At 37.5% G+C, this 121,315-nt stretch overlaps 2 protein-coding genes across 9 annotated transcripts; one reads left to right on the top strand and one right to left on the bottom strand.

The window, feature by feature from the left end:
- Positions 1 to 8,313: 8,313 nt before the first annotated feature.
- trappc3 (trafficking protein particle complex subunit 3) lies at positions 8,314 to 15,424 on the bottom strand. Its single transcript, XM_079590322.1, has 5 exons — positions 15,216 to 15,424; positions 14,109 to 14,206; positions 12,903 to 13,002; positions 8,974 to 9,156; positions 8,314 to 8,885 (listed from the first exon to the last, which is right to left on the bottom strand). The coding sequence occupies exons 1-5, from the start codon at positions 15,255 to 15,257 to the stop codon at positions 8,766 to 8,768; spliced, it is 543 nt and encodes a 180-aa protein (XP_079446448.1). The 5' UTR covers positions 15,258 to 15,424; the 3' UTR covers positions 8,314 to 8,765.
- Positions 15,425 to 18,220: 2,796 nt separating this feature from the next.
- Positions 18,221 to 65,642, top strand: angpt2b (angiopoietin 2b). 8 transcript variants are annotated; one of them, XM_079590317.1, is made up of 11 exons: positions 18,319 to 18,458; positions 19,021 to 19,093; positions 43,039 to 43,079; positions 44,652 to 44,798; positions 46,580 to 46,701; positions 50,739 to 50,971; positions 51,190 to 51,314; positions 54,886 to 54,987; positions 56,622 to 56,788; positions 63,145 to 63,275; positions 64,665 to 65,328. In XM_079590317.1, exons 2-11 carry the CDS (start codon positions 19,057 to 19,059, stop codon positions 64,823 to 64,825), a joined length of 1,266 nt encoding a protein of 421 aa, XP_079446443.1. In that variant the 5' UTR covers positions 18,319 to 18,458; positions 19,021 to 19,056; the 3' UTR covers positions 64,826 to 65,328. The 8 variants fall into 8 exon arrangements, with proteins under 8 accessions (XP_079446442.1, XP_079446443.1, XP_079446441.1 ...); XM_079590315.1 differs by having other exon boundaries at positions 50,724 to 50,971; XM_079590316.1 differs by lacking the exon at positions 43,039 to 43,079 and having other exon boundaries at positions 18,221 to 18,458; positions 64,665 to 65,642.
- Positions 65,643 to 121,315: the final 55,673 nt, after the last annotated feature.

The raw sequence follows: 121,315 nt of genomic DNA, 5'->3' as shown, positions 1-121,315 counted from the left end.
TTGTAAGCTATACCCTTTCAAAAAATTAGTATACTTCAAGTATACACAAGTAAAGTTTATTTGTATGTATACTTTATCTAGTAAGTATACTAGGTATACTGATAGTTTACTAGTTAAATACTTGTAGCAAATTTTTTTTGTGAAATAACATTTTGAAGTATACTCTCAGTAAACTACTAGTTTTATACTGCAAGTATACTTGTAAGTTTTCCTCAAGTTAACTAGCATCATACTTTACCATATATTCTTTTTGAACTTTAAGTATAGCTACTACTTTGTTCCTATTTAGGTAATCATTTTTATACTTGAAATAAACCTTTAACTGTTCCTTATAAGAGTCTGTAAAGCTATGTGAATAACGTATATTTAATAAGATACTTAATAAAAAGAGTAAACACAACTACAAGCCAAGTATACATAGAATACTTAGCCTAATTATAGCCTACTTTTAAGTATATCTCAATCACAATATTTAGCACAAGTGTAGGCCAAATATACTTTGACTTTTCTATCAGTGTAAGTCAAGTAGCCTATACTTGTGTAATTTTAAGTATATTTCTGAGAAGTATATAAAAAGTAGACTGAAAGTAATGTTTTTATTTTAATTTTAAAATAAGTATGCTAATAGCACACTTGAATAAACTTCTGTTTTGTAAGGTTAATGAGGATGACCATTAAACAAAAACATTATTGGTATACTGATAAAGAGAAGATCACAAATATGCGGTAGCTATATATCGAATCGGACACACTCTTGCAGCCTTCATGGGTATGTTTAGGGGTGGACCTTGTGCTTTCTTTCTAATAACCGTACGAATTCATACAAAATCACCACCTTGTAACAGTTATGTCATCAGTAACTTGTTAATTGACGTTGAGAACTTCACATTTCTAGTAATGATTCTTATTCTTTGCGTGTACCATTTTGTTCTACTCGCAGCCCACAGCTTGACATCCGCTGCTTTACATCACTTAATGAACATTAATTAGTCGATGTGACAAGGTGTATATTATAAGGTTACTTAAGGGTTGGGGTTGTGAGTTGCGGTCTCCATATTTTGGTTTCTGCTCACAATGAACAGTGTAGTTGGTACGAATGTAATGGCTTGGTTCTAGAGACATTCAGAAAGCACCATTTCTTAGCCATTCATGTGGTTGTATTGATGTCTGCGCGAGTATATGTGTGCATGAGCGAGTGTTACATCTCAGTGAGGTGGTGAAAGGAACCCTGTGGTACTTTATAGCACAGGTACCTTTTTTCAATTAGAAATAAGATTGGCCCAGGAGTCATGAGATTAAAATCTGACCCAGACATAACACCCGGCTTTCAGATTTACATCAGAGATTCTGCAGAATATGTGCCTATTGTCGTAATCTTGGAGCATCGCCGGCACTCCGTACCAAAGGTCAGAGCGTCTGTTCTTTGAGCTGTCATCGCCCACACAAATACGTCTCCTTGCAATTATGCACCAACAGCACACTCATATGGTTCTATTAAACAACAGTAATACTTGATGGATCTGAACTCTTGAGAACTCTTCTTGCTTTTAAGCACAGCTGAGGAATCGCTTTGTTCATGGCTGGTTTATATAATCAGACGCTAATCAATGCTTCTTGGTGGCCCAAGCATTCGCTCCTGGAGGGCTTTCCGTATGGCCCCCAAAAAAAGATCTTTCAGACGATGCAGCGCTCCTCTACATCCTTATGAGAGGGGAAGTTTATCGCGTACATGCCAAAAGAATTAGCGACGCTTACACAAACGGTTCATCCGCTCGTGTTACGAACCACTAAACTTAATGGGGCAAAAAATGCATTTCAATAAACACATATATAGGCTGTGTTTTTTTAGCACAAAAAGAAAGAAACAAAGATCAAACCACCATGAATCCAAAAATCTCATTCTATGGCAAAATTTCTATACACGCATCAGAACTTTCCCCTTCCAAGGAAAATATTCAAAGGGTGCCTATATTTGTGTAAAGAGCATTGCCCATGTAAAACACAGCTTCTCGTAAGAATTGTACTTCTCTTCTCAGTTCGCTGGGCACACATGGCGCAATGTGTACACAAGTTACTCTGGAACTTTTCGACTTGTTTCCATAGTGACTCATTCATGTGGGTCTGCTCGAGCATTCCATCTCCTCATGACAGAAACCACTCCGGTCTCCACAGCCCATCCTCTGTTCCAGAACATTCTCTCTTTCAGATCGACTCGGGACACACAAAATCACAAGCAAATTAGAGTCGAACGAGAGAGGGAAAACAGGCAGCTAAATGGAACTTCCTGCAATTTCGAGATTTGGGCAATTTGACTCTGTCGGGTGGTTTGTAATTGTTTTTTACGTGTATAAAAATGTGTAAAATGCACAAATGGCTCCGTCTGTTTGGAAAAGAAATAAATACACGAAAAAGCTTTTATTGTGATTCTTCAAGTGAGCATACCGAAATATGACTAGGCCTCCACCCAGACTTCCACTGCTGAGAGTATGTGCATTTATTGGAGTGAAAGACTGGGCTGTTAAGAGGCATATAACCTCATTGGCTTTCAAAACGGGTCGAAAGGGTGGGTCTGGTCCTGGACCTGGTTTATTACACAATAAAGAACTCAAAACATACTTGACTGCTCGATTGGAACAACTAGCTTTGACGTGTGTGTGTGTGTGTGTGTGTGGGGGGGGGGGGGTATTCATGTCGAGCAGACTAGTTATGACATCACCAGTGGGCCACGTTCAGGTGATGGAGTGCTGTGTCATGCTTTGTTTGGTTTTCCAACAGAAGCCATATTAATTAAAACAGAGACTTTGAGAAAAACATGTCAGGAGGACAATTATGTATTCACGAAATGTCATTGGTTGGAAAACTCAGTAAGTAGTAATTAGTTTGGAACATGCTCGGTTTGATTTTATAGAACTGTCCAGTCCGCAATGTCAACATTCAAATGAACAGCATGCATTTTCATTCATTAATGCAGCTTTGTGAGGATCTGGGTGAAGTAAGTGCGTCCTGTCACTGTAACGGCAAAAATAAGTAGAACTACACTGAGCACACACATTGTATCTTGGTTACCAAATGTACTTTTGTTTATCTCAAGACATTTTTCAGGTTTTTATTATTATTTATCATCTAGAAACAGTTCAAATCGAACATGACGCTGTGATATGCAACTTCAAACGTTTTTGGACACTCTGGTGCTCTTCAGTATTTTTTTACCGAAAAATTATATATAAGTTTTTCAGATTTTTTTTGTGGAGATGTTTCGAAAAGGTTAAATGGTCCTGAAAAATAATCACACTTGTGCTCCGCATTGGAAATTAACGGGAGACGAATTTCATCTAGTGAAAACTTTTGGTACTGCGGCCAAACAAAATCTTACTGAAAGCTATATTTTTTAGATATCAAGCTCAAATTTGGAACACATATTGTTCAGATTTGATTTTCTTGCAGTTTTAGAAAATATATATTTAATTTAGAAATTGAAAATAGTATGTTTGAGCATGGTTTATAATAAATGTACAATTCTGTAACTTTTTTTAAGTTCACTTAAAAAAAAAAACTTTTTTCACTTCAGCAATAATTTGCCAAGTGTCGTCTTTGAAAAAAGATTAAACTTAAGTCTGTGCTCTAAAGCATTCAAGATTTACGGTGTATGCTTAAAGTTAATTAATGGATTATAAATACAGCGTAAATATAATATAGTACAATAAAATCCCCTAAAAATTAAAAATATTAAATAAAAAACATTATCAAACTACTATGAAGTATTCATTGAAAAAACAACATTTTGACCGCCATGCACACAAAAAGCACCAGAGGGTTAACTCGCATATATAAAAATAACACAGATGGTCTAGCGGAGTAATCCCAGGTGTAGCACATTAACTACACTTAAAAATACATTACAGTAAAATCTGGCAGCTGTGGTTGCCAGATTAATACTGTAAAATATAGTAAAAGTGTAAACAACTTTACAAAAAACTGTTAATTGTAGTTTCAAGCTTTTAACAACATAAGATCCTAATGTACATAACTGACAACAGGGAATATTGGGAATGTTTAAGATTGGTTCTTTTTTTACTTAAAAAAAGAAGAAGAAACGGTTCAGTAAAAGTTTAAAAATGTCCCGTTAGATCTATTAGTGTTTCCCGTATAGTAAGGGAACTTAATGTTAACAAATTAACAGGTTTTTACTGAAGCATTTTACAGTTAAAATTCCAATATTTATTTATTTTTTTAGTGATTGAACATTGTCCACTAATGTTTGCCAACTAAAAAAGTGTCCAAATATGTCTTCATTTTGAACACTATAATTTTTTTAAAATCATTTTAATCCTTAAAATGTCTTGCAACGTGTATTAAAAGAAATGGTTTGATATTTTGTAATATAATACAATGACATTCATTAATTTTTATGTCTAAATAAATGTTTTGGGCCACTGTAAAAGTAAACAATCTCGCATGACCTGAGGTAAATAATAGCATATTTCTGAAATTAAGCAATTAAATGAATTATTTTAATAATCCCCATCAATCCTCTCCAAAATTAAAAAACAATATGATATAATCTATAAGTCTAGGGATACAATGGAAAAAGAGGACCTTTCAAGTACCATTTAAGGCATTGGCAACAGGTCGAGGTTGCTGAGTGAGACTGAGGAGTTATGCTCTCTATTTGTCCCAGATGTGTTTGATTCAGATCAGCATAGTAGCAGTCATGGGAAAGTGGAAGTAGCACGTTTTACATGTTATAAATATGGTGACCTATTCAAGGTAATCCTCAAAGTGATGTGTAAAAAAAAGAAGCAAAGACAATTTTACAAATTTAATCAGAAACAAACAAAGGTTTGAGAACTAATAGGAAAAGTCGTTGACATGTGGCGTTCCTCAAGGATCTAATTACATCTTTTCTTGACATCTGCATGGGAATTACCTCAGACAAGAGGGTTTGTTGCATTTCCATCTCGGATCCTTTGATTTACTGTCTTGTGACCTTTCCTGGAAACCGTATGCATGCTGTTGTTCCTGCGAGCCAGGGAAGATCATCCATTCGTGTGTCATCTCCTTTGTGCTCCAGAAGAGCTGTGGGAGACTTGGACACCATGCAACGGGCTGTGATGGCTCTCCAACGTCGGGTCGGTTCTCCGTGGCTCCAGGGCATGTTGATATTCCCACAAGGTGTGTTTTTGAAACGCACTCGGTCTTGCCCTGCTCCGTTTCCCTCCTTTGACCTTCATCATCTTGCTGCCAATCCTTTCACCCTGGCAAGGCTTGAAAGTGGGGGATACAGTGGAAGAAAGTGAGAAGAAAAAAGACGGAAGAATGGATGAGGGGGATTCAATAATGGTGAGCCAGCAGCAGGCCATCCGCAGGATTTTATTGTTTCAGCGTGCCATTCAGCATTTGTTTCTGATATAGGGCACATGGTTGCATTTAGAGGGTTTAAATGAGATTGGTGTGTACCGTCTCGTTTCCAGCATACGTAACTTTTGCTACTTGTATGCAAGAACTGTCCTAATAAAATTCTTAAAGGGACAGTTCAACCCAAAATAAAAACGTCTGTCATGATTTACTGCTCGCGCTCATGCTGTTCCAAAATATAAGCAACACAGGCTCATTGGAAAAACGTACCTGTAGTAACATTTCTGCAAAACACGTAGTAGGCTACCACATAAAATGTATGAAATATCCCAAACACATAAGAGTGCACCGTTTATCTGTCGATCAGATGCGTGTGAAAGTTGCGGTCGTTGCAATAGCAACAGTAGACTCCTGCAGTGTGTTTCAGAATCAAACAATCATTGTGAAACCAAGGGCTTTTAGGGCTTCTGTTTCGGACAAAACTGATAGCGCTTTTATACTGGAGATTTCACTCGGTCGCGAAACGTGCACGATGCAATGTAATATAATTTTGCAGAAATGTTAACCCAGGTACATATTTCAAATGAGCCTGGGCTGAATAAAAGTGGATGTAGACCAAGAACTGTCAAGCAAAAGGGGCATAAATGCATCATAAATGTAGTTCATACAGATGCATTATTTAGCCATTATTTAGTAAAAATATTTTCCTTTCCTTTTTTCATTGAATGTAAAACAGCAGCTTGGACATTCTGCTAGATATCTATTTTTTTAATCCTATGGATAAAAGAAAGTCATACAGGTTTTAAAACACATGAAAGTGAGTAAACTATACAAAAAGTGATTTTTTTCAGTGAGCTATTCTAGCTTTAAAGGCATAATGAAATGAAACCCCCCCTGTACTTTCTAAATGTTATAAATCTTATTGTGAACAATCTGTGCATATTAACACAGTTTTGAACTCATGTTTAATCAAAATGTCATAACTGGACCTTCTGGTGAAAATGACAAACTTCTCTCTGGTGTGCAGCACTTCTCCACTCATTTACTCCTGCAAGCTCAAGTTTATCTGCCTCAACTTTAAAGTGCAAAGCCCACATCTCAAAACCCAATCAACAACCGATGCATAGAACCGTGTTTCCACTCTACATTTTATTATTTTTCGATAAAATGTTACCCTTAGATGTACGTCACAATATGGAAGAAAAGATCTGGCACTATTTCCGTTTCGTCTATCGTCTACTTTTTAAAATATAGGCAGCAAGGAATGAATTGGGCTGGAGGCAGACCTTAAACAAATTGCATACGAATGGTTGAAAGAACAGGCTTCCTTTCTTTCATTTGTTGCTGTTGACCTGCCTTTAGACATGGGGGAAGAGAAGAAATAAAAATAGCTTTGAAAAAAATCAATCCCTTATGGTGGAAAAGAGCTTCTTGGATTTCATTTGTGCCTTCCCGTGTCAGGCACGGTGTCCTGGTACGGTGGCCATGCCGACACTAGCGGCTCATACAGATGAGGATGAACACATAGACAAGATGATGATGAGGAGGTCATCTCGTTGTCAGGAGACCATCCTTCTTCTCATGCTGAGATTCATATTGGTTAAAGATGACCGTGATGGTTAATGAATACTGACGCATCACTTTGTTTCGGATGCTTGGCCAAGGATACATCCTGCATTGTTAAGAAGGGAGAAAGAAGGGGCTAGAGAAATTCCTGCGAGCATATGGAAGAGTGATACAAGTTTACATGCAGTACACAATCCTAGCTATATATCCCCATGATACAGAGGTCTAATTCTGCCAAATGATTTAAATCGAACGTCTGAGCGAAACCATTTCCTCTTCCCTCGCTTTCCAATATACACATTATACAAAATACATACATTGTATGCATAATCTAGCGAGAGGGGATGAGGGATTCAGCCTGACAGGGCTCTGCATAGGTTTTCCACCGTTTTTCTTCTAAATGTCCCTGAATCAAGAGCGAGTGGATAAAGAATGTATTCACAAAATAATTTCCCAGCCCCAGAGATTCAAAAACAAGAAGTTGGTGGACCCCGTGAGCAATCAAATACCAAACTGAGGAGAAACACTGAAAAATCCATGAGAATGGAAAGAGAAAAAAGGTCACAGACCACAACGCTCACAGCTACCTCTAGTGGCTTGATGTAATAAAACAATACACTAACACAATGAACGCATTATTCGACACATCAATGTGAATAAAGTCACATTGGAAACTGAAAAGGGCTAACGTTTATAAATCCAAGTCCATATGCTAGCCGATGGGAAGTAGTAGAAGTAGTAAACTTCTTTCCATTTGTGATCGACGAGGTGTGGAATTCTGGAAAAAGAAGCCCGGATCATGACGTAAGGTGATTAACAGGTGTCAGGAATGGACTTTGAGCTGCGCTGGAGAACTGAATGCCTTTCAGCGGACAACCTTTCCCTTCCCACCAGTCCGCATGACCGTGAACCCCTCGGCTACACCATTAAAACGCACTGGCTCCCAAAACAGCCCTGTCCTGCACACGCACCAGTGAACCTCCAGGCCCTGATTGCTTCCACGTTGCTTGAGTAAACATCTGAGACGAATTAGACCCTTGTTATTGTTGTTTAACTCTAACCACATCGTGCTGCTGCGCTGCAGGAATAACAGTCCCACAATGCAAGGGCCAGTGCACGACAAGTCGATGGGGGCCACCGTGACACTTCATTACATACGTGTGGAGGGACCTGCCACAGGCTCAGCGCACACAGGTCCCATTATCTACATACCTAGACCCCTACCAGACTTCCCTTAACACCATTGGACCTTTCTACAAAACGTACGTCTCCCAAGACTACGGCTCTGTTCTGGACGAACATGGGGCTCTTTCTTCAAATGTTGCTTTTAGATTAGCCATCTAAAGTTGTTTTCGACACAAGCGTTAAAGACATGAACACAGCACTGTGATATGGTTTGCACAAATGAGCGCTTTATTACAACTTTGAGTAAATATTAGTTTGTGTCAAAGAGCTATTGAGTAGAAGGTTGTTCATAGTCGATGATTTATTAAATCTGATCACGATACACAGCTAAATAAATTAAACCTTCTGTGCCTTATGTCCGAGTTAAACGCAATAAGAAAAACAAAGAATACACTAGAGACAAATACAAAAAGAGACTCGAGAAAGGATTTTCCTGAAATAGACAACATGGATCAGGTGGAAAGAACATGTCATCCTTGTTGACACACATCGAGAGAATCTTCTCGACGGCGGACTCCCATAGCAATACTTACAATGTTTTATTGTATCATAAGAAGGATTACTTGGTCTTCCCTTGACCAAAATAGAAGTTTTTGGTTCCCAAATCCCAACCCAACACAAAAAAAGTCTCTCGGGTCAAAGGTTAGTGTCTCTCAGCCTCATTCATCCCCAGCTGGCATGTTCTCCTCGATCCTTTTAATGAACTTCATGCGAATCTCTGTCACATTGTCACCTCTTAGTGTGTCTTGAGCAAACCGCACATCCACCGCCATTTGAACCTGCAGGAATCGAAAAACGACCGCAGTGTGAATGGCAATTGAGGGTTATCAGAAGATACATCAATTCAATCGCAAACGTTTTCCTCACCATTTCAAGAGCTCCTCTCAGCACTCCACAGAGCAGGCTGGAGTAGACCAGATTATTGTGGTTGTCAGGAAGCTCTACAAAGTCCACCAGGGGGTTGCTTTCGAGGATAAGAGAGAACTCATCTCCAGCAGGACTCCAGTTGGTCACGCTGGGAGTGATACCCAAGTACATCTTGAAGGCTACCTGTTAATGTGAAGACAAAAAGGCCCTTCAGTCTTCATGTTAACTCGCTTGCCTACATCTATGATGTCAAGGCCACATTTAAGTGATTTTGCAGAGCTGCCACATTCTTTTTAGGTGCTGTATTCACACTCTGAAATGACTTGAGGGGCTTTTGCACGACTGCACAGAATGGGTTTAAGGAGACGTTTTTAACCCTTTGAATGTATATATTTGAATATATATATAAAAACTTACTGTAAAGCTTATTTTAAATAATCAATACTTCAAATGAATGTTACTATTTCAAAATGTTCTCTTTTTACTTGGAACCTGGACAAAGACCAAAAAAGAGTATTATATGGTTAAAAAAGATATACAAGGGATGCATTTTGATTATCGGCCAATACTAGTTTCTTTTTTAATTTATCGGTATCTTTCAATATTGGAGATTTAATAATGCAAGCTCATTTCCCCTATTTCTTTTACATTTACACTTTTGTCTTCAAATCTCAAAATGTACATTTATTTACATACTGTACATTATAATGTTGTTATGCCTAAAATAACTTTGAGCCAGAGCTGTTTTTGTGAACTATTAACTGTATTCTGTAATTGAAATATAGTTGAAGAAAAATTAAATACATAAATAAATAAGGTTAACTTGAAACACTAAAATCACAAAAAATTAAATATAAATTAATTAAAGCTATATTTACTCTAAATATTGATAAAACCCCAAAAGCTAATAAAATGACAAACCCACATAGTACACTTTCTTAAAATTAAACAAAAATTAAAACTGTAAATATAAAATAAAAGCTAATGCCAAATATTAATAAATATAAGTGTACATAAATAATAATAAATGAACACTGCTTTGAGCATTTAAAACAATTCCTTTTCATTTAAATTTTGAATTAATTAATACACACAGTAATATAGATAGAACTTTACAAACAGGCTTATTGTATTGAACAGAATTTTAATATCATTAAATAGCATCTCTTGATTACATCCATCAGTGCAAAAAAGCTTCACATTAAAGGAGAACTCCGGTCAATTTTAACATTGAGCTAATTTTTTTTTGTAAATTTGGAGTGCTGTCAATACAGAGAACAACGACAAAAATCGGTGTTGCCTACACTGTGTTATTCTCTTTTTAAAATTCGCACCCTATTGACTTGGGGCACGTTATAAACCTGCTTTTAGCCTCTTAAAGGATAATTCCGGTATTTAACACTTTGAGTCTATATTGTAGTTTGTTTTGGATGAACAAGAGTGGTGGACAACATTTTTTTGACAATGGTTCCTCTCTCGAGTTTTTGACTATAATAGAATTGGCCATGGACCCATTTAACATTGGAGTCAATGGGCATGTCCGAAAATGTAATTAAAACAGCCAATAATGTTCGTTTACAAAACTGTTAAACTCACCGAGTGGTTAGTGGTGTTCGTTGATGATTATAAACAATATATGATTCCAATCCGTTTATTTTGCTATAGTGGAACTATTTTTTCAGACACTTCACAACTGTGTAACTTCCGCTCAATATTTGAATCTGAAGCGTTAGCACACTCCCGACCACTTGATGGCGATAACCGATGTTTATGTCTCGCGGGACACTCACGGTCACAGTCGAGTTCAACTTCATATTACAAGTAACAATTAATGAAGGTTTTGTTTGTTTATTTCGCTTACTCTCCCGGAGCACAGTTGCTCTGCTCGCTAGCCTTATGAGAAACGGAAGCGAGCAAAAAGACTACATCGACCAAATGTAAACAGCCCCCTTTCCGTTTCCGGTAGCGCATTTATATTAACCTGATATTAACGAGCACTCAGTCCTTCAACAGAATTCAATGGGATTTTACAAAATGACGAATAAAACACGACAGAAACTGTATTTCGCAACACTTTTTGTTTCTGGAACATCAACTAACATCACTAATCACTCGGTGAGTTGCACAGTTTTGAAAACTAATGTTAAAGGTTATTTTAATTACATTTTCGGACATGCCCATTGACTCCAATGTTAAATGGGTCCATGGCCAATTCTTTTATAGTCAAAAACTCGAGAGAGGAACCATTGTCAAAAAAATGTTGTCCACCACTCTTGTTCATCCAAAACAAACTACAATATAGACTCAAGGTGTTAAATACCGGAATTATCCTTTAACATCTTTGATGTGTCATTACAAGTGCCCAGCCATGTTAGATGATTCCTTCAGAGTGAACACGAGTGAATCTGACTGCAGTAGATGTAAAAGATATGAATAAAAAGGATGTTATTTCAGCCAGCGCAAATACCTGTATTTACATCCTGTTTTCGGTCGAAGTCCAAAGTAGTCGATTGTCGAGTTCACGCGTGTGATCATAGGTAACTAAACCCATAGACATGTATAAAGGCTAGATGGCTCAAGGCGGAGTCAGCTGTGTCGTCAACTTGGCGGCCATCTTAGGTCAGGAGACTGCGCTGCTGCTCCCTGCTGCTGTGGACGGAAGGTGAGTGACAAATGCTCGTAACTTGCTGAATTCTTGACGGATTTACAAACGGTTTGGTTTATTACAAACCTTATTAACGTGGCTATGATTTGTGCTGATGCCGATGTTTAAATTGTAGCTTCACGTTTTGAGAAACGCTTAACATTGCAGCGTAGCTGTGTGTTTCATGGCATCCCTGACGTTTATGACACACCAAGCCGTTTGAAAATCGGTTGAAAATTGAGCAAAATATAGTTATTTCAGCACTACATGCACAATAGACTTTAATGTTATAACTGGACGAGCGGTGCTGTCCTAAGATGGCCGCCGTGTGACGTCGTCGGGTCCCATTGGCTCTCAGCGCCGGTAAGCCATCTAGCCTTTATACATGTCTATGACTAAACCTATGAGCGTGAACTCGACAATCGACTACTTTGGACTTCGACCAACATCTAACATGGCTGGGCACTTGTAATGACACATCAAAGATGTTAAGAGGCTAAAAGCAGGTTCTACTTGAACAAATAGCTCTGATTCTAAATTTTGTTTGGATGAGCCCCATTTGAAGCTATAAAATAGCCGAAATACACAAACCTGTGTGTGAGCGCACATCATTTGAATTCTATATTAATGCTCCCAGTCGCAGCGTTGCTTGACAACTGTAAACAATTAGACTAAACGCTTCACATTATCACCCTCATTAAAGTTATATTAAAAAGTGTTTAAAGGGATCAGGGTCCCAGCAAATCGATGGGTTCTGGATTAACATTTGACAACGTGGCACATGCAGAGGAAAGTGAGGAGAGAGACAGAGAAAAAAGAAGAAAGGAGAACAGACAGACAGAGACCAAGCAAGCATGGACAGGTGACGGACAGTGGGAAGAACGCTCTGTCAATCCTGTCAGTGTGAACCCTATACGCTGAGGGTGAGGTGCAGTGTTTCGTAAAAAAAGCACAGTCTGTGGCTCTCGCAGACCAAAGAAAACAAGGCGAGAGGAACATGAGTGTCTCGGTTCACTTTAACACCGCACAAACGGCTCGCCAGTTGGCTTTGCGGTAGCATAGCGCGGATGTTTCTCAAGCTGTGTGACTCTGAAAAATTAAAACCGGTAGAGAGATGTGATGAAAGCTAAGAAAGTATGTGGGCTACTGCAGGTTGAAGTTCAAATTCCAGTCACTTGCTTGCGCATTAACATGCTTGCTTGCTTTTTGATTCTCTCTCTCTCTCTCGCCAGGCCTAAGGGAGGGCTCAGCATGCGTTCTGATTGGTTCAAAGTACTCACGTTACCTTTGCAATGACATCGGCCGTTTCTCGGAAATCGTGACACCTCCCCACGCTGGACCGAGCCAAGAAGTCCTCAATCAGACGCACTCCGATATTGTATCCCCTTGAAAGGATGGAAGAGAAGGGAAGCTGTGAAACTGAGTCATTGTCAGAGTAACTGCTTTCATTCGCCCTCATTTCACCCATCAACGTAATCATAGGAGCTATAGTCTCTTTTTACTTCGAAGGTTTTAGTAAAGCCCTTCAGCTTCAAGGACTCGAAAAGAAAGGTACAAACTTGTTTGGCCAGAGAGGAAGTCAAATTTTGCTCTTGCTTATATCATATTTGATGCTTTAAAGAAGCAAGAGAGAAAAAGGTCGTATTACAGACGTGTTGCCAAACCCAATATCAGTGGGACTACTGGATTAGTTCAAGGCACGGTTTAAATGAAAAGACCACTCACCAAAGAATACACACTGCCCACTGATTCTCTAAATCACAACGGTTGGACTCCACGCATCCTCATGGCTTTTCCCACAATCTTTAAAACAGTGCTTCTCAACTGGTTGATTCAGGGCTCAGATTGTACATTGGACATCAAGAAGCGACTCAACATAGTACAAAAATTGTTCATCAAACAGAAACAAAAATGTACTTAATCAAATATAAAAATGGATTAATACAATTAACTACACAGGCCTAACAATATGAAAAACTGTTAACATATTTTTCACGCACACACGCACGCACACACATCAAGACTCTCATCCAGTCTTTCATCTGCATCCTCTCTAATGGTGGAATAGAATTAGAGGGGACCAGAATCATACATTTGAAAAACCAGGGGTGTAACCTACAGCTGCACAATTCATTTAGCAGGGTGGGGAGAGAGACCGCTCTCGAAAAACCTGGAGTGGCACATTTTAAATTCTCAAAAACCACCCAACCCAACTTCAGCAGACTGGATGGCACGGTAGGACAGGGCAATCACCACACCTAATACACTAACAGCCTACACCCAGCACACACACTGACGAGACAGCATCCACACTAGTCCATCAGAACTCTGCTCCATTCCTACCTGTTGACTAATGGTAAAACTGACTGGACAAATGTAAATGAAATGGTGACTAGATCTGAAAATCTAACCATATTCCTTACACTTTCATTGAATTTTCAATGATTGGATGATTGGATGAATAGGCAGGGAAGGGAAAAGGCAGACTCACATTTTATCCAGTTGCTTGTTGACCTCCTCATCATTTTCATAGTCTTTACACAGCTGAGTGACCAGGGCTCCATACGTGAGAGTGAATAATTCTGAATTCTGTTCAAGAAACAGATCAACACAAAATTAACCACCACCATATTCACTCAGAATTTAGTGTACTACCTGAAAAAAAGGCACTGAATGCTAATACAAAATAATAATAATAAAACTGGATCAAAAAACATAATGCAAAACACAGGTCCAAGCTTTTCATGATATTATAATGGAGCCTTTTTTGCTAACAGCAACATTTCACAGTAATGTTCAATTTATTGTAGGGAAATAAAAACTGGGTCAGGAAATCATTATTTTTCTTATTTTGAACCATGCATTCATTTGTATATAGGCCTATCATGCAAAAAATGTGCATTTCCAACCAGCCTGTGGTCCATTTTTATTTACTTGATATTTGGTGAGTGTTACCATAGATATACATATCTATGAGTGTTACTACTAAGTTAATCATCAGAACTGAATGAATGCGAGCACACAGTGGTCTTGAGCGCCCTCTCACGGCAAAATATGGAGTTGTTAAAAACACATGTAGCCTACATGTCAAAACGTAACCCAAACCTAACAAATCTAAAAACCCAGGCATGACACAGCTGGATAAATATATGTGCGTTTCTCTGCTTTCACTACTGTATTGTTTAGTCCGTATTAAGAGTAGCCTACAGCTAATGCCAATTGCCTTGTGCAATAACATCCGTGCAAAAACCAAATGAATGGCACATAATGCATTATGCAATGAAAGTAAATCATTATAACGAATCTATCATTCAATAATATCCCCAAACGATTATTGGAAAAAATGTCTGCACTTCTTAAGATTTTTAATTCAAATTAAAAGCCAGCCATGACAAATGGAAAGACTAAACTCATCTCTAGAGCAATAAACTAACGCACGTCTAAATAAAAACGTAAAGCACACTACACTATATTTATTTTTATACAAATAAACAAGCACTACTCCAATAAACATGTTATTTATCCGATGATGATAATAGCATGTTAGCTGGCTGCCCTGCGTTTGCCTGAGATCTACGGAAACACAAAACACACTCACCATTTTCTTGCTGTCGGTGGCTCTGTTCGACTGCCTAGACATGATGTCTAATATTACAGGTGTACACAGATCGCTTACAGGTAATATTTTATTAATCTGCTCAGTGCAAAGACAGTCCCGTGATGTTGTTCCTGTCACTGTGATGGATTTACTTCCTGAATCGCCGCTGACAAGCCGGAAATGTTGATTCGCTTTGAATTGTGGGTATTGTAGTCAAACTGTAGTTCTGACCAGGCTTACTTAACCCAAAAATGAAAATTCTGTCATTAATTACTCACCCTCATGTCGTTCCAAACCCGCAAGACTTACGATCATATTCGGAACTGAAATAAATATATTTTGAATGATGTGAAGCTTTCCGTCCCTCCATAGACAGCTACGCAACTGAAACTTTGAGGCTTAAAGGAGAACTCCGGTCAATTTTAACATTGAGCTCAATTTTTAGTAAATTTGGAGTGTTGTCAATACAGAGAACAACGACAAAAATCGGTGTTGCCTACACTGTGTTATCCTATTTTTAAAATTTACACCCTATTGACTTGAATGGGGCAAGTTTTAAACCTGCTTTTATCCTCTTAACATCTTTGATGTGTCATTACAAGTGCCAAGCCATGTTGAGTGATTCCTTCAGAGTGAACACGGTGAATCTGACTGCAGTAGATGTGAAAGATATGAACAAAAATTATGTTATATCAGCCAGCGCACAGACCTGTATTTAGCTCCTGTTTTCGGTCGAAGTCCAAAGTAGTCGATTGTCGAGTTCACAGGCATAGGTTTAGTTACTATGATCACGCGCGTGAACTCGACAATCGACTACTTTGGACTTCCACCGAAAACAGGAACTAAATACAGGTCTGTGCGCTGGCTGAATTAACATCATTTTTATTCATATCTTTCACATCTACTGCAGTCAGATTCACTCGTGTTCACTCTGAAGGAATCACTCACATGGCTGGGCACTTGTAATGACACATCAAAGATGTTAAGAGGATAAAAGCAGGTTTAAAACTTGCCCCATTCAAGTCAATAGGGTGCAAATTTTAAAAATAGGATAACACGGTGTAGGCAACACCGATTTTTGTCGTTGTTCTCTGTATTGACAGCACTCCAAATTTACTAAAAATTGAGCTCAATGTTAAAATTGACCGGAGTTCTCCTTTAAAAACAGTGCAACACTGCAATAGGCTACACGCAGATATTCAATAGCCTACTCATTCTCTGCACCCGCACTACAATATATCTCTTGTATGATAGGCTAATTGTTGATGTTGTACATTTTATTAAAAAGTTTGCTCTGTAGCTCTGAGAGCTCAAGTTTGTTTTGTAATCCTGCCACTTGACTTGACAATGATTTGTTGGACAATCTACACATCACTGAAGATGTCTTCAGTACATCAGTACATCACAAGACTTGTGAAAGACTTCACCCTAAGAACAATATTTAAAATATCCAAATTTAGTTGACTTTACTTACATTATCCAAAATGTTTCCAATTTCAATCCAGAGAAATCAACTATTTTAATCAATGTAACGGCCCGTGTAATTGTGTCGCCTAGCTGTCAATGATGTCATTTCCGCGTTACCCCCTTTTTCCGTAAAACGATAGAAACGCTTTATTTTGTTTATTAAACAGGTTACGGTAAAGTAATAAATTAGAAGTAGACCACACAATCTCCAAACAGTTGTGCATACCCCCAAAACATATTTTATTTAATGTGGTGTTTTTAATCACGGTTTGTAAACTACATTGGCACATAAGAGATGAACCAGTCAAAAGGTCTTTGCGAGCAAAGTTTCTCGGGGTGAATGCTCAACTTTGAAACATATCTGATCAGGGTGATCCAATCCAATTTTGCTTTGACAAACCAACCCAAAAGTAAGATGGATTACCTGATCCTGGATAGCAAAACATGGGATTTACAAATCCAGGTTAAACATTTTGAAATGGCTCCACAAATGGCTCCTGGGGAGTGAGGTTTACACACACATCTCTTATTTGCCTATGTCCGTGTTACAGTAGTTAATTTGAAATGTATTATGACCCATGAACCTGAAATGTTATGTTCTTTACATTATTCTAGAGGATTCTTCATCTGTATGTTTTGATCACAATTTAGAGAGTTACTGCTTTGGTTTGGTGATGAAAATCATCAAACCAAAGAAGAATGCACTTTCTAATTCAGAAATGTGATTAGCTGTTGCCAGCTACTTCTGATAGCCTATTATAAATAAACTAATCTTATTACAAATCAGAATAAAGAGTGTTTTATCTATTTCTACTAAGAAGACTATGCAACATAGTATGCAAAAGTCATAGATGTTTCACAACAAAACAATTTTTTAGATCTGTTTCTTTAGTGTGCCAGTAGGATTCCAAAAATTCCTTTTGCAAATATTGTGATAAATCATTTTCTGCATCTGAAATTGATTTTTTCTGTTCCCCTTATGTTTCTTGCACACCGAGGTTCTAATATTTATCAAATTGATGCTGGTTAAGCTCCATCCACACACAGAATAGAATAAGCATTTTTTAAGCCAATACATCAACATCTCTCATCATCGGAGTGGGGGAACGGATTTCGACAGCTGAACTTTTTGCCGTCGGATTCTGTTCCCCCCTATGTTTCTTACTCAATGAGGTTCTAATATTTGTTCAATTAAGGCTTATTTTTGACCCCATTAGACTAGTGGTCAGTGCACTGACATTTGTTGCTTTTGAGCTTTGGGCCCACAAAGATATTGCTGTAGTGAGGGGCCCGCCCCTTGGCTCAACATTTGGTGCTACGCCCCTTACGCCTGCCGGGTTTTAGATCCACGAAAACGGAGACTGACCCCTTCAGTCAAGGACCGAAGCAAGCAAGACACACGCAAGTGACGCAACCCATAGCAACGTAATGGCGACACCTCCTAAAAAAAAAAAAAAAAAAAAAAAAAAAAGACACCTCCTACAGATAGGCTATAAAAATAAACGTCAATTTAGGCTACTTTTTGTTTTGTACACATTGTCATGTTAATTATATATTTTTGCTGACCACAATGATTATCATTGATATTTGTTTGAGAGGGGCACTTTTGATTAATTTTAAAAAAGGGCCGCAGGACCTCGAGCGCCCAAAGTTCATGAGTTCAGTTCATGACCAAAACCAACAACAATGCAGTGTCTGAGAACAGACGCCTCCTCAAACGTTGGTAAAAGATCAAACGTTGAGAATATTCTGTAGCTCTCTCTACCGTAAGATGAGGTAAGTTAGTCTCATTTTAAGCACTTGCTGGTTCCCAACACACTCTCTTGTAAAAGTGCCTTCTGCACTTTTGCTTTTCTTCTAACTGTTAGTTATTAGCTAAAAGCGGCTAATGAAACGGAAGTCTCGCACATTCACAGAAAATAGCAAAAAAAAGCCTGGAAACGTATTTTTGCCAAGCCGATGTTTATAGGTAGGCTACTTTGCTATTGACTAATTTTTCTTCCCTGAGGCTTTAAGACAATCTATAAGTAAGATAATAAAATATGTTCAACTCCAATCAATTTTTCGTGTATTTATTTTGTAATTAACAGCGTATGGTAGCTGTTAAATAATATACAGAGATCAGGTCATTTAATTATCACAATAGTCCTTACTGTCAATGTTTATTTACTGATAACGACGACCAGTTCACTTATAATCTTTTTTTCTTCAAATGTTGACCATATCTAGACCTTAACACCTTAACAAGAGGTTAACACCTTAACAGTTTCTTAAAAACCAACCAGTAATTCTCAAGCGAACACATGACATATTCTCTTCTTGTATTTTGTACTCACAGATGCGAAACTGCAGCATTTCTTTCTTCTTCCACTAGATGGCTGTGCAACGACATGTACGTTTACAATATGCAGGTGAGGTATAGCCTAAAACTTTCAATTTGCTGAAAGTGGTGTTTTCATCATTTCAGGATACATTTACACATACAAATGCAGCAGACTTTAATATGTACCAGTTTACAATCTGTCACCATAAAGAACATATAGACATATACTAAAAACATTAAATGGTCCTTAAATGACCCACTTTCTCTTTTAAAAGATTTTTAGGATTCAATTTAGTCCACAGAATAGGTTTTAATTCAGTGTAATGTCTATATGTGATTTTGGATTTTTAAGAAAGGCCATGTTGTAACCACTGAAATACTCAGAGGTGCACAGATATTTTGTCTATAAAAAAATTATATTTGTTTGCCCTTTTTGATTTCATAAATACAACAATTGGCAATTAGTATTACAGGCAGCAGCCATTGTACATTTTCACCATTTTAGAATATTATCTTGGAGCGCATTAGAATTTCGCATAGCAGTATTCATATCCTACGGGAAGAGATGTGTGATATTTCCTTAAAACGATTATTTGCAGAGCTCCAAAAACAGAGATTTGGACAACAACACTTAATGTCACGCTGCGCTGAGTCAGTTGATCTCGCTTGAGGAGAAAAATTCTGTTTCTGCCTGTTCAATAGCAGCTGTCTCATTTTCTCTCCCAATGTTTTCTTTCTCACGCTGTTCAGACTGGAAATGATGGATAAGCTCCTCAGAACAGACTCGGAATAACTTAATGTACTCGGAGCAAATACCAGTGAAACCTCAGAGTAAATAGCAACAAACCCAGCAAAATGATAGTAGTGAGTGCACCCACCCGTGTGATCATAAGTTGCAGACGTCACATCACAATATATAAATATTCTGATGTTTAAACTTTTTTTTTTAATCTAAGCTCTTTGGCATGTCAATACCAAGATACTAAGGGAATTCTGTGTGGGATAGGAAAAGGCTGGCTTAAATGTTAAAGTGGTACTACTTTGTTTGGGTTTCTTTTTTGTTTTTCAATTAGTACAGTACACACATTGTTTAAGTTTCTTATATTGGTTTAGGTGACAACATCATGATATACAAAGTCAAGTTAGTCTCTGTGTACTTTTTTTGTGATTCCTTATGCCTTTTAGGAATAATTTCTCAGAGTAGTGATTAGTCATTCTACCATAATGTTGCTTGGTCCACCCATCACAGCTTGCACCTATATGTCAGTGATCTCTGGCTGAACTTTTTGGAATGTTGCTTAGCAAAGAAGAAGCAACACAGAAACAGAACGATCTGGCCCAAAACTCTGCACAAAAGCCGTGGGGAAGGGTATTACCCTTATTTCACAGGATATATTCTCACAACAATCTCTAAAACTGCAGCTTTGAAGGAAAACAGTTGCTACAGGCTAAAGTTTGATCTGGAATAGTTGCGGGGGCAGCCAGTGGCAGTCTGAAAATCAATGAGGTGCCTGTCAGGTTTTGTTTTAAGTTTTATAACACGTGATAATAATTGCAAAATGCAGAAAAGCACCCACAAGCTCCGATGCTATCTTTTAAAATGTATTATTTAATACAGCTTATAGAAGCGAAAAAATTCTGTTGCCATTTTGCATAGAGAGATAATCAAGTTGTAGGCATTGTAAGGAAAGGGTTTGGGATTGTTCATATCACACTTGCCACATACATTTAATCTTGAACATTGTCCTGTGAATGCAAAATATCGTTGAGACATCTGTTTGCATTTTTCACAAAGATTCAAGTATATAAACCCTGCATTGCACATTTTTTCTCCTTCACACTGGGACCAAGGGAAAAACACAAAATCAGCGCCAGAAGGCCTGAACGTACTTTTTTAGCTTATAGGATACTCAATAATGTTAGTTGCTCTGTCCTCACCTATTACATTTGCTACAGTGAGGGTGAGCCAGGATCAAAACTCTCTCTCATGTGTTATCATTTGGCATCTTTCTGGAAGTGTAATAAATCCAGCAACCACGAACCTCAGCAGAAAACCGAACAGGTTCTCACTCTATGCAGGAGGCTTTTGCCTTGTCAGATTGAATCTTTAGTATGCAAAAGTACAAGGTGTAAAATTTAGATTGAATTTATGATTTTTGGCGTGAATGCATCTTGTAATGCTTCCAAAACTTCACTTTTAAAATTCAAAACAATATAAAAGAGCACTTAATTGACTATTTGTTCAAGCTTTTTGTTAAAATGTTGATGTCACTTGCGTCACCTGTCGGCAGGAATTTAAAATGTACTCTTATTTGGTCCGCTCAAACCCCGCCCCTTCCGGACAATCAACATCCAGCTCGCATTCAGATCTGCCTCCATCCAATCAACAACAGATGGATAGAACCAAGTCCCCAGCTTCATTTATTTTATTTTCACTCAGATGTACTCATATTTTCACTTAAATTAGATGAAAATATCTGCCGCTGCTTCCGTTTCATCACAACGTTAAACACTTGTTCCCAAAATGGCTGCCATTGGCCAAACTCATGCCACTGCTTGAGCCAGTGTTCCTGTGTCAAACTAGTTGGGATGCTCAAACAATCTGAACAATGTTGCAGCATTTTCATTTTTAGGGGGAATCAATCTTTGGGTGGATTTTTTTTGTAGTTTCTGCAAATTAAGTTGAGCAGGAGAAAGAATGTTAACATAAAAAATTACAGTTAAGTTGACAAGTAAGCTACTGATAGTCAGTAGAATGTCTGTTGGGGGTGTTGGAGAGTGTTAAAGTATTAGCAGATATTAAGTTAAGTTATAAGTTAAGATGTTAAGATATTAAGACAGTTATTAATACTCTAATGACTGGTAGTTGACATGCAGTTGCAAATTAGTTACTTTGAAGTACTCTTTTAGTTACTTTGTAGTTCATAGAATAATGTCTAAATTCGGCTATCAAAATAAAGTGTTACCAAACTTACACATCACTTTTGAAGGAATAGTTTATTCAAAAATTAAAACATAATTTACTCACCCTCATGTCGTTCCAAACCTGTGTGACCTTTACTTTCTTATTAAACACAAAATAAGGTATTCTGAAGAATGATTCAACTGTTTTTGCCTATACAGTGAAATTCATGGGATTTAAAACAACATTGAACCCCACTGACTTTAATTATATGGACAAAAAACACTAGATGATTTTCAAAACAACTTATTTTTGTGTTCTACAGAAGTTCTACAGATTTGGAATGACAATTTTTGTTTTTCAGTGAACTACCCCTTTAAACTACATATGAAGGCTCTTATGCTAGAGTTTCAAAGGGCTCGCACAGCTCTAATCACAGTGCAGCATCTTTAATCTTTGGTCCAGGAACAGTGCCTTTCCTAAAAATGAGACCATCTGTTTGGAAGAGGACTGTGATGTCTGTATTACGCTGGCTGATTTTAGAGTAACAGAGAGTGCTGAAAAGGGAATATCACACTACAAAATTGCGGCCTCCAGCAGGGGAGGGTGATGCCATGAGGAAATTAGAAAGCAAAGAAGGATAGAGAGAGTAAAAGAAAGCAGAGGATGGGGTAGAAACCACAGCTGAGGTTCCATGGCAACCAGTGTTTTGAGTAGGAGGACTGAACACCATGCAGACCTTAGTCAGACTTGCGAGCTAGGGAAAGCTCTGACGGGCACTGCCTGAACAAGTAAACCTTTCTCACAGCCAGTTTGTAGATATATATTTTTTTGTAGTGTTAAGAGGGCAGAGTTAGTAGAAAGTAAAGACCAACATGAAGTTATATAAGAGACAAGGAAATTATAAAATGATGACAGTTGAGAGTACTATTCTACTTATAATCTACTAAAGTCAATCTTAAAGTAGTCAGCTAATTACATTATAAGCTATTTACAAAATCTATTAAAGGATGTTTTCCCAAAGAAGGTTGCTAAACTATACAGCATACACTACTGTTCATTAGTGTTCAAAACTGTCAAATTAATAGTAATATTGTGAGATGTTATTTTAATACAATTAAAAAATAACTTTATTATTTTAAATGTAATTTATGAATATTTTGAAATGTATTTATGATGGCGAAGCTATATTTTCAGCATCATTGCTCCAGTATTTGGTGTCACATCCTTCAGAAATTGCTCTAATATGCTGATTTGGTGCTCAAGAGACATTTCTTACTAACTAATGTTTTTGTGGAAATCTATATATAATATGACAAGTTACAAAGAACAGCACTGATATGAAAAATAGGCTATAGCCTAACCTTTGTAATAATGTAAATGTCTTTACTGTCACTTTTGAGTGAAGGCATTCTTGCTGAATAAAAGTATTTTATTTATTTATTAAAACTTAAAATAAAATGCTTTTGAAGGGTAATGAATGCAAAAATATATAGGTAGTCATAATGTTCCATGTGATATTTAATTCAGGGATGTGAAAACAGAAATAAAGACAAAAAATCCCAAGGTCACTTATAAACAGTCAAACTCAGTCCAGTCTAGTGCTTGCTGTGATATAAATAATCCCATATATGAAGTGGACACATAAAGTTATACATATTACAAACTTGCACAGAGGTAAATCAAAGTATATATAATATTCAATCAAAACCCATTGCTTCAGGGGTTTGATAACTAATCGTAGGCAAAATGGCAGGGCAGTACGATGCTTTAACTCTCTATCAAAGTTCGTTTCGGACCAGTGCCCAGAGCTGGCCGGCTGAAAATTTAGGGTGAGAAATCACAGAATAAACACAATATATTCCAGCGGGAGGCTTGAAGAGAGGGTTTGGCCTTGTTTGGACAACTGGATAAGCGAAACAGCGCTGTGACCGCAGCCACGTGGTCTCTGAACCGTGGGAGTTCCAGAACCAAATGTCCTTAAAAACGGTTTATTATATACATTTGATAAGCTTTAACTAACTAACTAACTTGGTTTAGATGCCTTCTACAGTTATAAATTATAGTCTCATTCTCTAATAATTGTATAGTGTTTTTACTCATGCACAGATAAGACCTTTCTGCTGGATTCACAACAACATACAGTAAATAAATTAGTTCTGCCCAAACCTCCACATAAGGGCTTTCCGCACAACCACTACATGCGTCATTCTCTGCAAATTTATCCTTTTGGCCACTAAAGATATGCTCTTGCCTTTTATACGCTATTTCCTATTTTTGTGCAGAGGATGAGGCCATTTTAATGCATTTATTTAGATATGCAATCCTTAGTTTATTTGCAAACTTATTGACGAAACTTGATTTCTGCATGAACATTTTCAAACTCAGCTTTACGCACACTTAGAAAATGAGACACAATGAGGGTGGCATAATTTGTTCAAGACGCTGAGATGTTTGCAGATTGTTGAGCACTTTATGATACTGCTCAGTGTGTATCGCTATCTGTGACAGCACCACACCGCTAAATATATTATCAGCCTGCCTCAATTCCTCCCATGTCTCCAAAACATGATTATCCCCTTTGACTTGATAGAGCTATTAGATGCATCACACACCTACAACTTCTCTACAAGTGCTTGTCATGTGTTTGATGAAACCCTTAGGAAATGGATGGATTTAAACAACGTTTGCAAACAGAAATCGATCTTGTAAATACCCTTTTGTTTTTCCAAGAATTTAGAGGAAGCTGAATGTGCACATTAAACTAATCTAAGACTTTGCTTTGCCTTTACAATGTAATGAAAACTGGGCTTCAAAATGAATAGTTCTGGCCGACTGTTTATCATTGTAAAGCACAGAATTTACATTCACTTTTCATGCACTGCGCGGACGTGAATGTGAACGCACTCATGCACACAAATTGACTTTCACATACAGCTTGAATGTAAATGAGGGGCTTTTCACGTGTTTTCACATCTGCTGAGTGGGATGTTTTCTAGGCAAAACACACTCACATTCAAGTGAGCATATATATATATATATATATATATATATATATATATATATATATATATTATAAGTTAATCCCAACATTTTATTGGTTGAATTTGTTGAAAGCGACATATAAATTCAGTTTTACCTTTGTAACCAGTTGATGCAGTGCAAATGCTCCCTGTAATAAGTCCTGTCACGCTCATGAGTGAGTAGCATGTATTGAGAAAAAAAATGTTGAGTGTGTGGTGACCCCTGACCTCTAAATATGTTTATGCAACCGCAAATACCCTAATGAATACCACAAGGACCAGTCTGAAAGATGAAGGTAGAGAAAACTATTGGTTAAGTAACTTCTGAGCTTGGTCATTAGCCTCATCCTGTGAAGTATCACAAGCATCTTTGGAACATACTTTCAAAACCATGCAGGGCAATACAAAATGTATGTATATATATTTGAATGAAACTGCTCCCTTGTCTTTCCTAACCACTGCATTTAACTTTTTTGAAAATGAGTGTGTTATGTTTTATTTAAAAATTTGATAAAAAACCCCACCTGAATTTTTGCATATACATGTACCTTGAAGCTAAGAATTTTAGATCATTATCATGAACTAACCCCCGTTTCATGTAAAGGGGTTCATATTTTTTTTCTGTGTATTTTAATTTCTTACAGTGTTATTCTAAACCAGAAGAGTGTGATATTTATTTTCAAACCATAGTAAATCAATAACATTTTCAATTTTGGAGGCTACATGATTCACTTGACGAAAACCAACAAATAATTTCACAGATATCAACAGCACATTGATTAAAGCAGCTGTTGGAATAAACAGACTCATTTTGTGCACATTCAAATCACGGCTTTGTGTACTTCTGCAACAATCTGCAGGCCAGCCTGATGCCTAACCATAAAACATGCCCTCATATCTGGCAGAAAAACCCAAATGAACTGCCTTTAAGGTGTATGATTTACGGTGTTGCACAAGCTGATGATAATGAACAGCCCTTGAATGAGTTTCTTCTTATTGGCAACCATTGTACGGAAGCCTAACCCAAAGATTTCTTTTGTTTCCTGAACTCTGGTCCAAACCATTTAAACAGCAGGACATGTTTCTTGGGAAGTGATAAACCCACGTATTACAATTAGAGAGATCTGCTCCTCTTTCATCATCATCAATCTGTCTAAATGATTTCTTGCTCATTTTCTCTCCGCCTCTCTCTCTCACTGCCTGATGAAATCATCTTGTGAGGTTCCACAACCTATTTGAGGAATGGGCTGTTTGCTCCGAATGGAACATTAAAACGATAATTCACTGGGAACGTGATGTTCCCCAGAATTCACACCAGTCTTGCAGAAATATTTCTATGTCAGAACTTTGTGATTATTATAGAACTATATACTTTCTTTAATATATCTTAATCCATGAAAGCAACACCTTGGAACATTTTGGTCCCTCAAACTTCCTTGAAATATTTTGTTCATTTTTAAGTCGTTTGCAATTAGTTCACATCACTAATTAATTACAATGACTTGCATTAAAAAGTTTCACCAAAGTGCGAAAAAAAATGTATGGAGGTCTTGAGCACAGATATTCACTTATAACCAAGAGGTCCAGTTCCCTTTCGTTGTCACTTCGAGTTACGTCGAATGACGACGAAATGGGCTTCTAAGCGAACCCCATTTCGTCGTCATTCGACGTAACGTCTTCGTTCCCTTGACCGAGACGTTTTCTTTCCCAACAGGTCTGATCAAACACTGTTTTAGGAGACTGTGGGCCAGATTTACTTAAAGCGTATGTGGTCTTTAAAAAACTAATTTCAGGATTAGCTAAAGATGCGTAGATAAAAACATTTTTGCGGCTGACCTTATTGTGTGAGCATTTGTAGGCGTTTCACTTTCAGACGCAAAATGTATGGGAGGAGAGTATTTAAATGCAACATGATTTATTAAAGGGTTAGTTCACCCAAAAATGAAAATTCAGTCAGTAATTACTCACCCTCATGTTGTTCCAACCATGGAGTCTTTTGTTCATCTTTCGTCACCACGCATCACACACATGACCAGCGTCGGACAATAGTGAGTCTACGTGGTGACGTGCAACACAGACGCGCTGCGCTAAAACACTACTTGAACTAACTAGAGACACAGAGAGAAGGAAATGAATAGTGGAATAAAGTCGTTATTTTTGTTGTTTTTTCCGCACATAAAGTATTGTCGTCGCATGATAAACTTAATGCAGAGCCACTGTAGTCACTTGGACAATTGTAACGATGTTTTAATAACTATTCTGGGCCGACGAGTTTGGGTCCCTCTGAAAGCCTATAGAGGAGTGAGTCTGCCTTCAGATTTCATCAAAAATATCTTAATTTGTGATCCGAAGATGAACGAAAGACTTAAATGGTTGGAACAACATGAGGGTGAGTAATTACTGACAGAATTTTCATTTTTGGGTGAACTAACCCTTTAAGGTTTGCAGTAGTCAATTTACTGGTATTTGCGCCATTATTTAATGCAGAAAAAGCATGTCTTAACCCATTTTCAGCTTAACATGCTGCAATAGTTGCTGCCAGGAGGAGGCGCCACAGAGAACGGAGAGCATGTGATAGAGGGAAGAGAATTTTCTCCTCTTGTGGTCATTTATTTGGAATGCCAGAGGAACACGTTATTGGAACATATTGTTTGCCAGGCCATGTTATTTTTAATTTGCCATGCCTGTGTTGTTAGTAGATTATCTGCCTGATAATCATCGACTCTGCTTGTTCTCGACCCTATGCTAATTTGCTCTGCTTTTGATGAATTGCGCTGGTCATTATGGAAATGAGCTGCGTCTGTAGCTGTGTCTCATTTCCGAAGGGTGCAGCCTCCGGAGGTCACATTTGTCGGCCGCATACGTCATGAAGAATGTCTCATTTCAGAAAAGTAACCATTATCAAATTGACCGTTATTCCTCGTGCTGTGTTAACTATTTTCATTTCTTTCTTACCTTGGAATGTAATGGTTACTTTTCTGAAATGAGTCGGCCTCAATGGCATATGTGACTGACGAATGCAACCTCCGGAGGACGTAGTCTTCAAAATGAGACACAGCTTGTGTTCTTTAATGTGCGCATTGTCAGTAGATCACCCGCAACCCGAAGGGTTGTGAGTTCAAATTGACAGTTTCTATTTTAAACAATTTGTGACTGAACTGTTATGTATGTGAGGATAAGTAATAGTTAAGGAAAATGATACATTTGCTTGCATTTTATTATACGATTTCGCTAAAATGCAATCGAGAATATTTGCATTGAATTAATAAATAAGACTGAAGTGCCTTCAAATAGTGTCTAGAATTGACAATGAATCATTGTAAATGTTCAGGTTGGCAGCCACATTAGCCTACCTTAAAGTACCTTTGAATAATAAATTCAAAATATCTCCTGATGCTGCAGTACAGTAAAGAAAAAAATACTTTTATTCATAAATGGAGCACTATTTTTGATCACAACACGGATACTTTGGGATTTTATGTAAATGAAGTGTTGCATAAACCATAAAACTTTGTTGTTTTCATCACACTCAGTATGCATCTTGCTTTCTGTCAGTTGTGCACAGGAAACAACAAACGGCAGTTATTTTTAGTGACTTGAGATTCTTGTATTCAGTGTCTGCTGCCTATGTGGCATTAAGTCTCTGTTATGGCATATATTGAATGTTGCTTCAGATGCAGCTTCTGTGTCGTTTTTACAGTGTGAAGACAGTTTTGCCGTTGTCTGTAACACATTCCCGGCAGCCTCTACAGGCTGGAAAAGTGAAAACAGCTATGTGGGAACAGAGGCACCATGAAACAAACCCCAGCAGGATGCAAGACTATACTTGCTCAGGAAGATACAGTTGACACCATTAGAGGAAACTAAAACACTTGTTAACATCTGAGTAAAACAGCTGACTGGGTGCTTAGCAGTCTTTTCCCTCTGACCCGAGTTCCTTGGCTGTGAACCCCATGGTGCTTGATGTTGCGTGTTGCATGGTAAAGGAAAATAACGTGTTAATGTTTATTTTTTGAGTTGAATTCACATGTGTATTGCACAAGGGTGTTATGTGTATTTAGTCATTGGAGAACCTTGATATACCGCTAGTTTTGATAGAGTATACTGTGAACATTTGTACTGGACTATTCCTGGAATCTGTGTTTGAAGATGTTTTGTTTAGTTTAATGTAAAAAAGTGGGTTTACTACTTCCATTTAGTCACTTAACACCCCTACAAAAACACTTCAGTACCTAAGAGCCATTCTGCTAATTGAGTGTAGTAAAAGAAGTAAATCTAGGGGATGCAACCGATTACAATTTATAGAGGAGTTACTTGTGCAAGATCTACAGTTATACATAGGACAATTGAAGGTGTTTTTACTTGATGTATTGTTTTTTTCTTCTTACAATCGCTTAGCTAGCCCAACTCATTATATTAAAGTGGGAGGGAAAGGACAAAGTCTGTTACACAAGGTGAAAGATGGGAATGTATTATAATATGAAGCCACAATTCCCCCAGAGTACTTCAGACAATGTTGGCGAGATTATATGGTCATAAGAGGCAAAGAAAATCATCCTTAAAGATTTAACCAATCCATAAGTCTTTTGAGAGTAAAATAAAGAAATTTGGGAGAAAGCTTGCAGAAATGGATATGCAATCATTCACACAATATTAATAATCCTTCGTTCTTATTCATAGTTTACAATGCATGTCTTTAGGCCACTATACATACAGTATTCTCTTGTGATTGATGGGAGCACAGAGGACAAAGACTCACTATCCAAACCAGCTCTTCTTAAAAGACCTGACTGGAGTCTAATAATAAGACCCTTTGCAAATATTTCAGCACCTCTTGATCTGGACATTTTGGGTCTGAAGGAAACCCCCCCCCTGCTGCGTTGGACCCTCTTTGTGCTCCTGTCTATAGGGCAGGTGTTACAAACCACAACCAGACACTTTGCTCTTAGCCGCCAGGATCAAACTGATTGAGGGGTCAAAGTTCAAAAACACAAGGCACAAAATTCTGAAGACATGTTTACAAAGTACATACAATTCTAGAATACACACACACACACACACACACACACACACACACACACACACACACACACACACACACACACACACACACACACACACACACACACACACACACACACACACACACATTATGTATATATAAAATACAATTCACATTCATCTACATCTAGCATTAAACACACACCTGTAAAAAAAAAGTCTGTCAATTAAATGTTTTACCTGTTTTACAACCAGTAAATGTGTGAATGTAGAGATGTAAACCTCTTCAAGCATCAACCCCTGGTTGCACATGTGCTGTCCCCTCCAGGCACACACATCAAAATGAGATCGATCTTTTGAACACACTCCAGGACGTTGTGTAGGGGAGGGTAAAGGCTACAAAGGTAGTGTGGGGGGGGGGGGGGGGGGGGGGGGGGGGGGGGGGGGGGGGGGGGGCTACAAACTTCCTGATTCACACACAGCATAAAGAGAAAGACAGCTGGCTCTAATAAGCTCTCTGTCCATAAAATGCTGCGTATTACCCAACCACCACTGAACCAACCATTCGTACAACATGTGAACCACATTAAAGTTCATTATGCCTTAAACATGACACATATGTTCAGGGCCACTGCAGGTCCTCAGCAGGAGAAATATCCATGCTGGATTAACATGCTACATGGCTTAGCATGACATGAAGTGTGATTATGTTTAACTGCCTACCTCCTCCGGTTACGACAGCATAATCTAATCCAATAACAACTATTTAAAAAGAGATTAGCGACATTAGCATTGACGACTCCTTTTGGCTCCTCTAACCACCTGAATTAAGAATAGCAGATCATTTAGGCTAAATTGTTAGCATAGAGATCATCTATCCCAGACAGATTAACATGTAAACGTTAGAACATTATGACTACATTTCACTTATTGCTTTAATTGCTTGGAAATCATTTTAAAATGGTTTGTGGGGGCAAATGTTTTTTTTACAAGCGGCTTGCTGTGAATAATGAGTACTTTTAGGGGTTTAAAATGGAGCAAAGAGTGATATTTTCTACAACGCAGCAATCAGAGCAGTTGTTGGTCGTAATATAAAAAATGAAAAACAGATACGCTTACAGCATCTTGACAGGAGTATTGAATAAAGAGTGCATGATGTATGTCTAATATCTGGCACTGTCCTCAGTTAAACCCCTCAACAAAAAAACAGAAACATTCAACGGCGAGAGAGGAGATTACTGTAAATGTCTGGAAAATCTGGATCCCCTTTCAGTAATGTCCTGTTTTATTGACACTATTAAACCGTTCTTTTTGCTCTTAGATGATCTAAACTTACAGATAAAGGTGCATTTATCGCTTTTTTAAATGCCGTTCTGGGGGTTCATGCAAGTTCAGGGGGCGTTCATGGTATCTTGCTATAATTTAAGAAAATGCATTTTTTGGAGAATAATCAAAGCTCTTTACAGGACTATGTGTGGCAAGATTTTAAGATCCTGTAATAAAACTGTCATTTTCAAAAATGTTTCCATAGGCAAGACAAAGGATCACAGAGGTTTTTCCCACTAAGACCTGTCAGATTTGAAATTACCCTGGCTCTGGAAATCATAGCCTTCATGTATGTGTTGTCCTGTCTCCATGGAAATAAGGGCCTGTTTGTGTAGTAACATTGGTGGGGTCAGAGGTTAAAGGCGTTGCATGACATCACCATTGCTATAGTTTAGGAATATGCTTTACATGCATTTTCTCCTGTAAGTTTAGAACTGATGCTGAACATGCACTTCTCTCATGACATCATGGGATATTGTGATTTATTTTAAAGGTTGTTTCATCAGGTCAGAACCATTTGCGTTAACTTTCCATAGAGCAGCACTGATAACAGTGCAATAAATTCTTATTCAATTCCATCACATGACTGGCCTTTATAGGAATAGTTCACCCAATAAAAAATATATTCTGTCATCATTTGCAAACCATCATGTTTTTCGAAAACAATATGATTTTACAGAAATGGCGGTTCGGAACGTACCTCAGTTTTGAAGTCCCAGTTCGGTGTGTTTTCTTTTAACTGAACAAACTATATCTGTCTTTAAATAAAAAGAGTCTGTCAATATATCTGCAACACACACTGCCGTTTATGGTGCTGTTGTAATTGGTGAAAGAGATTTGAAGTGCTTACACTTTTTGGATGTAAAATATTCTAGCAATATATTTTTAGAAAAGGTTAGAATTATTGCACTCCCATTATTTGACTTCTGCGTGCTCTTGTTGGCACTCGTTCATTGAAGTGTACTTGTGTGAATTTGTAACATTTACATGCAAGTATACAAATGTAAGATGTATGTTTTACAAGGAAAACATCTCGAATGCATTAAACAACACACGCAACTGACAGCAGGGCAAGCCATAGGTTTATGATTTAGTTTGAAGAGCTTTCTATAAAGCATGTCTCATGTTTAGGACAACTTGAATCATGCACTCGGTGTCCTTTGTTATTTTTTTTAGATGTGTTGGCAACATCAAAGTATGGCCCTGTCCAAAATGGCTTCCTAAACACTCACGGTCTTCCTCCAAATCCACACTTTCGTGACATAATGTCGCTTTGACTGTCGGGTAGATGTCTGCTGCAGAGCTTTCAGACTCAAAAGTGTGCATCAAGGGCACATATCGGCCGCAAATGGGGCCTAAAATGAGACACCCAATTGTCTTGTGGACTTAACAGACACACACGCACGGTGGCCATTGTAAGTCCACAAGACCATAAGTACACATGAAGTGTGCCATTTGGGACAGGGCCTATATCAATATAAACAATATTTTCACAACCTATGGGGGAAAATCTATTACATTCCATACACAGAGAAGTTCCGCTTGTGCAGTGATTAAAACAACACTATTCTTTCAGTACAAATATGTACCAAACCGAAAGACCTGTACCGAAAATGTAAATACAAATAGGTGTACCATTACACCCCTATGTGGTACACAAAAATCAAGTTATTTAAAGCAGAATGTCCAAGCTGCTCTTTTCCATTGAAATATCAACATGCATTTTAGTCTTTAAAGCTATAAAAAGACTTCATAAAAGACTTCATAATGCTTTATGGTGCTGTTTTGTATCTTGACGATCCCAGGTCACCATCCACTTTCATTTTTTGTGCAATCGTCTTTTTTTTCTAAAATCCTTTTGTGTTCCACTGAAGAAAGTACGTCATGCAGGTTTTGGAATGCTGAACAGATTTTATACAACAATAGGGACAGTGGCCAATAATGATTTGTTCTTGTTAAAGGGACTGTTTTCTGTCATCTTTCCATGTTGTGAGAGCTGGTTTGGTTTGCTGTTCGTAGAGTGACAAGTCCACTGAAAGAGACATTATATGGCGATTGATATTGCCCTGAAGGCTTGTTTCTTTTCTCCATGCTGAAATAACAAAGCTGTCCTCACTCACATGCATTTTGACAGGCCTAAGAAAGAAGGCAAGCCCTTTCTGCCCTAATAGAGAGGCCGGCTTGTGTCACGCTGCAAAAGGACTAGTTTGACTGATTTAGAATCGTTGGGGAGGTTATTAAAATATCAGCCCTTTGACGTAGTAGACCAACGCCAATGTTCTAACATGGCTGGTTCTTTAAGTACTTGCAATTTTCTTCTGTCTCTGCTCATCAAGAAATTCTGCCCTTTTACTTATGATGAGCAAAGACCGTTATGGGCCTTTCATACTGGCAAATTAGTTTGAAACAGTGCATGGTTTGTAAGAAAAATTGGTGATGTGAAAGCTGTCATGCGGACCCGGGAGCAAAAACATTTCTACATTTTGTAATCATTATGACCACAACTTGTAATAATTGCTTTAATGATCGCATTGTTTCTGCCTAAATGAATACATGATGTTAGCTAACCACATGAATTGTATTACAGAACTGCTACAGAACTGTACATTTCTGACATATGGACATTACATGGACACAGTCACATCTGATAACAGATTACTCTAAGTTGTAATGGTAAAACATGCATTTGCTGTTAATCTGCTTTGAAACAATATGTATTGTGAAAAATGCTAATCACATAAATGTAAATTGAATTGAGACTACCTGTATGAGGTGGTCTGAGTTCGGTTGCACTGAAACTGTGACGCAATTCACGTAAGTGTAAAAGCAACTCAGACTCGGGTACGCAATTGTTCGGGAAGTAAAATAACATGCATTCTTGCCGATGACAACATCATTATTTCAACAAAACATCTGTAGGTCTAATAATAATAATTATTATTATTATATATTGATTATTATTTTAACAAATGCTTATATATAATTTAGTTATTTTTTCACTTTGAGCACTTTGAGTCTTTATACAGTGGCCATAAAAATCATACATTAGAATCACTAGAATAATTTAATATTAAAGCTGCAGTGTGTAACTTTTTTTGTTCAAAATTGACAAATTATATAATAAGTGAGTACATCTTGAATCCATTTTCCAAACCGTGTTTTTGTCTTATCCTGAATCACGGTACACCTATAATATGTTCATATTCGGACTATTTTAGACTGGTATGGGTCGTACCGCTGCGGAGTAGCCCAGTACCTGCGTGACTCGTCATAGACATAAACAAAGAGAGCGCCAAAAGTTGCGGACTGCAGCTTTAAATAATAATTATTATATTATTTAAATATTACATTGTTATTATTAGACCTTTACATTTAACACATTAATTTAGGGTGATTCATTGTAAAAAATAATAAAAAAATAATATATATATATATATATATATATATATATTTATATATATATATATATATTATTATATATATATTTTTTCAATAATAAAAACAATCACACTCTCTGATCTGTAAGTTCTAAGGAACTAAAGCATTCAAACTTGATATAATGTAATCTTTAGGCTTTATAATGTGAATTCAATGTTGTTGTTTGCCACAATGATGTCTTTGAATCCTAACCTTATTTTTTTTATTATTATTATTATATTAAAAACAATGTTCATGATTACTTTGATTCTTTTTTTTGGAATATCAAGTGAAAATGTAGTCTTTGTTCTTTTATTTTTTAATATCAAGCACTACTGTGTTCATGTTGTGATAATCACTTCATTTTTACTCAAGCAAAACAGCAGCACATGGTTCGCAGTGTGAAAGTGAGTTTGGAAATGATGAAACAAGACTATTTTCACCAGTCGGAGTTGGAAAATGAGTGGTATGTTCTGTTACGGTGAACTATTGAACCTAAACAAACCATATCATATTCTGAAGTTTCTCTGCACACATCTGCACTATTGATCATAGCTTTTAGCTTTTGCTGTGACCTTGCCTACCCCCTCACACCGCTATGCATACTTTGATCACTTTCTATGATGGACACTGCGACAATCAAGGCATTCGGAGAGTTGCAAAACATCGCCCACACACTCTTTAGAACACCCTGATCCATGAGGCATCACATCATTACCAGCAGACTGTTCTTATTTAGCTGCTGCGCGAAAGAATTTAGCAAGACAAATGAACCTGGTTGTGTTGGTACAGACGTAAAAGAAGATAAGGAGAGGGAGGGAGACAAGCTCTTGTCGAAGAAGAGACATGTATAGACAATTAATTTCTGTTTGTGTTGGCAACTTAATCCCATTATATACCCGCAGGATTTTTATAGCTACTAACTTTCCATTTAGTGTAAACCATTTATGAATTATGGCATGGAAAAGTGTAAAAGGAAACAGTTTAAGTGAATGGGATTGACTCTGTTAGATTTTGTCCTGTGTCTGGCAAAAGCAAATGAAAGGAGAGAGGAAGATTTAAGCTCTCAGATGTTTCTGAGAGCTGGTGCTATTCATACCAGTTGATGGTACGCAGTCTAAAACGCCAAGCTGTAGTCAGTGGGAACTAGAAATGGATGTAAAGGATGACTTTAATAGAACACATTGTACATTGTAAATGTACATTGAGAATAATGGGGGTTCAATTGAGTCTGGAGGTATACAGTAATAACTTGCAGATTCTTTGTCAAACAGTTCCTTTTCATATGCAGTGGAGATGTGGTTTTTTTCACGTATATTACGTATATTCACTCTTAAAAATAAAGTTTCAAAAAGGGTTTGGTTGAAGTGATGCCATAGAAGAACAGTTTTTGTTTCTCCAAAAAAAAACTTTCAGTAAACAATTAATAAAAGAAGCATTTTTCTTTTCTTGGTGTGAAGAACATTTTATAATCTAAAGAACCTTTTTCCAGAGTAAAGAACCCTTTGTACATGGAAAAGGTTCCATGCATATTAAAGGTTCTTCATACCATCAATGTCAATAAAGAACATTTATTTTTACGAGTCTTCAAGCTTTACTTCATTACATTAAATTAGAAGCAGACCCAGTTTGAAATCTGAGAAATTTAACTTTTACTGAGAAAAACAACCTAAAAATGAAACGGTTAACAGTAAGTCTTACCATATACAGTATGGTGGAAATGTAATAATTAAATAGTAAAATGCTGACTTGTATGTTTTTTTTATAAGTAAAAACTATGATTTATTTTATAATTGATGGTGAAAAACAGTAAAACCCCTGTGTGACACATCAGATATGATTTATATTTTATATAAATACTTTTGTTTCTTCCCTTTTTTGTATGTTGTCAGTAAAGCAAATTAGGGTGTTTTGTTACATTTCCTCTAAAAATCCGATTTTGGTAGTTCAAGTAGATTAGCATTGTCACGTCTGTTTTGTGGTTTCGTTTCAAGATTGTGTTTTCATGTCTTTTATTTTGTATAATTCTCACAGTCATGGTTCCATTTTGTCATGTGATTCCTTGCCTTCATGTGATCATGTCAAGTACTCACCCTGTTTGTGTGTCATGTTAACGTTAGTATATTAACGTTATATAACTTAATTAAAATGCGGTTATAAAGTGTAATTTATACAGACACCAAAATGCCTATTCGTAATTGCTAAAACATTAACATCCTATTTTTTACAGTGAATTTCTAAGCCACAGCTGCTGTTCTTTTACTATAAATTTAACAGTAGTTTTTTTTTTTTTTTTTTTGCAGCATAACAATATGAATGGAAAGTTGAATTTCAGATTTAGTAAAATAAACTGCAGAATTTTAACTATTTAAATTTTTTAATAAAAATACGTTAAATAACAGTAAAACATTTTTTTAATATCAAGTCATAACGTATTTATATTTATTTTAATTGCTTTTATAAATGCAATTTTTCTAATATATATTTATACTATTTCTATAATAATAGGAAAGCGTATATAAATCATTTATTATATAAAACAAAAAAATATAATAATCCCAGATTTTCTCAGACTTTGATCTCAGACTTTTTGACCTCACTGTATTTTGAAAATCACAGCGGTGCCCCATAAAGCAGCTCCAGAATTATCATTAGATTACATCCTCCAAACCTCCCAAAAATCCCAGTTTAACTCTTGATGATGTCTCACATCACCATGTTCATCCTTTTTCCTTGTGTAGCAGTGCAGGTGTGGATTCATAAACCATGAGGGAGAGATTACAGGGGGTAGAACATGAGAGAAGGAGGGGGTTAATGAAAAGTGAATGTTCTCTGTTTGGGGTTTTCTGTGGTAGTTGCTGTGGGCATTTTTGCAGCTTCCATCTCAAAATGTTGAGACAGAGAAGGGGGGAGTATGCAAGAGACGGCGAGAGAGGGAGAATGAAGGAGGGGGTGAGTGATTATGTGTCAAAAAAAGGGATGTTAGACTCAGTCTTTAAAAAGCTCTGGCACTGAGTTCAGAAGTTCCCAAACTCAAAGCTTCCAACCCCGGACAGTCGCAACGAGATGAGAGAGAGAGAGAGAGAGAGAGAGAGAGAGAGAGAGAGCAGGAAACTGAAAAACAATTCAGAGGATAAATAAACAGAGAGGATGTTTCTAGTTCTGAGCTGTCCTGAGCATAAAGTGAGCGAGGAATAGGAAACGATCTCTCCTCTCCAGGCTTTCATCTGGATAGTGTTGCTTTTAAATTGACTGCATTTCTACAAGTGTGCTGTTGTAGAAGGAGATCTATACATCGACCCATCAAGCAAAGAAAAAGGAAAAAAGAAAAAAGCAGAGAACTCCGAACTTCAGAAAAGTTTGGACAAGTGATAACCCCGGCGAAGCTCTCTCATCCGACCTGCTTCCAGAAGAGTGCCCAAATTTCATCCGTCCTTGGATTATATCTTTCCTACCGTCAGCATTTTCCTGGGATGGGCTGTCTGCCGTGTCTGTGTTACCTGACAGCGGCAGTGGTTGTGGCGATTGGCTCTGAAAGACGGCAGCACCAGGTGCAGGATGGCCCCTGCCACTACACTTTTATCCTTCCAGAGGTGGAGCAGTGCCGGCCTGCGGGGGACTTCCAGGTGACTAACTCCCTCCAGCGGGACTCGGCCCCGGAGTCGCCCCACGCTGAAACCACCTGGCAGGAAAGGAAGCTGGAGACCCTAGAGAGTGCAACAGAGAACAATACACAGTGGCTGCAGAAGGTAGTGAATTAGCTTAATCCACCTAAACCTCATTCTGTCTGTTTGTTGTTCATCTTTTATAGCAACAGTGGTTCTCAAATTGGGTTGTAGGTTCATCCTGATCAGGAGAGGCAGGGAAAATGTGCTAAATGCTAAAACGTTACATAACTAACAAGATAAGTTGGCATGATAAATATATAGCTTAATCATGACTCAGTCAATCGCTGTTCCAAGCAGCTGATTGGTTCTCTTAAAGCCAACTGCTTGACCTATCTATCTGTTTGCTTTATCTATGTAACCTATTTATTTCCGTCTCGAACTGGCTCAACTCAGTGCAGCGCTCCATGGGATTTTTCCATAGCCCCACCTTCTATTCTAATATTTTTATTGTTGATGACAAAGGATGTGCATCCAATCAAACTATATGGTATTGTGCTACAAATTTTTTTACATTCTTCTTTTGCATAGAGATCTAGAAATAAATTAATCTTGGTATATAGCCAAATTTGTCAGATGCTAACAGGTTGTGTGACTTCCTGGAAAACCATGAACAGAGCAGTGAAAGGAAATACAACCCAGACCAACATGGTTTCTGTCGACCACAATGTGTTTGTACGCTGAATTATAGGCGGCCGAGCATCGGAATTTAGACATTTAGAAACCAAATTGTAAATATTTGTCCTGTTACTTAAGACTACGTCATGGATAATTTTGGAGTTCATGGAAATATTAATATATTTCAGTGTTTGATTGTAAGGGGATTTTGTTTACTTTTGTACGATAAATAATTTTGATACTTTGTTGGGTCGTCACTTGATGTTCTCAAGTGGTTTTGCTTCAAGATCCAGAATTTACATTGGACAAGTTTATGCACACACTTTATGTTTGTGCACTATAGATGTGTCCCAATCTGCATTACACATTATCCTCACAAGGTTATTGAATTTGGGAAGGAGACCAAGAGAGAAGTAAATCCTGAACATCCGAAGCAAGATTTCCTGGATGTGTAGATCCTTTAAGGCTGGTGGAGTTTGTCAGTATCTCAAACTATTTTAAAACCAAAAAGACAAGGATTCATCCTCCATTAAGGGTCAGATCCACTTCTCTCTGTCCTATTTTCAAAAGCTCTAACAAAATATCAGCATTGATTCTGCAGTGTATCTGTTTTACCCCTTTAAAAATAACTTTCGTTGATGTAATCGATAGACAGGTTGATACTGTACTACATTTACATTTATCAACTGAGTTGTCCCTTTTATATAAAGCATGGATAGAAAATAATCTTGTCATATTAAGTAATATTCTGACTTTGATAAGGCCATTTAACTTCGATGTCAGGTATGACAAACATTATTACTGTGTGTTTCTGACTAACATAATTCAGGCTTATCTCCAAAACATTCTGTTTAAAATGGATATTGCTCTTTTCACAGATACCAACCGTTAAAAACCTGCAGATTATTGTGTGGATGGTTGAGATAATGTTGTTTTTGCAGTGAAGGTCATTTAAAGTCTGATAACATTATGGCACTGTCATTTCCCACAGTAATTCAAATAAACGGTGTGTTTTGAGACGGTTTATCTCTGTGCCATTTGCACTATGTTTCAATCAGAAGGTCATTACTTGTCACATCACCGCAGATTCTGTTATTTAGGTCCTCTGAACAGCAATATATGCTTTGTCCTTTGCTAAAATAAAATCACATAGCTACATGTCCCAGACAGGCTTTGGCCTGCTCTGTTTGTCACCCAGACTATGGGCCAACTAGAAAGTCTGTCTCCTTATTCAGGCCTCCCATTGAATCGCTCCATAAATATGGACACGGAGGGGGCTTAGTATCGTACGTGCTCCCAAGAAATGCTCCGGCATGCCAAAGGATTACAAAAAGGGTCAAAATCACTCATGAGTCGGCTCACTTTTTTATTTTACAGGCCCTACATCTGGCACAGGATGCTTTTTTCTGACAGTAGGCGGTATAGGAAAAAAAGGTAAAGCGGCTACTATATCTCAGAAATAGCGGTCCAGACAGACCCTCTTGACATGCCTATATGCACGCTTTCACCAGCAGGCCAAATGTTGTATAAATTATTATTTCACTCCCTCTCCGGTCATTGAGTGCAGTGCGCGGTAGAAGCAGCAGCTTCCTGAGCATTGGAGAGGGTTGAACTCTGGCCCGCTGCTGAGTGGATTGTACTGGGTTTTCAACACCACAGACGTTCTGCTTTGCATATGCATTACTAGACTTTCCGGCCAGAGGCCACACATGAGACGGTGTATTTGTATCACACACCACACTCCCACATGACTATCTGACCTCCAGGGTCTTCGAGAACCCCCCTAAAGAAAACATGAGCTAATCCTGTATGTTCTTTAATGATTTTCCAAAGAGGGCACATGCATGCCGAATTACATGTCAGGGACAACTGCTTTTTTTTTTTTTTTTTTGGAAGGTCTTATTTTTGTTCAGCATCATGACTTCTGTTGAATCACATTAATCCTGTGGGTGGTCATTGTTAGTTAGTAGTTTTCTCATATTCCACTTGTTAGCTGCATTAGACTTTATTGTTAAGTGTTACTAAGATTTTTGTTGTTGTTGAAAGAACTCTCTTATGCTCAAGGCTGCCTTTGTTAACAGTAATATTGTGAAATATTATTACAATCAAAATTTTCTTTTTATATACATCTTATTTATTCATGTGAAGCGCAAAATGGAATTTTCAGCATCTTTACTCCAGTCTTCAGTGTCACATGATCCTTCATAAGTCATTCTAATATGCTGATTTGGTGCTCAAGACTATTTTTATGATTAAATATATGAAAAAAATTGTGCTGCTTAATATTGATTATAATTTTTTTTTTAATGGGAACAAAGGGACTAGGAGAAATAAATGGAAGCTTGTTTCACATTTTATTTCACAATTCTGACTTTTTTTCTCGTTCACATCTCACAATTCTTACTACCTTTCTCAGAAGTGCTTGATATAAAGTCATAATTCTGACTTTATAAGATGTCATTACGACTATATCACGCAATTCTGAGAAAAGTCCGAATTGCGAGATATAAACTCGCAATTGTGAGAAATTCAGATGTGCAAGGAAAAAAGTCTGAATTGCAAGATATGAACTCGCAATTGCCAGTTTATATCCCGCAATTCGAACTTTATAACTCGCAATTGTCTAAAAAATGTATTACGTGGCGGAAACAAAATTCAATAGAAATATATAGTGAGTTGGTAGTGTCACTTTTAGTAACTCCACATCACTGATTTTCACTCACAATCAGATCATGGCACATACTTTTCAATGTTCATATTCAGTGATATGAGTATTGAATGTGATTCATACCTGGGTGTAAAACTAAACAAACTTGTTATGAACATAGCAATTAAGTAGGGTAGGCCAAATGCAATGATATAATGTCCTACCTGCCTGTCAACATATGTATTTTCATACCTCCGCACTCCCTATTCCTGCAAACATCACACTTCATCGGTGCGTTCCGTAAGGCTGTTGTGCCGAGTGCTGAAAACAAACAGCTGCAGCCTTTTACAGTTCCTCCTGAACCCAAACAATGAACTTATGCTGCGTTCACGCCATGTCGTAGCTGTAAATATGAGATGGCAACCTGTGACGTTTTACCCTGATCTGTTCACGTCCTCAGACTCAGATTTACTCATTTCTTTGTCAACACTATCAATGGCGAAATTAATCTGCATAGCTCTATAAGTTGTTTACATTCATTGTAATGTTATGTGCTTAGAGACATGAGGTTATTTAGCACAGATTCTCGTCTCGCGACGCTTAGCAGAATCTACAGCGTGTGTTCATGTGTTTTGAAGGAAGCATGACTTTGGAGACGAGGGAGGGTGGGATCTAATGATTTCAAAGCTAGCTTGCTATTGCTAGGCACTCTGAAATTTCTTACTCTACCTTTAACACAAATCCTCTTGCCCTGAAACATTTATACCGGCTCTGTTCACAAAAGGGAGAAAAGCAAACATGAAAAATCACAAGCTTATTGTGTCATAGTACTGACACAACAAACCAAAAAACCTTTGTATGTTTTGTTTTAGAGGTGAAAAATCACCTCTCTTTCAGGCAAGAACACGTTCCTACGTGAAATATACACAGGCAGTTGCTGTAACAGTTTCTTGGCTTCCCAACATCCTTTCTAATCCGAAATAATCTCCCACGACAGATCTTCTGCTTGCGTATGCAGCCTCTGTCTCTCAGTTTAAAGCAGCCAAGATGCACCGACACGTCCTGCTAAAAAAGGATTGGAAAAAGAAAAAGACTGAGAGACAGACAGACAGACAGAGAAGTGGATTAAAGGAATACTTCAACCCAAAATGAAAGATCTGTCATTATTTACTAACCCTCATGTAATTCCAAACCTGAATGGTTATTTTTTTCCCATAAAATGATAAAAAATGTCAAAATAGTAGCATAAAAGTTGTCCATATAACTTAAAGGCTAAATATGGCACCAATAGCGCATGTCTCCTAACCAAACAACATTTTTTTTTTTTTGCTTTTATAGTTCATATAGTTCAACAGCATGTGGTCACTACGAAATGTCATACAGAAAACATGCATGTTGAGTGTTCTCTACAAAACCTTTTTTTGTGTTCCATAGGGATAAAAAATAACATCATACAGGTTTTGAACGTCACGAGGGTGAGTAGATTTATTTTTCTTCAGATGAACTAAAGAAGTAAAGAAATAAAAGATTTCGAACCTCTAAAGAAATGAAAGATTGCTCAATAAAATGATTCTTGCTCAACTGTCCTTGAGTAGGCTGATCTATTGTTTTCAGTAAAGCTTCCCCGCTAGAGTGTTCATATTTGGCCCCTTTTAATAATAAATCTAATTTTCCATGAAATGGGAAAATACAAATGGACTTGGCCGGTTTTTAATTCACTTCCGTTTTTTTATGCCTCATTATTTAACTCAATTAAAACTCTTTGAATGTTCATTACTGAAAGTGGCGGAACAGCAAGATTAAAGGTAGTTTAATCAATGCCACTTTAGTTTTCTGCAAAGCTCACCTATAGGGACTGGCAAAAAATTACATGGTAGAGTGAAGATTTGACAGGATTTCTCTTTCTTTTTTGTCATTTTTTTAAAAAGGCCACATCAATCTGAGAATGGTTTATTTCTCTCAGATGCTTGGTGGCTCGATTTTATAGCTTGCATAAATGGTCATGATCTTTATTTATTTATTTTTACCTCCCATAATATCACAGCCAATGATGAATTAAACTGAGTGAACAAAATCTAGTTTACCCAAGGGTGTTCACACCAGTGTCTCAGCAGGGTGGTAGCCATGCATGGCTGAGAGATGCCTTGCATTGTGCTTATGGTATGAAGTGCACTGTGTCACGGCCTCTGTGTGCAGATGTCATTTGGTTGTAGACAATGGCACTGGAGATGGATGAGGACATATTTGTATTGCCTCATTAGAATTGTACAGTGTGCACTGGAGTCCATTTGTCCAAAGGGAGTCAAGCACTGTCAGTAAGATTGATTGTACAGCACTTATTTTAGCGTTGATTTCAGACCATGCATTTCATATTGATCGTTTCTGTGCTCTTTTGGCCTGTTTCAGGCACTTTTCAATATTATATATCATCTTAAGGCTCATTACACCAGCAGACAGCAACAAACATGTTCTTTTTGTCGGTTTTGCCGAATTTTATTTGGATCCGTGTTGACCCCCTGTTGGCGTCTGTTGCCGTTGATTTTTTATTTTATTTTATACTTAACTTACTATTCATAAAAGAATCATGAAAGAAATGTTTCATGGTTTCCACAAACATATCAACCAACATTGATAATAAGAACCATTATTAATAATTGAGCACTAATAATAACTGATAACAATTTAGCTTTGCCATCACTGCAATACATTTATATTTTTAAATATATTAAAATAGAAAAGAGTCATTTTAAACTGTAATAATATTTTACTATATTGTTGCTTAAATAAATGCAAACTTTGTGAGCATAAGAGACTTCTTTAAAAAAAACATTGAAAAGAAAAACTCCTGATTATTCCAAACTTACGATTACACACACATTACCAGTCAAAAGTTTGGAATCATTTTTTTAAATGTTGTTTTTGTTTAAATGTTTTTGAAAGCCTGTTTTTATGCCTCTCCATGCTGAAAGTTCTTTGGGTTATGTACAAGAATATTAGATGGTGAAGTTGGTGTATGTTTGTTGATGTGTCTTATGTCATGTTTACAGCTGGAGAACTATATTCAGGAGAATGTGAGATCAGAGATGGAACGGAATGTCATTCACACCCAGACAGCCACCATGCTGGAGATCGGAACCAATCTTCTAAGCCAATCAGCAGAGAACACACGCAAACTGACAGATGTGGAGACACAGGTGAGGCTCATCAGATGACACTGACAGCATCCAGAAAAATAAATGGCACTGCATCAAGCTTCTGTCTGTCTTTGCAGTGAAATGCTTTTTCTCTAATGGCTTAAACCACATTTTGAAGACAAGCAGCCACGTGAGCACCTCTCAAGCCATCATTTGTTCAACATTCTCTATTATAGTAAGCAAACTGCTCAATAATTTGCATTGGTGACTCACAATCAAACTACATTCTTCAGTGGCTGATAATATTTACTCTTGTGCCGTTAAGTTGGTTCACAAAATTAGGCCTTAGTGCATCACATTTGACACTTAAAGCACTGCTGGCTATTTTGGATAATGTGTCATTATGGTTTTTTACTCATCTGAATTCATGGCCAACAGAAGCAGGGTTAAGTGGTCATGTAGAGGAGTGTTGGAAAAGAATCAGAGAAACAGCCCAACTAAAACAGCCACAGTGTTTATACTCTCAGAGAGTAATTGTTTCACACTGCTATGTTTTTGCTTTCATTTAGTTGCAGTCAGCAGTTCATTGAACATCATAGTACAGCCTGAAAAAATATTGGGCCGTGCTTGTCAGGGCTTACAGTATGTTTGCTGTGTTAGAGCTGCTTGGAAAAACATTTAGCTGTTTGAGTGAACAGGCATAATGGGATAATCACTCCTGAACTATGTGTGACTTTTTTGGATCACTTGATTGTGGCTTCAAAAACTCAAGGACACATTTTAATCTAACCTCATGTTGTTCCAAATTCATACCTGTCTTTTTTCCATGGAGCACAAAAAGTGATAATGATAGGAAAATAATGCAACACAGTCTGTTTCAGCTGTACAGCACATCTAGAAGAAAATTGCGCCATAGTCCAGCTTAAGTAAGTTCAGTGATGGTTCATTTTTGTTGAAAAAAAAAGTTATTATTAATTTAGTTAATTTATCTATACAGCCACTCTGGAGAAAACAGTGATGTCATCGTCCAGCTCAGTTCAGTTCTCATATAATGGTGTCAATGCAGGCAGATCAATAATATTGTTGAATGTTAAGCAGAGGTGGAAAGTCCAGGGGTCAGAAAGTAAAAGTCCTGCCATATGTTTATTCCACCCATGAACTCAGTCAGCTGATTTCACTAATTAGTTCTATCTCCTGGCTGAAAAACTGTGCTAATTAGCAAATACAGGTGATTGGAACAAAATACTGAGGAGGACTTTTACTTTTTGAACCTGGACTTTCCACCTCTGATGTTAAGTGTCCCCAACTAAGCAAGCCAAAACCAAAAGCGACTGTGACTGAGTTTTTGTGGGGACCAAAACTGAATGAATGAGAACTGTCCGATCTGTGAATCTGTGATCTTTCAAGTTGAATCTTTTAAATGAATCAAATGATTTGATCACAGCAGTTTACAGCTTATTGGAAGGAAGATTATCAGTACATAAACATTTGAACGATTTTGAACGACATAAAGGTAATGACAGAATTTGAATTTTTGGGTAAACTTACTATTCCTTTAACCCTGATTAAAACTGTATTTTTTCCCCAACAATGCTACTTAAAACATTGCTCTTGAATAAAGTTGGCCGCCTTAATGTTGCAGGGAAACATCTGGTACTACCTTTAACGTTCAACTACAGGGTTTTCTTGGGGATTTTTTTATTATTCCTTTACATTTGCATTCAGGCAAAGATGAAAACCATAATACTTGGACAAGAAAAGCGCCGTCACTCTCTCATGTCTTTAAATATTTTAAAGGTAATCTCTCTTTCCGCTTGTCTGTCATGTGGGCCTGTTTGCAGGTGCTGAAACAAACCAGTCGCCTGGAGATCCAGCTGCTGGAGTACTCTCTGAGCACCAACCGGCTGGAGAAGCAGCTCTTAGAGCAGACCCAGGAGGTCTCCCGCCTCAATGACAAAAACAGGTGAGTCGTCTGCAAACGTGCAGCGTCTCAGTCACACCCCTGTGCATGTGAGCTCTGTCTCTAAAGTTATTACAAATGCAAAAGCGCATTCATGCATATTTTTTTAAACAGGATACAAAGGAAAACGGCTTGCAAGATGGTAATGACCTTTGGTAGTATTGCTCATACACACTTATATAATAACATCTCATATCACGTTCCCTGTTGTTTTGCCCATTTGAGCTTTGGACCCCATTTCCACATGTATTAAACACTGATCTACGTACCTACATTGAGCACATAAAAAATGGTAAACTGAAGTTAAAATGTGCATGCTTGATGCGCAAGAACCAATGAGGTTTGTTATCACGAGTCAACCAAGTGCGTTGTGCTTCTGATTACCATATTTTATGTCCTCTATGTATATGCTTTCATCAATATTTATATGTAAATACAATTCTAAATTAAATGTGTTTATCATAAAGAGTGACCGTGTCTATTTGAAAGACTTGGATTAAACTACTTTTATGATAACTTGGTGGAATGGAATGTCATGGAGTGAGAGAAAACTCTCAGGTTTCATTAAACGAATATCTTTTGAAGTTGAATGAGGTTGAGTAAATTATGAAAGAATGAACATTTTGGGGGTGAACTACTCACCCTTATTTTATTCCAAAGCTGTATGCAGAGTAAGAAGCATGTTGGTAACCAAACAGTTTCGGTTCCCATTGACTTATCATATTTTCTTGTCCATATGGAAGTCAATGGAAACTAAAACTGTTTGGTTACCAACATTCTTCAAAATATATGCTTTTATGTTCCAAAGAACAAAGAAAATCATACTGGTTAGGAATGACAAGAGGGTGAGTCAAATTTGAAAAAGTTCATTTTTGGGTGAACTAACGCTTTGATATCAGGTATAAACAGGCCCAAAGACATCTCATCAATGAGAGAGATATTTCTCATGTTCCCTGTTTATTCCAGGTGTTTACCATCTCATATACTGAAAATAAGTTATAAAACGAGGATCACCTGTTTCACAGCTCTTTTATGACTTTATAATTGTGTTCAAATAAACAATGATTCTGCATAGCAGCAAGCACCTTTCACACAAAAAACAGCACTCTGTTATAGTAAATTGTCTGTTGAGCTCCAGGGAAATGCATTTTATCTTTCTTTGTTGGTCTTTAGGGACATTTTGCTCTGTGATTATGCATCTTTCTGCTAACTCATATTAAAATATGCAAGCATTTTGTGGAAACTTAAACTCTACGTTCCAAAATGGGACAGTAAGATACTCTGTTCAGGAAAAAAATATTGGTACTTTACAAGGTACTTTTACAATAAAGCTGCAGCTTAAACAACAACAATGTTTCATCTCCACAAATTAAGATGATTAAAAAACAAATCATCTTAAAAGCAATTTGACAAGGTATACTCAAGTGCAGATCCCCTTGAAAGGATGCATGCTGGAAGAACAGAAACAGCAAGCGAAGAAAGATTTAGGGGATGTTTCTTTCGACTAGCTGAAAGTAGCTTGTTCAATCTGTGTGGGTGGATTGTTTCAATAAAAAACTGCTGCAAAGTCATTAGTCGGACTCATAAAGATCAGGCCTGTGGGATTTATTGTCTTTATTTGGAGCTTGGTACGGTGCCAGCTCACACAGCCTGTCAGAGAGTTGTTGATTTTGATTTTGATAGAGAAGCCCAGGCAACAACACCATCTGTGAATGGCAGCGGTATCCAGGTGTTTACAGGTCTACCAGCCTCTCAGGCTCACATGTGGAATCTGAGAGTCTTGTTCAAGGGTGTCATCTGCGCTGATAATCAAGGAACTGTGCAGCCGTACCAGCAGGCGCAATGATATTACGCTGTGCCTGAAAATAGTCCCCAGCTCGGTAACTTCAAATGTGACCGGCACTAAGTTTGTAATATCATTGCACCTGCTGGTACGGCAGCACAGTTCCTTGATTATTACGCAGGAATGAGAGTATAGTTCCTAGTCATATTGGCCTAGAAAATCACAACTTTTCTTTTTCTGTCGGTCTTAGTACACAATGTAAGAGGAGTCAAGTTTTAAATAGGAAAAATATTGAAACTATTTTTTTTGAGAGAGATGCTAACGGTCTAATCAGATTTAATGATCTATGCTAAGCTATGCTAAAAGTGCTACCGCCAGACCCGGAGATCGGCTGAATGGATTAGAAAATGGTAAAACTCAACTCTTTAACTCTATGGGAAGTTGGAAAATTAGCCTATTTCCAAAAAAAGTGGAGTGTTCCTTTAAGACAAAAATCTGCTCTGAGCATGACAAAATCACACTGCTCCCCATCCAAATGCCATAGTTGGTTGCAGTAACACAAACAGTAAAATGTACTAGTGATCCCAATATGTTCTTCCTTTAGAAATAAAGTGTTGTTACCACAAATGTATTTATATAGTCCAATTTAGACATTATATTAACTATAAGGAACTTTGCAACTACATGTAAACTACTAGTCATTAGAGTATTAGACTGTCTGATTAATATCTGCCAAGACATTATTTTGAAGTTCCCACAACAGACATTCTACTGACTATAAGTAACTTTGCAAGTACGTGTTAGCGTATTCTACTAACCCTTACCGTAACGTAACAGTCTACTAATACTCTAATGAGAGTTAGTTGACCTGTAGTTGCGTGTAGTTATTTATAATTAATAGAATGTCTAAAGTGGACCATCAAAATAGTGTAACCAAATTTGTAATTAAAAAGGTCTTGATCTACAGTAATCGTATTTGAGCTTGTTCAGGGAATTTGCCATTTTAATTTAATTTAACTCTGCTCAAAAGAACGAAATGAACAAAATTACTTGAATAAAAATGTTTAAATTTTTTGCTTGACAAGATTAAGTCGGTAAAATAATCCAATCTTCCCATAATTGTATTGAACCAGAGGGACTTTAATGTAACCTTCATTTACGGTTAGTCTTTAAAGGGTTTATAACGATTTATATTTGTCTAAATTTGAGCATACGGTACAGGATTTACGTTTGATATGCTCTAGATATGTTGATATTGTATGTTTCATTGTTTATAGAAAATTTATTTAACCTGAGGTGCAACTATTTAAGTGTGTTATGCAGTTTAATATTGATTTACACAATAGCTCAACAAACAACATGTTTACTGAGAAACCAACATTTTAGACTAAATATTCTGTTACTTTGTCTATTTTTTTTCTCCGCTAACAAAAATACTTTTATTCCCTCTCCTAGTACAGTACATAATGGTGTTTGCTTCCTGAATGAATCATTGTTGAATGAATCAATTGAGTGAATGACTCAGTGATTCACTTATAAAGACGGTTGGTTTTTAGTGTGTGCTGCTGGTGACTAGCAACGAACCCTTGCTTGTATATTATCGTGTACTGTACGTAAAGTTTTTTATTCTTTCTTCGTAATCTTCTCTTTATTTTGCTTCGCTTCTGCTATGATAACGAGACATCCACTCTTGCATTGCGTGTTTGTCCTTTTTGGGGGCGGAGCAATGAAGAGAGGGATGTGATTGGTTTGGTTGATTTCAAATATCAACAGTGTTCAACAATGATTCACTTACTTCACCTTTAAGACTAAAATTGTATCGCTGAAACCTTCAGACAAAATCCCCACAACTAATGCACAGTCTGACAGTCTCGAACGCACAAAGTGGAGTTATACAAATGGTAAAAAGTCCCAGTGCTGTTGGACTGTTTTATCAGCAACAGTGTAAAAATAGTTTTAAAAAAAATATGCAAACCTGTATATGCAGCCCGATCTCATGAAAGTGCGTATCTATAGCACAAATTAGATTTCTCGTACCATTTATACGCCAAAAATAGTTTTTGCATGCATATGATTCGCACTTTATGCCAAGTAATACGCGCGCACTCCACACCTCTAATCCTACCCAAGGGGTTTACAGTGCACGCCAAAACTATTTTTGGTATATAAATGGCACAAGAAATCAAATTTATGCTATAGATACGCACTTTCATGAGATCGTGTTGGTATATGAACCAGACAGTGTGTTTCTTCTCAGCTACCTGGAAGAGCGCTTTGGTGCTATGGAGGCCAAGCACAGCAGAGAGCTTCAGGTCATCCAGCAGGAAAAGCAGCAGCTGCTGGATCTGCTGGACAGACAGAATCACCTGGTCGGCCTGCTGGAGGGAGAACTGGCCAGCTCGACTCGTAACAGCACACTGCTCCAACGCCAGCAGGCCACACTCACTGACACAGTGCAGCAGCTTCTGGCTATGGTCTCTCACTGTAACGGTTAGTGCCAACTTCACATTATCAGGCTAAGCTGCATATGACCAGCTCAGTGGGAACAAAAAGGGTCTCTCTGAACTGGGCAATCACTTAAATTCCCAATGGTGGTCCATCAAGAATTTCTCCAGGAAGATTGAGATTTAAATCAGTATTGCTCAAACCAATCACCCTATACTTCTATTTCTTTTTCACAAAGGTTAAAATGTCCCATGTCTTTTCAGATATTTCAACTCCAATTGAAAAGGAGATGTTAAAGTTCAGAGACTGTGCTGAGATATTCAAATCGGGAGTTACAGAAAGTGGGATATACAGCATTCATCTTCCCAACTCCACCCAGAAAACTAAGGTTAGTCGATTTAAACAATTTTCACGTGGACAATAACCAGTTTTCGAATCAATATGATTAAATTTAAATACAAAAAAAGAAAAATCATTTTGTAAAGCGTGCATCTTGGCATGTATCTTGATTGCTCAAGAAACTGAGCTCTCCTGACATTTAGTTCTTTGTGTTGTTTTTGAGGACTACATTATAATCTGGAAGGACAACATGTTTTAGTATAATGCAATTTCAGTGCGTCTTTGAAAAAAGGCTAAGATGAAAATGTCATGTTGATCAGAAAATCAAATCAAGAAGTCAGTCAAACATTTCCTTCAGGCCATTTCTCGGTGCATCTGACTGTGAATATGCACCGTATCTATTTCAAAATCTTGCCCTACTGAACCACAAGCAAACCACCCAAGGATTGAGCTTTGCCTTTGAGTCAAATCTAATGTCTGGCAGGCTCTTGGGGTGATGAACATTTAAAAAATGTGGCTAAAATTGTTTTTGTTATTCATTATTTTCCTGTGCGCTCATTCGTCTTCCCCTCCATTTCCTGTGGGCATAGGCGCCAGGTGTTTGGCAAAGATTCGGGAGCTTCCTGCCAACACAGTGTTTAATGCAGTGAGCGAGAGCGAGCTGGTATATGTAGTATCACCACCCTTTCATACTGTGCCACCCCTCAGAGCAGCACGCTGGGTGGCTCCTTTCATTTGGAGAGTTTTAAATTGTTCTTTTTTTCTACTTCTCTTTCTTTCCTTAATGATACAAATTAAGATATTTATACGGGATATTGATCATCAGTACTGATACGTTTATTCATAACAAATGGTTCCTTTGTCACCATGAACGTTTTGAATAGGTTTTTGCTGCCAGAGCCAAGCTTTTATATATATATATCTATATATCTATCTATATATATATATATACACAATATATATATATATATATATATATACACAATATATATATATATATATATATATATATATATATATATATATATATATATATAGTGTATATACAGTATATACACTATATATATATATATATATATACAAAATATATACTTTTTTTCTTACTGTATATATATAAAAGGTATACTGCTTTAAAAAAACAAAACATTTTCTATTTACCAAAAATATATTTTAAGATTTTTAGAAGTGCATTTTCTTTCCCCTTGAAATACATTGTACATATATTTTCAATTTGAAAAATATATTTATTTAAGCTGTGCTATTAACAATATATACCAGACGTTTAAATATATTTTGGCCAGAAAACTTTTTCTCTTCAAGTATGGAAAACAGTGACCGACCAGCCCTGAATGAGTTTTCAATTCTCTCTATAAATTCAGGCATCATGTTCATATGATAAAATTGTGCAAAGTACTTTTGATATAACAATTGTATAAACGTGTCTGTGATTTATAAATACGCAAGAGATAAAATTTCGCTGGAAAATTTGACTGTCATCTTGATGTGGATAGCTCAGAAGCAGAAAACAAAGAACATCTCACATCTGTTATGCAAAATAAACGTTGTGCTGAATAAGAATGAAATCAACCTACTCCCCAAAAGCACCCTCTCTACAGATGTCATTAATGCAAGTGCTTTGTCTGTAAACCTTGATTAGCTGTTTAAAGTTTCATAATGGAAGGTCTTAAGACCAGCATCATGTATTGCTAAATGAGTTGGTCCCGCCAAGGGATGGAAATGTACGTTGTTATCCCACTTTTTGTTTTTGCCAAGAAGAACTTATTGCTTTTCGCCTTCTCCTTAAGCCTATTTCTTCCCAGAAACAGCTGGGAAAATTGGAGAAAAATCATATTGAGGATATTTACTTGGAATGTTTTCTCTTGACACCCACAGGCTAGAAATATTTAATATTTGTGAAGAAAATCCTTTTACGGGATTGGCTTTAATTAGTTTTGATGGATTCGGATGATGGAATTCAACGAGCTGCCCTTTTATTATTTTATTATTGCTGCTCATAGCTCAAACTAAATTGCTATTTTCATCACAAAACAGAAAATTGTTAAGTTGTATTGAGTTCAATACTAAATCAATAGATGGTAAAAGTTTTAGTGGAAGAGCACTAAACAGTTCAGTGTTTAAACTGCACTTTAGACTTAGTTTACTGTATGGCTCAAATTGGGACAATTCATCATTAGTATGGCAAGTTTATTACACAGTGGTTAACCAAATTACCAAAAGATAAAAACAAATTTAGAAGAATACTCATAGCTTGAGGACCCGCCATCTCACTGGACAGGAATAGTCCTGCATCAGAAGTCCAAACTGTAGTGGTTTGTGATATAGTTTCGCTCCCCATGCATATTTAAAAAGGATTGTGGGTCACAGTTTTTTTTTTCTTCAGTGCAGAGAACAGTACAGAGTTAAGAAAGGCCTCATAATTGACTCTGAAACGTCCCTATTCAAAACAGCATGAGTTGATATTATGTGCTTTGTGTTGTATCCTGGGAAATTACAGCAGTTTGACCAGTCAAATCTCTAAACTGCAGCTTGTGTGATTTTGTATTAAGAATTCAGCAAATTCTGACTAAAATATTACTGTAATAATGAAATAATGGAAAAATAGGTGACACTTTATTTCAATAGTCCACTTTAGACATTCTACTAACTATAAGTAACTGTGCAGCTACAGTACATGCCAACTAACTGTCATTAGAGTATTGGTAGACTGTCTGCTTAATATTTGTTAACACTTTATTTTTTTGGTCCCCTAACAGACATTCTACTGACTATACGTAACTTGGCAACTACAAGTCAACTTTTTCTCCTAACCCCAACCCTAACACCTAACCCTAACCTAACAGTCTACTGGCAGTCTACTGCAGTCTACTAATAGTCTCATGAGAGTTAGTTGACATGCAGTTGAAACGTTACTTATAGTTACTAGAATGTCTAAAGTGGACTATCAAAATAAAGTGGAACTGAAAAGTACCATAGCTTTTTTGTTGTTGTTGTTTAATAAAACACAGCACCTGCAAAGGGTCTCTCAGCATTTATTTATTCATTAAATAGCCCATTGAAAACCATAGTTTTGTCACAAGTATTAGCTCAAAAGACAAGGAACTTTGGTTACACTTTATTTCGATGGTCCACTTTAGACATTCTATTAACTATAAGTAACTACATGCAACTACTTGTCAACTAACTCTCATTAATTTGCAACTATACTTGTTAACTAGCTCTCATTAGAGAGTTAGTAGACTGTTAGGTTTAGGGTAAGGGTTAGTAGAATAATTTGACATGATGTACTCGAAAAATGACTTGTAGTCAGTAGAATGTCTGTTGGGGGACCATAAAAATAAAGATATTAATCAGACAGTCTGCTAATATTTTAATGACTGGTAGTTTACATGTAGTTGCAAAGATTCTTATAGTTAGTAGAATGTCTTAAGTGGACTATTGAAATAAAGTGTAACTATGTCTTTTCTTTTAGTTCCTTAAGTAACTAATACAAGTGTAATCTCTCTTTCTCTCTCTTGTTAAAATATACATTTATTTAAAAAAAAAGTGTATTTGGATATTTATGGCATCTATGTGTTTTCTGTATGGTTGTTTCTGACCAGGTATTCTGTGACATGAAAACTAGAGGGGGAGGCTGGACTGTCTTTCAGCACCGTTATGATGGATCAGTCGATTTCAACCGTGGCTGGAATGACTACAAACTGGTAGGATCCAATATCAATTAGAGCCTTTCCACATTTGATTTATTTAATTGTTTACATAGCTTTAGTGTGGTTATCACAGTTTGGCTTCAAATTCACTCTAAAGCACAATTATCTCAGTCTCAGATCATTTATTTTAGCACAGACAATGAATGAAGCATGTCTTCATGCATCTAATATCTAAAAAAAATATTAAAATAATAATAAAAAGAACACTTGTTGTCATGCTTTTATTCATATCTGACAAGGTGAACATTTTATTTTGTGCCGTCATTAAAGATTGCTTAAAACGTTTTTTTTTTCCGTAATTTTGTTTAAGACAATAAAGTATGTTCACTCCTTTAATGAAGACATACAGTATAATTTAAATGTGAGCCTGTTTCTCTTATTGAGATTTCTTGATGAATGCAAGCTTCTTCTACCATTAATCTGAGGCACCTTACATTTAAAACACATATTTAACCTGCACTGAAGGAGATAGTCTAACTCATATGTGGCATCTGATGCTTATAGCCATAGAATACTGATGCATTGGTGACCCTGTTGACCTTTCCTTGAGGAAGAGAATTCTGATTGGCCGTCTCTGCATTCCCATGTCTCCCTCTGTTGTTACACCTGCATTCCCTCCCTATGTGGGAGAATGAGTATATATTAATTCGGTCACAGGGGTCATTTGAAGCCTTGAGAAGAAAAAAAAAAGATAAGAGGAGACATTTTGAATTTAAATAGGGCATCATTATTCACACTTTTCGTCCATCATTTCAAACAAGTTACAGAATTTAAAGTTACTTGCTTTAAAATCAGGGTCTACTTAAAAAACGTAATATCTCCCCGAAGAGCTGAGTTGTTTGGAAACTACTGTTATTGAGTTTTAAATGCGAAAAAAGTGGTAATTCATCTCACCTGGGCTACTTCAACAGATAAATTGCTATGGCTGCTCTGGGAGTGCTTTAGAACTGCGCAAGTTTTGCTTTCTCTTTTCCTTGTTTTCTAAGAAAAATGTTTTTAAAAGTGAATGATAAATATTTGGCCCCAGATGGAGCGTGGGAGTCGGGAGCCCCTGTAGATTGTTGATAACGTGTGCATTGAAGCATTTGAATGCCCAACTGCACTACCACATCTCACAGTGATCAAAAGTGCCGTCTCATTTGCTGGTCCAAGCAAATGGAAATGCAACATTTTCCTATGGTTACAGGAGGTCTTTTGAAATGTTTACTAGTTTGTGATATGGAACTCAAGGATTGTTCTTCTGAAGCAGACTTTCCTCTATCTCTGACATTTGCATACGATTGTCACATTTTACCTCTTAATGGCAGTCGCACTGAACTTTCAAATTGGTCGTGAAGCAGCCGTCATCTTCTGCTTATTCACTATGGTAAAATGTATTAATAATCAATGTTTGAATATATACACACAAATAAAATGATCGTTGATGCCTTTGAAAATCAATGTAAATAATTATATGTAATAATTATAAAATACTTATAAATACTTATTTGAAAATGTAGCATATGTAAATAATTGGGAGTTCTCCACTGTACTTGAGTACTTCCATTCTGTAGTTTGTCAGAGATTGTGAAAAGAAGAGTGTATGTCAAGAAAATAAAGCATCCCCCCCTTTTCTTCTTACGCGACAGGGATTTGGAGATCCGTCAGGAGAACACTGGTTAGGAAATGATGCCATCCACCTACTTACCACATCCAAAGACAACATTCTCCAGGTCCACCTCAAAGACGCAGAGGGACACCAGGCTTATTCTCAATATGACCATTTCTACATTGACGGAGAGGATAAGAAGTACAGGTGCTAAAATGTTTCATGTTCTCTTGACTCTAGATGTTAATGAACTGTTGTGATGCATACAATTGGATGTCACTCTATTTTTTAAAAGTGGTGGTGAAAGTTGGGTGGGCTGAGGTGGGGGCACAGTGCAGGTTTGCAATGGAAAATGCTTGGTCTTGCGTAGCCAGTCCTTCAGACTGATGGCAGAAGGTCTGGACTCCACAGGAGTTTTCATTGGCCAAGGATATCCCAAGAGGACATCTGACGTTAAACAGGACGTTGTTTTGTTCAGCGTCATGTTTAGGGGTGTGAAAATGTAAAGTCATTGTAATCACAATAACAGACCGGCGTGCAAGTTTACTGCAACAATGGCGCAACGATGGTCCTGTGAACTACACATACTTGAAAATACAGCATTTAGTTGATCCTGATAAGCGCTGTTTGTCATAGTTTCAAACATGATGGCTATCTTCTTTCATAAGAGGGTTTGCCATCATGACAGCTTTGTTTCCACGCGTTAAAGAATGCGGCACACACGTCTCCCGGAAATCCTGGAGAATTCAACCGATCAGATGATGACTCGAAACTCCTGAAGTGTTCCCCATTTTGTGTGCAATATGCATCAGACGTTCAGCCAATGTGGGCGTGACATCTGAGGTTGAGACTAGAGAATGCTTAGCTTATGAATATTTAGGTTATGTGCAAATAATAATTAAATGTGTTTTATTTTACTTGTTTGATTTATAGTTTCAGTGATGAATTACTACAGATCTGTAGTAGAGGATTTTCCCATTTCCAAGTAAATACTGCAGCGTCAACAATAACATTACGATAAAAAAAAAAAAAAAAGTAGTTTCAATAACACATTGAGTTGCTGTTTTTGACTTCTCATTGCAAAATGATTTGATGGGCCAATTATTTTTTTTCTGATCATTTCTGTTTAATTCAGATAAACTTGGGGTCAGATGTGGTAAGATAAGTTTGGTCTAGTGGAAACGTTTTTGCTTTAAGCACGAGGGGGTTCCCTAATATAACCTTTTATTTGAATAAACCACAATTGCAGCTGTACATCAGTAGACATTTATCAGCAGCAGGAACACATTTGTTTGCATTTTGTTTTGTGATTTAACTGGAACGGATAACAAGCTGTAGAAATGTGCAGAGCTGTGTGCGGTAAAGAGAAATCCTGCCATCTCCTTCCTCAACAATCACTCAACAAAACATTAAAAATGATGAATTCCAGCACCAGTCTCATTATAATACCCCCTCACACAATGAAAACTCCTGCCTAACATTTGATGATGGTTCCTACGTATTAACATCGTAGACATGAGCAGCGAGAGCCATGGCCAAAACAATTGTCTTAACCGTAAATGATTCCAAATGGATTTGGAAAAACAAAAATAACAGAAGATAAAATCTCCAGTATATTTCCATGTTTTCATCACTAAATTACATTTTATTATCTGTGGAAGCATGCTTTTCCCCCTTGCTCTCTCATCCATAAAAATGCACACACACAGTACACGCACGCACGCACCCCCCCCCCCCCCCCCCTCTCTCTGTTGGTGCAACTACTTTATGAGGATGCTCCATAGGCGTAATGGTTTTTATACTGTACTAACTGTATATTCTATCCCCTTACACTGCCCCTATCCCTAAACCTACCCATCACAGGAAACATTCTGCATTTTTACATTTTTTATGTTTTTTAAGCTATTTGAATTACGAGGACAAATTAAATGTCCTCATAAACCAAGTTTAAGTTGTAATACCAGTGTAATACACATGTCATTATACAAATTTGTGTCCTCATATATTACATAAACAAGCACGCACGCACGCACACACACACACACACACACACACACACACACACACACACACACACACACACACACACACACACACACACACACACACACACACACACACACACACACACACACACACACACACACACACACACACACACACACACACCAACATAAACTTGTTGTCAACGTTTTCTGTGACTTTATAAGTAAAGTAGTTTTGCAACTGAAAAGCTACATGACATTTTTCAGTGTGAGGTAGTAAGGTAGAGGTGATGTTTTTGAAGCAATTAAACTTAAAGCTTCACTATTAGCAGAGAAGCTGCCGCCATTGAGAGACAATTCAATTTCTAATAATTAAATGGCCCATCGTGAATTATTCCTTAGATATTGTGTGTCAATTAATTACAATATGTTCAATATCTAATTGTCCAGAGTTATTTTACACATTGTCATGTTGTGGTGTTTAGAATTAGTTTAAGACTTGGATTTGCATTTAAAATTACAATGTAAGTTACATATTTGTCACTATCAAAACCTTTTTAAACACGTTTAATTTCTTCTTCTTTTTTTGGCTTGTCTTTGTCATTTTCTGATATGAGAAATACTTTTGTGATTTATGTCCTTAAGTCAAAATGATGAGCTACATTAAGGGTTAACTACTATTTCTCACAGCATCCATATTGCTTTAGCCTGGTCTGATCCCAGGCAAACAATTTCAAGCATGAGGCTTTTCCAGAAAACTGCCGAGTTAAACAAATCTCACACCTCTCTTAAAGGATGCAATTAAACATGCAGTATTGCTTGTAGGCATACTTATACAGTGAATGAACCAGAACCAGAAATATTACATTTAACTCAAAATAAATGATTTGGAATGCTACTCTAGAATGGGTGTGTTGCAGCATTGATATCAGATAAAAACTCCAATGTGTGTTTGTGTGCGTGTAAACAGGTAGGGAAAACACTGAACAAACGTTTGCCAAATCCCACCATGTTTGTCTAGTTTACCTCATATGGTAAGTGTGCGTTTTATTAGCATGCTGAGAATGCTGGCATCGTCTCGAGGGTGTTGAGCCCATTTGGGATTTACCAGCCAAGCAACCTATGGTGCAAGGATGTTTTCCTGCCAAAACAATCTCCTGCAGTACCTAGATGTGTGGTCCTCTCTCTGGCACCGCGTGTGCTCGCAATCCTTCCTGGTGAGACAGCATCAACAATGGATTGTGGATAATGGAGGCTGAATATCTTTGGAGTGCACGTTAATGAGTCTTAGAGCCTTCTGAAATGAGAAAGCTAAAAAGATAAATCACTTAGAAATATCTTATACAGGCTCGCAGCTGGTCCAATTACTGGGGTTAACAGCGGATGTAATAGATGTAGACACTTTCATCTGATTATATAAAAAATAAATAAAACAATGTACCTTAAAGTGATACTTTGTTTATAGTATTTAAGTTAATTTATCAAGAACAGGATATGTGTCTGAGTTGATTAAGAAGGCTAATGCTGGAACTCGACATACAAGAAGTGGCAAAAAAAAAGTTGTAGCAACACACTTTGCATGCCTTTAGCTGTAGACCACCATAGACTGTTCTGGTTGATAGAAATGTTTTTATGAACATGCCTTCTGTAAGTATTGATGTTTATATATTATTATTCAGCATTTATACTGCAGGAGGTTTCAAATGTATGGGGCCACGAGGGTGCGCTAGGGGTTCTGTAAAAAAGTTTTGTGAAATAATAAGTGTAAAATATGAATTTGAAACTATTACATTATAACTTGTTGGAAAACATGAGATTAATTGTAGCTGACGGGTACCGGCAGGCCAAGCGAACTGCAGCCCGGGTGGTTGTGGAGGCAAAAACTCGGGCCTGGGAGGAGTTCGGTGAGGCCATGGAAAAGGACTATCGGCTGGCCTCGAAGAGATTCTGGCAAACCGTCCGGCGACTCAGGAGAGGGAAGCAGTGCCCCACCAACGCTGTTTACAGTGGAGGTGGGCAGCTGTTGACCTCAACTGGGGATGTTGTCGGACGGTGGAAGGAATACTTCGAGGATCTCCTCAATCCTGCTGTCACGTCTTCCATGGAGGAAGCAGAGGCTGAGGTCTCAGAGGTGGACTCGCCCATCACCCAAGCTGAAGTCACCGGGGTAGTCAAAAAACTCCTCGGTGGCAAGGCACCGGGGGTGGATGAGATCCGCCCTGAGTACCTCAAGTCTCTGGATGTTGCGGGGCTGTCTTGGCTGACACGCCTCTGCAGCATCGCGTGGCAGTCGGGGACAGTGCCTCTGGGATGGCAGACCGGGGTGGTGGTCCCTCTTTTTAAGAAGGGGGACCGGAGGGTGTGTTCCAACTACAGGGGGATCACACTTCTCAGCCTCCCCGGGAAAGTCTATGCCAGGGTACTGGAGAGGAGAATACGGCCGATAGTAGAACCTCGGATTCAGGAGGAACAGTGCGGTTTTCGTCCGGGCCGTGGAACACTGGACCAGCTCTATACCCTCTACAGGGTGCTGGAGGGTTCATGGGAGTTTGCCCAACCAATCCACATGTGCTTTGTGGATTTGGAGAAGGCATTCGACTGTGTCCCTCGTGGCGGCCTGTGGAGGGTGCTCCGGGAGTATGGGGTCCGGGGTCCTTTGCTAAGGGCTGTCCGGTCCCTGTACGATCGAAGCAGGAGCTTGGTTCGCATTGCCGGCAGTAAGTCAGACTTCTTCCCGGTGCATGTTGGACTCCGGCAGGGCTGCCCTTTGTCGCCGGTTCTGTTCATAATTTTTATGGACAGAATTTCTAGGCGCAGCCAGGGGCCGGAGGGTGTCTGGTTTGGGAACAACACGATTTCGTCTCTGCTCTTTGCGGATGATGTTGTCGTGTTGGCCCCATCAGACCAGGACCTTCAGCATGCACTGGGACGGTTTGCAGCCGAGTGTGAAGCGGCTGGGATGAGAATCAGCACCTCCAAATCCGAGGCCATGGTCCTCAGTCGGAAAAAGGTGGCTTGCCTACTTCAGGTTGGTGGAGAGTTCCTGCCTCAAGTGGAGGAGTTTAAGTATCTTGGGGTCTTGTTCACGAGTGAGGGAAGGATGGAACGGGAGATTGACAGACGGATCGGTGCAGCTTCAGCAGTAATGCGGTCGATGTACCGGTCTGTCGTGGTGAAGAAGGAGCTGAGCCGCAAGGCGAAGCTCTCGATTTACCGGTCAATCTACGTTCCTACTCTCACCTATGGTCATGAGCTTTGGGTCATGACCGAAAGGACAAGATCCCGGATACAGGCGGCCGAAATGAGCTTTCTCCGCAGAGTGGCTGGGCGATCCCTTAGAGATAGGGTGAGGAGCTCGGTCACTCGGGAGGAGCTCAGAGTAGAGCCGCTGCTCCTCCACATCGAGAGGGGTCAGCTGAGGTGGCTCGGGCATCTGTTCCGGATGCCTCCTGGACGCCTTCCCTGGAAGGTGTTCCAGGCACGTCCCACCGGGAGGAGACCCCGGGGAAGACCTAGGACACGCTGGAGAGACTATGTCTCTCGGCTGGCCTGGGAACGCCTCGGTGTCCCCCCGGAAGAGCTAGAGGAAGTGGCTAGGGAAAGGGAAGTCTGGGCATCTCTGCTTAGACTGCTGCCCCCGCGACCCGGCCCCGGATAAGCGGAAGAAGATGGATGGATGGATGGAGATTAATTCCAAATTATTTTATTTGACTGACAAATAAGATATAAAATACACTGTTAACTTTATAATTATTTCTTTCCTAATAATAGTTTACACATTTATATTTTCCATGTAAATAATATATAATATACATGTACACGATAATTAACTACTGTTCCAAAGATTTTTTTTATTGAATTAATTTAGTTTTCTGCTCAACAAGGCTCCTTTTATTTGATCAAAAATGCAGTTAAACAGTAATATTGTGAAAATTTTATTACAATATAAAATAAAAATTTTCTATTTAAATATGTAAAAAAATTGTTTAATGTATTCCTGTGATGGCAAAGCAGCTAGTCAGCGTCACATGATCCTTCATACTGTAAAAAAGGCAACCTATAACACTCAAGTTAACTCAACTAATTCTCTCCAGTAGTCAACTTAACTTTTTTTAAATCTGAGTAACAGGTAGTCTTGTGAACTTAGAAAAATTTAGTTGAGCCAACTTGAAAAAATTCTAACGTGCTGATTTGGTGCTTAAAGAAACATTTCTTATTATTATTATCATCAATATTGAAAACAGTTGTACTGTTTAAGTTTGTGAAAACCATGATACATTTTTTTCCCATAACTCTAAAGAGCAACATTTATTTGAAATAGAAGACTTTTGTATCATTATATTTGTCTTTACTGTCACTTTTTGATCAATTTAATGCATCCTTGTTGAATTAATTTATTAATTTATTTTAAAAAAAAAAGTCTTACCACAAACTTTTGAATGGTAGCTGCATTTATATTGGGGGTCCCTCACAAGAGGATCACTATTTGCGGGTCTGTGGCCTCAAAAAGTTTGAAAAATGCATATTCTGTATCTATCCATATGTTAAAATACTTAGTATTTGTCTGTTTCTCACCAGTCTTCATGCAAGGGGTTTCAGTGGTACAGCTGGACGCACCAGTAGTCTTACCCACTCAGGAACCCAGTTCAGCACTAAGGATCACGACAATGACCAGTGCAGCTGCAAATGCGCTCAGATGGCCACTGGAGGTACCGCAGCTTGTCTGCCATTTATATATTATTTCTAACTTTGTGTAATCTGATGGAAAACATAAGCATATGCATTACATATGCATATAATGGAAAACAATTTTCCAGCAACACCCAAGACAAGAACTACAATAATGTTACTGTATCAAGTATTTTCATGGCAACTGTAGAGGCATTGTAGCCTGTTAAAATAAACAGCAGGTCAAGGTCACTTGGATTAAATAATGGCATTGATCCAAACTAAATATGGCCAAAATCTGTTTTGAAAGGTTTTCTGTCAACATTTCAAAAGAGTCATATCATATATTTTTTTAAACCTTTTTATCCCCCCTCCCCCCTAAAGGTCCACTAGTGTTCGTCTGGAAGGTTTGCTGTCAGGTTCAATACAGTTGGCTATGACTTGTCTTTTGACAGCAAACTTTTTCCAAAGCCTACATTACACTGTGACAGAACCACAAAACAATCTGCACTGAAATGTGCTGTGAAAACTCTGAAGGCTAGGCTGATGTAATCAGGGACCTTGTCAAAAACAAACTTTAGATGCTCTTTACTAAAGTTAAACAGCCACAGATCAGATGTGCTGGAACCAAGATATCTCATTACCTCCAACAGGTAATGGTAACATTCCAAATCATCCCTGAATTCCTTATGTGCTGCTCACAATACATCAAAACTGTAGAAGGTTGCGTACAAATATTTCATCAAACATGAAGCAAATCTGCTATTTCATCTCAATGCCAAGTGTGTGATACTCAAATCCTATATGCAGTGTTGTTATTGTTAACTAAACTAAAACTATTGAAAATCATTTTTGTTAACTGAAAAAAAAAAACTAAAATAAAATAAATATTTTAATAATATGAATATCAGATGAAAAACTTACAGTATATGTTAAAAAATATAAAAAACAACAACTTGGCAGCTAACTGAAATAAATTAGGTTAAAGCTGAAGTACTAAAATTACTGAAACTGAAACAAAAATAAAGCTAATTTAAACTTAAAAATTAATTACCTTTTAATTTTATAGTTTTAGTTTTCAAAATATAATCTAATATAAATAAATGATATAAAATATTATAAATACCATAACAGTACAGAAATAATACTAAAATAACACTGCCTGTTTGGTAAGGTTTTGCTAATGAATACTAATTAGATTATGCAAATAACCATTCCAGGACTACCTAGGATAATGTAAATAATATTAATGAGCTAAGCTGTCATCACGTTGTGATGTCACAACACTTTGACAGCAATCCCCACTTCAAAACATGGCGCTGCTTTTTTTTCTCAAGGAAAATCCGATTGATATGGCCTCTTTAATATTAATGAAGGAAAACTGACCCAATAAAGAAATATCTGAAATCGTTTGCTCTCTGTCACTGCAGGGTGGTGGTTTGAAGCTTGCGGGCCTTCCAATCTCAATGGGATATACTATTCTGGAAACTCCAATGTGATACGCTATAACAGTATAAAGTGGTACTACTGGAAAGGGCCGAGCTGGATGGCGACCATGACCACTATGATGATACGGCCTGTGGACTTCTAAAAAGCAGGAAGGAACTGTCACAAATGGGTCATTTGACTTTACTGACAGACAAATAATCCAAACAAGCTGGTGACATCATTGAAAATTATGGACAACTTGAGACTTGGACAGCTTGTGCCCGTGTCATTGTAGCCATTCAATCTGTCTCCATTTTGTTTGTTTAGTCTGTCGAAACAGACACAAATTGCACCATAAATGTTTTATCTGTATTCCAAAGCTCTTCCAATGTAAAATGCAATGAACTGGAATGGCTGATGATCAGTGTTCACATTTGTTCTTGATATTTGGGCCGATATCTGCGATATAAAACACTAACCTAGCCTCCTCCCTTCAGTGCAACATTGGATCTCCTGAGATTTCTTCTCCCGTTCTAGTGCTTGTAAAGGTTTGAGAGAGAATACGCCTATACAAGTGCTCAAGACACTGAAACAGGTGTATGTTTTATAAGCATAGCTTTCATTATAAAATATATATTTGTAATAAAACAACTGACTTCAAATCCTACAGAATCTTACTTTCCTACAGAATTCTGTTGTATAACTATATACTGTATCACTACAATAGTTGCGGCTTGCGGCGCATTTTTGATTCGTTAAAAGAAACAGCTCAGAAAAGTAATTTTCTCAGGAATCAGACTGCATTGTTTCAATTGTAGGTTTTTGATTCACTAATAGGAGCTGGTTCATAAGTCATTTGTTCGGTATTACAAAGTTTTTGATTCTAAAAGAACCGGGTCGTATGATTTATTACACTAGTCCCGTGTAAATCAGACTGTTCATGCTGTGTGTTTTTGATTCACTAAAAACAACTGGATCATGAGAGCAGATTTTGGAATCTCACTACACTTGTCGCACCATAGATATGTATACGTAGATATACATTCGACCGCTCCAGACACGTCGATGTGCCCGCCATCTTGGAATGGTCAGCGTGTCATATTCGCAGTAAGAATCAATGATGCAACAACAGAAGAATTGGGAGAACCTTTTTTACACGTGAGAATGCGTTGGTTTGTGTTTTTATATGTATTATCTCAATTTTACAGGTTTTATACTATGGTAACTTTTTAATGTCATACACTCTAAAAAATGCTGGGTTGTTTCAACCCAAATTTGGGTAAAATATGGACAAAATCAGCCATTGGGTTAAATTTTTTTATTAAAAATGTTAACCCAACGGTTGGGTTTGTCCATATTTGACACAGATTTTGGGTTAAAACAACCCAGCATTTTTTAGAGTCTATCCGCTGACGCCTCAGTCTTGTTTTATTGTGTTAGTTTAGCAAAATCATCTGCTGGAGACGCACAGTCATCTTGCTCTCGAGTGTTCAAGGGCTGGTGTTTTGACCGTTCCAATATGGCTGATGGCTTGCGTATAGCGGCCAATGGAAACAGCCAATAATGTGAAATCTATGTTTATATATCTATGGGTCGCACTGAATGTTCTCGATCCACTTCACCGGCCTATAGACGATTCATATGTCCGTGAGGATGCGCTCTATGGTTGTTGTCACATGCGGCCTGTGACAACAACTCAATTAATAGAAAGATTTTTCTTGTAAGATTGTTCAGGACTTTTTATTGCATTCGAAACAGACTGCTTGGTAAGTCACATTCACAACTCCGGTAAAATATGGTTTATTTTTGCTATGGCACTGAATATTCAGCAGCTGGGGGAGCGGCTCTGCTGGAAAGCGGTGCAGAAAACACTGCATCGAATCCACTATGAGGTAAATAACGTGTTGTTTATGCTTGCACTCTGCCATTTTCATAATTGCAAAAGCAGCAGGTTTGGTTTAAAGCTGCTGTGGAAGACTGACCATCCATGCAGCGTGTTAAGAGTCTATATTAGCCCTGCTCCTATGCCAATCGCTTGATGAATCATTCAATAAAGGCCTTTCCTGCTGTATAAAAACACTTCTCTCTTGGCCTGCTGACCTGTGTTCACACTCAGCACTTAGCCATGCTACTACTGTCATGATTTAATGCTCTGGTCTACAACCCCATTCATCCGTGGCCAGTGAGCGGGGAGACTTACCTGCCGTACTCTTCCATATGAGATTCCGCATTGATTTGCTCGCCATTTGCCAGAAATATACTGCGAGGCATGTATAGATGAAGACATTCCCCATGCGCCATAACATCTAGCACAACTTTATTATGGGTCCAGCAGAATATGTGATAGATTAATGCTGGTGAGATGAGCGTTAAGCTTGGAGGGGGGTTCCATCATATTTGGGTTTAAGGAGAGATCTAGACAGCTGGCTCCTCCCGTTTTATGAACCTCGACTTGGAGAGTATATTATTTGTTGACGCCATCATAACACCAACTTGGTTCAGGGTGCAAATGAGATTCCCTACACTGACAGGGGGTTCTGCGCCAGTAGAGCCTTTGAGCACCACCAAGAATTTATCATCTCTTTGAGCAGGAGAATGGAGAAGAAAGAAAGCTCAGTAGGGAGGGTGTGCATAGTTTCCGCACATAAATCTTTGTCCGGCCTCAGTTCCACATGGAGGACTGGATGTGAAGACCGGCGAACTCAGGGATGTCCCATAATGAATCCAGGGGACGGTGTGATCCTGATGGCTCAGCAGAGCGGGGACTCCTGACCTCGGATGAGACAATTTTTCGCGTTCTCTCTCTTTTTATTTGTTTACATGTAGCATGTTTGTTGTCACTGTAATCATGTTGCAGACAAAATATTCCTTGTTGCCAGCAGGGGGCACTTGAGACACAGCAACAGCACACCATGTTTCTAGAACCAAACAGAAGCTGTGTATTTGGATTACAGAACTGATTGTGAGTTTGTCTTCACTCAGCTCCCCCTTATCATACTGTGTTTGTTGCAACTTCTCATGTACATTAGTCATAACTATAGCAAGGCGACTCTTTTATGTCGTTGTCTCAAACAGATGGCTGAATGAAGGACTGGGAAAAAAGGGCGATTGATCGGGGGAATCGTGTGATACTTGCTAATAAGGCATCTCAAATCGGTTAATAATACGTGTCGTGCACTAACAAGTAAAAAAGGCTGGAAGACCGTCAGAATGGGCTCGTTAATGTCTCTGAAACACAGAGAACATGTTGTTGCAAATGCATCCGCAAACCCAGTCATCTGTCAGCATCGGCTGGGTAATGATCTAACCTATTAGCACTTCAAAGTCTAGGGTCTTTCCTTCTCTGTGTCGGGGGTCTCTTATGCTGCATATGCAAAAATAAGATTAGATTGTATTTATTTATTTTATAGTTCATCCTGACTGTAAGATTCTAATTTGTTGAGCTATTCAGAACAGCATAATGATGAACTGAATGTTGTATTGTGGTAAATCTTCCACTCCATTTGTTCAACCTTGATTTCATTTTCTTTTACTTGAGCTTATTATTTCTTACAGTATATTTACATATAAAAGAGTATCGACTCAGGCATATGCACGCTGCGGTTGTCATTCCAAGAGGAGGGGTATTTCTCAAGAGGATGCAAGCAGAGCAATAATGCCTTCACCTAGTTTTCGAATTACAAGGAGGGCTAGAGGGAGCCGAGATCAGCTCTATTTGGACTTGTTTGAAGTGTCATTTTGGAAAGGAAACCAACAATTTAATTCAGTGTCCACAATGCATTCTACCATACATGTTCACTGTGGTTCAGGGTCACATATATGACAGAATGCACTGTCACATGGGTCAATTTTTTCGAAATTGAGATTTAAACATAATCGGAAAGCTGAATAAATAAGCTTTTCATTGATTATGGTAGGATATGCCAATATTTGGCCAAGATACAACTATTTGAACATCTGGAATCTAAGAAAAAAAAAAAAAAAAAAAAAAGGAACATTGAGAAAATCGCATTTAAAGTTGTCAATGTTCGCGATTGTGCTGCATTCACTCACAAAAATAAATGTTTTATATATTTACGGTATTGGAAATTTACTAAATATTTTCATGGAACATGATCTTTACTTAATATCCTGATTTTTTGGCATAAAAGAAAAATCAATAATTCTGACCCATACAATGTACTTTTGGCTTTTGGCACAAATGTACCCGTGCTACTTGTGACTGGTTTCGTGATCCAAGGTCACATATACAAAATCATGAATGCAAAATCACAATCTAAACATTTTAGTCATCATTTAATTACAGAATTACAAGTCTGTTCAATAGCTTGGGGTTGATGAGATGTATGATAATAGTCAGAGTAATATGATACTCAAATGATATGATAATAATATGAAGGCTGCATTTATTTGATCAAAAATTCAGTAAAACAGTAATGTTGTGAAATATTGTTAAAATACCTGCTTTCTGACTGAATAAAATATATTGTATTCCTGTGCTGGCACTGTGATCCTCCAGTCTTCAGTGTCACACGATCCTTCAGAAATCATAATATTATAAACATTTCTTATTATTATTAATGTTGAAAAGAGTTTTGCTGCTTATGGAAACCGTGATACATTTGTTCAGGATTCTTTGATGAATAGAAAGTTCAAAAGAGCATAACATTCAATTTAATGTGTCCTTGCTAAATAAAAGAATCAATTTCTTAAAAAAAGAAAAGAAACTTGAATTGAAATTTGAACAGTTGCTCATACAACACTTAAGGACAATACATGACACCTGGCAAACCTTGAAATGTTTGGAATGTCAGGGATGCACAATATTGGTTATTAGCTGAATTTTTTAATTTAAAAGAACCAGTCAGTATTAGCCAAATAACTGTGCATGCTCATTTCTCTTATTTTTACATTTAGATTACCTTTGTCTTCATCGAATGCTCACTTAAAGTTCATCTAAACACTAACCTTACTACAAATCTTTGGCAAAATTCAGAATAAATATCAATTTTTCATTTACATTATTATGTTGTGATGCCTAAATGCACTTTTTTTTTCTTACAAAATAGCATATAATTTTAATATTCGACAATTATCAGTTTATTATCAGTCACATGCAAATAATTATTGGCTTATCATTATGATAATTTTAATATTAGTGCATCCCTTCTGCTGCATTTCAAAAATGATTTTGTGCCATAAACATTATTTTAGCATAAAATCCTACAAAAAAAGTCTGCAAAGAAATACCTGCTTATTATCCTAGCAGTATGCATTGTAACTATGATAAAGTAAATATGATGTCACTGTAAAAACTTTAAAAAAAAAAAAAACTTTTTTATGATCTACTTTCTTTAAGCTTAAGTATAATTAGAACACTGCATCTCCAGCTCAACCCTGACACCCGAGGTGTCTCCTCCTTCAACCTCAAAGAGAACTTAAAGAAAAATACAAAATCATGACAGAATTAAAGCAAGGCACATTCTTGACCAAGGGCACAAAATAAATATTTGATTTAGGTGGAAAATGCAGGCCATGAGTTAATGGCTTTATTTATTAAGTTCCTTTTTAAAACTCCCCTCTTCCAATAGCATGTATTTGGAGCGAACAAGAAGAGCAAATACAATTGTTGGTATGACCCCTGGCTACTTGTTGACATGGCTCCCTTCTGTGTGTGAGGATGAGGCAGAGAGAGAGAGAGAGAGAGAGAGAGAGAGGGGGAGAGAGAGACGCAGGGGAAACTGTGTTATGGAAAAAAGTTATTTTTCTTCTGTCGTGCTTGGTTGTCTCCATTGCAGTGTGCTGAGACACGAAAAAAGGAATGGAAGTAGCTCTGTCGACTGAATGGGTACATAGAGCCTTGGGCTTGTCAACTTCAAATTCACTATACACCACCAACCGTCAATCAAAATGCCAGGAAAAAGGGAACATTGCATTTAGATACAAGTTTTAGTTGAAAAACAAGACACTTTGCAAGTAGCGTAGAGTCGAGCAATGGGAATATAAGGGGCTCGTGTAGACCACACTAATTGAAATGCACAGTACAGTAAGTCCCACAGCAGATGTTGTGCTCACAATGCTTCACATCAGTGCTGCCATTTATAATTTCAGTGCAGAAAACCAATGATCACAATTCATTTAGAAATGCATTTTAATAACCTTTATTTCCTTAAGCACTCCGAATAGCCCCGTTTGTATCGGCTCTCCCCGTGACTCACATCATGAATTCATCCAGAAGGCGCAATTAGAGCTAATTGCCGCTTTGACATTTATCAGTTTTAATTTCCCAATGCATTCCAGGAGGGGAAAAGTTGGACATCAAAATAAGAGAATTTCTAGTTTCTAAAGATGATGATGATGATGATGAGATGATGCTCCCTAGTTAAAGCATCAACCACACACTTAAACTCACGCTGCTTAAACAAATGCACACGTTGGAATTATATAAACCTAAAAGTTCAAAATAGTTGGATGCATTCATAGCCTACGATGTTGAAAACTTCTGAAAACTGCTCTGATTCAGAAGTCTGTTCCTCAGCCGACCCACTCCAGCTTGTTGCTAGAAATAGAAGTGACGGCGGGAAACAAGCTCACGAATTTGAACATATTCTCATTTGACAAATCTTTCTGCACCACATACTTTTTTGTTATGTTTCACTGTGTCATTATTCCCATTAATGAGATTTTAAGCAGAGAAAACAATAGTCACAACATTAAGAGAAGAGCACATGAGGAGTTGGCCAAGAATACAGCCCTTCACATTTTATTGTTTGACTGTTTTATATTTTAATATATTTAAAAATAAAAAAATATGTGGTGGCAAGCCGATATTTATTTAGCAGACATTACTCCAGTCTTCAGTCTCATACGATCCTTCAGAAATCATTAGGTTACACTTTATTTTAAGGTGTCATTGTTACAGTTATATATTTAAGTACTGAATAATATTAAGCAACTACATGTATTTACTATAGCAGGGTTAGGGTAGGATTAGGTTGAGGGTTAGTTGCATGTGATTATGCATAATTTACTGTTATTATATGGTAAGTACATGTAACATATGTAGGACACTGTAAAATAAAGTGTTACTAATTCGTTCTACATGAAGTAAAAAGTAGTCATTCTGTGTTAAACCTAGACTGGTTGGTTAACAGAATACTGCATTACATTGAATACTGGTACTAAGTCCACCAAAGCGTTTTCCCCTCGGTTAGCGGAATTTTTCAATGTGTGCGCCGTGTTTTTAAAACGCCAGGAGCTTAATAAGGCGCTGAGCGTCTGAGCGTTTTTTTACTGTTCGCAGAGAGTTGAAGAATGTTCAACTTTGGGTAAAACGCAGTGCTCATCACTGTCACTTTTTATCCGGCCATCCAATCAGAGTGGAGGAGGGGCGGGACAAATACCACACCGGCCAACACATTCTGCTTGTACAACATCAACAGATGACAACAAGCATAATAATGGAACAAAATTATATAAAACAAGAGCCAGAGCAAATGTTTGCTTTACACTTTACATACATGCTTAAAAACTTTACATTGCATCAACATTTCTATATAGAAACAAACTATCTGTAAAATGAGATACTAGTAACACTTCCGCGGATATTACTGATCATAGCAAGCAAACCGTCTCAACTGATAAAAAACGCTGCGCTCTCAAGCGCCCTTAGCTACGTGTTTTCAGAAGAGCACCTGGCGTTTTCAGCTGGCTAAAAAACACTTTGGTGGACACGCGGCCTCAAAGGGAATGTTCACCCAAAAATTTAAATTTTTTATTTAATATTTACTCCCCCTGAAGCCATCCCATGTGTGTATGACATTCTTCTTTCAGACAAATACAATCAGAGTTGTCCTGGCTCCTCCAAGCTCAGTAATGGAAGTGAATGGCTGTATATAAGTCCATTAAAGCGCATCTATTTATAATTAAAGTGCTCGACACGGCTTTGCAGGGGTTAACAAAGGTCTTCTTAAGTGAAACGATGAGTTCGCGTAAGAAAAATATTCATTTAAAACTTTATCGACTAAAATAACTAGCTTCCGTCAGACCGCCATACGCATCGCTTTAAGCCAGAAGAGTAAAGGTCCTTGCACACTCAGTCCGAAATTCGCGTCCGAAATACGACCTCACGTTATGTTAATCACGCTTGCACACTGCCTGCGAAACTTTTGTCCGTCATAAAAAATTTCGGATCAGGTTTGATTTTTTTGCGTTTTTCGCATCCGTAGCAAGCATTTTGAATGATGTTTTGACGAATACGAAAAAACGCATGCGACTCAGTGTGCAAGGACCTTAAAGACCATTGCACACTGAGTCTGAAAATTTCGTATGCGTTTTTTCGTATTCGTGATTCGGTGGCTCTGAATTGTCAAAGCACCATTCGAACACCATTCAAACTGCTTGTTACGGATGCGAAAAACGCAGAAAATCGAACCCGTTTCGATTTTTTTTTTGACGGATGAAAGTTTCGGAGGCAGTGTGCAAGCGTGATTGACATAACGATGAGGTCGTATTTATTTTTTAACATGCGAAAATTTCGAATGTGAATTTCGGACTCAGTGTGCAATGGCCTTTACACTTGAACGTGCACTTGTGCGTCAAGTTCAAGTGTTACTCTTTTGGCATAAATCAATGCGTACGGCCATCTGACAGAAGCTAGTTATTTTAGTTTGATATATTCTAGATTATATATATTCTAAATATTCTGCATTTAAGTTATGTTTTTTGGCTTTTAGTATGAATATGTTAGCCTTACTGTTATCTATAAGCCAGAGTGCGCCAAAGCAATGACAAAATTTGCATTTATAAGACATAAGCATTCAAAACTTAGTCTCTCACTTCCACCAATATGGGTCAATGATTTTGATGACATCACTTCTCAACAGATTTCCTGTCCAATTAAATTCTCTCTAGAATCTAAAGCGTTCTGCCCCCTACACCATAAATAGATTTTGAAGCTGCGGCTAAAATTACTTATCATTTATTATTTTCTACATGGTGAATGGCACAACGTGCACTATGTAGGGGATAGGGAACAATTCAGATTGTGTACATATCTTCCTTTGGGGCGAATTAAATCTGGTTTCACATTAGTGTCACACGAACCGCTGCAGAGCGCACAAAGTCTGTTCCGGTCCAGAGACACGATAACACAGAGAGGATTTTATGCGCGAGTCGGTGCAGAACACAAAACGTATCGGACCCATTTGAATTCAGCACACAATGCTATATTTTAAAGCGATATGGAGGGGTATAGGAACGGTTAGAGATTAGGAGGAAACTGCGGCTTTACTGAGCTCAACAGCTCTGACCGAGCTGTGATATAAACAAAACGCTATTGGCTATTTTAAAAATGGGAGGAGCTGTTCGAAATGTCCCGCCCTGTCTTCTTGTTTCAGTGGACATCACGTCAACACATTGAATAATGCTGTGCGTTTCAAGGAACTTCATTGGGCTTTTTAAGCATGTTGTTCAAAGCCTAGAAAATAAGATTACCTTACATTTCCTTTAGCATTGAGGAAACATAGCACATTGCACTTACTTCACCTCTGTACGGATGCCATTACTGTCGCAACAGTACAGAGGGGCTGGGACACATGACCAGTGATCAGCAGAGAGCTCCCGCTGTGCTAACATGCACATTGCCTTTGACCGGAGAGAGGTAATGAGGTTTGGTTACACTGGCCATGTTGTCCATCATTACTCATCATTACAGAAAACATCCTATATTTAGAGACGCGTGGACTGTCATTAACCAGAGGCATGTAAAGATGAACTTGTTTGTGTATAATGAATAAACAACATTTATTTATGCATTTATGAACTGTACTATTACCCACTGTCAAGGTTTGTTCAAGGTCTCCTTGTTTGTTCGGAGAGTAAAGTGGCACTTTGGGAGGGCTGTTGAAGTGTAAGTGGAAGAGAAGGTGAGTTTTAAGCGACACCTCTCCGACTCTTAATGTGGATGGAGGTCACTGCTAGGAGACGGCCCACGGCTGTGAAAGCTGAGGCGAAGATGAACTCGAGCAAGCAGGTTGATGTTTTATTCAAACACCTTCAGGCCTGACATTTAAAAAGCTGGGCAGATATCAGACGTGCAGACACATCGATGCAGTGAAAGACTATGATACGTCTAGTGGACACCGCTGCCTTTCCTTTGCCCCCCTTGTGGTTCTCTCACCTGCTGCATGTGTTTCCTGACTTATGCAACCCTTCCGGGCTCAAGCGGCGATTTTTCAATGACCTTGGGTGTTTAATGAGGAGAAATGGAGGGAGGGATATCATTCTATTTCAGGCCTCCACTCAAAAAGTTTTGCTGTGGCCTTTTAAAATGCTCTTTAAAGGATTAGTTCACTTTCAAATAAAAAATGTCCTGATAATTTACTCACCCCAATGTCATCCAAGATGTCCATGTCTTTCTTTCTTCAGTCGAAAAGAAATGTAGGTTTTTGAGGAAAAACATTCCAGGATTTTTCTCCATATAATGGACTTCAATGGCAACCAACGGTTTGAAGGTTCAAATGTCTCAATGCAGCTTCAAAGTCTCGACACGATCCCAGTCGAGAAATAAAGGTCTTATAGCTAAATGATTGGTCATTTTCTAAAAAAATTAATACAAATTATATACTTTTTTAACCACAAATGCCCGACTTCTACCATCTCTGAGATGCGCCACGCATTACGTCATCACGTTGGAAAGGTCACAAAAAAGAAAACCAAAATGAATAATAAATTAAAACAAAGATTTTGAAGTTGGAGGAGAAAATGAGATGGAGTTTTTCGCCCTTCCCTACCTTTTTGAACCAGAGAACACAGACAAAGAACTTAGACAGATGGCGTGACGCGTGACCTTTCCAACGTAATGCGTGGCGTATCTCAGAGATGGTACACGACGGGAATTTGTGGTTAAAAAATATATAATGTAAAAAAAAAAAATTAAATGACCTATCGTTTCACTAGATAAGACCCTTATTTCTCTGCTGGGATCGTGTCGAGACTTTGAAGCTGCATTGAGACATTTGAACCTTCAAACCGTTGGTTGCAATTGAAGTCCATTATATTGAGAAAAATCCTGGAATGTTTTCCTCAAAAACCTTAATTTCATTTTCGACTGAAGAAAGAAAGACATGGACATCTTGGATGACATGGGGGTGAGTAAATTATCAGGAATTTTTTATTTGAAAGTGAACTAATCCTTTAATGGACCGAAACAAATGTACTCAAATGCAAAAAAGCACATTGTCCTCAGGGTCATGTGCTGTTCTGCTCTATTGACCTTTGTATAACATCATTACTTTGTGCTTGCACATTGTATAAAAAGATGATCGTAATTATTGTAGTAGATCTAACATTGCATGTAATTTTAGAGTAAAAAAAGATGTAAAAAAAAGAAAAATGTAATTAAAAAAAAAAATACAATTCTCATTTTTTTATTAAATAGTGCAGTGTTTATTATAAATTATTTATCCATGCACATGTATACAATTTTTTTAATTCATGTGCTCTCATAATCTTTAATCAGAATTTGGAACGACTCCTTCACGTAATTAATTACGTACATTAATCAATTTGTGTCAAATGCGTCTACCGATTATAGATTCATCGATTGAAAAAATTAAAGTTAGTCCCAGCCCCAAACAGAATAACTTCCCCTCCCTCTTGTGACATCTTTTCTCTTCTCAAATGATTTTGGGAGTGAAAAATGACTCATCAACAAGATGTAAATTGACATTCCCAGAATTCTCTGTGGCAGTTCATGTTTGGATATTCATAGAAAATAGATTTTATTAATTTGGTGTATAAACATTATTTCACTGAATGTAATATATATCTTTTTTTATTGTAAAATAAATTTCAGATGTAAAAAAAAAACAGCTGCATTTTATTACCTTGCACAGATTTGTTTTTTTTTAATTACAGTGCAGTTATTTTCTCAATAAAAGGTCCAAAAATTGCTGAGACAAATACAGGTCAGGTGATATATGACCATTACATGTGTAGATTTGCTTATTCAGGCAATGTCCCATATGCTCCCCAAATAAATTTTATATCAGCTCCATCAGGACCCATTCCCATCAAATGCCCTTCTCCTGACACCGCTTTGCCTCAAGCTTGTGAGTCTCAGGCTCGTTTCACAGGTTTACCAGATGATTCAGGACAAGAACATGCCAGCTTTGCTGTTTTATTCATGTTTTGTTGCTTTGGATTTACTACAGAATGAACAGAATGTTACTTGCGTTTGCGTTTGACTCTCTGTGGTCATTAAAAATCCCAGGATGTCCTTCGAAAAAGAGTAGGGGTGTTACCCCGGCATCCTGGCCAAATTTGCCCCTTGGCCTCTGTCTATCATGGCCTCCTAGTCATCCCCATATACTGATTGGCTTCATGACTGTCTCCTCTCCACCAGTAAGCTGGTGTGTGGTGGGCGTTCTGGCGCAATATGGCTGCCGTCGCATCATCCAAGTGGATGCTGCACATTGGTGGTGGTTGAGGAGATTCCCCCCTTCTATGTAAAGCGCTTTGAGGTCTCAGATAAAGCGCTATATAAATGTAACAAATTATTATTACGAATTATCCTTGAGTAGAATTCTGGAAAAATCTATCCTTTCCATCTCAATCTCTATTGAATACTTGCAAGTGCGATCTCAAACTGCAGAAATGAGGCTCATGCACGAGTTGTCATGGCATATTTGATGGCTGGTAGAAATTAATTCAGGCCAATTGATTTTTTTCCCCTTCTGATGACATTTTCTGCTCCCTCGCTACACACTGCAGCTTATTGCGGCCACTGTTCCTCGGCCACTTTATGCTCCTGCTGCACTCGACCCTCCAATATATCCTTTCTCAATTCATCCCAATCCTTCAAGTGGAACAAGCATGGTAAGAGGAGAAGGTGCTGATAAACCTGGCAAAAACACCATTACCTCTCTGAGTCGGCTTCCTGGTGACCTGGAAATGTGAGGAATTTACTGGACTGGTGAAAGAACACTGGTGCATTTTAACTTTGTGTGCTGTTGCAAACCTTTCGATTTTGAATGCCTGAATTAAAACCTCATAGCCCATTCAATTTGCCCTCTCAATACTTTGTCAAGAAGCATAGTGTGAGATTTTATTTTATTTTAAACCTCTTTTATAGTTATACTTCCTTTGCAGAATGCTCTATTTCCCACAGATGCGTCTGAGCTCATTTTGGTATTCTTCTCTAAAGCACTGGTCTTCTCATTAACAGCAAATCCCAATGCGCAATATTATCTGTTATTTCAAGCTTTATATGGTTTTTCAAATCAACAGTCCACAGAAGAATGATTTCCAAACTCTGAACTAGTACCATTTATCTAAAACCAGCAGAGTCTGTTTAACATATATTGTTTGTAGTCCAGCAACTAACACAAGGACCAATTCTTCTTCATAAAAATGTTTTATTTAAAGATTGAGGAACATGATGAAGAATGTGTTTGTGTTACAACAGCTATAAATGGGACATTTTTCACGAGGGCTTGAAAAAAAAGTGCTTCTTTTCTGTCATGTGAAACTCCAGAATTCCTGAGCAGATGGTCGGGAGAAGTAAATTTTGGCAGGCGATATGATACATTATGAACAACTTAGTTTTGTAAAAGGAAGCCAGAAACATTCCACTCGGCCAATCAGGTTGTAATTGATGACCCAACTTAATAGAGTGTGTTTATAATAAGTACGATAAATCATTGAGTAAAAAGCCGGAGCAGAAAATTATAATAAAGTGAGTATTTCAATATTATTAAAACTTGCATAATATTGTTATGCTTTCAAAAATAAAATAAAGCAAATCAGATAGCGGTATATTCAACTGTGGTATCTTTTCCTTTTTTTTGTTTTTCTTTTTACTATTGATCTAAGACTTAAAATTTTAATTTTGACATTTTATCTTTTTATATATTTTTATTTGATACAATGTTTTATATTGTAAATATTTATATAATTTATTTTAATATTTTATTAATATTAATAATAATGAATACATACATACACATACATACATCTTCCGCTTATCCGGGATTGGGAAATAATAATTCATATATATATATATATATATATATATTTTTTTTTTTTTTTTTTTTTTTTTATGGATATCTTAATCAAAACTATTATCTTGGTAGAGTACACACACATAAATATATATTCTGCTACACTCTACCATTAAAAAATTTGGGGTAACAATATTTCAGCAATATTTTTCAAGATCCTGTGGAAGTTTGTATGGGATGTAGTGAGTTATATTGAGATTTAACCATGGATAAAACATGTACTGTATAGTATACATGAATATGCACAGTAATCTGAATCAAATAGAAAGGTACAAGCTGATTTACTATAAGTATTTCACACTAGACTTTAAGCATGTTCAATTTCTGCAGTTTTTAAAAAAAATTTATATAGCCTACATATAAACATGAATTCAACATATAACAAATAGTAATACACTCAAAAAATATACAATCTACTCGACTTTACTGCAAAAATATTGTTCTAATAATTCAGCCAAGAGGTCATGTGACATATCGATCATCTACTGGTCACACGTCTTCACGTGACGCAAATTCACAACTCAGAGTTCACCAAACTTGACATTTGGAACGCAGCGAAATGCAAAAGTTTTCACATTGAGCTTGCGTTTGTGGTCTGACGCATTCGCATGCGAATGAATGGAAGTCAATAGAATGAAAAGTGTAGTGACCGCCCGTTCAGCTGTCATCTTACTAAGACTTTGCTACCATGTCAGTTCTTAACTCAAGGGCCAGATGCCATGATGTTCTCCACATGACTGCCTCTCTCTACGTGTCAGAAGGGCAAAAGTGTGTGTTTAAAGGCCTCTGGCATGCATCACCTGCTCCGAGAGCCCAAAGCTTCCAGGAGAGACTGAGAAACAGGAGGAAGATGATGAAGAAGGGGAGAAGCAAATGAAACAGAATTAGTGTTTATATAGCAGGTGGGCGGCACATCTGCTCTGCAGGGTCCTTTAGCAACGCTTAAGGTCTCTCGTGGGCTGAAAGGACTTCAGGATGAATGAAGAAGAAAAACTTTGCCACGGTCAGACGAGTCTTAACTCCAGTACTCAACTCTGAAGAGGCAAATGAGAGGAACTGTATTTGACCCCAGCTAATTTTAGGTGAGGAGTAGCATGATAAAATATGCCTATGAGCATTTTTAATTTGCTCTAGCATACAGCAGCTGTGCAGAGAGAGGGAGTAAATGACACTCTTCTAGAATCCACTGAGCCATTTCAAATTTGCAAAACTTCTCATTCAAGAGTCGCAGAATAAATGAAGCTTATGAGTGTGTTCCTCCATGATATTCAAAGTTCATTAGTGAGTTTACAGCCAAGTTACACATTTTATTGCTGTGCAATACTGTCTATATTCTATTTTTATTCATGTTTAGAATTAGCCTTTATTTTCAGCATTTTAGTAATTTTGTCATTTTTAATAGTTTTTTTTTATATTGTTGAGATGTATTTTTTATTTTTGTTTAGTGCTTCAACTTGAACTTATAATCTTCATTTAGTTTAAAACGATAGTTCACCCAAAGATTTTAATTCTGTCATCATTTTCTCATGTCATTTCCATGTTCATCTGTGGGACATAAAATAAGATATTTTGAGAAATGTTTCAGTTTTTTTTTTTTCTACATAATATAGAAATCATTGGTAACCAAAATGTATTGGTTTTACTAACAAATAGTAAACTGGTAAAAATAGTATGTGCAATTAAAATCAAACTCCAAAACCATCAAAAAGGAAAGAGAAAATGTTGAAATGTATCCTCATATATTTTTCTTGGAAGCCTCGAAAATGCTTATTCTAAGAAACTGACTGACATATTCAGTTTCAGTAAGAGATGTGCTGTTTGCATAGATAAATAGCTAACGAATTTTATTATAAAAAAAGATGCAAAATACAGTTTAATGGCCGATAAGAAAAGTTTTTGGTCCTATAAGTAAAACATAAATGTTGTAGCTCCCCTACATGTATAAGTGTGTGGAAAAAGAGAGTAGTTTTTATTAAAGTTCCAATAATAAGGTCTGCCAGACTGAGCCCTAAGGACTTAAAAAATAGCTAAGACTCTCACGATTTATGTTGTGAGAAAGAAAACTGCAACTTAAATATGTTTGGACTTCAGGGTGTTTAGATACGCCACAGCTAGAACCTCTGGGCCTGTTTCTCATCAAGCCTTTTTCTATGTCTCTCTTTAAGTCCATGAAAGTCAAACTCAGTGATTGAGAGGTGTGAGTGGTTGTTTTTCCGCTCAAACACTCATGAACGTGTATCTGTTCAATTGTTTAACAAGTGTGTTTGGCTGAAAAAAAGGTCATTTGAATCACTGTTTTTGGATGAATGCAAATCCAATTAGGAAATACTAATTCATAACCACTTACCAGCATCTAAATTTAACAAAATGTGACTTGTCTGTGTTCTTAACCAGACGCGACGAGCACAAGGGATTCTATTTTAGAAACTGTTTGTAATTCTGCGACATCGTGGCTGGAACAACAAGTATGACAATGATAATCTGGTACTCATTATTTGTTTTTGTTTTGTTAAAAGGGTCTAATATGAGTCTGAATATCATTTTGCGTGACTTTTGTAGCCATACTGAAAGATCTCGAAAACAATTTAAGGAAACAAGAACGTTTAAACTGTCAACTCAATGTGAACAAACAAGTGTATTATATGACAAAGATTGTTTCAGTCACTCTGTGTTTTTAATAGTGTTAAAGGGAAAGTTCACCCACAAATTTCAATTCTGCCATTAATTAGCCTACTCACCCTTGTGTAGTTCCAAACCCGTAAGACTTTCTTTCATCTTCAGAACACAAATGAAAATCTTTTTAATGAAATGCACAAAACATTAAAAAATAATGTTTTCAGAGATGAAGGCATAGGCTACATTATCGTTTGTTTTGGTGTAAATAATGTAGAGATCACAGACGGTTGTCATTCACTGTATTGCATTAATAGAAAGCCAGTTCATATAAAGATTTTTAACTCTTTCTCCGCCATTGACTAAATTTTCTGTCATTTATGAGACAACGCTTCCCTGGCATTGGCGCCTTGTTATCCATGGTTTCCGTGTTTTTACTGTTATACGGTAGAGGGCGCTATGACATATCTTCTGAAAGAAAACAGAATCTCTGGATTAAAACAGCAGAACAAGAAGCAGAAACAAGCGCTAGGATATGTAGGCTACAGTAAGCAGCAGATGCATAAACCGATCGTCAACATTAAACAACATATAAATCAAAACTGACGAATGAAATGTTGACCCAGGACAAGGTAGGACTGTTGCTTTTGTGGTTGTGATGGACTCTATATGTTTTGATAATAGTTCTGAATCTCAGTTTTTTGCTCAAAAGGTTGCTTTTTTATGAAATTTATACCCACAATCAAGTGTTCATAAAAAAATGCATGAAGCTAGAATAGGATTTTTGTTTGTTTGTTTAAAAGCAGAGGCTCTGTTCTTTATTTTGATAGTCTATATTGCATGTTCAGATTAGATATTCCTCCAACAAAATATTCGGGGGGCCATGAAAGTTTTGTGATAATGATCAAAAATGATGGTGCTGGCTGGCAACATAAAAAAAAAAAAAACACTGGCAGGGAAAGAGTTAATACATTTTTTTCCCCCACATGATTAAGTTTTAATAGACTAGGAAGGACAGCTGCATTCCGTTTGAGAAGCACCCCTTATCACATCGGGTCTGGTTAGGACACGGTGTTAGGTACGTGTAGTGAAATGCCTGCAGGGAGCTGACCTTTAAATTACAGCTAAATGTACATCACTTCAAGCCAACAAGAATCAGTTCTTTTCTCCAACTGAGCCCTATTTTTTTAAGTCATAGTAATTAGAGGCTTGATGAGTCTGTTCTTGATGTCAGGGGAAAAAAGCCTGCACTATAATCTTTATTATTTTTTTTGATGGACAACAAAACATGTACCATGGAAAATAGTGTCAAAAACGTATACTTGCAAACAAATCGGTAAGGGTCAAAGGTAATTCTCCCTCCATTTGCGATTTTGTGCGAAACAAAAAAATAAGCATGTTATTATTTTGGTAGCACTTTATTTTACAGTCCTGTTTCACATGAATATACTATGTATTTATTTATCGTAGTAATGACACTAACTGGGCAATAACTAGGTAACCCCGAACCTACACCTAAACCTAACCTTATTACCAGTACTTTCTTGGGTAATATACTGTAAATACACAGGCCTACTTTAAGTACACATACTGTAAAATAAAGTTTAATTTATTTTATTAATTTATTTTGATTTCTGTTCGATTTCAACATGCATTTTCCAATCGTAAGTATTTCTTAACATTAAAATATGCACACACACACACACACACACACACACACACACACACACACACACACACACACACACACACACACACACACACATACACATACACACAGTATATATATATATATATATATATATATATATATTTAAGTGAATCGCTTATTGAGTCATTTAATTATATTCAGCTTTTATCCCCTATTAATGCTTTTATGATCAGTTATTAAAAAGCTCAGCATTATCATTAAGCATTAGTTTTCAGAAACTCTAGCGTTCAAGGTTCCATTTACTGCCATTAAAGACATTCTAATAATTTTGTACAATACAAGAAAAATACATAATAATAATAATAAAACAACATCAATTTGCATGTTGGGGGCAGTGTGGGTTAACCCCTTCTGAACAAAGTCAGATTCATTGAAGGAGGAAGACATAGAGAGAACTGATGATTATTATATAATGACAGACATAAGAGTTCACCAGCAGGGTGCAACCCGTTCATTTATTAATTCATTCACTGTGACGGTAATTGTGATTTCAGCAGAGCTCATTAGCTGGAGATGAGAATAACCAGCCATAGCAGCAATATGTTCAAGGACATTAGTTATGCCCCCTAAAATGCATTGCACTCTTCTAAACAGCAGGATAGACCCCTTAAGCATTTGCACTTCTACTGAGTTTATCTCAAGAGACGATCACATCATGTCCCGAAATGGAAAGGGACGAGCGTGCAGGTGTACATACAGTATATATGAATTCCCGATGACGCTGATTAAAAACTTAACATTTTCACAGCACTTTGTGGTGTTTAGCTTTTGAACTGAGATTCAACCAGCACAGATGCAGACGATTCCTTCAGCAGACAGTGGGGCCTTAGGGAACTCCTGTTGGATGAAAATTTCATATTCTTTTCACATAGACACGCATCTCGTTCTGCCAAACCCACAAAGTAATTGCTTGTTGCCTGTAAAAACATGGCATGAAGAGAGAAAAACCCGGTTACACCATATTAGAAGGCTCACTTTTCACAGATTTCATGCTGATCAAGAGTTTTAAGTTATCAGAGGCATGTATGTGCGTACATGTTCACGGTTTCTCCATCTCAATTCACGCTCACTGCTTAAAAGTTAAACTGTAATTAATCAAATAACCTGTGGAGCCATTTAATAGAAATTAAATGAGTACATAAAACCTCAAATAAGACCTCACCACACTTTTATTAATTATGTCCACGTACCACGCACACAGGTAATTAACAATTAATAAACGTATACCTTATCACTCTATAAAACAGCATAATAAAATAAATAGTTACCAAAAAAAGGAATAAAAGTATTTTTCATTAAAATGTAGGCTAATGCATTACAGTCCTTAATATAATTATGACAGAATAAAATAAAACAAGCTGCATATGATGTATTTGAAACGGAAGGTCATTTAGCTGTTTTCTTGACTGAAATTTCGAGATCTCTTATGATTTTATTTTCCTATCACATGTGCAGCTTGTGACTGCTGTGCATGGCAATCTCAGGATCTGCAAATGTGCAGGATATGAAGTTAATAAAAATGTCAAGAGGGATAAGAATATTGATTTCCTAATCTGCACTCCAAAAAAGGGGACAGATTCCCATTCCCATCGAACAGGGCTGAAGCTGCTTATTGGCTGTCGTAATGTGATTGCTGGCACCGTCTCTGAAATGAAGAGAGTGCAAACAGACTGAAAAATTAAAAAGTGTCGGTATTAAAGATTAAATATTGGTCTCTGATCTGCATATTCGTTTTATGTTTTTTTTACCCCAAACTGTATAAAGAGGGAGGGTTGAGATGCCCAAACGCTGCTTGAGAAGACTCTTCTGAAACACGATTTCATGGGAATTAATATCAATATTATGTACCAGCAAAGATGTTTTGAGAATGGCAGAATCAGCCATGTTAAACAATGTCACTTTCACAAAACCCATTTTGCACAAGGCAGAAACTGAAAACCAATGGATGCTTAAGTCAGTCAATGACAATGGAAATGCAGTGTATTACATTTTCCCAGCAATATACTTCACACAGGTCCTCTTTACACCATGCATTAACATGCATTTCACGTCCGGATCGTATTTACGTATGTTCAATCCCACTCGTCTCTTCCCGCACAAAATGCAAATCACCCTACCTATTGCATGAGAGGTTGCATTATGCATTTTGATCATTTATCTAATTGATGGATAATTCAAAATGCTCTCTGCCATTTACTGCATTTACTTCCTTTACGGAAACACCTCTCAAAACAATGATAATAGGCATTACAGAATTATTTTAAGCATTAATTTTCAATAAATAATCAATCAATAAATATATTTTTTATTTCCTCAGAAGTTTTGGGTTGATTTTACAGATTTTTTTACTGTAATGTTGTAGAAAGAAGCATCTTATGCTCAGCAAGGCTGCATATATTTGATCAAAAGTACAGTAAAAATATATTCATTTGATGGCAAAGAAGCCAGTACTCTAGTTTTCAGCTGGGTCAAATTATCCTTCAGATATCATTCTAAAATGCTGATTTCCTGCTCAATAAACATTTCTTATTATTAGCAATGCTTAAAACAGTTGTGCTACTTCATATTTTTGTGGAAAAAATATGAATAGAAAGTTCAAAAGAACAGTCTTTATTTTAAATAGATTTTACTGCCACTTTTGATCAATTTATTTAGACTTAGCTGAATAAAAGTATTAATTTATTTAACACAAATCTTACTGACCTCAATTTTGTGAACAGTAGTGTAAAGGGGACCACAGAGTAAAAGTGACATAAAAGTCACAGCAGAATATTTTCAGGCCGAAGTTCACGGTTGTATCACAACATAACCATTTGATAATTACTGTTACCTTGACGCCCCTTTTCAAGAGTAGATAAGGGGCAGTGTGTAATCCTCTCTTTCACATTGGCACTGAAACTATCATCACTCACTTGTATATTTCTCAGAGTGGAGCAGACCTCCAGGGGCTCTTAAAGAAGAACGCAATGCTTTAAGGGTTCAGTCACTCTGCATTGCCTGACACCAGACTGATATATTCCCAGCCGCTTAGGCTCTCCGTCAGCAACAGCTAATGGAATCAACATGGGTGACGGATATACCAAGGAAAATAAGTTGTCAAAGAGACCTGGGCCTTCCATCAATGAGTCTGCTATGTTTGATGCTGCCGTGACCCTCCTGAAGTTTCACAGAAGGTTTATCATCTGTAGACCGAAATTGCGGTTTGACGTAAGGAATAGGGCAGAGTGGTTTGTGAAGGTCAACGAGATGAATGCAAGAGAATCCCTCCCATGTTCTGAGACCATGACATGGTCACTGGATATTAAGGTGATAGTTCACCCAAAAACTAAAATTCTGTCATCATTTACTCACCCTCTTGTCGTTCCAAACCCGTAAGACTTTCGTTCATCTTCGGAACACAACTGAAGATATTTTTTAAATAAAATCTGAGAGCTTTCTGTCTCTCCGATGACAGCTATGCAACTACAACATTGACGCTTCAAAAAGTTAATAAAGAGATTATTAAACTAATCCATATGAATTGAGCGGTTTAGTCCACATTTTCTAAAGATACTCGATCGCTTTATATGATGATCAGACTGAATTTAGGCTTTTATTCACATACAAACATTCATCAACTCAGACATCAGGTGTGGTGAACGGAAGCTCAAGCATGTTCGTTTGACATGCGAGAACCAATGAGGTTCATTCTTGTGTTACCAATTTGGTTTGTTCTCACGTGTCAAGCAGGTTTGGTTGAGCTTATGTTTAGGTTCGCTGATCAAAGTTCATATGTAAATAAAGGCCTAAATCTCTTCATCAATATAAAGCGACCGAGTCTCTTCAGAAAATTTGGACTAAACCGGTCAATTCATATGGATTAGTTTTAAGATCTCTTAAGCGTCAAAGTGGAAAGTTGGTAGCTGTCTATGGAGAGTACAGAAAGCTCATCAAAAAGATCTTCATTTGTGTTACGAAGATGAAAGAAAATCTTACAGGTTTGTAACATGACGGTGAGTAATCAGTGACTGAATTTTCATTTTTGGGTGAACTAACCCTTTAAGGTTGAGGTGCAACAAAATGAATGTCTCTTTACCTTCCAGAAATTAAAAAGGAGTACTGATGATACCATAGATGTCACACTTTACTGTACATTACCATCCAAAACTTTGGGTTCAGTAATTTTTTTTGAAAGAATTAATGGTAACACTTTATGTTGAACATTCTGTTGAGTATAAGTAACTTTGCAACTACATGTCAACGAACTCTCATTAGAGTATTATTAGTCTGTCTTCTTAATATCTGCTAACTCTTTATTGTGATGGTATAAGTAACTTTGCAACCACATGTCAACTTATTCTAACCATAACCCTACAAGTATACTAATGGCGCTTTTCCACTGCACAGTACCAGCTCGCCTTGGCTCGCCTCGCCTCGACTCGCCTTTGTTTGGTTTTCCACTGTGTAAAAGTTGTACCGGTACCTGCTTCCAGGTACTTTTTTTCGTATCACCTTCAGCGAGGTTCTAAGCGTGCTGAGGCGATACTAAACTGTGACGTGACACACGGCAGACTACTGATTGGTCAGAGATAATCGTCACTATTCACTGCGTCATTATTGCACGCGCCAGACGGAGTATCCTGAATAACCCCGACATTTTTTAATAGTTTTGCCAGAGATTGCGTGATATACCCATTACTAATATTATGTAAAACAGCATACACTCGATTTCCTCCATTGTCCTGTGTGTGTGGGTAGCGGGTGTGTGTCGCGTCGCTATGACGACCAGGTACTATTGTGGAAGTACTATATGCAATGGAAAACGGAGCGAAATGCGAGCCGAGCCGAGACGAGGCGAGGCGAGTCGAGCTGGTACTGGTAATGGAAAAGCGCCATAATACTCTACTAACACTCTAATGAGAGGTAGTAGACATGTACAGTAGGTGTAACATTACTTATAGTTTACAGAATGTGTTAAAGGGACCATCAAAATAGTGTAACCCAAATTAATACATTAAAATAGTAAACATATTATTACTGAAATTTTAATGTAAAAAAAATGACTTTCTCATCTCATAAAGAATTCAGTAATCATATGGCCTGTATTGAGTATGTCAGGAAATAAAATTACAGACTGGACTTTTTACAGAGGTTACTGAAGTTGATGTGCAGTCTGGGTAACACATCCTCTTAGAGGAGAGCAAGGTCAACAGAGTTTAAAGTCAAAAGAGTGCTGTTGCCAAAAGAAGGGCAAGGGTACGCTCAGAAAGGTTAAACCCTGGACTGAGGTACTGGGTCCTTGAGGAAATTAACAGACTGAGACTTTATAGCGGCTAGAGGGAAGTGTTTGATTGGTTGGAGCCACGGAGCTTTGGTGGAAGATATGGTAGACTTGCTATGTGGATAAAAATTCATCCCCACAAAACCTAACATTATATGAATGTAGAAAATGAACCAGAGCTACACGCAGTGCCTTTAGGTAACCTAGTCTGGATGGAAAAATCCCAGTTGCAGTCTAATGTGGTTGAGAAAGCAGAGGCTTTATCTACTGTGAGGCACTGTTAGGGAGCAGCTAACTAATCTAAACTACACACTCATTGCCACTTGCCAGTAGTAGCTGTTTTCATAAGTGTGCATAGTAACAAGTGTTTCAGTAACAAGCTACTTTATTCAACAAGTAGTGGTGTAGCACGAGAAAACACTACAATGTGGAGATGTGGGTCACAACTGGGCCAGATGTCATTTGCTATCTGGGATGTAGAATATAAGTATATGAGTTATTCAAGTGAATTGGTTCATCCTAAACAGTCCTTTCTCTCATACTCAATAGGAAAGTTATTATTCTCACAAACCAGATAATTCATAACGGTCCACTCTCTTATACATAGCATGGGAAAGTCTGAGGACTTATAAAAAAAATTAATAAATAAAAAAAAAACACGAAAATGGTCGATCAATTCGAGTATAGTGGTTTGTTTCCGTTATCACTTGGTTATGTAAATTAGGTTGTTTTTGTTGTAGACCTATTTACATGTTTTACAAATTTATCTTTTCAAGAATGATACTGTAACTCTGGTCAGTTGTTCATTTTAAACCCTAATTTTTATGGGCAAAAATATGATAATAGTACCCATGCACATGCGGGTACTATTAACTGTATCAATAACGGTGCATGTTAGCTGAGCACTAACGTGAATGACTGATGTAACATTAAAGTTTGCAAAACAAATCTTGTTCCATCCTTTATCATTACACAAAGTAGTAATAACGACAGACAATGTGCATTTATAGACACAGTTTTAGGTAATAGTGGCCCACAGCTGATTAGCAGAAGTATTTCAGTAAGACGGTAATAACGTGAGTTAACCGGTTAGCTGGAGACCTACACAAAACGACATATTTTGAACTCCCGGTAGAAAATATATACATCAATAATTAATCATACTTACAGGTTGTGATTCTGAGGAGCAAGCTGGTCCAAAACTGAGTACTGACCCATCTTTCACGAAAAAAAGCATTTTGCAAATCCCGCGTTGTGGCCGTGTCAAGTTCTTCGTGAGTAGACAACGTATACAACATAGGCAGGCATTATGCAAATGTTTTTTAGTGACGTAGAACCGTAAAGCTGTAGGATTCGAAACAAAAACGACCCGTAAAGGCGGTTCATAGTCAATTCTTTCTTTTGGGAAACAATAACTTTATTTATTGTGCACTTTCGACTTTACAACTTTGCAATGTTTACATCTATATTACACACTGCATGAAAGGGAATATTCGAAAAGCCATAATGGGGCACTTTAACTTGCTTTGACAGAGAAAAAAGTTAACAGTAAACTGTTTAAGTAGCACATTGTTAAAAATAATGATCCCTTGTTGCTCCCTGGTATCCCACTCATGGTGGTATCCCACTCGTTGTTTTCTCTTGATCTGTGGGTTTAGAGTTTGTCTGAACTCCCTCACTCTTTTAAAATCTTCTTTATAACAAATCCACAAGCTTTGACCTGCATTTCACTGTCAGATGCTGCTATGTTGCCTGTGACCTAAAATAGCAATTCAACCTCATTTAATTGTCAGAGTGACACTCAAAGCACTTTGCATACATTTAGTAGGTCTGAGTAAATGGCCTGTGTAAACAAGCGCTGGCTTTCATTATTACTGACTCCTGCAAAGATCAGAGGCCTTTACAAGGTATGAAGTCATTCTCTTCATGATATAGTGGGTGCAAAATCAGAGATGCACAGACATCTGAATGTTGTACACATCTGTGGGGTAAAATCGTAATGGAAAGGAAAGGCTGTATGCTTTAATATTGGATCAAAATGTGAATTTTACACTAAGTTTAAGTTAAACCTTAATTACTTTCAACCTTAAGATTTACATCAGATGTCTCTGTTTAATATATTTAATAGTTAACAAGTTATTTATAATATATTTGGTACATGAGATTCTTTTTGTTTTAATTATAATCGTCCATTGTGAAATTTTGCTTTACTCTGGGCAGATCTATGTATATGCATTAGTTATGCACACAATTCTCTGAGATTAGTAAGAAACTCAGTGAGGAACTAAGTAGGTCATGGATTGCATTCACTGTACTTCCTGTTTCAAGACTCAAGACTGCTTCACCCAACCATCAGGGGTCACTGTAGATCCATAGACATGCAGGAGCGATCCACACTATTGTTCAACATACATTACAAATACTGCTGTAAACCCAGCAGATGTTCAATATAACCTTCTTGACAAGATTAAAACTCCACACAAATAAACAATCTAAATTGTATTTGTGGCTGGTCGGCCATGTGTATCTTTCAGGTGTTTGAGGCAGTGGAGAAAGAGGAAAGGTGATCAGAAAGAGCATCTCATGTGCTTGGAGACGCAATCTTTTGGTAAAACAGGAGAAGCCACCTTTTGTTTTCCAGTCTGCTGTAAGAAATTTCAACCAAGAATTGGAAAGTGATAGTCTGCAATAGTGAGCACATGCTGTGCAAGGAATTGCTGATACTTGCCTGTTGGGCTGCTCTTCGGGCAAGAGAACAACAGACAACACAAGTTTTAGGATTAGTTACCTTCTTGTGTGTGCAGTAAACAGGAAAAGCAATGCCGAAAAGTGCAGGGTTCTTAATAATGTAACAATTTACTGTCATGAAAAAAGTCAGAAGCACGAGAGCACATCCATGTAATGCATGACTGCGAATTCTCTTCGCTCTCTCTCTCATCTCGCACGTTCAAACTGTGTCCTGTGCACTCGCAAATTTCCCTCTTGCATTAGAAAGCTCCCAGATTAAACGTTGTCAGAAGTGATCAACCAATCAGAATATTTTAAAAAACAACTTGGCTCTTAAGACACACTGCATATAAAATATGTCAAACATGCATAAGACTGAATCAAACCGTCTGAATGATCCAGTTGGCAAAAAGGAGTTTGGCATACAACAAACAAAATTGGATTTGAGTGAACATGACTTAAATTTCGATTTGTTTTTGAGAACAAATCGAATGAATTGAGAAGACTTTAGATAGCGTATACACGTATCAGCATGGATACATTTATGGTAGTTTTACGTGTTGGAGCTTGACAGTGAATCACCATCCTCTCATCTTGGTTTTCACGGATACAAACATCATACAGATTTCGAATAAGGTGATGGTGAGTAAATAAAACATTTATTAATTTATTTCTGAACATTGTAAGAGTGATTTTGTAGCCTATAACTAAAATGCAGTCAGACAAACTTGATATTATTGCAATTTTATGTGCATGTGCACCTGTCCCAGCAGAAATTTTGCGTAAGAACCATTTGTTTTTGCAAGTAATTATTAGTAAAGGAGAGTCAATATGACCCGCCGTATTGTGTCCCATTAAAACCAACTGGCAATAAAGAAGACACTTTAAGCAGATTGTTTTCTTTTTTCCTTTGGATGTGCCGCTAGTTCATGCCCTCATATCCTGGCCCTCTTCTGCAATTCACTTCAGGAAACCTTCTGTCTTGATGTGCTGGTGACAGGTGGCATGTTCCAGAGGTTGCCTTGACGTCTGTCCAGCCTTAGGCGGCCTTTAGCTTTGGCTCAGTGACTGAGGACAGCGGAGAGAAGGTATTCTGACTGACTGCTGACCTTCTCAAGCACTGTCAGCGGAAACTTCAAGCAGCCACATTATGTCAGAAAACAAGTCCATCAGCTGTCCTGTTTACATGTCAGAAACAAACAAATAGACAAGAACAAAATCTATCCAAACACAATATGGCTTCAAATAGCCATGTTGGCCGAGCCTGAGAAATACAGTAGAAACATTTTCTCGTCTCTATTTTCTCTATATCCCTCATCGATGTATGTGTAATGGCATTTGCCATACCTAACTGTTATCTATGTGCAAGCATGTGGGCCCAAAAAGTACTTGTCTATTGTATTAGAATTAGTGCAGTCAGTGTCAAATCGATTATTCGCACATCTAACATAAAATGTTGTGTTTTACATAATATATGTGTGTATATATATATATAATTAAATGTATATATTATATATACTGTATATATACACACACATATATGTATACACTTACTGTGTATGTGTATATATATATATATATATATATATGTGTGTGTGTGAGTATATATATATATGTATATATGTACTGTATGTTTGTGTGTGTATAGGCTACACAGACATGCGCACACACACAGACATGAATATGATATATATAAATGTAATAATATATATACACACATATTATGTAAACACAACCTTTTATGTTAGATGAGATTAATCGTGATTAATCGATTTGACAGCACTACTGTTTTTTTGTGTGTGTTTTTTTTTGAGTATATGCAGCCTTGTTGAGGAGAACTCCAAAACATAACCAACTCCATTTTATTTAGCTTTATTTACTTTAATTTGTAGCAGATAAATGTCTGAAAACCATGTCAGCATCTGCAATAAATAGAGAGAAAAAACAAACAATAACCCACTGGGTTACAGACATTAAAGCAAAAAGTGTTTCAATCATCCCCCATCTCCCATATTTCAGAATAAAAACATTTCAGCACAATTGGGTTTCGCCCCTGTAGGACGACCCTAATCAGCCATCAGAACTTGGCTCTGGCAGCCAACCAAATTTAGCGCTGTCAGCCATCTAAACCTAATCCTGTCAACCATCCAAACTTAGTCTTCTTACAAGTAGCTTTCTTAACAATATATGACATGCCAGAAACCTCTGAGCCGCTGTGACTCTCAGAGTATTGGGTGAATGAATCATCAGCCAGTTTGGTCTATTGTAGAAACTACTGGAGCACCACTATGTCCATTTTTAGCATCACTGCAATCCTCTTAAGAGAGACCATTTTAAATGCATTTGTTTTGAGACTATTTTTTTTTTTATTACAGTTTTACTTTTTAGTTTACCATTTAAAACATTTAAGATGCTAAAATATTCAAAGTGGTCTTCGCATTAATAATAAAAAAAATTAAAAAAGGATTTGGTAATCTAGATGTCTCACTGTGACACCTTTATAGGGTTGTGGTGGACTGAAAGCGAGAGGGAATCTGAGAGAGTTGACACTTTTGTCTCTTGATGATTTTTAATTATCAGCCTTTCATTTATTTGGCCGGCATCCGTTTAATACTTTGAGGAATTGCGTGCCCTCAATCAACCTCCCCTTCTGCAGGGACCTATGTTAAGCATCCTCAGTCACATGTAATTGACTTTTCATGTTTGAGAGGCAATAAAGTTTATGATTATTAAACAAAACATCAAGTGAGCTGTCTTTTACCAACTATTAACGAGGGAAGCCACATTGTAAAATGATAATTAATTGCTTACTCTGGGATGCCTAATTACCAATTGTTGGTGGTATTAGTTTATTAGCAGCACAGTTTGACAGCTTTGAATGCATGTCATTCGCAATGGAGAACGGTATTGGATTAGATGGCATAATTGAGTTTAATTTAGCTGTCAGACTCCTCTCTTCACTACTAATGATATGTTTGATGCCTGACATGTGATGTTAAGGAAACCTAGCTGGCTGTGTATCCAGTTTATTTATAGAACAGGTGCTGATGCCAACTGGGCAGTTCCACACATTCATCAATACACGCATCAGTTGTGGTCAACGGAAGCTCAAGCATGCTTGCTTGACGTGCGAGAACCAATGAGATTCATTCTTGTGTTACGCAGCACGTTTGAGCTTCCGCAGAAACCAATGAGGGTTGTTCTCAGGTGTCAAGCAAGTTCAGTTGAGCTTCTGTTTATGTTTGCTGATCAATATTTTTTTTGTGAATAAAAGCCTAAATTCAATCTGTTCATCATATAAAGTGAGAGTGTGTCTTCAGAAAATTTGGACTAAACCGCTCAATTTATATATGGATTAGTTTTAAGATTTCTTTATAAACTTTTTGAAGCATCAAAGTGGTAGTTGCGTGGACTGCTAATGGAGGGACAGTATGATGAAAATATCTTCATTTGTGTTCCGAAAGAGGAATTAAAGTTTTACAGGTTTGGAACGACACACTCTAAGACTTTTTTTGTATTTAAACAAAAGCTGTAACTGGATGGTATAACGGTTCTAATAACATGTAGGTACTAATATGCACTCATTAGGTACAAAGGTGTATCTTTTGTTTTGAATGGGTATGGTCTCAGTGACCGCTTGATGGAATTTACATTTTTGGGCGAACTAACCCTTTAAACTGCCCGTTTTGGATGTTCTATTGGCCTAGGAGCTGGATGTTCTGGGTTTTCATAGCAAAAGTTTTGGAAATTAATTAATATACCATAATAATTTTTCTGAACCATTATTCTTGTAATCCTTGATTGAGGACACTGGCTTCACCAGTGAGTCATGTAAAAGGGGGGTAAGATATGGTAATTAGTTGGGAGATGTAAACAGTATGAAACCGAATTGATATGTTTTATTACTTTGAAGGGTCCTACATTTCTTGGACTGAGTTTACGGCTTGAGACTTTCAGAGCAAGCTCTCTAGTAAAGAGCCAAACCATCTGTCAAGGTTGGAAAGTGGGTGCTGGTCTGCATCTGCCATCTGCTTGGATCTTCTGGTGTCAAACAGCACATTGTAACCTGACATGATTTGCCTCCCAGTTCCTCTCACTGCAGCATATCCTGTCATCCACTTCTGGAACTTCAGAAGTTTCCCCAGATCATGGAAAGTGAGTGTCCAGGACACAGTAAAGGGTGCCAAGCCTGTTGATGAGTTTGTGAGGTAAGCAGTTCTGCACGCATTTGGCCCAGTGAAGAAACCTACTCCATTCTCAGTAGGCGCATTTCCATTACAGATTTGCGCAAAACTTTTGCGATTTTTTTCTAAATATCGATAAAAAACCATTGCGAAATGAGGGTGTTTCCATTAACCGATGTTATGCGACTAAAACTTATTTTTTTCTTCTCGCGATAAGTCATTCCAAAAATCGTGGTAACGGACGTTGGTAGGTTTATATATATCACAGCTGCTGCACTGGCCATTATTATTATTAAGGGAAAGATACGTAGGCGTGTTATCCAAGCATTTATGGCAAATACCCTTATACTGTGAGCGGCAGATATGAGGTGTTTCTCACTCATTTCTGCTCCGAGGTCTTGATTTTGGCATTTCTTTGAGGTTTAGAATCCAGTATTCCTGTAATTCTTTTGTCTTTTATGAATTTATTAAAGAACTGTCTCTGAACACACCGTGCCTTCTAAGTCAGGTGACTGTAAATGCGCAAAAACTGTTTCCATTGCAGTTTTGCAAAATATTTATTTTTGAATTGCCTGATGAAAAACCACCTCATGAGAGCGTAATTGTTTTTTTTCCCATAAATGGGAGTTTTTGCGAAATTGACGTGTTTCCATTGAGCGTATTTTCAATTTCAATTTGCGCAATTTGAAGGGTAATGGATACGAGGCTACTGACTGTTTGTAACATAATTGTAGGAATCTCCTTATTCAGATGAAGTTAATAATACTTGCTGCATGCCAAATACACTTGCTAGTCAGACAGCTTATTCAGAGCAGCTATACGTCTGTATTATCTGTATGGCAAGTCAGAAACTTTTATGTGACAACATGGTGCATCACTCACTGAACTGTATTATGGAAGCTTGTGTCAGCTACCGAATTTAAAAAAAAAAAATTGCAACTTTCTCACAACTTTTTATCCCAGTTGCGAGTTTAAATCTCACAATTCTGACTTTTTTTAATTCTCAGAATTGTGAAATAGGAACTCACGTTATAAAGTCTGTAAGTTTATAAAGCAAGTTATAAAGTCAGAACTGCGAGATATATCTCGCAATTGTGATCGTTTTCTCAGAATTGCAATACATAAACTCACTGTTACAGAAGAAGACTTAAGAGATGAATAATGAAGTTAATAGGAGTTTATTGACAACTCAGCAGTGACAGAATGAGGTGCAGGTGTGTGTGATCAGGAATGACGTGCAGGTGGGAACAGAGGAGAGTGATGGGAAGTGTAGTGCAGGAACCTGGCAGACCTGTAACACTCACAATTGCGAGTTATGAAGTCTGAATTGCGAGATAAAAACTTGGAATTGTGAGAAAATGCCAGAATTTTGAGCTGACTTTATTCCTGTGAATTAGACTATCTAACAACTCTGAGAAAAAAAAGTCAGAATTGCAAGATGTAAACTTGCAACGGTGAGAAAGTCAGAATTATGAAAAAAAAAACGTTGCAATTACATTGCATTTTTTTAGTCTGTGGCGGAGCTTCCATAATAGTATAGAGCGGAGAACATTCACTGATAGTTCAGATTGAAAAGCGTGGTGTAGTCTATTTGATTTTTGTTCTGTTACTTTTTATTACTTTGCACAAGGTTGCACTAACAGAAACGTAAAATAATAATAGTCTGAACCAGAATCTATTCTTTCAGAAATTAGCAGTTCTCTGGACTTCTGAGTGCCATTTACAAAGCTGTTTATTGGCACTCACAAAGGCAGTTGTGACATACTTTGACAGTTGACATTTATCAAAGGACGTTGATGTTACGTTCTTTGTACGATGTTGTACCAATTAAAAATGAGCCTGTATATGCAGAATTGCCTTATTCATGAACAGTATAAGTAAAGGTTTACACAATGAAGCCTATAATACCTAATAAAAGCTACCATTAATAATCATATTCATCTCAAAAGCAGTTGCTCGGCTGGTGCATGACAATCCGATTTGAATTCTAATGTCTTTACAGCTTTTGAAACACAATGTGTAATGAAAACAAAGAAAAATGAGGTAAATATCACTGAACTGTTGAAACCGGTATAGTTTCAGAAAGAAAAAAAACTATTATTTTTGTGATGTAGGCTATATTGATTGCTGGACATTATTGGTAGACAAAACAAAAAAAAAAACCTAGTGAGAGGGAAGTGTGTTTAAAGAGATTGTATTTTCTTAAACTCCACATTATTAAAGGTGCCCATAATTAAAAAATTAAATGAACATCCATTTAGGAAACCTTAAAGGGTGCTTAGTTTTCCCTAAAATCCATTTAGTTTTCCAGGTTTCCCTAGAAGGACAAACTTAAAAACCTACTGTATTTAAATGTTTAATGTAACAGTTAATTCTCCAGATAATAGTGATACATGTTTTTAAGATTTTGTTTTCACATAGCTTTTTCTCACCAAACTACCATTACCTACAGTAGGATGATTCACATTATGCTGACAAATTTAGACGCATCACACTTCTGTGGTTTAAATTAGATCAAATTAATCGGCCATGAAAACATTTTGTCCCCAAGAGGATGGAATAACTCATTTACAACCAAGAAAATGTCATCCAAATTTCACTGGTATGTTTACGGCATACAAATATGCATACAGCAAGCTGACACAGTAATATGTGTTAACAGAGTGTCAGACAGGTCTTACACAAGCCCCTTTTACATGTACTAAAGCTCTGCTAATGTGACTTGTTACATTCGTAGATTTGATGTACTTCGGGGCATTTTCTGGGTGGTGTGGTGGAGCGGTTGCCCTTCTGTTCACTTCTCTCTTCCCTCTGCCCTCCCTCCTTCACTTGCAAGACATTCCCTGAATGCTAATCCAATGCTTCTCTCTCTCATCTGTGAACTGTGAGATAAAAATCATTCATAATTCAATATCTTTCCACCTCTCATTTCCTCATAAAGTCTGACAGAGAGAGACAGAGCACCAAAGCCCTCCCCAGCCCTCCAGGAGTGCATCTTCAACTTCACACCCCCTCAGGATGGGGCGGGAGCAGGGGACCATCTCTATTCCAGGTTGTACCTGCTGAATCATTCATGAAAAGTAAGGGAACATTTTCTGTCTGTCTTTCCCCAAGAACTGTCTGTGTTTTTTTTGTTTTTTTTTAAAGAAAAACAGATTTGAGCCATCTTGGTTTCAAGTGCAGGCTGAAAGTGTGTTAGAAAAACCAGACTGACATTGAGATGTGGAGAACGTCTGGGGCAGTCAAGATGCTTCTCTCAAACCCCCTCCTCAACTCGCTCAAATGTGTCGTTCTTTAGCTGTGAATAATCCCAGCTTGTTACCTTGTACAGTGTTTCTGTAAAGATATGCCCAGCCTGTGAGCTGCGGTTTTTGTTGTTCTTTTTTCTGCGATTACCATAATATCCTACTGGGAAATATCCCACCAAAATCACTATATAAATGTGTTTTTGGTGTATTCTTTGAAGCCTTAGTATACCTCTGATCTTGAAGTTTTTTAGAATTGTGTAAATGGTTATGAAATTTAATAAGATTTATATTATCATAACTGTAAATTTATGACACACAGCAATCAAAATGAGTTCAAACATGTTCTGTGTGTCTACACCCAGACAGAGGCAAACAGAAGAAATTATTTTCCCCTATATTGCCTATTTTCACTTGGGTTAAATTGGGCTTTGCTCCATTTCCCCTGACTCCAGTGACGGCAGTCCTGCCTGTAGACACTAGCAATCCAGAGAAGGACTTCCATTCAAGTGTGTATATCCTTGATAAATACAGTGGCTGTTATCAATATAGGCCTTTAGTGGGATTGATGCTCTGTCACTAACAGAGAGGAGTGTGTACCGATGAGGAAAATCAGCTCCAATAAGAGCAGATTTAAATGGCAGCCGTGGCCTGCGATGGGCTCGGCAGATGACTCTTCAGTACGGCAAATCAGCCGGCGACCTTGGCTATGATTGTTCATCACTCTTTTACTCCACACCCACATCATTCTCTCGAAACATCCCTATCCCTGAATAGACCACAGAGCTCAGTCTGGTGTTTATTTCTGTACAGGCCTATGTTCTTTCTTGTGTTCTTGGGTTTTGATTTTGATATGGATATGCGAGAGATTCGTCTTATTTATTTTGGAACAGAATGAACCTGCCAAAATGAACTGGCAAAGACATTTTGCAAAAACTTTTGCAACAGATTTCCTCAGTGCGATCTTGAGAGTAGTATTCACATTTATGCATTTTTGTCAGTAACATTTGCCTAATTTTTGCTTTGACAATTGAGACAGTTGTTACTCTTGAGCCGGTCACAAATGGTTCATTATGCCGGTCACAAATGGTTCATTAAATGCTTTTTGATGTGCAAAAGAATAGTTAGCATAAGCTGCTTTAAAATGCCTATTGCAATCTTTGGATACAAAGATCATTTTGGCATTACTTCAAAATTATATTGGCTTACAACTAAATGATCCAAAAAGCTCATAGTGCTTGGATGCCAATACAAATGACTGGAAGATCTGGATCAGTTAGTTTGATCTTTTAAGTGGTTAGATCACTTGCAGCACCTTGAAGGATCTTGGCTAATATACTTGCTGGCTAGGCTTGAACGTCTGCAATGCAGACTTGTTCATGCTGAAATTTTTTACAGCATTTTTAAATTGCATTCCTTGAATGCCTAGCTGCTGATATTTTGTGCCAGCCATGGCATGACAACAAAGTGCTTTTAAAGCTAGTCTAACCACATCAAACTGCAATCAAATCACAGCTTTTAAGGTCGGAAGGCTTAGAAACGTGCCCAGTACACAAATGAACCCCTGGCACAAGAGCTGTCCCCGTCGCTGCCGTGCCAGTTTGTGCCGTAACTGCAACAGTGAGCTGGCTCCTCTTAACCCTCTGAGGACGAATTGGGCGGTACCGCCCAAAATGGCATACTTTTACAAATGTGCAATTATCTTCAAAACTATTAATGATAGAGAGGTGCGGTCTTTTTTGCCGTCTTCCTCAGATTCCGCTGAAAACAGTGATATCACGTTTGTATTATACACACGCTTCGCTGTTGCGCAATACCACTGCATAAAAAGGCCAATGAAATTGATGTTGTTAGGCAAATTCCACCAATGGAAAAATTGCCACTGGGAGGATTTTTTTTTTACCCAATCAGAGGAAGGTTACCAAGACGTATTCTAGCCAATCAGAGGACTCTGTAGCCTTCAACATGTACAAACAAACAGCGTCATGTGGACGGAGAATGAGACAGATAGCGAACGGAGCGGAGTATTACAGAACGCACAGTGATCTATATAAGAGAGAGACAGAATAACTTAAATAGCATTATTATTGTATTGTTTAAGCACTTTTATGATGGCAAGCAGTAAGACTTACGGCAGAACAAGCTCTGGAACAGTTAGTGGAAAGTAAATCTGCCAGGTTGTGAGTGTGTCTGTTCTTCAGAGCAAGCAGGTCTCATTTAGTTCGAAGCAGACCGCTTTTTCACGCCTGGGACTGTTTGTAAAAAAAGTTCCTTATTTCATTGTTCTTTACACATTTGATTGAACAATTACAAATGTCTGTCAAGCAAAGGGTTTGACAAATATTTTTTTGGTTCAAAAACTGTTCACTATGGTTGTGTGAGGTGTGATTTTCAGTAATAAATGACAAATATCTAATTTTCATTTTTGAAATTCTCTCGATTATTGTACATTTTTCACTCATACTTCCTTTATAAACACATTACATGCATGCTTATGTTAGCTTAGGGTCTTCTGAATCCATAGATACCAAACACATGGTGTTCCATCTCCATTACATATGGTTTATAAGCCCAAATGTAAAAATAGAGAAAACGGACCAAAAAGGGCTTAGTACCCAGAGGGTTAATTACAACACTTTGAATTCAGTACTCAGCGAAATAACAAAAAGAGCCTTTTGGGAGGAGTGCTGACTCTCCTTTTCATGGAAGAATGAGGAGGTTGAGTGGTAGGTTGTTTGAGATGTTTGGCAGGTGGTCTATTTGACAAACATTTATTAAAGTTTACACTGTGAGGCATATATCATCAATCTCCAAGTGTTCCCAAAAGGAAAAGATTTTTTGCTGTTTTTGAAAGAAGTATCTTATGATCACCAAGGCTGCCTTTAGGGTGTATTTACACTTGGCATGTTTGGTTCGATTAAAATGAACTCTACATGCAATTGCTCTGTTTGTGCGGAATAAGTGTGAACGCTGCCATCTGGACCCTGGTGAGCACCAAACAAGCGGACCGAGAACCCCGAAAAGATGGGTCTCAGCCCGCTGTCAAACGAACTCTGATTCAGTTCAACTGAAATAGGAATGCAACACGGACCAAAGACATGTAAACGAACCAAAAACAGGACATGATGCCACCCTAAAAAGGACAGAATGCTCATGCATACCTGTTTTTTCTCATCATAGTCGCGATGTTTCCAATCACAGTTCGATACAGGCCTCAGTACCGCGTCGTCGCGCAGCAGATCTTTGCTTCTGCCGCTGTTTTGACTCCTTTACACATTTTAAAAGCTCTTCTTTTTTTTTGGACATACCAGCACATAGCATCTAGAAAAGTCTTTTGACATTCCGATTTAAAGACCATATATCCATTTTTACTGTCAAAGAAAATCATATTCAGAAACGAATTCCCCTCTGTGGAAAATAATATGACATTTTTTATATGAATTGATGGAAGACAGATCTGCAAATGCACTCACAAGAGACAAGCACCTGGTAACTAGGGAGAAAATTGTCCGCTCAGTGATTGCTAGGACAGTTGACAATATCTAAACAATTTCCATCGATAATATAGGGCTATGCAAATGGAATACAAAGAGGCATTTTGTAGCTGCTCTTGTGTGTTAAGTCATTCTGGTCATGACAAAGGGGGGAACTCAGTTTGCTGCAATCTTGATATAATTTGGACTGCTCTGTTATCATTTTCCTACATGTCACAATTTGATTCCAAATCTCTAAAATATGTAAAGGAACAATTCACCCATAAACAAAACACTGTCACCGTTTACTCACTCTCATGTTGTTCTAAATCCGTTTGACTTTTTCTTCTGAGGAACACAAAATAAGATTTTTTTTGAAGAATGTCATACAATGTATTTCCATTGAAAGTCAGTGGGGTTCAAAACAGCATCGAAAAGTCAGCAGATTTAGAACGAGTGACCGTATGACTGACTCCCAATTAGACAAATTTGAAAAGAAAGAAATACCACTGACATGAAAAAACTTAATAGAAACCAGTGCCATCAAACACATACTATTTCAGAGGATAACATTGAGCTGAGGAGGCAGAGAGTGTGACACGTCCAGGAGGACAATCTTGCAGAATATGAATGAAGGAAATCTGTGCGTTTCACTGACAGCATGTCACTTCCTGACACGGTGAAGGGAGCAAATCTATATTATTAATGCATGCAGCTGTAAACAGGTCCACCTTTAACCCCATCACTATGTCTGAGTGATGGTTAAAACTGATATGGATGGGCACATTCCTAAATTACAAACCATACTGACTCATACTGACTTAATTAATCATGACTGAAACTCAGCAGTCTGGTGCTTCTTCAAAATCAGGTTCAAGCTGAGTGCAGGATGCATGATGAGAAGAAAGAAGATGGAAGAGATAGGAGGGGAAAAAATAATCAAATAAATGCACTGCGCATTTTAAAGGACAGATTTATCCAAAGTGTAAAATGAGGACTGGACCTTTTAAGCTTCAATAAATACACAAGAAAAGTATCATAACATCATAATATGATCCATGTGACTTCCAAAGTCATGTGACCACTTTGTCATGAAATTTAAGTTGTTATTCTATGATAATCTTTTTTTATATGGGCTGTTAACCATTGTGACTGGATGAGTGATATGTGAAGGAATCAGGCATTTTTTTTAACCCTTAAATGCATGAATGTTTCGCCAATCATTATAACATATTCGGGTCTTTAGCGAGCCGGATCTATATCTAACACGTATGGATCTCTATGTCGCGATGGTATGAAACTCTCCTGATATTAGAGTAACAATGACAGAAGAATAAAAGAAAACATTTTTTGGTAACTTTTGGAGCTTGGAAGGGTTCAGTTTGACCAGATGTTTTATACCATGATCACTGTCCTCTTCAGAGCTCATTTCCCAGTATATTCAACATCTGGCTCATATTTGTGATCTCAAACATATTCTCAAAACTATCAATTTCAACATCTTTAAAATCAATATTTTGATCGCTGACAGCTTCTTCACCACATCCACCATCAAGTGACAGTGACACTGAAATTTGATAGCGTTCAGGAAATAAATATGAATTGCACTTATTTAGTCATCAAAGATTCAATTATTGTGCAAAAAATATACTTGCACTGTTACACACCTCGGGTCGTTAGTGACCCTGTACAATTTTTACAAAAAAATTAATGGGAAAACTGGCATTCTTTTATAATTTTAGAAATTTTTTCTTGTTACATTGCTTATAATGAGCTGATTAAGGAATACTAAGAAGGTTGATGTCTAACTTAAAAAAATTAATGAGGAGGAGGAGGGTAGTGAATGACGTCCCGGGTCACTAAAGACCCGAGGTATGCGTTAAAGGGTTAATCTTGACAATTCATTTAAAACATCTGACTTGAAAGATTCGTTTACGATTCAGAAAAATACTTGTCTCAATGACACTGAGGAGACGTCAAGACAAATATTTGTCTGTTTCTCACTCAAAGAGCTTCAGAAAACTTGCTCACACTATGGAGCATTTGTGGTGTTTTATCATTTTGTTGAGCATCATATTTTTTGTTATGATGAAGCTTGGCAGTCTTTGTTCTCATTTACATTCATTACATTGAAAAGAGTAGCCAGAATATTATTTAAAACCACTTTTTTCCCCTTACAGAACAAAAATAAGGGTGAGTAAATGATGACAGAGTTTTTACATCTGGAAAAGTGCAGTTAAGATCAAAGCCTCATTACACCACAATTTAGGACAGAAATTTACACTCTAGTATGAATATGACATAAATTGCACTTGCACTTTATTGCACTTGTTCTTTTCGAATACTGTTTCAAAAAATGATAGTGGTGTGTGTGTGTGTGTGTGTGTGTGTGTGTGTGTGTGTGTGTGTGTGTGTGCGTGCGTGCGTGCGTGCGTGCGTGTGTGTGTGGTAAACGTGATAATTTTATGTTTGATGGCTGGCCAAATCCTCCTCCTGCAGTTCTTTTGGTCTTAAGGTGCTTCTTACAGTTCTAATATGGTATGGAGGCTTATGAACTGTGTTCCTTTTGCTTAACTCTGTCATATGCTTCTGATTTGGAATAATGAGGGCATTTCTGTCTCTCAAACTGCTTTGAAATGCTAAAACAGGTCTGATCTTTTAGTTCTGGAGAAAGAGCACACTGGTCCCCAAGGCTCATCAAATAAACCCTTGGAGAGGGAGTGCAAGAGACCTTGATAATATTATTTGTTGTTGTTGTTAATGTCATTATTTTTCTTACAAAAAAAAAAACTAAGTCTGTAAGACTGTAATCTGTTTGCATTCCTATTCATCTCAATGGCAGTTGCTTGGCAGATGATGCTTTCGCCCACCAGACATGGGGTACGTATTAGATTTTATAACTATATATAAGCAGTTAAAAGCTGCAATTGATCTGCAAAAGACTGTGATAACATTTTTGGAATTGACATGTAAAAGCAGACTAAAATTGCATTTTTTTTGTGGGTAACTGTTATAGGCCTATCATTTATTAATGATTTATAATGGATGGATTGTTTAAGACCTTAAGTCCTTCTTCTCACCAGAAAATGTTGATAAAATTGTGCGCTGCATCCATGTCCGATGTCATTTCGAACAGCCAAACAAAATCTTCCTTGTATTGCGTTGTTAATATTCTTTAGTTCATTGCCATTGCCAACAGATTAAAATAAAATGTAAATAATTATGCTTAAATAAATAAGTAAAGAAATACACAATATTTTATAAATGAGCATAAAGTCATGATAGACTTTTTAATGATAGATGATAGATTTTTAAATGCGTTGGAGGACCAACTGTTTGATCACATTCTAATTTTATTTTTTACACAATGCACACTTCCTTTGATCAGACCTGTAAAATGCCTTACAGTGGCATTACGCATCTGACGCCACGCAGAAAGGCTCAATCCATGTTTATCCGCCCATGGCCCGGGGTAATAATGATTTCTCTAAAGTGGCACAGGTCTTTTGAGTCAGTGACCACCCAGCAGCCATGCAACCAGCAGGGGATGCATGTAATAATATAGTGAGAGGAGTTTGTTATGCTGTTTTCTGGCTTACAAATTACAAGCATTCATGTGAGTACCTGAGCTACTTTTGGCCAACGCAGCTAACCTGTATGACAACCTTGAACCTGGTGTGAAATTTGCTTGGTTAAATTTTCCAGATCCTGTGGATTCCTATTGAAATAACTCACCCTTGAAAACAGCGGTAAATGTGCCTATAAGCCACTGCTCAAAACTACTGTAAAGTGAGTATACGGCACGCTTAAAGTCAGCATGAAGAGGATCTGAGAATAATAGCTTCTGAGAAAAAAAATTAGGCCCGGACTTGATTTCATAATTTAGGAATTGATTAGATCGTAGGAAGTTGGGGTTTGCTAACTAAATGGAGGCATATCTGAATGCCAGTTTGCGGTCAATTATGGAGAATATTTAGTTCCACATTCCACCGAGACGTTCGTCCATGAAGAGAGCAGATGTCGTTTGTAGGGGGAGGTTAACAGTTTAGATTAAAGATTACAAGGGCACATGAATAAAATAAAATAAAAATTAAGATTAAATAAAATATTAATAAAGATTTGATGGTGATTTTAACAGCAAATGGGGGATAAAGAGAACAAAATGTTGTGTCATGGGATGGGATAGATGTGACATTCATCCATGGCAAGCTTATATATGGGACATAACATTATACATCAATCAGTTTGAGGCCAAGGCCTGGAAAACACATGGAACCCTCTTGCCTGCTTCACCTGTCGCCCGAGGTAAAGGTGGAAAAACAGAGTAGGCCATAACCGCAATCACTCCATTACCCATGGTGTTGTTGTTTTACCAGAAATAACATGAGTGCATTCCTCAATGTCCCGCCGGCCCCCATGTCCAAGCCCCCTCTGTTATAATGGCACCCAGTGAAGAGGCCATTTCGTTTGAACAGGTTTTAGGATGAATTATTTCAGACAGACTCCCTGTCAAGGCTAAAATGGATTTGTTTTCGGACCATATTATTAGGTTTTTCTGTGTGAAATCATTGATTATTCTCCCCATTGAATTTCCTTCCCTCAGCTAATAAACCTCCAAATTCCCATATTAAAGTACAGATAGTATTGTTCTTTTCTCCTACATCCAAATCTTTATCCGCTTTTCCACCGTCAGGCCAAACCGGTCTTGTTGCTTAACCATTCAATTCCGTGCCGATCCGGCCCAGCCGGTACGGATACGGTTTCATTTTTCACTGTGGGGCTGACAACAGAGCTCTTTGGAATGTAATACAAAAGTGTCAATCATTGTCTTGGTAATGCAAGAGTTTACAGAAGGTATGAGATGTAAATGGCGACTGCATTATGGAGGATGATCAGATATTTGTTTTAATTATATTATTAACTTGTGTTTAGTTTGTTCATACAGATACTGGTAGCCAGGCAACAGACAAGTGACCAATCCTGAGTAGCGACGTCACTACACGCATTCTACCGGCACGGTTCAGCACGGTTATCTAACTGTTCCGGATTAAAATTCCGGGCCGAGAACATAATCGCGCCGTGCCGAACCAAGCTCAAATAGAAATATAACTGGAACTGTTCCTTACCGTTCTTAAAACTGTTCGGGTTGACTGGAAAAGCAGCTTATAACATCCCCTGATTCCTCCTGAATGTTTTTTTTTACAGCATTTTAATAAGCATTTTATGAATATTTAGATATAAAACATACGCTCATGACAGAACGTAACAAGAAGCCATGTTTCATTTAAAAATCTGTGTGTCATGCATTACATATTTTTTTAGCATATTAAAACTTCAAAGTTGAGAACTAGAGACTGCTAACTATTCTGAATTAGCATGACTGAGTATGCTAAGCAGCTTTTCAGGTAAACCAACAGGAATGGCAAATTAGTTGCACTGTCTCAGAGACACTCTGAGGCTCTTGGAGTCTGGGAAGCCAAATGAATGTAAATGGCATGTATATTTCAGTGCGCTCAAGAGGCATTGCAGCATCTCACAGAAAAACATGCACACAAGCAAAGTAGCTCAAACTCCATTCTTTTTCCTCTCTGCTGCTATTGCATGCATATGCCAAAACCGGTTCGACATAAAAAATTGATTTAGTAAAAGGAGTTATATCTAAGGTATGATCTGTCCGATCAAGTGCATAGTCCGAATTTTCCAAGAATTGAATCGCTTGGAAGAGTTGTCACAATGCTGGAATTTCTAACTTTGATGCGATACCTTAAAAAAATACCGTTTTTGATACCATGGGGAAAACTGCCATACTGCCCTATAGATTTATCATTATCTCACATTTTTGTGATACATTTAAATATTTATGAATGTCAGTGAAGCTTAAGTCTAAATAATACTGACAACATGGCGAAGATTACATGTTACATTATACAACACACTCATACTATATAGAGGGCATTTTGAATTACTTGTTCAAAATAAGTATCTACTCAGGAGAGTATGTGATTTCAGACACAGCCACTGTTGTTTACCTGAATATTCACCAAGATAGGCATTTTGACACAATAAGCTGTTTGAGAGGCGACTTTATGTGCGCACTTATGTAGATCAGCAGTGCACATGCTTTTGGTGTGAGTGTCAAATTTGCAGGAATGAGTACAATTATGCGCAATACCTGCAACCCTGCACTGAAATTCATGCCATGTAACAACACTATTCAGCCAGAGCAATGAGACGAGTGAGAGGAGGCGGGTTTGTGTCAATCCGCCGCCGGAGAGAAGAGAGAGCAAGAATGCACAGCTAGTATCGGTTTATCGAAACTGCGGAAAATGAGTATTGGCGTCTTTTCAGATATTTCATTACCGATACGTATCGAAATATTGAGATTTTTGACAACACTACTGCTACAACACTAAATTGACCCTATTTACTTTCTTAATAAATTTTTCAGGTGTTACTAGGAACTATTCATCAATGCGTTTTGCCCCTGAAATGGTGTGGCTGCACTATCTACCAGCAGGTGCACTATCTAGTGGCACGAACCAGCCATACTTTAACCCTTCAGTTATTTCAACGTGGGGAAAAAATGGCTTTCTTAATAAGCTTTCATCAAAATGTAACAAATGTAAAATGTGAAAATTCTCCATCTCTAAAATGACTTGTTCATCTGTCACCGAGCCCTATTATTTTTCAGCCCCTTCCTTCAACCACCATGTAACCAATGAGTTCCCTATGAATAAAATCAAGTCTCACTACATTTTTCTATTCTCTAGATCTTCTTTAAAATGTGTACAATTATTGTAGTATAGGAGTTGGGAGCGTCGTTTCTTGTTGATTTTAAAGGCCTCCCAATCCACTGTCGATTTGTAGAACACTTTGAATGTGCATATACTGTAGTAAGTGATCCCATCAACTTATACTGAGCTAGCCTTACTTTTTATGTGCGACTGACTTGACTATGGACTGATCTATTCATCTAATTCTCTTCATCTGAGTTCATTGTCAATGTCATACTGTAGTATGTAATAACATAATTCAATACTGTATGCAGCCTTTTATTATTTTGTATGCTCTATAGTTGTGTTTGCAGAAAGCACACCATTAAAATCCCTTTTTTCATTAGTTTATCAGGCATTACTGGTAATATAAAGAAAAATATCTATCTTTTGAACGTTCAAGCATACTTTAGTCAGTAATTGTATTGTTTTGATTGATTTTTTTCTTCTTCTTCTTTTTTTCTTGTTGTATTAGCTGACTCTTTGTCATTTTTATTTACATGTTTTGTTATCATGTTCAATAGTTAAGTTTTTTTTTTTTTTTTTTTTTTTTTTTTTTGTGAAGTCTGGAGATCCAAGGAGGTCAAAAAACAAACAAACACCTAAACTGGTCAGGCAGGACTAGTTTGCTGGTTTTAGATGAGTTTTGGCACTTTTCAGCTTAAACCAATTAAGACCCTTGTTTACTTCTAACAAGAGTGTTAAAAGAGAATATATTTTCTTGCTGAAGGTATGGAAAGTGTTCCAGCTCAGACAAAGAGCCCCTGCCATGCTTGTTGAAAATGGCCCTGTTCATCACTGATACTGATCTCCCTGTTATCAGGGATATCTCTAATGAGAAGTGTATAAAGCAGGATCTCTGCCCCATCCAATGTTCTCTTCACACCCCTACCATCTGGAAAATGGCTAAGAAGCCTTCAGGACAAAATATCTAGATTAAGGAACAGTTTCTTCCCACAAACCACCAGACTACTGAACAATCTTGCTGGAGGGAGTTTCATTTTGTCTGAATTAACTGCTCTGCAGAACCTTACTTTAGACCTTTTTTCTCATTCCACTTAAAGTTGGCATGAAAAAAAAAAAATCTGTAAAAAAATATAAGAACAAATACACTAATTACAAGCATAGATAAATACAAAAATGTAATAATTAGGCCTAAATGTAAAATAACACTAGAATATTATGTATTAAATTGAGTCTTTGTTAAAGCTGTGTTTTGTTGTTTGATGAACATTAATGACAGACGGCAACAAGTATTTATAGGCCACTTTAAGGCCTGATGCATGGATCCAATATAATGATACACATCCGATTTCTTTTTCAACTGTTTGTGTTCACTTAATGCATAGTTAACTGTGTTTATGAAAATATTTTCAGAGACGGGTGTTTTGACAATTTTTGTGTGAGATGCAAAAGAGAAATCAATGTTCACGAACAGCGAACTTACACTTTAATTAATTTATTTTTTGTTCAGTGGTTGTTGTATAATGTGACATTTATAGTCAGCTACCATTAATATTAACTGCATGGTCGGTCCTCCACAATAAAACACAAACAAGAGAGTGTTGCTTGGACTGGCAGAGGTTTTTCACTGTGCAAATGATTTGCAGTCATGCCAGTGTTCAGCAGTGAAAGGCCAGCTCTATTAGGTTTGGGGCAGGAGGGAGAGGATGAGCACCACAGCGAGAGGGCAGAGAAGAGACAGGCAGGGGGTCTCTGCTGGCATTTTCAGTCAGTCGCACTAATGGAACAAATAAAACAATAAACAGATTGTATTATTTCCTCACCCTGCTGGGCGTAGTGAGGAATACAACAAACAACTGAAAAACAATGTCACTCCAGACCTTGTTCTGCTTATTTAGGTGTATATATATATTTATTTTTAAGGTATACACCTAAGAAAATGGATAAATGGGTAAATAAATGGATAAACAAACACATCAGCAGTGTATTGTGTACATCATTGGTCACTCAGATATTGCTCCATCATAGCTTAATGGCATTCTTACTTTTGTTTTAAATTTGTTGACACAGAAAAACGTGCTAAGAAATTTGATGAGGAAATAATTTAGTTTATTTTGAAATCTCTGACATCTGATCGGAGACAAATCTGATCACAGTGAGATGTTGTTGAAATCTTAAAACTTACAAACACAAACTGTGCGATTACTGAGGTCTTCTTTCTTAAGAGAAAAGTCTGAAAAGCAGGAGATCCACACCGTTTGCTCTCCATTTAAAGTCACAATAAAATGGAAGCAGCATCAGCTCTTTTCTTCCACATTGTGATGTACTTCTGAGTGTAATGGATTATCAAAAACAAATAAATAAACGATGGCAGGGTTCAATCCATCTATTATTGATTGGATATTACTGCAAGATGTGGGTGCACTCAAAAATGATTGCACTCCAAAAAACCAACAACTGCAGAGCCCACCTCCCCTTCGCTGACGGTCCAACCACATCCTAACCCTACCCATAACCCTATCACTAAACAGGTCCACAGAGGTCAATCTCCACCTATTACGTCCAGATGGGGAACTGGATGCCATTTGGCTCCACAATGGTTCAAGGGGGCTAAATTATTGGAAAACTCCTGCACTCACCATAGAGACGTTTGTCATTTTCACCAGAAGATTCAGTTATGGCATTTTGATTACAAATTATGTAAATTAATAAAAATAAAATAAAACATACATTGACGAATCATCCACAATACAATCAGTAACATGCATTTAGAAAATAGATGGGATGAACTGTCATTTCTTTTTGAATTTAATCTCACTGCTGTCTAGGAGAAGCAACTGTGATATTAAAGAGATCTTATTTGTAGTTCTTCTTTGCTTTGGGAGAATGAGAGGTTTTTGACACATGCAATCTTGTCAACTGACCCAACCACAGCTATACAAGCTTAAGTCATCATGCTTGAAACTTCCATCAATGGTGTTAGCACATTAAACTCAGAAATATTGTTGCTTGTGTCAATTTTAAACATTTGAAACTGTGAGCCTAAATAAAATAATTAAACATGGAGAGAACAGCAACATTCTGATGAGCTCTAATTGAATATAATGCTTTTAATTAGTACTAATCCTGCAATAATGTTATACATTCAGAAAAGATTTATCTCCTGAGTCCTGATGATTCATGTCTTTGGTTGCACTGTAGTGAAATGTTAATAATTTCAATAGCCATCCTTCCCACGGCTAGACAAACATATTTGTCTAATGCTGCGGGTGAAAGCTCCCGCGTGTGTGTATGTACACAATGATTCCAATTTCCCACATTCACATCATAGCTGAAAGCGTTCCAGGATGTATAGGGAAATAAACCAACCTGTTATCCACAGTGACTAAGGAAACAATGACAGAATCACATACAGTACTAGCCTATGTGTTACTTAAGCTGTTTGTTACTCATATGTATTCTATAGATACCCACAAATCCAGTGTATTTGCTAAAGAAATGAATGTGCTTTGTCATATCTACGGAACTGTTTGCAAAAGCATGTGTTTACACAATATTTTTTGCTTTTCTCCTTGCTCGGTCCCTGGAGCCGCAGTGCGATGTGTGTGCACGGTTCTGTGGGCTACAGCTCTCACAATCACCATGCATACGCTAGCACAATTTACCGTGAAATGGGCAAACAGCGAGGAGGCGGCTCTGTTCCACTTTTGGCATCGTTTGTAACTAGATGTGTGATACGAAGACCATCAACAACACTGGCAACCATCAAGAATTCTTCTCAGGCTGGTGCTGAGGATTTTATATTTACACCGCAGAAATGGTCCCATACTCTGCCGAATAGCGTTCACTGTGGTTTTTCATGGAGAGGTGAAATGTTAGTAAATATTTTGTGTGAGACCAATTAATTCCAGCTTAATTAAAACCAAGAATGTGCCACAATAATAATACACATCTGAAAAAATTAAACAGCTGTTTTTTTTATAGCTTATAAATCATATTGTCCAGAGTCTTCATCAGTAAATATAGGTAGCAATGAACAAGTGCAAGTCTATAAGGTCAGTATGACCACATTGTAGAAACTCAGAACAAGCCTTAGGCAAGAGAAATGTTTAGCACCCATCAGCTTTGATTACACCTCTCCGGCCAGCTTATTATCTGTCTGAAGGACTCCAGTTCCATCATTTTAGCTCCTTGGAAGAAAAGAGCCAGCTGCTCCCTGTATATTCATTTTAAGACATACTTTATTGTTGTCCTTAAATCTGGATTTAGCATCTGTCGATGATTAACTGTGCAATATTATATGTGTTCTGATAGTCCTCAAACATGGCAGTATAAAAAAAGGGCAATAAAATGAAAAGTCCATGAATATGAAGGATTTCACAGGGCCCTAAGGTGTGTCCCTGATTAAATGACAGATGGACAGGCTCATCTAAGTGCATTTGGGCAAGATGAATTCAGAAGATCTGCATTTAATTACAATGAGCACTTTGGATGGAACCGCAATAACTGTTAGCACCATTAATCTTGCCCAGTTGGCATGAATACAAATAAAAAAAGGGAAGAAACACTTTTGTTTGCAGTTCTAGTCTGTGGACATTCTAGTTAATCTTAATGCCAAGAGTTACTTTTGGAAGATAGTGATAAATGACTTGACTCAAAAAAGTCCCTCTGAAGCTATCCCATCAATAAAACAAATCTGATACTTATTCAAAATAGTTTTTATGATAGAAGATGCACTGATCAAAATCTAGAATACTCTTGGTGGTTTACTTCCAAATGCTGTATGTTAAATGTCCAGTTAAATAAAACAAAGTGTGCTTCTCAATTGCAAGGCTGCATCCTATGAGACTGCATTCTTCATCCAGTCCTCTATTGGCAAGAGTCCTTAAGTATTACTTAACACTAGACGGCTGTGTCATAAAGGTTTTCCTCCCTGTGGTGTCTCAATCAAAAGACTATCAAATATTAATTTAGAAAAAATAATAATATTAAAAATCTTTAAATGAAATAATTTTTATATTAATGCAGTACAGTGTTGGACAACCACCTGCGGTCTCCCAGTGTTTTAGATTAGCATTTTGTAAATAATACACAACAAAACAAAAGAAAACATAATGGCTTCATCTCTGAAATAATCTTGCGTTATGTAATTAAATTTGACGATTAATTTTTTCCCATTTTTTTTTCATGAATTGGAATGTGCACAAAGGATTATGGGTGGTTTAGAGAGTGCAAAGGATACACCTTATGCATCCTTCAATATATACCAAATGAAGGACGCAAAATGAAGATTGCCTTCAAAGGATCTTTCAAATTGAGAGTGTTGTTTCTGCACTAGGGGCATTAAACAGAAACTGCAATTTGTTTAGATGGCCTAACTGAGCTACAGTAGCCATAACTTTGGCCCAATGGGGTTAGGGCAGGACTACCTGATTGTCTGACCAATGGTAGATGGGGAGAGTGTTTAAAACTAAATATATACCTTGGATGAAATGTACTTTGCTCTAGTTAAAGTGTCTGCCAAATCCCCCAATTAAATTAAATTAATTATCTTTTAAAATCTATTTTGAATAAACAAGACCTTGAAATTTGAATCAAGTCTATGTTTTAGTGTTTTGTGTGGTATACAAGGAAACATGATTTTTGGAAGCACAACAAGCTTCAAGTAAAGATGTTTTCACACCAAACATTGATCAGCAGGCACACTTACAATACTCTGTGGGGTGAAATGCTTCACAAAAACAGTTTTCTGCTGAGAGGAACAGCACACAGTCATATCCCCTCGCTGAGAAGCTTATCCAAAGGTAAATAAGCCTTTGTTTGGAGCCAGGAGCATTGATGCTGTCCGGCACAATTTCCTTTGAGACCAGCTGCAATAATATGGTTCCTCTTGGATTCCTCATGAGCCAGACAAGCCCTTGTTTTCCACCTCCATGCTAAGGATTTACTTGCAGAGCAGCGCCTGTGCCGCGGTGTAAATCTGTATTGAACTCGGCCTCATGGTTTGATAACCAGATGTTTCTCTAAGCACCCCAGACAGCCTTTATCCCTCAGCTTAATGTCCTTGCAGCTGAATGTAATGTGAGGAGATGGATGGCCCCAGCCCTCTCCCCACACCAACACCGGGCTGTGAGATTGCATGTCTGATACCGTCCTCCATCTCTTCGGCCGTGGCATTGTTCTGATCAATACGGCTCCCCGATCCGCCGTCCGTCAAGCCTGGAGTTGAGCAATATCTCAGAAGACTACGGAGGAAGGAAAAGCAAGGGGGCCTCTAGAAACGACCCTTTCGTTCTCGCTCAATCTATCCCACGATTGCCCCTCTTGAAGGAGGGAACTCTGTTTTCTTGGCCCTCTTTTCTAAACTGTCCCAACCAGTCTGACAGTTTGTGATCTACCGGGTGCCTTTAGAGTTCAAGCGTTGACCTGGACTCTGTGAGAACCCCTCTCCATCACTGGCGCCATCATTTCTCTGCCTCTCTGAGGGGAAATGCTGCTTCTCCATTCTCTCTCATCTCGAAAATCCACTGCTCTCGCACAACATCCCATCACAGATTTACAAGGAGTCTGGAAAGGACAGCAAGAGTACAGCGGGATTTTCCGCCTCTGGCGATCTTCAAATTCAGAATACGGGCCAGGTTGTAATTGAGCATTTTTGACTCACTTGAACAGTCTCTAAGCAAAATGACTGTTCCTTTCACCTTAAGGGTAACAGTCCTGTTCGGATAGCAGCGAAGCAATGTCAATAAATCAAGCACGAGATAATGTGACAGGAGAAAAATGAAGCCTTCTCTCAACACCATCAGACAAAAGGGTCAAAAGTGGAATTAAATAACCTCTCCTTTTTTTTTTTTTGCATGAGAGGAATGCACTAATGGTGTTGACCTGATCCCCTGGACTTAAAGTACAATATGGGAATTGCTGCTGAGTTAGTCCATCTGCTTCTCCTTAGGCCATACATTATGCAAAAGCACAATTAAGGTGATTTATAAAAGACACGATTGGATCTTCAAGGCTACATCCGCTCGCTGGTGACTGGGTTCATGGCAGGATCTAGGTTTCTTTTAAGTGTGCTGAATTTATTGCAAGCTTTAAAAGCACATTGACTGACATGACACAATAAACCTAGAAAATATTATACAAGCTTCTTCATATGAGTCACAGTGTCTACTTTAAATTGCACATTGTACATGCAGCTTTTGGCTTTCTTGTTATATGTACATTTTGCTCTGAACCTAAAAGCAACAGGTAGTCCATTGTGAAAAGGAATTGTGCTTAATTGTATTGAATGTGTACTTGTAGTGTAATTCAAATCTTAAAGGTATATTTAAAAAAAGCTAATATAATATAATATTAATGAAATATGAAATTAAATATAAGTCCACTTGAGTGTACTTAAAGAGAGTACATTTCCATTACTTGTTTCTTAACACACTTAAGTGCACTTTGTAATAAAGTTTTATTAAGTTTAAATGTTAAGTAATTTTTTTCTCTCTAATATAGATGTAAATTAATAAATTTAATTGCAATTAACAATCAGTTCAGAGGCCAAAAACATTACATTCCTTTTGCACTGAAGTATATTCTTTTCAAGTATAATATTTTGAGTAAAAGTTATATTTTATTGCTTCTGCTTTTGATGACCTGTTAAACATTATATGAAAAGACAAAGCGACTCTGTAGCAAGCCGGCATTCGATAGTCGGCTGAGTATGCACTAGTGGGTATTTAGAGGGTATCTCGTCACATATGGTTTCAGAAATTACAGTTCATTTTTGGCCTGTAGGTGAGTGAAATAAGAGGAGTAAAGGCTCCAGGGGCGATGCTGGGAATGTCAAGCCTGGAGCGTGTTGTGAAAAAGAGATATTTCTTGTAAATCTCCAGCAGATGGGGGGCCGATAAAACTCACAAACACAATCACCAGCAGCTTTATTACAGCCTACACATCTGTTCCTGGAGTTAGCCTACCTCTGCAACTGCAGAACTCACAATGGAGCTGTGTAATATTTCACTTATTGTCTTTTAATGCCTCTGGATAGATCTGCTAGGATTCCCGTGGCTCTGTGACTGCAAAATATTCATCCAATCAGGATTATAATTGAAGCAATATGCCACTGTATATTCCTCAGAAGCGGTGTAATCGTGAAAGCGCATTAAGCTAGCACATACCAATACAAACTTTGTTTTAGTGTACACGATGTGATGAAATAAAATCTATAAGAAATAACGAATAGTTCACCCAGAAATTAAAATTCTATATTAAACATTATATATCGTCATTCCAGACAGGCTGTCTGTCTGTGCATTAGTGGTGGGGATTTTTCAGTGCCTCAGCGAGTCATTGAATCGTTCAACTACACACTGATTCATTCAGAAACTAAACACTGTACTACTACTGTGTGTTGCTCGGAGACACAAGTTGATTCTGATTTTGCTCTGTTTGAAACTATTTTCTATTTTAAGCACATGGTCTAAAAGCACAGAGTGCAAGTTCACTTATGACGAGTCCGAATCCACTTTTGCTAGTTTAACGACGGGAAAATGGTTAGCACGCCAGGCACATGGTCTAAAGAGTTGTCTCTATTCTCTTAATGAGTAATGGGTGTGTTTTGGGCTTTACGTGCAATAAACCAAACATAGTATCATCTCCAATTCCCTTTAAATGCCAGTTGCGCTCGCGCCGTGGCGGATTCGCTATTTACATGACGGAATTTGATAGTGGAAACTGGAAAGACCGAACCGTCTCCAGAGCGCAAACGGATCTGCTCATGCGCGAGCAGACCATCTACAGGACAAGCCGGATCCCACCATATCTTTCTGTACACAATAATAATCTTTTACATTGTAATCCTTTTATTTTTAATATTTGGCATGTTTGTGTGCTGCTGCTGTATGTTTAATAAGCAGAGTGTACGTGCGTTGTGGACCCACCTATGGGCGCACATTACTAACGCGCTCCTTAAATAACCAAAAAAATATTGCGCCATTGACTTTAGACCAGGTTTCAGTTGGTCAATGGTGCAGTCTATTTCAGTTGCCTCAAAATAGCAACGTCTAATGCGCCTGAACACACCTCTTTTTCAGACCAGCACGGACATGGGCGCAAACGCATTTGCTATATATAAACAACGTGGTGCAGGACGTGAAAATGATAACTGCGTCAGGCTGAAACTAGCAAAAAACACTTGCGTCTTGCCTGGCTCTGCATTGCGCCGGGTGTATGATAGGGCCCTTTATGTTAACACCTTAATCCAATCCGATTGAGCTCTATCCGAATGAAATTTTATCGGATTAGAAGCCTAATCTTAAACCTTTTCTAATCCGATCAAGAGAAAAAAAACACTGAAAAGCGAAACTGGAAAAGACTGTGCATGTGCAATGACGTAGAAATGGCGTAATGATGTATGACGTGTGGAACAAGCTGTAGTTGTTGTTAAATGAAATGTCATAAATAAGTGTTGTTTTAGGCTATTATGAAATTCTCATATCACTCGGAGAAGTGGAGCAGGACAACGAATCCCACCAGTCCTTGTTTCGGACTCTCATCCACAGGCGCTTTGTTTTGAGCGCAGGAAGGGGCGTTTGATAAATATAAGCCACATGGCATAACGTTTCATGTGTTTGTCGTCTCCTAATCAGGACCTGACATTTTAAAATATTAAATCTGTTCTTTAAAACAAAGAAAAGAAGCAATGTAGAAGAATAGTTTGCACAAACTACCAAGGAAACTCTGTATATTCGTGGAGTGTGCGCATGTCAAAAAATCTTTTCTGATTAGAAGCTTTATTTGGCGTTCATGTAAGCCTAAACACTATGTTCGGATTCATGAAATCATTCCCATTGAAACAAAAAGTGTCCATGTAAACGTATAATGTCGACAACAGGTGTGCTGCTTTGTAGAAACCATGATAGGACATACTATTTTTCAGGATTCTTTGATAAATAGCAAGTTCAAAAAAATAGCATTCATCTGAAATGCGCACACCTACTGCACTTTTGCCATATTTCACAGATAAATTTCCACTTTGGGTGAAAGATTAAAGCATCATTTTGCGACGCCTCAAGCAGTGCCTTAGCTGTATCTTTCATCCATTTTTTGAATAAATATAGAATAAAAGGCTATTTACAAAGTTCCCCACAAGACGTACGTTTCATCCGCTTAAGATCTGACATAAGCAGTCGGCAGTTGTGAATGTAATTGTTTCCATTTCCTGTGACCCTGTGGAAGAAGCAACAGCTTAGGCAGGGTGATGCGTCAGAGGCAAAGTGAGGAGTGAAGGACGTGGTAAGTGGAGAGGGCGTCAGACCACTGCAGACAAATGGCAGCCTGCTGCCGATGAAGGTAAGCCTGTGCCATCTGCAGCACTCTGATGAGCTGACAGCAATTTCTCACCCCACTGATGCACAACCCCTCTGCCCCTCTTCCTCCCGCTCTCACTCACTCATGTTCTTTATCCCCCCTTCCTCATCTGTTTTTATGTCTGCTACCCCTCTCCTCCGTCATCCACAACTGTTTCGCTCTCTGCTGACATACACAAATTCTGCTTTAATCAAATTAACTTATTCTTGCCTACCGATGCTGCACGGTGTTAAAACAGTTCACCGGGTACCGCACGAAGGCAGGAACATGCTTACAGCTGCATGTGGGAGGGAGAGGTATAAAATGGAGGTAGGTCAAAGTCATATGCTAGCAGGTTAGTGTAATGACCTGCCTGGGGGAATGTATGTCCAATCTCCACTACATAGAGCAGGACTATGACGTTGAGTTAAAGTGAATGAGCCGTTGCTTTACAAAGTCTGATAAACATCCATTGAGGCCGAGTCTGCTTCTCAGCTCTGAGAAGAAGATTTTATCAGGAGAATAAAACTGTCTAGAGAGTGATGAGACTTTCCTCTATACATTACTCCATTTACCACAGGCATCTCTCTCCACCAGTGCCTGGGTATGGACATCTTTCTTTCTCTTTAACTGTTTTTTTTTTTTAAGGTCGGCACACACACATGCACGCACGCACACACACACACACACACGTTTTCATAACTTATGACCTGCCTCTATAATCAGACAAGGCATTCTGGACAATGATAATTATAGAAGCCCATTTCTGCCACATAAAAAAAAATCATGCTTTGGTAAATCATAATTATGACATACTAAGTCACTTATGAGATGAAAAGTCACAATTATGACATTGTCACAATTATGAGATAGTAATGACAGAGGTAATATTATGAATTAAAAAGTCGAAATTAAACTTTTAACATAAAAAGGTCGAAATTATGAAGTATTTATGAGATAAAAGTTGAAATGATGACTTACAAAGTTATGACTTTTTAATGCCATAATTGTGACATTTAAATTGTGACAAAGTCAAAATTACAACATACTAAGTGTATTTTATGAGATACCATGTCAAAATTATGACTTTCTCAACTTGTGTTATGACTTCATGACATTTTAATATCACAATTATGACTTTTAAAGTCCTACTTTCACCTTAATGTCTAAATTATGACATTAAATTGAAAGTATGACTTTAAAAGTCATAATTGTGATATTAAAAAAATCACTTAATACCTCATAATTTTTATTTATTTAATAAATATGACTTCATATCTAATTTTTATAATAATAATTATAACTTAGTATGATTTAGCCGCAATAGGTAAAATACTAGAAGAATAATGTGCGGTAAACAATAAACTATTTGCAATCCAAACCAGTGTTTATGATTATGATCAATTAAAATAATATGATAACAAATACCAGTTTGAAACATAAAAGTTTTTGTACAGCAAAATAACTGGAAGTGGCTGATACCAGAAGTAAAAAATGTCAGTGTTCGTTTTTACGTTAAAAATAAGGTGGAATAGTGTGTGTTCCAGCTAGACATCAGATATTGTTCAGGTTTTGTTCATTTAACTGAAAAAGTACCACAACGGTTTTAAGGATTCGAAATTGAAATCCAACCTGACATAACCAATTGTGTTGTTTGAAATGGCTCTGAGCACTATCTAAAGTGATAAAGAAAGACAAATTTGAATAGCCTAGCTGAAATGCATTCAAAGTGATAAAAAGTAAATAAATAAATAAAGCAAATGCTCCATTTGGACAAGACCAGATTTCCCTGTGGAAATTAGGAGAGTTTGTGCTTCACAGATGTACTTTGTGATGATAATCCAGTCCAAATCGTAGAAGCCTGTGTCTTTTCTTTCTCGCACAACCTTAGTATAAATTATGGAGCATACCTTTACAGGTAACTCAGCGGTCCTGTGAGAAATCAGATCCATCCAGATAGGAATATCTATGACTCCTGTCTATTATTCACAGCACTTCCCATTTATTAATTAGCCAAATTTCTTATTTCACTGCTTGCTGAAATTAATTATGCATTTACACCTTAGCAATTAGTGTTTCAAGTGATTATCTCAAAAGATCTAAATAAGAGATTCATTATTATTATTATTAAATATTTAGATCACGTACTGACATGGCCAGATACGATCCTCATCATAATGAATTACTTTCATAATTCATAATCATAATTTTATACATCATTTTTTACTTTAAGGGCCAGATTGTACTAAACAGGGCAAATTAGCATGAGTGCGCAATTCCAAAAAAGCGCAGATGTGAGTGG

This window comes from Phoxinus phoxinus (genome assembly GCF_949152265.1).
Source record: "Phoxinus phoxinus genome assembly, chromosome: 19".
NCBI classification, from domain to species: domain Eukaryota; kingdom Metazoa; phylum Chordata; class Actinopteri; order Cypriniformes; family Leuciscidae; genus Phoxinus; species Phoxinus phoxinus.
Note: the sequence above shows the minus strand (reverse complement) of the source record. Positions and strands in the feature narration are given on the sequence as shown.

Coding starts and splice junctions, on each gene's coding strand:
- angpt2b (XM_079590320.1), top strand. CDS start 38,148: ATGGGCTGTCTGCCGTGTCTGTGTTACCTGACAGCGGCAGTGGTTGTG. Junction 46,702..50,723: donor CGCCTCAATGACAAAAACAG/GTGAGTCGTCTG, acceptor TGAACCAGACAG/TGTGTTTCTTCTCAGCTACC. Junction 56,789..63,144: donor GGAGAGGATAAGAAGTACAG/GTGCTAAAATGT, acceptor GTTTCTCACCAG/TCTTCATGCAAGGGGTTTCA.
- trappc3 (XM_079590322.1), bottom strand. CDS start 15,257: ATGTCTAGGCAGTCGAACAGAGCCACCGACAGCAAGAAAATG. Junction 13,003..14,108: donor AACAAGCAACTGGATAAAAT/GTGAGTCTGCCT, acceptor CATCCTTTCAAG/GGGATACAATATCGGAGTGC. Junction 9,157..12,902: donor CGGCCGATGTCATTGCAAAG/GTAACGTGAGTA, acceptor TCACATTAACAG/GTAGCCTTCAAGATGTACTT.